We start from the raw sequence: 144,179 nt of genomic DNA on the forward strand, positions 1-144,179 counted from the left end.
TGTGGCGACAGGAAAATATTGGGAATATTTTTGGTGTTTTTTTTCAGATTTTATTTTTCACAGAAGCCTCTCTTAGGGCGCTCCGAGGGATTTACCTCGGGATTTTCATCTGCTCAGACGGCGTTCCATACCTCCCTTAGCGCTCTGCTCCACACTCAGGGCCCGGCTGGTGAATTTTGGTGCTGGAGACGCAAACCATTTCCCGGCGCAAAATTTACCGCTCTGCCCGGGTTAATGCTGCAACAGAGGTGCAGCTGAATTCCCACCCCTCTGTGCTAAAAATATCTGATCTGCTTATCTGATCACACAATGCATCTGCAGCATTATTGCAGATGCATTGTGATTCGTTGTTCAGTGGTGGGTCCATTATAGCAGTTATTCTCAAACTTTTTTGTTTGAAGGATCCCTTTTCAAATGGATTAGTATCACGGACACCCCCCCATCTAAATTATATTGCTATATAATACTCATAATATAAAAGTGCTGCGTGTAAAGTGTGTGGTAATAATGCTTTTAAGAAAACAGGTATTTACATACAGACATCAGTGAGATGAGTGTCCTGCCAAACCTAAATTGAAACAATTGATCTACACAAAGATAATCTGGTCCCTCCATTACCATATAAACTTCAATCAAATCACCCCTAAATCTCAATCAAATCGCCCCGATTATTATTGCAGGCATGATGTGATTGATTGCTTGTTTTGCAATGCCTTGAACAAAATACCATGTTCATAAAACTGCCTGTTTCAGATGCAATTGCATTTATTTTGATAATTACACCGGAAAAACAGGCTCTTCCCATTTTCATCAACAGAAGTGGAATGGAAGATTCCTGTTACTGGCACAGAAACCTCCACCTCGGCTCAAGGACACGGAAGTCAAATTACTTAAGAACATAAGAAATAGGAGCAGGAGTAGGCTATTTGGCGCCTCGAGTCTGCTCCGCCATTGAATAAGATCATGGCTGATCTGATCTTGGCCTCAATTCTACTTCCCTGCCTGCTCCCCATAACCCTTGACTCCCTCATCATTCAAAAATCTGTCTATTTCCACCTTAAATATATTTAATGACCCAGCCTCCACAGCTGTCTGAGGCAGAGAATTCCACAGATTTACAACCCTCTGAGAGAAGAAATTCCTCCTCATTTCTGTTTTAAATGGGCAACCCCTTATTCTGAAACTATGCCCCCAGTTCTAGATTCCCCCATGAGGCGAAACATCCTCTCTGCATCCACCCTGTCAAGCCCCCTCATAATCTTATACGTTTCAATAAGATCACCTCTCATTCTTCTAAACTCCAATGAGTATAGGCCCAACCTGCTCAACCTTTCTTCATAAGACAAACCCTTCAGCTCAGGAATAAACATAGTGAACCTTCGCTGAACAGCCTCCAATGCAAGAATATCCCTCCTTAAATAAGGAGACCAATACCCTGTACAGTTGAAGCAGGACTTCCCTACTTTTATACTCCATCCCCCTTGCAATAAAGGCCAATATTCCATTTGCCTTTGTTCACTATCTATAAAGTAACACACTCCATGCGTGTTCATTTCACACTCTGGAACGCAAGCGGTATGCTCTCACTTGCAACTCTGCACTCATGGGACAATCCATATTTGGCCAGCCTGCAGTTTCTTCCTTGGGGTAGAGGATGTTTGAGAACACTTTGGTAAGCACTGGATCCTGGAAGTGTTTTTATTTGTAACACTTCTTACAGTTATTTTGAATGACCGCACATAGATAGTTAAAGTTGATTCACTTGCCTTGTGATTCAGTTGCCAGAATTTCAGTGGATCTGACTTCAAATTGTGAAAACGCAGCTCCTATCGACCGTAACTTTTTTTTAACCCCACAAGCTCTTGGTAATACTCAACGACAATAAAAACTTGCATTTATATAGCATCTTTAATGGTAGTAACACGTCCCAAGGCACTGCACAGAAACGTTATCAAACAAAAGTTGACACCGAGCCAAATAAGGATACATTAGGGCAGATGAGGCCAAAGGGGTAGGTTTTAAGGAGCATCTTAAAGGAGGAAAGAAAGAAAGGAAGGGAGGGAATTTCAGAACTTAGAGCCTCAGCAGCTGAAGGCACGGCCACCAGCAGTGGAGCAATTAAAATCGGGGATGCACAAGAGGCCAGAATTGGAGGGACGTAGATACCTTGGAGGGTGATAGGGCAGGAGGAGGGTACAAAGATAGTTAAGGGCAAGGTCATGGTGGGTTTTGAAAACAAAGATGAAAATTTTAAATACTCAAGTGATAAGATTGTATTTCAAATGAATAATAGGACATTAATACTAATGTGTAGTGGTGCTGGGCATCATGAGAGAGTCAAATGCTGAGGAGGCTCTGCTGGATTGGGGAAAGCTGACATAGGTAGGGCCTGACATTGTGCTCCCAACTCACTGCTGGCACAGGGGCCTTTTACACCACAGTTAGCACCACTGCGGTTTTAGGCTCACAGCGCCCATACTCGAAACTGTGATAGATCAGATCTGCGTAATTACTGACCCACTGTCTAAATATAATGGAATTCATTATTAGAAGTACATTTTGGTACCATCAGCCAATAATGCCCAGAAATATCCATAAAATAATCTAAAAATAACCTAGTATGCATTTCCTATGCCTCACGTTTCTCTGACACACTCAAATATCTGCGTTGCACTTCAAATAAAAAGAAACAAAGGAATTTGCCAGGAATGCAAGTACCAGATTACAGTACTCTGTCCTTTAGCTGCGGCCTAACTAAGCCTTGTTCAAGTTCAAAGTTTTAAAAAAAATTGTTCATGGGATGTGGGCATCGCTGGCAAGGTCAGCATTTATTGCCCATCCCTAATTGCCCTTGAGAAGGTGGTGGTGAGCCACCATCTTGAACCACTGCAGTCCATGTGGTGAATGTTCTCCCACAGTGCTGTTAGGGAGGGAGTTCCAGGATTTTGACCCAAGATTACCTCCTGCTTTTTTATTCTATGTCTCTAGATACAAAACCAAGGATTCTGTTTGCCTTTCTGTGGCCTTGTCTACTTGTGCTGCCACCTTTTAATAACCTTTCATGAGTCACACAGTCCCAAGTACAAGTGAAGAGGGTTTCACAATCAAGAAGAGGATGATCCTGAGTTGAAGGCTTTGTGAGATCCTTTGGTACAGCAGGTCCCTGCTGAAATATTTCTTCACTTCTGACACTTCTCATCAGTTATTTAACACCAATGCCATAATATCTCAAACTTTTGACCTATTTTACATTGCTGCCAGCGCTGGAATACTATTCCATTTTTACCAGTCTAGTTTAAATTTATTTGAGTTGGACAAAACATCTGAAATAAACCACCCAGCGAACATTTCCATTCTCTGGTCTCTGTGTGTACTTCTGTTTATTTGTCGTTGAACGTTAATCAGTAACCAAGCAGCTGAAGTAATTCCATGCGCACTGGATTTGGAAACGGTGGGATGAGGAGCTTCCAGGAGTGGAAAATGCGAGCTGCTGGGTAAATGTTGTCTGAGAGCACACTAAAACTGTCCTTTATCATTCTGTTGTGTGGTTCGGTCGTAACTGAAAATCAGGAGCCTGGTACTGATATAATGCTCTTACATTGCTGTAAGGTTAACTTCTCATTTCTCTTTCTTTGACGTTACATAACCAAAAAGAGTTTTCAAAACTACCAGCAATGAGATGGTGATTTTTTTTTAGATGAAAACGCCTAATTTGCTCAGCAGAAACTATCATTTGAGCTTTAAGCAGAGAAAATTATTCTCCCGAATAAGGGGTACTCCTGGTGTAGATGAAGGACTGGTCAGTTGAGATGTGGAAACACAATGTAGGGGTCAGCCTTGGCTCACTCTGGTCTCTGAGTCAGAAGCCACCGCTGCCAGTGCCATGCTGATAATGTGGCCTTTAAACCACGGACTACTTCTTCCATTCTTCATCCTTATTTTGTGGCTGGGAGCAACTTTCAAAAAGTGGACTTGACTGCCTAAGAAATTGGCCTGTGGATCACTATTTAGCCAACTAAAGGCCACAATTGCAATGATTGCATCCTATTTAAAATGATTTAATGACAGGGATAAAATAGAAGAGACAGGAAGTTAACCAGTGTGCTACAAATAGCATGCGGAAGGAAGTAAGTTTAACGCTGATAAGCCTCAAGGCAGAGGGATAATTTTCATTGGGCCTACCCTGGGAGAAGGCCTGCCTTTTATAGAACCTGCTCGATTCTTGTTCCACTGAATAGAAATGGCATCAGGCGGGTTCTCCAACAGGTGAGCAATGCGCTCTGTCAGACCACAGCCCCCCAGCCAAGCTGAACATTGCTCCCAGTAACTGTCCATATTGCAAACTGCAAGAGTGATGACATCTCTGAAACCTCAGTTTCTTTCCCATGAAACTCATCGCAGGGGCTCTGCGCCTGCTGAAGTATTTTGCAAAACGCATTTTATCGTACAACTTTTGTGAACTGCAAGTTCCTTAATTACCTTGTGACTGTCATGTATCTCACACTACTGTATATAACTGTATCTTACCATGCTATACATGACTGTAACTAGATATGACCTGTAACCACAAGCATACTTTACCACCAGCAGTGCACTTGCAGGAGACACTGCATACCTGTTCCACACAGGTATATAAAGGCAGGTCTCAGGCAAGTGTGGCACTCGAGAGCTGTAAAATAAAGGTGCAGGTCCAGAGTGACCTTGACTTCAGCATATGCCTCATGTAAATCTGTACTGCAGGGTCAGGACTTTACAGTGGCGACGAATTACGGGATCACAGAACCCACAGAATGGCTACCAACGGCTCAGATGGGAAATACAATGCTGGAGACAATTGGGAGGACTTTATAGAAAGGCTCCAGCAAAGCTTTGTAACCAAAGACTGGTTGGGCGACGATAAGGCAGACAAGAGAAGAGCCCAGCTCTTGACCAGCTGTGGCTCAAACATACGCCTTAATGAAGGACCTGCTGGCACTCGAGAAACCAGTAAGCAAGTTGTTTGAGGAGTTGAGCACACTGGTGAGAGACCACCTGAAGCCAGCGAGCAGCCTACACATGGCCAGTCATAGGTTCTACAATTATAGACGCTGTGTGGGCCAGAGCATACCCAACTTTGTGGCAGAACTTCGGAGGCTGGCGAGTTTATGTGAGTTCTCTGATGAACTAAGGAAAGAAGTACTGAGAGACTTTTTTATTGAAGGAATAGGCCACGCAGGTATATTACGAAAGCTTATAGAGACCAAGAACTTGACCCTAGAGGCAGCAGCACTGGTCGCACAGACATTCTTGGCAGGAGAAGAAGAAACGAGGTTGATCTATACTGCAGGTACGACAACTAACGAAACATCGGAACAAGGGGTTCACAGCGTGAAACAAGCCGCTACCCCCACACACAGACAAAGACAGGAGAGCAGGCCTTCAACAGTAGGCAGTGGCGCCAGAAGCCATCAAGGGCCACATGAACGGCCGTTCACACCTCATCAACCCACAATGCGAGCAATCAACTACAGACTGAGAAGCTCGAGAGATCAGCCAGACGCAGCTCATCCCTCGGAAACAATGGAAGCGGTATGTGCTGGAGATGTGGGGGAAGGCCCTCAACAAGGTGGTGTCAATTTCAGCATGCTGTTTGCAGAAACTGCAACTATACAGGGCATCTGGCTCGCATGTGCAGAAAAACAGCAGCTCGGCTTGTATACGAATCGGAAGGATCGGAAAGCGGACCAGAAGACAGTGGGGACAGTGCCCGGGACACTGAGGTACAGCGGGTCAACACGATCAATGTCCACTGCTCTTACAACAAGATGCCTCCAATAATGATGAGGGTCCTACTCAACGGGATACCTGTCAACATGGAACTGGACACGGGAGCTAGTCAATCTCTCATGAGCGTCCAACAACTTGAACAGCTGTGGCCGCACAAAAGCAACAGACCAAAACTCACGGATCAACACCAAACTAAGGACCTATACCAAAGAAATCGTCCCAGTCCTTGGCAGCGCCATGCTCTCAGTCACACACAAAGGGACAGTGAACCGACTTCCCCTGTGGATTGTCCCCGGAGATCTCCCAGCACTGTTGGGGAGAAGCTGGCTGGCAAAACTAAATTGGAAATGGGATGATGTTCATGCCATGTCGTCAGAGGAACGGATCTCCTGCTCAACAATTCTAAGTCGTTTTGAACATCTCTTTCAGCCAGGTGTGGGCAACTTCAAAGGGGCTAAAGTTAAAATCTACATCACACAGGATGCCAGACCGGTCCATCACAAGGCTAAAGCTGTGCCTTATGTGATGAGGGAAAAGATTGAACACGAACTGGACAGGCTTCTGCAGGAAGGCATTATCTCTCCCGTGGAATTTAGCGACTGGGCAAGTCCCATCGTCCCCGTCATGATGCCTGATGGATCCGTACGAATCTGTGGGGATTACAAGTCTACCATAAACAGAGTCTCCCTACAGGACCAATACCCGTTGCCCAGAGCGGAGGACCTATTTGCCACGTTGGCTGGAGGAAAACTTTTCTCGAAACTAGATCTCACATCTGCGTATATGACGCAAGAACTGACCGAGTCTAAGCTACTCACCACCATCAACACACATCGAGGCTTTTTCATGTACAATCAATGCCCATTCGGCATCAGGTCGGCAGCTGCTATATTCCAGCGCAACATGGAGAGTCTGCTCAAGTCCATCCCGGGGACGGTTGTGTTTCAAGATGACATACTCATCACGGGCAGGGACACCGACTCCCATCTCCGCAATTTGGAGGAAGTACTCAGTTGATTGGATCGGGTAGGCCTAAGAGTTGAGAAATCCAAGTGTCTGTTTCTCGCGCCTGAGGTTGAATTTTTGGGCAGAAAGATTGCCGCTAATGGAATCCGCCCAACAGAATCCAAAACCGAAGCAATTCATCTGGCACTCAGGCCCCGGAATGCCTCGGAAATGCACGCCTTTCTCGGGCTACTCAATTACTTTGGGAACTTTATGCAGAACTTGAGTACGCTGTTGGAGCCTCTCCATGTGCTACTCAGAAAGGGGTGCAATTGGTTTTGGGGGGACGCCCAAGAACACGCCTTCAATAAGGCACGCAACCTTCTATGTTCCAACAGTGTTTTAGCCTTTTTTGACCCAGGTAAAAAGCTAGCTCTTACATGTGATGCGTCAGCGTATGGGGTCGGGTGCGTTTTACAGCATGTCAATGATGCGGGTAAATTACAACCCATTGCTTATGCCTCCAGGTCACTTTCGCGGGCGGAGCGCGGGTACGGTATGGTTGAGAAGGAGGCGCTCACGTGTGTGTACAGTGTCAAAAAGATGCACCAATACCTTTTCGGGGCGGAGTTTGCATTAGAAACCGACCACAAACCCCTCACGTCCCTGCTATCTGAGTGCAAGGCAATAAACGGCAACGCCTCGGTGCGCATTCAGCGGTGGGCACTCCTGCTGGCGTATTACGACTGCACAATAAGGCACAGACCAGGCACCAACAACTGTGCCGACGCGCTTAGCAGGCTACCCCTGGCGACTACGGAAGGGTCCGACTAACAGGACTGTGAGATGGTCATGGCAATCAATGCTTTTGAATCCACAGGTTCACCCATGACGGCTCGCCAAATCAGAGCCTGGACGACCAGCGACCCCACGTTATCCTAAGTCAAAAGATGTGTTTTAACTGGTGACTGGGCAGAGGCTCGCGATGCCTGCCCCGAGGAGATCAAACCTTTCCATAGGCGCATGCATGAACTATCACTACAGGCAGACTGCCTGATGTGAGGTAGCTGAGTAGTTATGCCCTTGCGAGGCAGAGAGGCGTTTGTCCGGGAGCTCCGCCGCGAGCACCCGGGGATCGTCCTTATGAAGGCCATAGCCAGATCCCACATCTGATGGCCTGGCATTGACGCGGACTTGGAGCTCTGCGTCCGGCGGTGCACCATTTGTGCCCAACTCAGTAATGTCCCCAGGGAGGCCCCCCTAAGCCCCTGGCCCTGGCCCACCAAACCGTGGTCGCGGGTGCATGTAGACTATGCGGGCCCATTCATGGGCAAAATGTTCCTCGTAGTCGTCGATGCATTTTCAAAGTGGATTGAGTGCACCATTTTAAACTCGAGCACCACCTCCACCACTGTGGAGAGCCTTGGAACCATGTTTGCAACGCACGGAATTCCTGACATATTGGTCAGTGATAATGGTCCATGCTTCACCAGCGCAGAATTTCAAGATTTTATAGTTGACCACAGCATAAATCACGTTAAGACGGTACCGTTCAAGCCGGCCTCCAATGTCCAGGCGAAGCGAGCAGTGCAAATCGTTAAACAAGGCATGCTAAAAATCCAAGGTCCCACGCTGCAGAGCCGCCTGTCGCGACTGCTGCTGGCATATAGATCTCGTCCACATTCGTTGACTGACTGGGGTTCCCCCCGCGCAACTATTGATGAAACGGACCTTAAAGACTAGGCTCTCGTTAATCCTCCCAGACATGCATGAAATTTTTGAGGTGGAATGAGATCGAGGACAAAGTGTTTGTGCTAAACTATGGCAGGGATCCCAAATGACTTGCAGGGACAGTAACAGGCAAGGAAGGAAACGGGTTGTACAAATGGACAATGGCCAAACCTGCCGGAGGCATGTAGACCAAGTAAAAAGTAGATTCACCAACAACACTGCAGAACCAGAGGCGGACTACAATGTGGAACTCACACCACACCTGGTAGACAGAGGGAACAACCTGAGGAAAGGGCAGTCTCAACAGACAGCCCAGGCGAGATAGCAGCAATCATACTGAACGAAAAACAGGCACCAAGGCAAACAACTGAACCACAACTAAGACACTCCACGCGAGAGCGTAGACCACCTGAGACTGAATCTATAAAGGCAATAAGACCTTGGGGGAGGGTGATGTCATGTATCTCACACTACTGTATATAACTGTATCTTACAATGCTATACATGACTGTAACTAGATATGACCTGTAACTGCAAGCATACTTTACCACCAAGGGTGCACTTGCAGGAGACACTGCATACCTGTTCCACACAGGTATATAAAGGCAGGTCTCAGGCAAGTGTGGCACTCGAGAGCTGTGAAATAAAGGTGCAAGTCCAGAGTGACCTTGACTTCAGCATATGCCTCATGTAAGTCTGTACTGCAGGGTCAGGACTTTACAGTGACCATATGTGAAAATTGCGGGACCTGCTTGCTCAGTTCTTCAAGGATGTCCAGGAATACCTGGAGCATCCGGCATCCCAAGGATAAATGGAATACCTGGCAGTAAAGATGATCCCGGGTCTCCTGGACCTAAAGGTAAGACCCAGCCGATTCAACCAAGCTGTACATGTGCATGCGTGAGGCAATGAGAAATGAGAGGGGAGGAGTGTACTTGTAACATTCGTATAGATATTGTACGGCAGTTTGTAACACCGTTTAACTTGATGTCATTACTATGCATTCTCATATGTATATTAATTCTCATAATTACCAGCTCACAGGATTTTCATTTCAATTCTATCTTTTTTATAATCCAAATTGTTATGTCCTTGAATGCTCTAATAATGACTCCACGAGGCAATATATTGAACTTGAACTGTGGTGACCTTAGTCCTTTATTTGTTAACTTCAGAGTGAGGATCACACCTGGTGGCCTACCTTTTATACTAGGCCAGGCACAGCTGTACAGGTAACCTACAAGTCTCCCTCTGGTGGCACAACTTGTAATAGTACCAACAGTAGCCATATAGGATACATGACACAAATGATAGGAAACCATCAGGTGAATGGAAACCTTTTTGAATTTATTCTTGGGGTTTTACTTGTGATTATTCATATTCCTCTGGAGAGTTCGCGACGGTGCAAGTTGTGCATGGAGCACCAAGTCTGACAAGTTGCATCATCTGTCTCATTTCCCACTTAACATCACACAAAAGCATCAAAGGTAACTCCGCACACCTCTCAGTTTACAGAAGATGAATGGCAGCTCTCTCAAAGCATTGGAAAGAAAATGTGGTGTCAGAGAGCTGGTGAGATAAGGGTTCAAGGCTGGAGCAGGACAGGAGAGAAAACTCAGTCAGCAACATAAAAAGAAAGAAAGAAAGACTTGCATTTCTGCAGCACCTCAGGATGTCCCAAAGTGCTTTACAACCAATGAAGCACATTTGAAATGTAGTTACGGTTGTGATGTAGAAAACGCAGCAGCCAATCTGTACACAGCAAGGTCTCATAACCAGCAATGTGATAATGACCAGATCGTCTGCTTTTTTACTGATGTTGGTTGAGGCATAAATATTGGCCAGGACACCAGGGAAACCTCTCCTGTTCTTCAAAATAAGCTCAATCCAATTAAAGCAGGGTGCTCTCTGATAGCAGCACTTTGTATGGGCTGTATTTTAGGCTTTTATGGTCTCTGGGTACAATGGCGGCAGGGTGAGAAAGTTAACGGTCAGGCATAGTTTGCACTTTAGTCGTAAAATTTGGGCATCTGGGCCCTGCGTCAGGGGGCGCAATGCTAAAGGAGGCATTGTACACTTCTTGTGGCGCAAGGATGAGAAACTCCTGAGCTAAAGAGCCGGGCTGGAAGCACTCCGAGAGACGACTGGGGGGGTGGGAAATACAAAAACATTCCAAAAACATTGGCCACTCCACCACAACACAATCGCTGAAAACAATTAAAAGAAAATACAATCACACTTACTCACATTGCTCATCTCTTCGCCGACAGGATCAGAAGACCGCCCTGATTTCCCAGACGGTCATTGCCAGCGCACTTCCGGTGGACAGAAGCTCAAACTCGCGCCGGTGTCACTACCGGGGGCGTTGCACACCCAGCGCAGTTCTTTCCGGGCGGTGCTGCTCAGCGGCACCGCAAAACCAAAACTGAGGATCGCCGTGGGGCGCTGAAACTCTCTCCGCCGCCACTCCGGGCGAAACCCAGAGCGCAGAAAACCAGAAAGTCCAGCCCAAGATTTCTTCAGCCAACAACAGGGAAACTTCCCTTTGACACAGCAGCACCACTGCAGTAAGGGTTAGTGCCAGGCTATACACACATCTGAATCACCAATCAAAACACCATCATATGTTACTCCATTTTAAAAAATTATGTTTTTTCTTCTTTAAATTATAGGGGGGAAAAGGTTTTCAAGGGAGTCCTGGTAAGATGGGACCAAAGGGCAATAACGGTACAGAGCACATGTCAAATCTTTATAAATAATTCTGTATGTGACAGCTTTAATCAAAAATGTTTACATAATTTGTGTTTTGATTATTCATTCAAGGGATGTGAGTGTCGCAGGCAAGACCAGCATTTATTGCCCATCCTTAACTGCTCTTGAGAAGATGGTGGTTAGCCGCCTTCTTGAACCGCTGCAGTCCGTGTGGTGAAAGTACTCCCACAGTGCTGTTAGGGAGGGAGTTCCAGGACTTTGACCCAGCAACGATGAAGGAACGGCGATATATTTCCAAGTTGGGATTGTGTGTGACTTGGAGGGGAAATTGGAGGTGATGGTGTTTCTATGTGTCTGCTTGCCCTTGTCCTTCTAGGTGGTAGAGGTCGTGGGTTTGGGAGGTTCTGCTGAAGAAGCTGTGGCGAGTTGCTGCAGTGCATCTTGCAGATGGTAAACACTGCAGCCACTGTGTGCCGGTGGTGGAGGGAGTGAATGTTTAAGGTGATAGATGGGGTGCCAATCAAGTAGGCTGCTTTGTCCTGGATGGTGTCGAGCTGCTGGAGTGTTGTTGGAGCTGCACTCATCCAGGCAAATGGAGAGTATTCCATCACAGTCCTGACTTGTACCTTGTAGATGGTGGAAAGGTTTTGGGGAGTCAGGAAGTGAGTCACTTGCCACAGAATACTCAGCCTCTGATCTGCTCTTGAAGCCACAGTATTTATGTGGTTGGTCCAGTTAAGTGTCTGGTCAATGGTGACCACCAGGATGTTGATGGTTGGAGTTTCAACGATGGTAATGCCATTGAATGTCAAATGGAAGTGATTAGATGCTTTCTTGTTGGAGATGGTCATTGTCTGGCACTTCTGTGGCATGAATGTTACTTGCCACTTAGCAGTCCAAGCCAAAATGATGTCCAGGTCTTGCTGCATGCAGGCATGGACTGCTTCATTATCTGGTGAATTGTGAATGGCACTGAGCACTGTGTAATCATCAGCGAACATCCCCACTTCTGACCTTATGATGGAGGGAAAGTGATTGATGAAGTAGCTGAAGATGGTTGGGCCTAGGACACTGCCCTGAGGAACTCCTGCAGCGAGGTCCTGGGGCTGAGATTATTGGCCTCCAACAACCACAACCAGCTTCCTATGTGCTGGGTATGACTACAGCCAGTGGAGAGTTTTCCCCCTGATTTCCATCGACTTCAATTTTACTAGGATTCCTTGATGCCACACTCAGTCAATTGCTACCTTGATGTCAAGGGCAGTCACTCTCACCTCACCTCTGGAATTCAGCTCTTTTATCCATGTTTGAACCAAGGCTGTAATGAGGTCTGGAGCCGAGTGGTCCTGGCGGAACCCAAGCTGGGCATCGGTGAGCAGGTTATTGGTGAGTAAGTGCCACTTGATAGTCCTGTCGACAACACCTACCATCACTTTGCTGATGATTGAGAGTAGGCTGATGGAGTGGTAATTGATCTGATCGGATTTATCCTGCTTTTTGTGGACAGGACATACCTGGGCAATTTTTTGCTTTTTCAGGTAGATGCCAGTGTTGTAGCTGTACTGGAACAGCTCGGCTAGAGGTGTGACTAGTTCTGGAGCACAACAGCCGGGATGTGTTCGGGGCTCATAGCCTTTGCTGTATCCAGTGCAGTCTGCCGTTTCTTGATATCACGTGGAGTGAATCGAATTGGCTGAAGACTGGCTAATTTGATGGTGGGGACCTCAGGAAGAGGCTGATGTGGATCATTCACTCGGCACTTCTGGCTGAGGATGGTTGTAAATGGTTGTGGTGGAATACAATTCTGCTGCTGCTGATGGCCCACAGCACCTCATGGATGCCTAGTTTTGAGCTGCTAGATCTGTTCTGAATCTATCCCATTTAGCACCACACAACATGGAGGTGTCCTCAGTGTGAAGATGGGACTTCTTCTCCACAATGACTGTGCGGTGATCAATGCTGTCATGGACAGATGCATCTGCGACAAGTAGATTCGTGAGGACGAGATCAAGTAGGACTTTCCTTCATGTTGGTTCTCTCTCCTCCTGCCACAAGTCCAGTCTGGCAACTATGTCCTTCAGGACTTGGCCAGCTCAATCAGTAGTAGTGCTACCGAGCCACTCTTGGTGATGGACATTGAATACATTTTGTGCCTTTGCTACCCTTAAGAGTTTCTTCAAACATGGAGAAGTACTGATTCATTAGCTGAGGGAGGGCGGTAGGTGATAATCAGCAGGAGCTTTCCTTGCCCATGTTTGATGTGAGGCCATGAGACTTCATGGGGTCCAGAGTCAATGTTGAGAACTCCCAGGGCCACTCCCTCCTGACTGTATACCACTGTGGCACCTCCCCTGGTGGGTCTGTCCTGATGGTGGGATAGGACATACCCAAGGATGGTAAAGGAGGAGTCTAGGACATTGGCTGAAATAAATAATTCTGTGAGTATGACTATGTCAGGCTTTTGCTTGACTAGTCTGTAGGATAGCTGTCCCAATTTTGGCACAAGTTCCCAGATGTTAGTGAGGAGGACTTTAAAGGGTCTATTGAGCTTTGTTGCGTCCGAGCTGAATTTGGGACAGCACCACATGTAGAGTTAAGGAAAGAAACGTGTAACCAACAATGGGACCATTGCTGCCCCTTAGCATTAGTCGCCATTGCCAAGGTGACCATTGATCCTGTGTTAATCTGGGGAACGAATGTCAGCTATTTTATCACACGGGGAATATTGGCAAGTCCACTCATATCCTTACGCAATACACACACACACGCAAGCAAGCACATATATATATATATATATACACACACACACGCATGCACACAGCACATGCAAGCACACACATGTGCATATGCATGAACGTACATACATGCTCACATACAGATGCACACATACAAAGACACGAGTATGCACGCATACATACACATGTACGTAAACACACACATAAGCACACACATGCATGATGGATTATTTAAATTATCCTTATTCACTTTCCTGTATCCGTATTGCAGAGTACATGGTGCTCTATGTATACAAGCAGATTCTTGGCCTTTTGGCTAAGATCAAGTGCTGATTGGGCATTCGTATGCTAATTGACTAATTGCAGAAACTCGTCTTTGCAGTTTGGCTGGGTCTGGCCTTTTGGCTCGGGCCAAGCACCAATTGGAGAGAAGAAGAAATCTGCATGTCGACCGACCAATGGGTGGACCAGGAGGTCTGCCAAGGTGCCAGACTGGCACCACGAAAGATTGAAGGCTTCGGCCAAAACACAAGCCGAAAGGAGGAATCTGCAAACGGGATGGCGGCCAACCGAGCGGCAAACCAGGGCGTCCGAAACACCATCTAAGTGACTGTAAAGAAAGTGGAAGGACAGACGACGATCAACTGGGACCTCTTCGTGAAGAAAACCCTGCTTGAAACTTGTGGCATGAAAGTCGCAGATGTTTTCGCCTTGCAGGACATCCTGAAGAGAGGTTACTTTGATGTAACCTTTAGAAATGTCACCCTATGCCTGAAGTTCCTGAAGGGATTGAAGGAGGTGCGTGAACCACTGCGGTCAATGCTGACTTGGGAACCACTGTTCACCCTCCCGTCGCAGAGGAAACGCACCATCACAGTGCACATGTACAACCCCCACATCCCGTTCATTGATGTGCTGACATTCCTCACCAGGTATGTCGATGGGGCAGGAAACAGCATTGACCTGAGAGACTTCCACGGGATTTGAACCAGCAAGTGCCAGATCCAGGTCACCATGAAAGTGGACGCCAGCAGCACCATCCTGCACCCCCCCTCCAGCTTCGCCATCAGTCGGGGCTACATGGTGGACGCCAGCAGCACCATCCTGCACCCCCCCTCCAGCTTCGCCATCAGTCGGGGCTACATGGTGTACGCTGGCCAACCCAACGTGTGCCGCACCTGCGGGAAGGCAGGCCACGTGGCGGCAAGCGCCAAACTGTCATCTGCCGCAACTGCAAGAACGAAGGCCACCAGACAAAGGACTGTAAAGAAAGCAAGTACTGCAATCTTTGTAGTCAGGCTGGACATCTTTACAAGAACTGCCCCAAACGCAACTTCAGTTATGCGCAGGCAGCAAAGAACATTGCACGAGAGGAGGAGGAAACTGAGCAACACAACGCTCCAGAGGAGACCTACACCCTCCCCCACTCCCTCCCCCCACCAACGCGCAGTGCAAAGAAGCAACCGTCCCCATGGACTCTGAACAAGTCAGGGAGGAAGAGAAGCCTGCTACAGCGAGCTGCGAGACACCAGCACCAGCAATGAAGCTCTTCCCGCAGCACACAGAGTCCAGGAACGAGGAGGCAGCAGATGATGGAGCGGGATGGGAGACCGTCAAGAAAAAGGCCCGCTAGCGTAAGGAAAAGAGGCAAGCAAGGGCCCCATCTGAAACGAAAGGGAAGAGGCGGCTAACGTTCACGACAGACAGCAGCGGCAGCAGCTCATCTGATGACGAAGGGTGAGACAAAACCCCTCGCTGCCGCCACCAGAACAAGAGGCAAAATGCCAATCCACAGCCCCAGGCGACCGGGAGCAGTGAAGCGACCAGTGCAGCCCCACTCCGGGAACCCGGGAGCAGCGAGGTGCCCAGCGCACACGAGCTCCGGAATAACTGGAGCGAAGAAGCAACCAGCGCAGCCTAGCTCCAGGACAACGGGAGCAGTGAAGTGCCCAGCACACCCCAGCTCCAGAATACCAGGAGCGATGCAGCGACCGAAGCACCCCAGCTCCAGAATGTTGTGATGAAAAGAGGGAGCCACCAACACTAGGTGAGGACAGCGCAGAGGACATATCAGACTTTCTGAAAACACTGCACCAGTCCCCTGGTCGAAGCACCCTCATGGCAGAGGATGATCCATATCCCAGCCCAGGTGAAGTAGACTTTTATAGTGTTAATCTATGTATGCAGGAACAGGCCACTGGGCAGGTCTCCGACTTAAAGGACAGTTTATTTGAAATGTAATGTTTTTGAACCGTAACCACTAACTTTAAAATGGATTTAAAAATTGCACCTATTAATATGCACAGCGTAAAATCCATTCCGCGATGTATTTCCACCTTGGGGTACCTCGCCAAGGTCAAAGCAGACATGCTGTTCTTGCAGGAGTGCGGTCTGCCGCACTTCAGCAGTTACCGGCAGTAATCACGCTGGTGGGCCCATGGACCATCCATCTGGTCAGGAGGCAACGATTGCCGGTCCTCCGGCCTGGGCATTCTGCTGCGGGGAGGCCAATTCACCATCACCGACGTTAAGGAGGTGGTGGGTGGTCGCCTCCTCGTAGCAGTTGTAATGTACAAAAATTCCCATCTTAGGTTAATTAGCGTTTATGCCCCAGCTCTCCAGAACGAGCGGTTGGCCCTCTTCCAGCAGCTCCCACTGCTACTGGTAACGTCCAGGCCGGTCGTTCTGGGCGGTGACTTCAACTGCATCATCGATGCGGCTGGACAATCCAACAGAGCCGACAGAAAACTGGACGCCACGTCCAGACTCCTGATGGATGCGGTAAAAGATGCCAAGCTGTGTGATGTCTTCAGCAACCCTGCAGATGGAGCACCGCACAGATACACCTGGTTGAGACCAGACGGGTCCATCCATTCCAGAATAGACTTCCTGTTTGTGTCCCAAACGCTCAAGGTCAGATCCACTGACGTCACGCCGGTGTTCTTCTCTGACCACTGCCTCCTACTGGCCGACTGTCACCCACAGGAAAACCAGAAAGTTGGCAGAGGGATATGGAAGCTGAACGTGAAACTGTTGACTCCGGAAAACGCTGAGGAACTCAAAAGGGATTACAAAGGTTGGAGAACTGTAAAACCCCTCTGCGATTTCCCCGAAGCACTGGTGGGAAACAATCAAGACGAACATCAAGAGGTTCTTCATCCTCAAAGGTGTTCAGGAGGCGAGAAGGAGACAGAGGGAATTGTCCCAACTCCAGAAGAGTATGCAAAACCTGCTCCTGCTACAGTCAATGGGGGTCGATGTCGCGGAGGAACTCCAAGAGGTGAAGGGCCAGCAAGCCTCGCTCTTTGCCTCAGAGTCCTTCAAAATCATCTTCCGCTCCAGAGTCCGCTCCGTCGAGCAGGATGAGACGTGTTCGCATTTCATCTTCCAAAAGGTTCACAGGGGGAGTTCTGTAATCACCAGCCTAAAGTAAGAAGATGGTTCTGTGACGTCTTCGCAGCCTGACATGCTGAGGATCAGCAAATCCTTCTATGACAGTCTGTGTGACGTCAAGCCCACAGACTGCGCGGCCTCCCAGTCTTTCCTGTCGTCTATCTCGGAGGTCTTAGACGACAATGAGCGGGAGAGTCTGGACCACCCGCTAATTCTGGACGAGCTGACAAAGGCCGTCCGGTCCTTCGAGACGATAAACTCCCGGGCTTACCAGTCGAGTTGTATTTGGCTCTGTGGGACTGGATGGGCCCAGACCTGCTGGAAGTGAACGAGGATATGCTTCTGGCCGGCAGCATGTCAGAATCGATGAGGAAAGGCATCATCACCCTTATCTACAAGCAGAAGGGGGAGAGGGAGGAAATCAAAAACTGGCGGCCCATTTCGCTGCTCAATGTGGACAAGATCCTGTCAAAGGTCATCGCCAACAGGGTCAAGTCTGCTCTTGAGCTGGTGATTCACCTGGACCAGACCTGCGCTGTCCCCGGCAGGAAGATCTCTGATAGCCTGGCGCTACTCAGGGATACAATCGCCTACGTGCGGGACAGGAGGGTGGACACCTGCTTAATCAGCTTAGACCAGGAGAAGGCCTTTGACAGGATATCGCACATGTACCTGATGGACATGCTCTCCAAAATGGGGTTTGGGGAGGGTATCAGCAATTGGATCCAACTGCTCTACACAGACATGAGTAGCACAGTTCTAATCAATGGGTGGGAAACTGAAAGCTTTCCGATCAGATCTGGAGTCAGGCAAGGCTGTCCTCTCGTCTCTGTCTTGTTTGTGTGCTGTATCGAGCCCCTTGTCGAGTCCATCAGGAAGGATGCGGGCATTAGAGGGGTGATGATCCCAGGCAGCGGAGGCGTTCAGGTCAAGACCTCCCTGTACCTGGACGATGTCGCCATCTTTTGCTCGGATCCACAGTCGGTCCGCAGATTGCTCACAATCAGCGACCAGTTTAACTGGCCTCGGTGGCGAAGGTCAATCGCAGCAAAAGCGAGGCCATGTTCTTTGGCAACTGGGCCGACCGATGCTTTATTCCATTCACCGTTAAACCAAATTACCTGAAGGTGTTGGGAATATGGTTCGGAGCGGACTGGGCATGTGCCAAAAACTGGGAAGAGCGTATCGCCAAAGTGAAGCAAAAACTGGGATGGTGGAAGCTGCGCTCTCTCCAGTGCAGGAAAGAACCTGGTCATCAGGAGTGAGGTACTCTCGGAGTTGCTGCACGTGGCACAGGTCTGGCCCATTTCACGCTCCTGTGCTGCGGCAGTCACCCGGGCCATCTTCCACTTTGTCTGGAGGTCCAAAGTGGAATGTGTCCGCAGAGACACAATGTACAAATCCCTGAACAGTGGAGGAAAGGATGTCCTGAACGTGGCCCTCATCCTGATGGCCACCTTTGTGCACGGCTGCATCAAGCTGTGCACAGACCCCCGGTACGCAAACACCAAGTGTCACTACGTGCTGAGGTTCTACCTGTCCCCGGTGTTACGAAGGATGGGTCTGGCCACGCTGTCGCAAAATGCTCCCACCAGTTGGATCATGCCTGTCCACCTGTCCTTCGTGGAAATGTTTTTCGGAAAAAACCCCTTTGACCACAAGGCCATAAAGCAGTGGTCAGCATGTAAGGTCCTGGATGCCCTACGAAAGAAGGAGAAGGTGGACCCTGTCGGGTGGTTCCCCGAGCAGACTGTCGAACTCATTTGGCAGAACGTCTCATTGCCAGAGCTTTCACACAAGCACCAAGATATAGCTTGGTTGATGGTGAGGAGGGCCCTACCCATCAGCTCCTTCATGCACAGCCGGGGTTTCAGAGACACGGCACTCTGCCCCCGAGTCGGCTATGGTGTGGACGAGACTGTCATCCATCTCCTTCGGGATTGCCCCTTTGCAAGGCAGGTCTGGAAGGAGATGCAGTGATTGCAGTCGAGGTTCATCCCAAACAGTTCAGTAACACAGGACTCTGTGCTCTACGGGCTGTTCCCAGGGACACACACTGAGACAGACATCATCTGCTCCTGGAGGGCCATCAACTCGGTGAAAGACGCACTTTGGTCTTGCCGACACTTGCTGGTCTTCCAGAGTAAGGAGATGTCCACGTCTGCGTGTTGCAGACTGGCGCAATCCAAGATCCAGGATTACGTGCTGAAGGACGCACTAAAAATTGGTGCAGTTACCGCAAAGGCACGGTGGGGAAGAGCCACAGTTTAAAGCCCTCCCGCCACGGTAAACCCGGGGCTGGAATCAGTACAAAACTCCCCTTGGGCTGTACTTGTAAACTTTTTGTATACATAGAGCACCATGATCTGAAAACACCTATGTAGTGCCATGTACAATTCTGTTTAGTAATGTACATTGCAAAGAAATGTAACTGTACCCTCACCCATTCCGTGTACCGTATAGTGCCACATGTAATGTAATTTGATGACTGGATCACAATGTATCCTGGATTGTACTGAATTGTACCTTGAAATGTAAAACAAGCAAATGTATTGAACGGAACTGCCGTCAGCATCCAAATGTATTGTATGGAATTGCTGAGCGCATCCAAATATACTGAACTGCTTTCCAATGTACTGTGCAAATTTTTATATGAATAAAGTATATTTTGAAATAAAAAAAAAACAAGGAGAGAAACCAACGTGACAGTTGTAAAACTAACTTCTCCAGCCTCGAAGTCTTGAAGTCCTGAAGGAAGGAAGAACATCACCATCTACCATTAACTATTAAAAGGATTGGTAAGCATAAGTCCCTGCCGCCCTGGAGTCTAACCGAGCTAGAATTATATATTGGGAGGTGGGAGGTATAATTTTACTGCAACCCCCTTTGTGTAGTGTATGGTACTTTATTAGAGTGATTGTAAGTTTGGCCTTGTACCTTTCCTTCTATTGTTCTTTATTAGAGTGATTGTAAGTTTGGCCGTGTATTTTCTTACTGGAGTAATAAGCCTGTATTACTTTGACTGTAATAAAACCAAAGTTCTTTGCATCAAACCAGTGTTCTCTGCACTTTTGTCACCCCCCCCCCAAATAAATCCAGAGTACAGAACCCAAGGGAGGGGGAGCGATTCAAAACCGCTCAAGTTGGTCAGAAGGGAACCTGACCCCCTCATAGAGACCACAACACACCACAACACCGCACCGCCCCCCCCCACCCCCTTATAATATGCAACTCACTTTATCCTGTAAATTTTAGGAATTGGTGTAGATATAGGAACATTGGTATCTGTTATCCACAGTAAATATCATGTTTGCCTGTTATGAGCAAAAACAGGACATAGGAACAGGAGGAGGCCATTCAGCACCCCCACCCCGGGTCTACTCCACCATTCTATTAGATCAGGAATTTAATTCTGATTAGGCACAGAATTTTATAGTGGCGGGGTCGTGGCCCAGGAGCAGCGCAACAGAACTTGGTCATCCTCGCCACTGGACCAAGACCTAGCTCTGTCAAGCCCATGTGGTGGCTGCTGTGCAACGGTCAACCCACATTAAAAAAAATCCACGCACAGGCATCTTCCACCCTGTAAGATGTAACTCATTGGAACACCTGTGAGCCCATCTTCTTTGGGTGTGAAGAGCACCTCCTTGTTATGAGGGACTACCTAGTAGTAGTTGTATTAGATCAGGACCTGAACTCCATTTTCCCATCTTAGCTCTATATCCATGCTACACTCACCCAATAAAAATGTATCGATCTCAGTCTTAAAAGCTCCAATTGTCCCCCACCATCGAGAACCTTTTGCGGGAGAAAATTCCAGATTTGCGGAAAAATATGTATGTTTTTTCTTACAGGAAAATGGAGATTTCAATACTTTAAATTGTGAAATGGGTAAGGTTATTATCTATTATTTTGTAGTTTAGATATTTTGAAGATGATTATTATCTCTTTTCTCCTTTGTGTTCTCCTCATGTCACACAACACCCCCAGTCCAGTGCGCCCCATTGCTGCTTACAACAGGCAGTTTTTTTTAAACGATGATATTAAATTTGCGAAGGTTTTTCATCAATGATCTAATTTATAATGCAATGAATTAGCAGCGCCAGGGTGCCTCAGCCTCATATTCTATCCCTGCTTTTACCCATTGCCCTTGAATGACAGCATGGCTGAGATTGGTGAGAGACTGTATGAGGAACCACAGTCCCACCATTATGTGGGGATGTGATGAATCTCAAATCCACCCCAGGCAATGATGCCTTCCATACTTAGTGATTTTGCATCGCTTTCGTCACTGATTTCTAGTTACAGTGCAACCTCCACTCACATAATGGTGTCATATTTGACCTGATATGAGCTCTCGACCACATAACCGCAGCATAACTCAGACCGTCTATTTCCACCTCCATAACATCGCTAGTCTCTGCCTCAGCTCATCCGCTGCTGAAGCCTTTGTTACCTCTAGACTTGACTATTCCAACGCATTCCTGGCTGGTCTCCCACATTCTACCCCACGTTGTTAACTGGAGGTGATCCAAAACTCCCGTTTCCTAACTCGCACCAAGTCACGCTCACCCATCATCCCTTGTGCTCGCTGACCTATATTGGCACCCGGTTAAGCAATGCCTTGATTTCAAAATTCTCATCCTTGTTTTCAAATCCCTCCATGGCCTCGTCCCTCCTGATCTCTGTAATCTCCTCCAGCCCCACAACCCCCGAGATGTCTGTGTTCCTCGAATTCTGCCCTTTTGAGCATCCCTAATTATAATCGCTCAACCATTGGTGGCTGTGCCTTCTGTTGTCTAGGCCCCAAACTCTGGAACTCCCTGCCTAAACCTCTCTGCCTCTCCACCTCTCTTTCCTTCTTCAAGATGCTCCTTAAAACCTACCTCTTTGATCAAGCTTTTGATCACCTGTCCTAATTTTTCCTTATGTGACTTGGTGTCAAATTTCTTCTCTCATAATACTCCTGTGAAGCACCTTGGGACATTTCACTACATTAAAGGCACTATATAAATACAAGTTATGGTTGATAATGGAAGTTGCAGATAATTGAGACTTTACACATTTTGGTCTTGCACATTTGGTACTGCAATCCCCTTGTCAACACATACTAGTCTCTTTTGGTGGCAACAGGCAGGGCAATGAGGCAAACTTCTTCCACCAGTCTTGGTGTCAGTGGGCGGGGCTATGAGGCGACATCTCGCACTGGTCTTGCTGTTTAATCCTGCTGGACTTAGATGTCTTTGGGCTCAAACCTCCACTTTTTTTGCATGCTTAACACCCACTTAATGCTCATTTTACCGCTGAAATGATGTATAATGCCCATACATTGCCCATTTTGGCACAAAATGGAAACTGACAGGCATTTTTAGGAAACTTATCGCTGAGCGTTACTTTCCCCACGTGCTTAATGTCGAGAAAAAATCTGAGCACCTGCCCACTTTTTTTGGGCGGAATCATCAGAATGGGCAAAATTAACGCCCAGAATATCGGCCAGCATTACTTTCCGCAAAGACTTAACACTGAGATTCAATAATACCGACCGCCCATTTTTTTTGTCGTAAAGAGCACATTTGGCGAAACTAATGCCCAGGAGATCACCCACCGTCACTTTCACCACCTCGCACACATATCGCCCACAATATCGCCCGCCCAAAAAAACGCCCACAAAAAGTGGAACTGTTCTGAACGAACGCCAATGGTGTGGTTGGCATTTTTTAAATCGCAGGTCACTTCATTCAAAAGGCTGCCTCAACTCCAGGGGAGTTTGCATTGACTCTGGAGTTCTTCTCAGGTGAAGTGAACATCTCAACAGACATATTTTCAAATTCTGGACTATTGGGGGTTTACTCCAGGCGTATTTTAGTGAGGAAATCATTGCTTCTGATCAATCGCTATTATACTTTCAATGCAATTGGGCCACCAAACAATAACTGTGTTTATGCAGTGCTTCAGATGTCTTGATTACTCAGGAGGGGAGCTATGATACAACTCTGAGCAAGGAGCTAAATTTGTGGTCGTGTGCTTGATGCTGCACAACCTGGCTATCAGGAAGGTGCAGGGGAGGACGAAACCACCTCATTTTACCCAGAAGGAAAAGAGCTGTGGGATCTGTCTATGCTACAGCAGGCCAGTGTCCTGGAAGGAACAGGGAACCCAGAACCAGATGTGGATTGAAACCGAGACGGTTTGGCCATGGCAGGGCAGTGATTGGACGGGGGAGGACACCGAAGGGCCAATGATGGGACAGAGTCAGCCCAAAGCAAGGGACTCCAAGCCAATGGGAGTGTCCTTGCTCGAAAACTCGGGACTGACTCATCACCGATACTGGGCTATTGTCTCCCCCACATTTACACTATGGAGGGATATTATGCAGGCCTGAAGAAAACTAGGGAACCCAAAACAAACCAAGGGCCTACACAATGGCTACAGGAGGCCCACACCCTGCCAACCCAATTAACACCTACTCAACCCTTGATTAGGTTAACATCAGGGTTGGCCAGTGGAAAACCCCCCGCGAAATCCAACACTGCTGCATTTTTCAAAAATCACAAGCCCACCAATGGGAAGGATTTATTTCAGCACGAAAGTCTGGCTGAATAACGGGATATAAGAAGGGGTTTCTGCCCCGACAAGTTGTTCCGTTCTTGTGTTCCAGCAAGCAGTCAGCCTTTCGACACAGAAGGAAGACTAGTGTCCGAAGACACCGAAGACAGAAGAAGCAAACCACCATCCCGAGACGGCATCAGTTCAGCCTCCTTTCGCAACTGGGGACTGAACTTTTTCCTTTTTCCACAAGGATCTTCCCTTGAGAGCTGGACTCAGGTAGATCCACAGCAATAACAAGACGCAACAACAACCAAGTTTCCAAGAAAATCACAACCAAAAAAGTAACTTCAAGATCCTGAAGATAGCAAAAGGAGAACCCCGAAACCGCGTTTTGACCTGGAAGGACTGTAAAGGCTGTGGTGAGTATAATCTCTGGTCCCCAGAACTCCCAACTCAGTTAGGCCAGGTAGGTGGGAGGTTGGGCATTGCACTGCTGTTAAACTTGTGTAAAAATTTTCGTTGTGTCCGTTTAGTGGGATTTAGGGGGATTGTTTTGTTGGTGTATTGCTGTTTGTTGAGATACACCTTGTCAAATAAATTGGAAGCTTAAAAAACAGAAGAACATAAGAATTAGGAACAGGCCATCTAGCCCCTTGAGCCTGCTCCACCATTCAATAAGATCATGGCTGATCTGGCCGTGGACTCAGCTCCGCTTACCCGCCCGCTCCCCGTAACCCTTAATTCCCTTATTGGTTAAAAATCTATCTATCTGTGACTTGAATACATTCAATGAGCTAGCCTCAACTGCTTCCTTGGGCAGAGAATTCCACAGATTCACAACCCTCTGGGAGAAGAAATTCCTTCTCAACTCGGTTTTAAATTGGCTCCCCCGTATTTTGAGGCTGTGCCCCCTAGTTCTAGTCTCCCCAACCAGTGGAAACAACCTCTCCGCCTCTATCTTGTCTATCCCTTTCATTATTTCAAATGTTTCTATAAGATCACTCCTCATCCTTCTGAACTCCAATGAGTAAAGACCCAGTCTGCTCAATCTATCATCATGAGGTAACCCCCTCATCTCCGGAATCAGCCTAGTGAATCGTCTCTGTACCCCCTCCAAAGCCAGTATATCCTGCCTTAAGTAAGGTGACCAAAACTGTACGCAGTACTCCAGGTGCGGCCTTACCAATACCCTATACAGCTGCAGCAGGACCTCCCTGCTTTTGTACTCCAGCCCTCTCGCAATGAAGGCCAACATTCCATTCGCCTTCCTGATTACCTGCTGCACCTGGGCCAATTGTGGAGCAGTGGAGACGTGGCCTAAACAGTTGGAGCTGTGAGCAGTGAGAGAAGGAGCTGCTGCTTTTGCTCCTGGCTGGGCCTGTGAATCAGCCCAGGAAGAGAAGGAAGGAAGGAAGGGGCTTCACCACCAACTTTCACCCAGAGGGAGAGGAGGAAAAAGCAGAAAATTTGAACAACTTCACCATTTCTACAAAGAGTTGGAGAGAGGGGGAAAGACCAACAACAACATCCAGTGTGGAGGGAGGGAGACTCTACCATTCTACAGGTGGGTGTATTGGTGCAGTCCCTAAAAGACTTTGCTGTATCGGTGGGGGGAGGAAAGAAGACCAGTCGGGGGCCGGAACATCGCGGGGGGTGTGTGTGTGTGGAAGTGTGTGTGGGGGCCTTGCTTACAACTAGGCCCCACACACCTTTGAAGCACCCCTCCCCCATTGCCTAGCCTGGGATAGCTGGAGCTACCAGGTTGAAGAAACAATTAATCCACCCTAATTAACATCGTTGGGAGTGTGTGCCTGTGTGGCTCCAGCTGCACCAGGTGAAGACATCTTCTCCCCTCACCCGAAGACCACCCCAAAGACTATTTTTGTTTGCCATCTGGGGATTGCACCCACCCACAGCTGCGAGGGGAGACCTGCCCTCGCAGTTTCCCCCCTTCCCACCCCCCTCTCTCTTTCTCTGTTACTCTCTGTATCTCCCCTCTCTCTCTGAGAGCCCTTTTCCTCCCAAATTGATTGGAAAAATATAAAACAATTAAGACAACTGAGCAGAGGGAGCAAGGCCCCTCCCCAACTGTCAACTAGGGGAGAGGTGTGCCTCGTTAAGAGCTCCTCTGCTCAGTCTATTAAACGAGGCCATTTAAAGACCATTAAGGCCTGTGACTTTGGGGTGGGTGTAGCCCTTAAAGGGACCCCGTGATGGCGACCCCATCTACGCCGGTGGCAGGGCCAGCTAGGACTTATGCGCAGGCGGCATCCACATCCACGGCACCTCCTGCGCCACCTGCTGCCCTGCCACCATTCAGACTTATAACTACGAAACACGGGGTCAAGAGCTACACTCACCCCACAATGAGCATTGAGGAGTGCGTGCGGGCGATAGCTGGGGTAGTCGGCCCCTCGGCCATTGTCGCAGCCTCCAAGATGTCTGGGAAGGCCGTGTTCTTCCTGGGGTCGGAGCGGGCGGTGTCCCTGGCCATTGAAAAGGGGCTCACGGTGGGCGGGGCGTTCCTGCCGGTGGACCCCTATCAAACGTCATTCTATCAAACGTCCCGCCCTTTGTTCCCGCTGAGCTCCTCCTCCCTCACCTACACCAACTGGGGGAGGTAAGGTCGGGGATCAACCCCATACCGCTTGGCCTCAGGGAGAACAGCCTGCGCCATGTGTTCTCCTTCCGCCGCCAGCTCTTTGTCCGGCTGGCGCGGGAAGAGACGACAGAGGGCAATTTTAATGTGGTGCACGAGGGGACTGCCTACCGTGTCTTTTGGACGTCGGACGGCGTGCGGTGCCATGCCTGCAGGGAGGTGGGGCACGTTTGCAAGAACTGCCCCGCCTCCAAAGCCACCAAACCACCGAGGGCGGACAAAGCTGGCGCCGCCGCCACCCCTCCCCCTAATAGCGTCCGCGTGCCGGGAGCTGTGGGTGCGCGGGCATCGTCGGGGGCCTTTGTTTTCACGGCCTCCAGCGGGGGAGAGGGAGAGCGTCCGGCCGGAAAGAAGGCGCGGAAGAAGGCGAAACACCTAGAGGCGGGTCCCCTTAGTGCGCCAGACAAGCTGTTCACCGCGCTCGGCCCAACCCTGTCACCGGCGAGCGCGGGGTGCCCTGAGCCCGTGCCCGAGCCCTTGACTAATACCGCAGAGGGGTTCGGGCGCGGGCAAGATAAGAAAAACGGGGGAATGGAGCGGGAGGCCTCGGCAGACATGGGTGTCTCCCTGTCTCCGTGCCAGGAAAAAAAGGAGGCGCCGCTCCAATGAGGCGGGGGGGGAACAACATCCCTCCGCGGAGGAGTCGGTGCCCGCTGCGTGTCCCGCGTCCCCCACCGGCGCCCCCAAACTGCGCCGTAGGCACGAGGAATCTGTCCCCAGGGAGGGTGAGGCAGTCGAGGCTGCCCAGCCGCTGCCTCCCGGGGATGGCGTGAAAGATCTGCCTGTCGTGGGGGGCGTGGGGCCAGCGGAAGAATGCGTAGCCGCCGGGTCGAGCGTCCCGGGGACTGAGGCGGGCGGGGCCGAAAAGGCCGAACTTGAGCCCGCCCAGCCAATATCCAACTTCCCCCGAGATTTGCTCGACTCGGCAGAAATACAAAGTATTAACACTTTTAATGAATCTGTACACGCTGGGCCGGGGGGTGGCGGCGGGGAGGGGGAGGAACACCCACCCTCGCCCCCTACTTTGGAGCTGGAGCGCTTGGAGGGCCTGGGGATTTTCTATGGCCGGGTCTCTCCTTGTTCCCCGGTTCCTGGGGCGGAGGAGGAACCCCTTCCGCTGTCGCTTCCCGACCCAGCACCAATTCTAAAAGAGCCCAGTGGGGACTCCTCTGCCGACGATCCTGGGGGTGGGATCGAGGCAGAGCCAGGGCCGGATGGAGCGGCCGGGCCGTTTGCCGTACCTCGTGCGGTCGACGGGCCGGCTGCTAGCAGCGACCTCCTGGAGGAGGACGGGGACTCGGTGGGGGACGCGGGTGAAGATCTCGAGTCCATCGCCAGTGAGGCGGTGGATCTCCTCGTGCCCGCCGCTGAGTCCCCCCTCATTCCCGTAGAGGATCTCCGGGACTTTTTGGTCGAGAGCCAGGGTCGCCGCAACCGAGCCCATCTGGCCCGGGAAAGATGGTCCGAGCCGGGGCTGCTCATCGCTTCCGTCCGCGTCGCCGCTAAAACCATGGCCGCGGGCGGGCCCTTATCAAGGGCGCAAGGCCTTGAGCTGCGCCGGCTCAAAAAGTTCCTCGCTGGGCTGCTGAAGGTGTGGAGGTCAACAAAAGACTCCGCCCCATCCCCCACAATAGGTTAAGGTAGAGGTTGCACTATGCTTTTGCCATGAAGATAACCATAGCCAGCCTCAACATCAACGGCGGCAGAGGGGTACGCTGTAGATTTGACAATTTTTCGCTCCTGCGGGAGGGGAAATATGCGGCGTGCTTCCTGCAAGAAACCCACACCGTTCCGGGAGACGAAGCCACGTGGCTCCTGGAATGGCAAGGAGAGGTCCGCATGAGCCACCTCACCGCCACTTCTAGTGGGGTGGCATTTTCAGCCGGAGATCTTGGGGGTCGAGGAGCCCGTGCCAGGCCGCTTGCTGTACGTAACGGTTCACCTGGGGGACGTGCCGCTCCATCTCGTGAACGTGTACGCCCCTCAGCCCGGCCCGCAGCAGGCGCGCTTCTTCGAAGAAGTGTCCGCTCTTTTTGGCTCCGTCGACGTCAGCGACTGCATTGTCCTCAGGGGGGATTTTAACTGCACCCTCGAGGCGAGGGACCGCTCCGGTGCCCCGCAGAGCATGACGGCGATGGAGAAGTTGAGGGACCTGGTTGGGTCCTTCGACTTGGTGGACGTCTGGCGAAATCTCCACCCCGACTCCAGCGCCTTTACTTGGGTGAGGCCTGGAGTAGGATGGTCCAGAGTCGACCGCCTTTACGTGTCTCGGGCGTACGTTTCCTGCGTCCCGGCGGCCTCCATGCGGCCGGTGCCGTGTTCGGACCACCACCTGGTGTGGGCGGAGCTCGCTTCGCTCCGCGCGAGGACGGGGTCCGCGTACTGGCACTTTAACAACCGGCTGCTGGAGGACGAGCGGTTCCAGGACTCGTTCCGTCGATTCTGGTCCGACTGGAGAAGGAAGCAGGGGGGCTTCCCTTCCTTGAGGCTATGGTGGGACGTGGGCAAGGCTCACGTCTGCGTCTTCTGTCAAGAGTACGCGAGGGGGTCGACCAAGAGGGGGGCGGCCGGAGTCGGGCGCCTAGAAAAAGAGGTGCTCGACCTGGAGTCTCGTCTCGGTCAAGTCGTCGAGGACCCGGCCCTGCGGACGGTGTACGAAGCTAAGAAGGCCGCGCTGAAGGACCTGCAGCTCGTCGGGTCCCGAGGCGCGTTCGTGAGGTCGCGGATCCGGTTCCTGCGGGATCTGGACCGCGGCTCCCCCTTCTTCTACTCGCTGGAAAAAAGGCAGAGTGTCCGTAAGCAGCTCTTGACGCTGCTGGCCGACGACGGCTCTCTCGTCTCGGATCCAGTGGGCGTCAACAACAGGGCCCGTGAATATTACGGGGCTCTGTTCTCTCCGGATCCGTCCAGCGAGGAAGCGCGTAGAGTTTTGTGGGAGGACCTGCCGAAAGTCAGCCCGGAGGGCGGTGAAAATTTGGAAGCTCCGCTAAGCCTGGCGGAGCTGACCGGTGCCCTCGACCGGCTCTCGAGGGGAAAATCCCCGGGGCTGGACGGGCTGACCGTGGAGTTCCACAGGGCATTCTGGGACGTCCTGGGGAGCGACTACGCGCGGGTCCTGGGGGAAAGTCTGGCGACCGGGGAGATGCCCCTCTCTTGGCGCAGGGCAGTCATCGTCCTGCTGCCTAAGAAGGGCGATCTCCGCCTCCTTAAGAACTGGCGCCCGGTCTCCCTCCTCAGCACGATCTACAAAATCTTCGCCAGGGCGATGTCTGCTCGCCTTGGCACCGTGCTGGACCACATGATCCACCCCAACCAGTCCTACACGGTCCCGGGCCGGACAATCCACGATAACATCCATCTGGTCCGGGACCTCATCCATCATTCCCAGGAGGCTGGTCTGTCGGTCGCCTTCCTATCTCTCGACCAAGAGAAGACGTTCGACAGGGTGGATCACGACTATCTGCTCGGAACTCTGCGCGCTTTCGGGTTCGGGACGCATTTCGTCACCCGGATCCGACTTTTGTATGCCGCCGCGGAGTGTCTGATTAAGGTTAACGGGTCCTTGACGGCGCCCCTTCGCTTTAGGAGAGGGTTGCACCAGGGATGCCCCATGTCCGGCCAGTTATATGCCATCTGCATGGAGCCTTTCCTGCGCCTCCTGCGGACGAGGTTGACGGGACTGGCTCTGCAAGGGCCGGGCGTGGAGGTCGTCCTCTCGGCTTACGCCGATGACGTGCTCCTCGCGGTAGAGGATCCCGCTGACCTGCGGAGGATGCATGAGTGCCAGGAGATTTACTCGGCCGCATCCTCCGCCAGAATCAACTGGGAAAAATGTTCCGGACTCCTGGTGGGTCAGTGGCGGGTGGACTCCCTGCCGGAGGAGCTCAGGCCTTTTGCCTGGAGCACGACCCATCTCCTCTATCTGGGAGTCTACCTTAGCCCTGACGAGGAAGCCTGGCCGGCGAACTGGCAGGAGCTGGAGGCCAAGGTCGCCGCTCGCCTAGGGTGCTGGACAGGACTGCTCCGAGTGCTGTCCTACAGGGGTCGAGCGCGAGTCATAAACCAGCTGGTGGCCGCAATGTTGTGGTACCAGCTGGTCACTTTGACCCCTCCCCCTGCGTTTGTCGCCAAGATACAGAAGAAGCTGGTGGACTTCTTCTGGAACAACAGGAAGCACTGGGTCTCTGCCCCGGTCTTGAATCTCCCGCTTGAGGAAGGCGGTCAGTCGTTGGTGTGCGTCAGCGCCCAGCTCGCGACTTTCCGTCTTCAGACCCTGCAGAGATACCTTTACTCGAGCCCCCTCCTAGGTGGTGTGCTCTGGTGACGTATTTCTTCCGCCAGCAGCGCGACCTCAATTACGACACGCAGCTCCTGTTTGTGAACTTGGGGGGTGTCAGGACCGCCCTCCAGGAGCTGCCTGTCTTTTACAAGGAACTCATCAGGGTCTGGAACAAAGTCTCCACCAAGCGCAGCTCTCCGCCGGCTGGAGTGGCGGCTGTCCTGCAGGAGCCGCTGCTCGGGAATCTGTACCTCCACGACCGAGGTTTTATGTGGCGGTCGGAAGAGAGGGCTGTGGCTGGTGAGGTGACCAGGGTCAGGGACCTGCTCGATGGCGGAGGAGCGGGCTGGATGGCGCCAGGCACGCTGGCGCGGCGCCTAAATTCAGCCAACGTCTGCCGCGCGGCCGAAGCCATCGAGTCGCTAAAAACAGCTTTGGGCCCTGACTCTGTTAGGTGCATCGAGGAGGCTCAAGCACGTGGGGAGATCCCGTCCGAACTGACCCCTGTCCGGACGGAATTCCTCATTGGCGCCAAACCCCGGAACCTCCCTCGGGAGCCGGCGCCTCACAACTTGAGCCGCCTCGAGGAAATCCCCTCCGTGCCTTTCAGTTCCGCACGGAGGGGTTTCCTGTACGGGCTGCTCCTGCACACTCTCAACTTTGCCACCCTCGCCGGCCGTCCGGACACGCCATGGCGTACCATCTTGCCGTCCGGAGGAGGCGGGGGTCCCCGATGGAGGGCACTCTATGCGGGAGTCCTCCCACTATTCATCGGGGACTTGGCCTGTAGGGTGGTGCACGGAGCAGTGCCGTGCAACAAATTTTTAAGCCGGTTCACGGACTCCCAGGCCGCCTGCAATTTCTGCGGTCTGGAAGAGTCCGTGTTCCATGTTTTTATGGAATGCACGAGGTTGCAGCCCCTGTTTTATTATTTAAAGGGGCTGCTCCTGAAATTCTGGCTGCACTTCAGTCCCACTCTCCTGATCTTTGGGCACCCTGTGCGGAGGGGAGCGGGTAGGTCCGAGGGCGTCCTCGTAGGACTGCTCCTGGGCACGGCCAAGGGTGCCATCAGCCGGTCCAGGCAGCGGGCGGTCGAGGGGGTCGTTCAACCTGACTGCCTGCCTCTCTTCCGCGCGTACATCCGTACCAGGGTGTCCTTGGAGATGGAGCACGCGGTGTCCACCGGTACGCTCGCGGCCTTCCGCGAGAGGTGGGCACCGGAGGGACTGGAGTGCATCGTCACGCCCGGCAAGCAAATTTTAATTTGATTTTATGTTTTAAAGTTTAATTTGTTTTAATTGCCTTTGCTTTTAGTGTCCCCCTCCCCTTTTATAGGGGGCACTGGAGGAAAAAATGTGATTTTAGTGCCCAAAAAAAAACCCCAAAAAAAAGAAAAACACAAAAAAAAAACCACAAAAAAGAAAAAAAAGGGCCTTGTAAATGTCTGGTGTGTCATCCAGGGCGGGTGGCACGGTTTAATGTTTATGTTTTTTTTCAGGTAAACTCCAAAAGAGTTTCATGCACAAGGATCCCCAGGTCCCTCTGCACCTCAGCATGTTGTAATTTCTCCCCATTCAAATAATATTCCCTTTTACTGTTTTTTTTCCCAAGATGGATGACTTCACACTTTCTGACATTGTATTCCATCTGCCAAATCTTAGCCCATTCGCTTAACCTATCTAAATCTCTTTGCAGCCTCTCTGTGTCTTCTACACAACCCGCTTTCCCACTAATCTTTGTGTCATCTGCAAATTTTGTTGCAGTACACTCTGTCCCCTCTTCCAGGTCATCTATGTATATTGTAAACAGTTGTGATCCCAGCACCGATCCCTGTGGCACACCACTAACCACTGATTTCCAACCCGAAAAGGACCCATTTATCCCGACTCTCTGCTTTCTGTTCACCAGCCAATTCTCTATCCATGCTAATACATTTCCTCTGACTCTGCGTACCTCTATCTTCTGCAGTAACCTTTTGTGTGGCACCTTATCGAATGCCTTTTGGAAATCAAAATACACCACATCCATCAGTACACCTCTATCCACCATCCTCGTTATATCCTCAAAGAATTCCAGTAAATTAGTTAAACATGATTTCCCCTTCATGAATCCATGCAGCGTCTGCTTGATTGCACTATTCCTATCTAGATGTCCCACTATTTCTTCCTTAATGATAGTTTCAAGCATTTTCCCCACTACAGATGTTAAACTAACCGGCTTATAGTTACCTGCCTTTTGTCTGCTCCCTTTTTTAAACAGAGGCGTTACATTAGCTGCTTTCCAATCCGCTGGTACCTCCCCAGAGTCCACAGAATTTTGGTAGATTATAACGAATGCATCTGTTATAACTTCCGCCATCTGTTTTAATACCCTGGGATGCATTTCATCAGGACCAGGGGATTTGTCTACCTTGAGTCCCATTAGCCTGTCCAGCACTACCCCACTAGTGATAGTGATTGTCTCAAGGTCCTCCTTTCCCACATTCCCATGACCAGCAATTTTTGGCATGGTTTTTGTGTCTTCCACTGTAAAGACCGAAGCAAAATAATTGTTTAAAGTCTCAGCCATTTCCATATTTCCCATTATTAAATCCCCCTTCTCATCTTCTAAGGGACCAACATTTACTTTAGTCACTCTTTTCCGTTTTATATATCTGTAAAAGCTTTTACTATCTGTTTTTATGTTTTGCGCAAGTTTACCTTCGTAATCTATCTTTCTTTTCTTTATTGCTTTTTTAGTAATTCTTTGCTGTTCTTTAAAATTTTCCCAATCTTCTAGTTTCCCATTAACCTTGGCCACCTTATATGCATTGGTCTTTGATTTGATACTCTCCTTTATTTCCTTGGTTATCCACGGCTGGTTATCCCTTCTCTTACCACCCTTCTTTTTCACTGGAATATATTTTTGTTGAGCACTATGAAAGAGTTCCTTAAAAGTCCTCCACTGTTCCTCAATTGTGCCACCGTTTAGTCTGTGTTTCCAGTCTACTTTAGCCAACTCTGCCCTCATCCCACTGTAGTCCCCTTTGTTTCAGCATAGTACGCTCGTTTCTGACACAACTTCCTCACCCTCAATCTGTATTACAAATTCAACCATACTGTGATCACTCATTCCGAGAGGATCTTTTACTCGGAGATCGTTTATTTTTCCTGTCTCATTACACAGGACCAGATCTAAGATAGCTTGCTCCCTTGTAGGTTCTGTAACATACTGTTCTAAGAAACAATCCCGTGTGCATTCTATGAATTCCTCCTCCAGGCTACCCCATGCGATTTGAGTTGACCAATCGATATGTAGGTTAAAATCCGCCATGACTACTGCCGTTCCTTTTTCACATGCCTCCACTATTCCCTTGATTATTGCCCGCCCCACCGTGACGTTATTATTTGGGGGCCTATAAACTACGCCCACCAGTGATTTTTTCCCCTTACGATCTCTAATCTCCACCCACAATGATTCAACATTTTGTTCATTAGAGCCAATATCGTCTCTCACAACTGCCCTGATATCATCCTTTATTAATAGAGCTACCCCACCTCCTTTCCCTTCTTGTCTATCTTTCCGAATCGTCAGATACCCCTGTATGTTTAATTCCCAGTCTTGGCCACCCTGCAACCATTTTTCTGTAATGGCCACCAAATCACACCCATTTGTAATGATTTGTGCCGTCAACTCATTTACTTTATTTCGAATGCTGCGTGCGTTTAGGTAGAGTGTTTTAATCCTTGTTTTTAAACCATGATTTTTGACCCCTCCTGCAGCCCCTTTATATTCAGTGGCCCTTTTTGTTTTTTGCCTTGGGTTTCTCTGCCCATCACTTTTACTCATCTCCTTTCTGTCTTTTGCTTTTGTCTCCTTTTTGTTTCCCTCCGTCTCCCTGCATTGGTTCCCATCCCCCTGCCATATTAGTTTAACTCCTCCCCAACAGCACTAGCAAACACTCCCCCGAGGACATTGGTTCTGGTCCTGCCCAGGTGCAGACCGTCCGGTTTGTACTGGTCCCACCTCCCCCAGAACCGGTTCCAATGCTCCAGGAATTTGAATCCCTCCCTGCTTGTTCCTCTTAAAAGTTCCTCTTGGAATCGCCTCGTCTCAGTTCTGTTGTATTATATCTCCTGATCGTGAGTCTTGTGCCAAAACAGGGTAAGGGAAGCCAGGAGCGCCTCGAAAACGCTCAACTGTGTGCAACAGGCTAGGGAAGAAAGGGGTTAGGAGTGTTTGACACTCACAGGTGCCTCACAGGCTAGTCTTAAGCTGTGGGGACGCATGTGTCTCAAAATCCCCTTCATAAGCTGTGGACACAGTCTCTCCAGGAGTGCTCTTGCAGCACTCAGGGTACCTCATAGGCCAGGCATAAGCTGTGAGGGCAGAAGCCCAGAGAGAGATACCCAAGGCACAACAACACTCCCCAGAACCCCTTACAAGGGGCCAAGAATTGCCAGAAGGCACTGATGCTCCACCTCATGAGAGGAAGAGGACGACGAGGGTCTGGACGCGGACCTAGGGCCAGACAATCAGGCTGGCTATGCAACCATGCCCATGACCCCCTCCAGACTGCAGGAAAGGGCGGGGTGGTTACATAGATCTTACATGAGGAGCTGATATCTGAACGATTTGCTTGAAAGAGCATTGACAGCTGCTGTGTGTGCGCAGCTCAGATATCAGTGGTGCTCATCACATTGGTGCCAGTTAAAGTTTACGTTGATTGATGTTAAGTTGTATTTAACCCTTCCATGGTAAGGAATCACCAGTGTGTAACGGTCCAGCTATCTGAGACAATGCGTAACAAGGTTAACAAAAATTTTATACCAACATTGGTTTGAAATCATAAGTATCACAGGCAGTAACACCCAACCTCCGCCCACACCTTACTTTTTCCACCATTGACATCAATCAAATGTTCAACATGTCCAGCAGCACAGAATACAAAGGCAAAGCAGGAGGGTCGTCCCCTCCCCCGATACATTACAACAAATAGCATACACCCAGATGAGATATAACACAGCTATCACCTGCGCACATGCACCTCACTTTCCTTCCCCCCTCCCCTTCTTCTCCCCACCTCTACCCCTTCCCCTCCTCGCCCCATGGCGCCTGGCTGAGAAGCTCCTCAAGCGGTGCCTCATTGGGGGGGATGAAGGCAGATGCGGTCGTTGCACGGGTATGGGAGCGGGGGATGCCGAAGGGGCAACATTCTCTGATGCAGAAGCAGGATCTTGGTCCTTGCTCACATCTGTTGTTCGCAGTAATGGTGCGGAACCTTGGGGTGGAGTGCTGCACTTGGGGACAATGAGAGACCTGTGCCAGCAGTGTTCCTGACTGTCGCATCCAGAGCCTCCACCATCCGCGGAATGTACTCGGTCATGGTGGCCAGCTGTCGGGATATGTCCCCAAATGCTTCGATGAGCTGGTCACCAATGTCTACAGTCCTCCTGGACAACTGTACATCTCTCCGCTGTCATGTGGCGCTCGTAGAACAGACCTGCCGCTTCCACGAGACCTCCGCGGTGTCGGCTCCATCCTGGGGACAAATGGGGTGTCCTGTGACGAGGTGCTTGAGGCTGGTACCTCCAGAATGGAGACGGAAATGGAGGAGGACCACTAGATGGCCTTGGGGTGGAATGGCTTCTGGAGCGTGGCGATGCATGTTCCTCGAAGTCCGCGCTCTCATCCGTGGAGAACAGACCCAGCGGATTGATGGGCGAGAATCGGAGCTCCTCAGCACCAGTGGCAGTGGCAGACATTTAAAGATCACATGGATGAACTGCAACAATTGTAATCCCTGTCAGGCGTAAAAATAAAAAGGGGAAGGTGGCTCAACCGTGGCTATCAAGGGAAATTAGGGATAGTGTTAAATCCAAGGAAGAGGCATATAAATTGGCCAGAAAAAGCAGCAAACCTGAGGACTGGGAGAAATTTAGAATCCAGCAAAGGAGGACTAAGGGTTTAATTAGGAGGGGGAAATAGAGCACGAGAGTAAGCTTGCAGGGAACATAAAAACTGACTGCAAAAGCTTCTATAGATATGTGAAGACTAATGTAGGTCCCTTGCAGTCAGAATCAGGTGAATTCATAATGGGGAACAAGGAAATGGCAGGCCAATTGAACAAATACTTTGGTTCTGTCTTCACTAAGGAAGACACAAATAACCTTCCGGAAATACTAGGGGACCAAGGGTCTATCGAGAAGGGGGAACTGAAGGAAATCCTTATTATTCAGGAAATTGTGTTAGGGAAATTGATGCGATTGAAGGCCGATAAATCCCCAGGGCCTGATAGTCTGCATCCCAGAGTACTTAAGGAAGTGGCCCTAGAAATAGTGGATACATTGGTGGTCATTCTACAACATTGTATCGACTCTGGATCAGTTCCTATGGATTGGAGGATTGTTAATGTAACCTCACTTTTTAAAACAGGAGGGATAGAGAAAACGAGGAATTATAGACCTGTTAGCCTGACATCGGTAGTGGGGAAAATGTTGAAATCAATTATTAAAGATGTAATAGCAGCGCATTTGAAAAGCAGTGACAGGATCGGTCCAAGTCAGCATGGATTTATGAAAGGGAAATCATGCTTGACAAATCTTCGAGAATGTTTTGAGAGTGGACAAGGGAGAACCAGTGGATGTGGTGTATTTGGACTTGCAAAAGGCTTTTGGCAAGGTCCCACACAAGAGATTAGTGTGCAAAATTAAAGCACATGGTATTGGGGGTAATGTATTGATGTGGATAGAGAACTGGTTGGCAGACAGGAAGCAAAGAGTAGGAATAAACGGGTCCTTTTCAGAATGGCAGGCAGTGACTAGTGGGGTGCCACAGGGCTCTGTGCTGGGACCCCAGCTATTTACAATATACATTAATGATTTAGATGAAGGAATTGAGTGTAATATCTCCAAGTTTGCAGATGACACTAAGCTGGGTGGCAGTGTGAGCTGTGAGGAGGATGCTATGAGGCTACAGGGTGACTTGGGCAAGTTAGATGAGTGAGCAAATGCATGTTACATGCAGTATAATGTGGGTAAATGTGAGGTTATCCACTTTGGTGGCAAAAGCAGGAAGGCAGCATATTATCTGAATGGTGACAGATTAGATCTGGGTGTCATGGTACATCAGTCATTGAAAGTTGGCATGCAGGTACAGCAGGCGGTGAAGAAGGCAAATGGCATGTTGGCCTTCATAGGGAGAGGTTTTGACTATAGAAGCAGGGAGGTCTTACTGCAGTTGTACAGGGCCTTGGTAAGGCCATGCCTTGAATATTGTGTACAGTTTTGGTCTCCTAATCTGAGGAAGGACATTCTTGCTATTGAGGGAGTGCAGCGAAGGTTCACCAGACTGATTCCCGGGATGGCAGGACTGACATATGAAGAAAGACTGGATCGACTAGGCTTATATTCACTGGAATTTAGAAGAATGAGAGGGGATCTCATATAGGCTTATAAAATTCTGACGGGATTGGACAGGTTTGATGCAGGAAGAATGTTCCCGATGTTGGGGAAGTCCAGAACCAGGGGTCACAGTCTAAGGATAAAGGGTAAGCCATTTAGCACCGAGATGAGAAGAAACTTCTTCACTCAGAGAATTGTGAACCTGTGGAATTCTCAACCACAGAAAGTTGTTGAGGCCAGTTCATTAGATATATTCAAAAGGGAGCTAGATGTGACCCTTACAGCTAAAGGGATCAAAGACTATGGAGAGAAAGCAGGAATGGGGTACTGAAGTTGCATGATCAGCCATGATCATATTGAATGGTGGTGCAGGCTCGAAGGGCCGAATGGCCTACTCCTGCACCTATTTTCCATGTTTCTATGATTCTATGTTGGATCGTCCAGAGAGTTGGGCCCCGCAGCCCCAACTTCTGGCCTCTGTGATCTTGCCTTGGTACGCGCTACTGGCTGAGCTGCAAAACATAACTGAGGTTATTAGAGGAGAAGTGGGTGCTAGGGTGACAAGGTGAGTCCAGCGCTACACACAGCATATGCACGACAAAAGCACCACCACTCTCAAAGTCATCGCAGACATCACATTTCATGACCATTAACACATTTACATTCCAATGATTTTCATTAGGCCATCATTATTTCTAGGACAATTTTAGAAATCATTTATCATATATGATTGCTCGGATATGAGTGGGTGTGGCATCTATTGACTTGACATCACGCAATTGTGTAAGCTTTACTCACGTGGCATCACTTCAGGCTCTGCAGATGTGTCTGCGTGGCTGTCCGGAGGTGTTTCCCCACGAGTGTGAGCACTCGCTCCTCCAACTCAGTGATGTCGCTGGGGACTGGTGGCCCCCCCCACCCATTCGCCTCTGCACGGATCTCATCATTGATAGCTTCTTTTGTAAAAGGTGACAGGACAACATTGCATGATATTATTGCTGGGCACTGTCACAGAGACTGATACAACACGTAACCGACAAATGTAATCATGATTATTCTGAAAATTATTACCTAAAGATGTAAATCGTGACTGCAGGCTTTGAGTAAAACATTCCCGGTAAAAATGAAAGACCTTATATCTGATGATAGTCACTCATGACTATTACAAATCAAATTATTCAAATACATAAGTACATGTAAATCAATGTAATACTTACTCTTGCGGATCCCACAAGGTCATTCCATCGTTTGCGGCATTGGTTGCCCTCACGAACCTCGTTGGTCGCCAACGAGACCACCTCTGCTATCTTGGTCCATTTCTTCTGGTAGGCCTTTGGGGTGGGCTTCCCACGCCCTCCCTGTGTCAAATCACCCCAGCGTGACTCAACCTCCTGCAGGAGGGAGGCATTTGCCTCGTCCAAGAAACTCTTGGCTCTTTTGCACCCTCCAATGTGCTCCTTTCCCACTTCACTGCTCTCTCCAGCATCAGTCTCCACAGTGTGCTGTGATGCCTCCTCCTCTCTCATTATTGGCTAAATTCTGGCAAATATGTGGCTGGTAACAGCTAATTTTTGTTTGCCTATTTGCTGTGAAGTTTTAAAGTCTCCCTCCTTCCTCCCAAAGCTGCCACACCACACCCAGATACGTCTTCAATCCCTCTGAGCTCTCTCTCTCTGTGTCTCCTCTTCTGCGCATGTCATGATGACCATTGACCTCCTGAATCACGGGAATCGACCGTTGCCATGTCGTTGCTAAGGATGGCCACACTTTACAGCAGAAGGTTGTCATATCTTCAGAGAACACACATGACACAGCCTGTAAGATGGCTGTAGGTTCCGGAAACTTCCCCTGCTGGTCAGGTGACCTGCTCTTTATTAACAGCACTAGCTGCAGTAACACAGTCATCCACAGTGTGAAGCTACAGACATTACACTTCTCCCTCATTAATGAATTATAACAAACAATCATCATACATAACTTGCATAGTTATACATAACAAAGGATATGGACTTATTTTGCCATATTTACAGATCTAGCTTATCCATTTGTTTTCTGTTTCGAAGAGGATACCTTCGCTCTCGAACAGAACTTTCCAAACATGGTGTCGAATTTAAACTCATTCGAGGCTGATCCTGAGGGAAGTTTTCCTCCAAGGGATGTCCTCGATTTCCATTTGAACTCTCTCTAACTTCAGACTGTTTGTTTTCCTGACTCGGACTCCGACTTAAATTCTGACTTTCTCTTGGATTTGTTTCCAGTACATTGGATGTAGGATATGCTACTGGTGTATCAAAACTATCTGATGAGTCAGGAATAATTGAATCATTCCTATCTTCAACTACTTCCATGTCTGTGGGTAAAATATGATCAATGTGAACAAACCTAACCTGTCCATTATCAAACACCTTGACCAAATATGTGTGAGGACCACATATCTTCACCACTCTTCCTGGTAATCACTTTACCCATTTATGGTGATAGTCCTTCACTCTCACCTTCTGATTTAATTTCACACTTCTCTCTTTTACTCTACCTCTATCATGATTCTCTTTCTGTCTTAATTGTGTCTCTTCTACAGACTGTGCCAAGTTTGGTTTTAACAATGAAAATCTGGTTCATGGCTGTCGTTTGAGAAACAACTCTGTTGGTGTTCTACCAGTCGTTGTGTGAGGAGTATTATGATACGTTATTCGAAAATTAGCCAAGTTGTGGTCCAATGACAACTGTCGTTTCTTCGGATTTGGATCCAACATTTTTTTGATGAGGGCACTTTTTACAATTTGTACAGTGTGCTCTGCTGCACCATTCGAAGCAGGGTGGTTCGGTGGAACCTTGGCATTTTTGCTCGTGAACTGTGCAAATTCTTTGGAATGAAATTGTGGTCCATTATCCGAAACAATTTCTTCTGGGAAGCCAAATGAAGAGAGTAATAGTCGCAAAATGTCTAATGTTTTACTTGTAGTTATTTTCCACATTGGAAACACCTCGACCCACTTCGAATGGCTATCAATCACAATGAACAATTATTATCCTTCTAGCTCAGCAAAATCGATACATAGCCTTTGCCACACCCTGGGAGGCCATTTCCATGGCTGTAATGGTACTGATGGTGGTTGCTTGCTTACCGATTGACATGTCGTACACTGACTGATGATGTACTCTATATCTTTATCAAGACCTGGCCACCATAAATAACTGCGTGCAAAACTCTTGGTGAAGCACATTCCCAGGTGCTGGTGACGGAGGTCTCCTAATAATTTGGACCTGAATTTATTTGGGATAACCACTCTTGCACCCCACCCATGATACAATCTTTATCGACTGATAATTCATTCCTACGAATGAAGAATGAATGAATATCTTTGTCTGTTACCTGGTTTGGCCATCCGTTTGCAATATAATCATACACCTTTGACATAACTGGGTCATGTTTGGTTGCCCTCCCAGTCTCTTCAGCTGTGACGGGCAGTTCATCAATGTATGAAAAATAGAACACCTCTTCCCTAACGGGCGTAACTTGTGATGGAGAAGGCAATCTAGACATTACTGTGATCAGCTGATCGTCTGTATTCAATATCATATGTATATGCTGACAAAATCAAAACCCATCTCTGCATTCGGGCTGCAGCTAATGTTGGAACTGGAGATTTTGGATGGAGGCTTGTTGTTAGGGGCTTATGGTCCATAACAAGAGTAAACTTACGACCATACAAGTATTTGTGGAACTTCTTGACCCCAAAAATTAATGTCAAAGCTTCCCTTTCGATTTGTGCATAATTATGCTCACTGGCACTGAGAATGCGTGAAGCAAAAGCAATTGGTCTCTCCGCCCCACTACGTAATACATGAGAGATTACTGCCCCAGCTCCATATGGAGAGGCATCACATGCTAGCTTGATCTCCTGAGATAAATCATAGGGAACTAACATGGTGCTCTCTACCAAGTTGCTTTTACACTCCTTGAATGCTGTATCGCATTTTTCTAACCACTTCCAATGGACCTGTTTTTTCAACAGTTCATTCAGTGGATGTAATATTGTAGCCAAATTTGGTAAGAACTTCCCATAATAGTTCAAAAGACCCAAAAATGATCGAAGTTCAGTGACATTCTTGGGAGTGGGTGCATTTCTGATTGTATCCAGTTTTTCCTTGGTTGGATGTAAGCCATCTTTGTCTACTCTGTACCCTAAGTACTCACACTTGCGTACTCTGTGCTTCTCTAGCCGTTGGAGGACTTCATTCAAAATGTTATTATGAATTTGCCTATTTGGTGTTGAAATTAGTATGTTATCTAAATAACATGCTACTGCTTCAATACCTTGCAATATCTGGTTCATCACCCCTTGGAATATGGCAGGGACGGAAGACACTCCAAACGGTAGCCTATTAAATTGATATAGGCCTCGATGAGTATTTATAGTCAAGCATGACTTGGACTCCTCATCTAGTTCAAGCTGTAAGTGGGCATTCGTAAGATCCAAGTTTGAGAAAATCTGACCCTCTGTCAGTGTTGTGAACAAATCTTCTATATTTGGCAATGTATTGGGGACATTACCCTCTGGAACCTAGTTTATGGTTACTTTATAATCACCACACAATCTTACCTTACCATCGGACTTAGGTACAACAACAATGGGTGTAGCCCAATTACATCGATCTATCTTACAAATAATGTTCTCAGTCTCTAGTCTTTTGAGTTCTTGCTCAACTTTCTCCTTGAGTGCATATGGTATGGAACGTGGCTTGCAGTAAACTGGTCTAGCGTCTTTCTGTATCCTGACACTCGCCTTGAAGCCTTGGATCGGACTGCCTGTTTCGCAGAACACCTTCGGATAATTCTTGATAACCTCATCTCATTTCAGCACAAAAAATCTTACTCCAATCCAGCTTCAGTGATCTCAACCAATTTCTTCCTGGTAAGGCAGGCTTGTCACCTGCTACTACTTTTAGAGGCAAGCTCTGAACTTGATCCTTGTATTTCACCGGTACGGTGATACAACCTACCACCGGAATGTTCTCTCCTGGGTAGCCTCGCAGCTCTATCTTGGCTTTCTTCAATGTGAAGTCCTGCAATTTGTTGAAGTATAGCAACTCCAGTACTACACTCACGGATGCACCAGTGTTGATTTCCATGGGTATCTTGAATCCTGCAACATCTATGTGGTTTCTGATACATTTCGAATCGCTGTCCGTTAACCTCGTGCTCCTGATGACATTTAACTCTAACATCTGCTCATCCTGTTGTTGTTCTTCCATGCTATGTAGTCTCTGGGGATTTCTACTCATAGCTTTGAAAGCTGGTTTACCCTTCATTCGGCATGCCTTCGTAAGATGCCCAGTTTTCCTGCAGAAGAAACACTCTGCTTCACATATGGACAACTTTGAGCAATATGTTGTCCCAGGCACCGATAGCAGAATGTCAATGCTCTGTTCCTATTTCCAGTTTCTGAGACTTTGGGGCCCCACCGCCTTTTACTTTGAACCTGCAGGTGATTCACCTCGGTTGTCTGATGACTGAAACTAGTATGAAATTCTTGGGAATATTGGTCGGCCATGCTCATCGACCTAGCTGTCTGACAAGCTAAATCAAAAGTCAAGTTAGGCATCATCAATAACTTTCTTCTGATCGCATCATTTTTCACTCCACAAACAAAGCGGTCACGCAATGCTCGGTTCTGAAAGTCTCTGAAATTACAGTGAATAGATAACTTTTTTCATGCTACAATGTACTCACTGATATTTTCTTCAGCCTTCTGATTTCGTATTCCGAAATAACTTTCAGCAATTTCTAACGGAACGGGGCTGTAATGTTGTTCTAATCTGTTCCAGCGTTGTATCCTTTGGCTTGTCAGGCACAAGCAAATTTATCAGCGTTTCATACAACTCGGGCCTGACCTCAGTTAAGAATATAGCTCTTTTTCATTCCAACACCGCCCGGTTATTGTCTTCAATACTTGGGAATTTCAATTATATTATTTGCAGTGAAAAACATTTCTAGCCGATCCACATATGCTCTGAAACTTTCACTGTCATGTTGAAATGCCCCCACATGCCCTATAACTCCCATGGGGCAGCCATTTTGACTCTGGCAGTTTAACCAAGTGTGCTCATAATTTACCTCGAATTTGTAGCTGTTTCCAAAAACAGAAAAGCTCTCAAAGTCTCTCAGTCGACTGGCTGAATCCTTCACCAAAAAAATTTCAGCTTTGTAATATCCGATTAGATCCCATTCCCGTTGCCAAGTGTCATATCTTCAGAGAACACACATGGCACAACCTGTAAGATGGCTGCAGGTTCCGGAAACTTCCCCTGCTGGTCAGGTGATCTGCTCTTTATTAACAGCACTAGCTGCAATAACACAGGCTTGCACAGTGTGGAACTACAGACATTACAAACGTCAAAAAAATGTAACGCTACCGCCCATTTCATATCGCTTGTGGTAACGCCCATTTTCAAAAATGGAGACTAGGAGCTTTGAGAATGGGCGAGAAACTGGTGATCTGAAAACCCTTTTTTACTGCCCACACCAGAAATAACGCCCATTTTTGGGCGAGAAGCACAAAAGTGGAGGTTCTAGCCCCGGGTCTTCTCTTCTGTGCTGAGTAGCAACGCATTTCTTCCACTGCTTTTACATCCAAAAATGGAACAATCACCAGAAGTTTGGTCAACCTGCACTGACTTCAGGCAACAGCTGTATGGCAGCTACTGATTTCAGATGACTGCCTGTTGAGTGTGATGCACAGTTGGCATACCAGAGTTATACTGCCGGTTGAGCATCGAACTCTGTCCCACTGAAGTCAACAAAAAAGGAGCTCTCCACGTGAATGCTTGGACCTATATGTGGAACTCCAATCCCCAGAATGTTTGGGGAGCACGATAGGAGCATCCACTTTGGTCCAGCATTTAAAATATTCCATAGAAAGTTTCAAAAGTGTCAAAGTTCAGCATCACACTGGGTTGGAGTTATAGGACACCTGGAGTGAACTCGGACTGGCGTGAGATGGTTTCACATTCTTTGCCTTAAAGGACAGAAAGGAGGTGCAGCAATATGGAAGTGAAAATAGCCAGTGCATCAGTCGGAGCTGCTAACGGCAAGTATGGACAAGCGGACTATTCGTCCTTAGTGTGGTCCAATCAGAACTCAATAGATGCTTCCTTTATCAATAGGTGCGAAGAACTGTAAAGAGCTCTTGAATAGGGAAAATATGCTAAGTGGCTGGTATACAGTTTACACTGAAAACTGTACAGCACTGATTGTCTACTGTGATATGGACACAGATGGCGGAGGATGGCTGGTGAGCTGAACTTCAGTTTGGAAATGGCATGCGTGTTATTAATCTAACTGGCTGAAGTGCGGTGGTATTTATTACTGAATTCCTGAAATTATTAAGCTCACACTTAAATAAATGAAACCCATTGAGAATACAAAACTTATTTTTAGACAGCATTGTATTTTAACACATGCTTTTCCCAGAATAACATTGCTGTAAGTGGCTTGAAGGTTATATTTGTTTTGCTGTATCAGGAACAAGCCTCAGTTGGTAGCAGTCTCACGACTGACTCTTCTCCTTTCTGGCAATTGCCTATTTAAAGATCGACATGTGCCCCTTTTTAAAGGGGCACAACAAATAAAGACTGTAAATTCACATACATTTTAAAGAAACCTTAACAAATCAAATTTAAATTCTGTTCCCGGGGGTGATGATGCACTCCAGTCCCTCCGGTGCCCACCGGCCGTGGAAGGCCTCGAGCGTACCGGTGGACACTGAGCGCTCCATCTCCAGGGACACCCGGGCACGAACGTGGGTGTGGAGGAGAAGCAGGACGTCGAGCCGAACAACCCCCGCTGCCTGGACCTGTTGATGGCCACTTTGGCCAGGCAGTCTCACTGCTGAGTCAAAAGGTTGTGGCTTCAAGCCCACATAATGTAGTCTGACACTTCAGTGCAGTGCTGAGGGTGTGCAGCATTGTTGGAGCTGCTGCCTTTCACATGAGGTGTTAAGCTGAGGCTCCACCTTGTCTTGAGGTGGATATTGTGACATCTTCCTTAAAACATCACTAAAGCACACACACTCAAGATGGCTTCAACTCAGGAACTTGTCAGGTAACCTGACCTTTTATGATGATTATTATAATACATGAACAGTTGCATTACCACAGTAGTCCACTAGGTGGATCTCTATATTGCAGATATAAGGGATGCCATTGGGACCATTGGAAGAGAAGTAAAGCATGGTGTCCTCCCCAATATTTGACCCTCAACCAGCAAAAACCGATTACTCCTCTCATGCTCTTCGTGGGATCTTTCTATGTGCAAATTAGCTAGCATGTTTGCCTATATAGCTATGAGGACTGGTTGGGTTTGTTTTCTTTGGAACAGAGGAGGCTGAGGGGAGACCTTATTGAGGTGTATAAAATTATGAGGGGCCTAGATATAGTGGATAGGACAAACCTATTTCACTTAGCAGAGGGGTTAACAACCAGGGGACATAGATTTAAAGTAAATTGAAGGAGGTTTAGAGGAGATTTGAGGGAAATTTCTTCACCCAGAGGGTGGTGGGGGTGTGGAACTCACTGCCTGAAAGGGTGGTAGAGGCAGAAGCCCTCAGCCCTCAGCATTTAAAAAGTACTTGGATGTGCACTTGAAGTGCCGTACCCTGCAGGGTTACGGACCAAGAGCTGGAAAGTGGGATTAGGCTGGATAGCTCTTGGTCGGCCTGGGCGGACACGATGGGACGAAATGGCCTCCTTCCATGCTGTAAATTTCTATAATTCTACGATAACAACAAAAAATGAACTTTAAAAGTTGGCTGTGGAGTGCTTTAGGATGTCCTGTGTAGATATCCCGTGAAAGGCACTGTATCGATGTGTGTTCCTGAGGATCACGCTGGTCTTGGATGGATGGTCACCCTCCACTCCTGGTGCTAATTGATTTGCTGCTGCTGCCACTTTTGTTGGAGCAACAAACTCTTCGACTGCCACTGATGTTCAATTCTCACACAAACTGTATTCTTGGTCCCCCACACTGTGCTACTTTCTGTTTTTTATTTGCAATTTTATTACTGGACATTTTTCTGTCTTTTCTACATTGATATATTTTCTAATATATAATTGCAGATGTATTAATATTCCGATCCTGCCAATCTTAATCAAATAATTAGTGAACGTATACATTAGCTTCCTTCAGTTCCTTTTTCAACTCAAAGTAAAAAATATCCTCGGCAATTAGTGCATGAACAAATTGTATTTTTCTTATGAAATTGTACAGTATTATAATTTCAGGAGCAGGACTGTAATGTAGCTGGACGTCCCACGTTATAGGGCCAATTTGGTGACATCACGTAAGATTGGTTCTATAAAGTGGCAATAAACTGGGCTGTGGATTGAATTTTGCGACGTGCGATTTCAGATGGTGTAAAGAAGCTGCATTGCAGGCATGCACACACCTCACTTACGTTGTACATTTATGCAAATTAGGTCCCGTGATGAATTTTACAGTGGGTAAGGCCTAAGGTGCATCTCACCCATAATAAAATGGCTGTGTGATTGCTGACGGGGGCAGGTCTTTTGGAGTGTCTCGAAAAGCAAGGTTGCTGTTGTTTCAGTTGCTGTTGACCTTTAGATTGTTGTTTATGGAGCTGAGCTCTTCGAGTCTCATCGCCGACAGCATGCAGAAACCAAGCGTGGGCAGCAGAAAGAGCGTGCGGCAAACCAGACCCACCCACCCCTTCCCTCAACGACTATTTGTTCCACCTGTGACAGAGACTATGGCTCTCATATTGGACTGTACAGCCACCTAAGGACTCATGTTAAGAGTGGAAGCAAGTTTTCCTCGATTCCGAGGGACTGCCTATGATGATTGTTATGTCTTTAGATAATGACTCCACGAGGCAATGTTGTACTTGAACTGTAGTGACCTTAGTCCTTCATTGATAACTCCAGAGTGAGGATCACACATGGTGGCCTGCCTTTTATACTAGGCCAGGCACACCTGTACAGGTAACCTACAAGTCTCCCACTGCTGTGCCCGCTGGTGGCACACTTTGTGATAGTGCAAGCAGTAACCATGTAGGATGCATGACAATGATGATGATTGTTTATGGCTGGGAACATTTCTTTACTTCTGCACTGAGCATCCTGCAAAATTTGGCCAATCCTGGAAAATCCAATAAGGTCAACCTGCTTCTCATTGGGTGGGTGCGAAATGTTTATAATATAGACAGAAAGAACGAGACAGGGCTGGATTTTAGGCTTTCATGTTTTTGGGGCGATAATGGCGGCAGGGCAGGAAAGTTAGCGGCCGGGAATAGTTTGTGCTTTAGTAGTAAAGTTTGGGCATCTGGGCCCTGCGTCAGGGGGCGCAGCGCTAAGGGAGGCATTGTACACCTCTCTTTAAGTCGGGAGTTTCCCACTCCCGAGCTAAAGAGCCGGGCCAGGGGGAGCGCAAAAACATTGCACACGCCACCACAACACAAATTGCTCAAAAAATTAAAAGATAAAACAATCTCACTTACCTTCGGACTCCATTACTCACCTCACCGCTCCGCCCTGATTTGCCAGGCGGTCATTGCAGGCGCACTTCGGGGCAGACGGGTCAGGAAGGAGCTCAAACTCACGCCGGTGTCGCAACCAGGGGCGTTGCACAACCGGCGCAGCTCTTCCCGGCAGTGCTGCTCTGTACCGACGCAAAACCTGACCCGAGGATCACTGCCGGGCGCTGAAACCCTCACCGCCGCCATTGCCGCCGCTCTGGGACAAAACCCAGAGCGCAGAAGACTGGAAAATCCAGCTCCTGGTATTTATAGGATGCCTTTCACAAACTCAAGACGTCCAAAAATGCTTCACAACCAGTGAAGTACTTTTTCAAGTGTAGTCACTGATGAAGGGAAATGTGGCAGTAAATTTGCACACAGCAAGCTTCCACAAACAACAATGAGATAAATGACCAGATTATCTGTTCTTCAGTGATGTTGGTTGCTTGGTTGAGTGATGAACATTGACCAGGACACCGGGGAGAACACCCCTTGCTCTTCTTCAAAATAGTGCCGTGGGATCTTTAAAATCCACAATGTACAATTTTCCACACAGGTGGAGGGTCCTGGCACTGTGAACTATTTCACGTGTTCCAGAAACACATGAATGGTTCTGTCAACTTTTACCGAGACTGGAATTCATATAAGAAAGGATTTGGGAACCAATTCTCGGAATTCTGGCTGGGAAATGACAAGATTCACACGTTGACAAAAATAGGTAGAATACCACAAAAAGGTAGCTCTCTTCACAAGTGACCGCAGAGAGAATTTTAGGCCGCAATTCAGTAGCGCAAGAAAGCTGGCGCATCAATTATTATTTTTCTGTGCTTACCGATCCATGATGTGGTCGGAAGAGCAATTTTCAGGAATTTGAAATTTTTTCAAAGTCCCACAGGAAATCTGTCGTAGTCGGGGTGGGACATAGACTGAAAGGCAGGCTGAGTGGCTGAATTTGGGTCGGACCGGGGCTCCGTTGCTGTCAATCAGCGGTGGAATAGTGGTGATGTCCTCCCAGGGGATTTGTAGGATCTTGCGGAGGTATCGTTGGTGGTATTTCTCCAGTGACTTGAGATGTCTACTGTACATGGTCCATGTCTCTGAGCCATACAGGAGGGCGGGTATTACTCCGGCCCTGTAGACCATGAGCTTGGTGACAGTTTTGAGGGCCTGGTCTTCAAACACTCTTTTCCTCAGGCTGCACTAGCACATTGGAGGCGGTGTTGGATCTCGTCGTCAATGCCTGCTCTTGTTGATAGGAGGCTCCGGAGATAAGGGAAGTGGTCCACGTTATCCAGGGCCGCACCGTGGATCTTGATGGCTGGGGGGCAGTGCTGTGCGGCGGGGACAATCTGGTGGAGGATCTTTGTCTTACTGATGTTTAGCGTAAGGCCCATGCTTTTGTATGCCTCAGTAAATACGTCGACTATGTCCTGGAGTTCAGCCTCTGTTTGTGCACAGACGCAGGCGTTGGCCGCGTACTGTAGCTTGACGACAGAGGTTGGGGTGGCCTTGGACTAGGCCTGGAGACGGCGAAGGTTGAAATCTCCGGGAGGACGATGCACCAGCATTAGCGTCCTCGTCCAGGCCAATATCCCCAGCACTGAAGCACTGACCACACTTGATCAGCTCGCATAGTTCGCATGCCAGACACGAGACTCTCAAAGCAAGCGCTCTACTCGGAACTTGTCCACGGCAAACGAGCCAAAGGTGGGCAGAGGAAACGTTACAAGGATACCCTCAAAGCCTCCCTAATAAAGTGCGACATCCCCACTGACACCTGGGAGTCCCTGCCCAAAGACCTCCCTAAGTAGAGGAAGTGCATCCGGGAGAGCTCTGAGCACCTCGAGTCTCGTCGCCGAGAGCATGCAGAAATCAAGCGCAGGCAGCGGAAAGAGCATGTGGCAAACCAGACTCCCCGCCCATCATTTCCTTCAACTACTATCTGTCCCACCGGTGATAGGGACTGTGGTTCTCATAAGTACTCATGCTAAGATGCGGAGGAACTTCTTCACCCAGAGAGTGGTGAACCTGTGGAATTCTCTACCACAGAAAGTTGTTGAGGCCAATTCACTAAATATATTCAAAAAGGAGTTAGATGAGGTCCTTACTACTAGGGGGATCAAGGGGTATGGCGAGAAAGCAGGAATGGGGTACTGAAGTTGAATGTTCAGCCATGAACTCATTGAATGGCGGTGCAGGCTAGAAGGGCCGAATGGCCTACTCCTGCACCTATTTTCTATGTTTCTATGTTTCTAAGAGTGGAAGCAAGTCTTCTTCGATTCCGAGGGACTGCCGATGGTGATGATGTGTGGTGATGTCACAGCACATGTGCGTCACCACGCTCTCTCCCCTCCGTTAAAGGGTTGAGAATTTGACATTTTAGATCTTCGGCCACTGGGCCACCAGGGAGGGTTTCGGCACTATTTTGCCGGCCGATCGGGAAGTCAGCCGGCAAAAATAAATACATGGCGGCTGCAACAGTGGGCCCTCCCCTTGAAGGGCTGCCGTGCTGCCGGGCCGCGCACACTCTGGATAAGGGGCACCGATAGAAAAACCTGTCGGGGGTACCGCGCAGCGGGGCATCAATTTTTAGACTGGAATTTCAGTGGGTCCATATTTAATGTGAGGGAAGGCGACGGTGCGCATTCTGAGGGCCATGTTAACCACAGCGGAGGGGAATCCTCGGTTGAGGAAAAAGGAAGACATGTCAGAGACACTAATGTGAAAGGTGGCATCGTCAGAGTAAATGCGACGGAGATGGAGAAACTGGTAGAATGGAATGGAATCCTTACAGGATGCGGGGTGGGAGGAAGTATAGTGCAGGTAGCTGTGGGAGTCAGTGGGCTTATCGTGGTTACTGGTCGAAACCCTATCCCCAGAGATGGAGACGGAGAAGATGAGGAAGGAAAGGGAAGAGTCAGAGATGGACCATGTGAAGGTGAGGGAAGAGTGGATATTGGATGCAAAGTGAATGAAATTTTCTAGTTCAGGGCGAGAGCAGGAAACAGCACCGATACAGTCATCAGTGTACCGGGAAAAGAGGTGAGGGAGGGGACCCGAGTAGGACTGGAACAAAGAATGTTCCACATATCCCACGAAAAGGCAGGCATAGCTAGGACTCATGCGGGTTCCCATAGCAACACCTTTAATTTGGAGGAAGTGAGTGGAGTTAAAGGAGAGGTTGTTCAATGTGAGAATAAGTTCAGCCAGGCGGAGGAGGGTGGTGGGGGATGGAGACTGGTTGGGCCTCTGCTCGAAGAAGAAGTGGAGCGCCCTCAGACCATCCTGGTGGAGGATGGAAGTGTAGAGGGATTGGACGTCCATGGTGAAAAGGAGACGGTTGGGGCCGGAAAACTGGAAACTGTTAAAGTGACGGAGGGCGTCGGAGGAGTCGCGGATGTAGGTGGGAAGAGAGTGGACAAGGGGAGAAAAAATAGAGTTGCGATAGGAAGAAATCAGTTCTGTGGGGCAAGAACAGGTTGAAACGATGGGTCTACCAGGACAGTCCTGTTTGTGGATCTTGGGAAGGAGGTAGAAGCGGGCTGTGCGGAGTTGGGGAACTATGAGGTTGGTGGCTGTGGAGCGAATATCTCCAGAGGAGATGAGGTCAGTGACGGTCTGGGGAATTATGGCTTGATGTTCAGTGGTGGGGTCATGGTCCAGGGGAAGTAGGAGGAGGCGTCAGAGAGTTGGCGATCAGCCTCTGCAAGGTCGAGGTCGATTCGCCAAACAACAACAGCGCCACCCTTGTCAGCAGGTTTGAAGATTCCCCTCTGCCGTGGTTAACATGGCCCTCGATGAGTCCATTCTATTTCCCGCACCTCTGCTCTCACCCCTTCCCCTCCTCCTCAGAACCATGATAGGGTTCCCCTTGTCCACACCTTTCACTCCACCAGCCTCCATGCTCAACGGATCATCCTCCACCATTTCCGCCACCTCCAGCGTGATCCCACCACCAATCACATCTTCCCCTCCTCTACCCGCTCAGCCTTCCAAAGAGACCACTCCCTCCGCAACACCCTGGTCCATTCCGCAGTCACCCCCAGCAACCCCTCCCCTTCCCACGGCACCTTCCCGTGCAAGCGCAGGAGATGCAACACCTGCCCTTTTACCTCCTCTCTTCCCACTGTCCAGGGCCCCAAATATTCCTTCCAGGTGAAACAGCGATTTATTTTTACTTCTTTCAATTTAGTAATACTGTATTCACTGCTCACGATGTGGTCTCCTCTACATTGGGGAGACCAAGCATAGATTGGGTGGCCGCTTTGCAGAACACCTCCATTCAGTCCGTAAGCATGACCCCGAGCTTCCAGTCGCCTGTCACTTTAATTCCCCGCTCCACTCCCACTCTGACCTCTTTGTCCTCGGCCTCCTACACTGTTCCAATGAAGCTCAACGCAAACTCGAGGAATAGCACCTCAACTTTCGTTTAGGCACTTTACAGCCTTCTGACTCAACATTGAATTCAACAATTTCAGAACATAGCCACTGCCAATCTTTGGCTCCCCTCCCCCCCACCCCAGAGCCTGTTTCTTTCTTTCTTTTTCTATCCTTGTCTCTAATGGCAGCTGGTCATTATTCTGCCATTCACAACTTATCCTGATTAATGATTTTCTAACTCTTGACATTACCATTTGAATTTGAGCCATCATCCTTTTTGTCTCTCTAATCTCTCCTGCCTTCCAACCTATCACAGACCTTCCCTTTTGTTCTTTCTTCCCCTCCCCCTTTTAGTGCTTGTTAAGAATCCGTTCTTTCCGAACACTCTCCAGTTCTGACAGAGGGTCGTCGACCCGAAACGTTAACTCTGCTTCCTCTCCACAGATGCTGCCTGACCCGCTGATGTTGCCAGCATTTTCTGTTTTGACTCCTACAGCTACCTCGATTATACTCCCTGCACTTTCTGTAAGGACTCTATTCCATTCTCACAGTTTCTCTGTCTATCCGGCACTTCTTTGGTCATCCTCACCTTCTTGTTCCATGTACCATGTGCTCAGGGCCATGAAAGGAATTGTAGCTGTTTCCATTCTCAAAACTGCTCAAACCATCATAGTCGTCCTTCCTGGATCTTCTGTATCAGCCTTTGTTTCTTGTCCAAGCCGCTCAAATCAAGGCTCCCAAGAAGAAGAAGACTGTTCCCCGGCCCAAGACAACAGGTCCCAAGTTGACCGAGCGGATTCTCAAGATAGTGGTGGATTGCAGCGATCGCAAGGGGATGTCCGTGGTCGTGATAAAGAAGTCTCTGGCTGACAGTGGCCTGGATGTGGATAAGCTCCGGTCTCAGATCAGGGTGAGTATCAAGAGGAACATGCAGAAAGGTTCCCTTGTGCAGACCAAGAGTAAGGTTGCCTCCGGCTCCTTCAAAATCGTAAAGCAGCAAAGCCAGGGAAAAGTAGTAAAGAAGGTAAAGAAACCAGCAGTCAAGAAAGTCTATGATCTTATTATATCATTCTTGATTATTTGCATCCAACATACTCCCAGAATTCCTCTCAACCAATTCATCTCTGCTGTTAGTATCTTTTGCTCATCAACTTTTTTCACGTTCTGACACTCAGGTCCTGCCTAAACTTTCAAAAGCAGCAGAAGCAAGTCCAACCCTTCTCAGTAATGCCAACTCTCGCTAATTAATTGCGAGAGGCGCGATGTTTCATGAAAATTTGGCTCAACTTGCGATCTCGTGATTGAACTCTGAAAAGTCATGATTTTTTTGATACTGCATTAAACTTTGTCACGTCCCCTGTGATTGGCTGCTGCGGGGCACGTGGGCTAGGTTAGGCTGGTGGGGGGCGCGGTCGCGGGGGGGGGACTCCGTGGCCTCCTAGGGGTCCGCGGGAAAATTTCAGGGGTCCGTGAGTTGGTTTGTCCCATTAGTAGTCTGTTTTCTCCATCAGTAGTCTCCCCTGTGTATTGAGTTGATTGGAATAGTTCCAGATAAAAGACTGTGCATGCGTAGTTCTCACTGTTCTGTTGGACACCATTTGTGATTTGCAACGTGGTTGGGCAAGTTCACTCCGTGCATTGGCTTGTACAGATTTATCTTGGTAAGTTTGTTTTTGATTGCTTCTATGTTCAGCCCACTCACTGCTTTTAACTATTAAATTAAATAGAGGGAGTTAGAACTTCGTGAAACCTGAGTTGAGGGCATGAAAATCAGTGATACAGCCATCCTAGCTCAGATCGGGTATCTCAGCTCAGGATCGAACCCAGGCCCCTTTCTGCTCTTACATTAAAAATAAATAAATAAATAAATAAATATATATGTTTAATTGTATAACTAATTTTTATACCGAAAAACTACTCATTATGTTATGGAGGGGGACCCCGAATTTTTTTATAACACCGGAGGGGAGCCTTGGAAGCAAGAGGCCCAAGGATCAATAGAAGTCAGTCCACGGGCCATATTGCATTCTCGCAGTGAGCTGCCGATACTGGTCATGTCTCCATGGGCAGCTTGCTCGAGCGAAGACATCAATGCCAACACCAGCCCTCAGGGGGCTTAGAGCTGTCTATAGCAGAGGTTGGGAGGGTGACGGAGGTCGGCAGGGGGGTGGGGGGTGGGGGGGTAGAGGGACGAAGGAGGTTGATTGTGATTGGCAATACTGCCTTCTGTTGATGTTTTCTTCACATCTCCCATTCTCTTATACTAACCCACCAAGGTCTACAAACTTTTCCATCTGTTCAGTTGCATCCCCTCCAACTGTAATATAGCAAGAGAATTTGAATCTGACACCAAATATGGTTGTAACTAAACCGTTTATTGTGTTCAACCAAGTCTTGACATAAGCAGCAGTTGTATAGAGAAATAGATGATATTACCCAACATTTATTAATCCTTTTGTTGTTGTCTCTCTCTACAAATTGTGAAGGAAAGCTCAAGATCTTTATCGGGCTCTAGTCACGCACACTGTCCTTAATGATGCATTACATCATGATGGTAGTTTGTTGTAAACAAGACTCCCATAAATGAGATATTCCTTGACAAAAGACCAAATGGCCAACCTGTTTACCATCTTTGGTTCATTGTCCCATTTCCTGTCTCAAGGCTATTGTTTCACAATGTATTGGCAAAGTTCATTCAATGGGCAGGAACCAGCATATCCTGCACCTCAGCTGACAACCAGCAGCGCAATCAGTTAAGTTGTGCACTGATACATTAAACCCAAAAGCTTCCTGGGAATGAACAACTTAACCATTTCAGCTGCAGTAACAACAACCAATTCCTAATCCTACGCAGATAAGAAGAGGGTATTTTACAGTATGTACATCTTCCTCATGCTTCCCAAATTACATGATCTTTATCTTCATTTTGTTAATGTGTAATTCAAATTTTCTACCCTCCACATCCACTTCATCAGTTAGTCTCTAAAAATCATTTTTAGATGTTGCTATAAGGTCAATGTCATCAGCAAATCTGAGATTGTTTAAAACCTCTGCACATAAGGTGACTCCTCCAATATCCTCTGTAAATACAAGATTCATGACGACTTCCAGTGCTAGAGTAAATAAATCAGGTGGCAGTGTGCATCCTTGTCTCAGCAACTGTTGATCAAAACCATTCCAGCAGTTTCCTATGCACACATACAGCGCTCAGGGACTTGTCAGAGAAGTTTTCTATCAGTCTGACAAGTTTCTCAGGAATACCCTACATTCTCAAGACTTGCCATATCCCTACATGCCAATACATGGTAAAAGGCTTGCTTAAACATCTATGAAGTTGTTGTAACAATGGATGTTGTGTTCTATAAACTTGCATGAAATCTGCCTTGTCACAAACAGTTGATCGATTGTACTGTGCCCTGGTCTAAAACCAACACACAGTATAATTTCTATGTATCTTTTCATTCTCCTCTACCATGCCTTAGCAAATACTTTTTTGGGTATTTTCAGTAAGCTGCATTCGATCTTGTCTCCTTCTTTGAAGATTAGTATTATTACCGCCATTTCCCCAGTCTTAAGGTACTTGCTCTTTGTAATGTATTTGCTTTGTGGGTTCTTTGCTTAAGAATTCATAGCAACACATTGCCAAGAAGAACTAGTTGGTTTATTAGCAAAGGTTTAACAATCACACTACACATTACAATTCATGCACCAGGCTCACAACAACCTGCCTCATCATGGATCCCCTGAACCCAACTGGCTGGGGTTTTAATGAGTCTTGTGAACATCACGTGACTGACTAAGCCACTCCCAACTCAACCAACCAATGAACATACTCATGGGTGCATACATTACACTCTTCTTCACTAATTTAGTTAAACAGACTTTGCATCAATTTCTTAACCCCTTGTAACAACTCTGCAGTTTATGTCGGCCCTGGCTCAGTGGTAGCACTCTCACCTCTCAGTCAGATGGACGAGGGTTCAAATCCCACTCCAGAAACTTGAGCACATAATCTAGGCTGACATTCCAGTGCAGCGCTGAGGGAGTGCTGCCCTCTTGGAGGTGCTGCCTTTCAGACGAAATGTTAAATTGAGGCCCTGTCTGCCCTTTCAGATGGATGTAAAAGATCCCACGACATTGTTCGAAGATGAGCAGGGGATTCTCCCAGTATCCTGACTAATATTTATCCCACAACCAACATCACTAAAGCAGATGATGTGGTCATTTATTTAATCGCTGTTTGTGGGAGCGTGCTGTGAGCAAATTGGCTGCTGCGTTTCCTACATTACATCAGTGACTATGCTACAAACGTAAAGCGCTTTGAGACATCCTGAGGTCATGAAAGGTGCTATATAAATGCAAGTATGTCTTCCTTTCTCTGTTGTTGATAGCAGGAGCCTTGTTCTTCGACATGATACATAAATAATATGCAGACTACTTCAGGTAATCTTACAGAAATTTGCTGATGCCTGGTTGCCATTAGCCATTAACTCCATATGCCACATTGCACTCTGGTACATTCAGTGAGGTTTACCAAAAAGAGTTTCAACCAAAAAGAGTTTCAGTGAGGTTTTTTGAGTAAATTAGCTGTGGATATTTAATTGGGTGGCTCGAGTCACTTTGGGAGTGGCGAACACCATTTTGACGGACACGGATACAGGAGCGTGATTGGCACCAGTTTCAGAAGTGGTTGCGTGCCCCGCTAGAGTGGGAGTGTCATCTCAAACTTGGCCTGAAAAGGTGAACCTTGACCTCAGAAGCAGCACCTCGGGAGAAGGACCTGGATTGTCTCAAGATAAACAGCAGGCATTGCACTGAAGGGAAGCAGCATAGAGAGAGGAGCAGCAAAGTGGCAAATCAAAGATGATTTTAGCTTGAAAAATGCCAATTTGTCTTTTTTTAAAACTCAGATGATTTGTCCAAGGTGGGAGCTCCAATTGAGATCAGAGGAAATCTCGGAGTCAAGACTCTTAAGAGATGAAGCTCAAGTCTGCAAACCTTAACTGTAAACGGTGGGAACTTTAAGACTCACAAAAGACATTCACTGGGCATTTCTTTACGGCTTTTCCCACTTTGCCACTGTAACTTGGGCGGAAGTTCAGCGAAAACTCTGTTTATACGTGTAAATGTAGCTTCTGCCACAGTTACTGCAGGAGAATCCATGAGGAAATTCCCAGCTATTACCAAAATATGGGACCGATTTCCATCTCTAGTCTAAGTAAGTAAGCTTTGCTGCACCTGACCGAGACTGCTTAACGGGCTTTTGCAGTGAATCTAACTTGTGCTATACCCGACTTGGGAGTGCTTGATGTAGTGGGAGCTTACTTCTGTATTTATTCTCTCTAGTATTTGACCTAGAGATCCTGAATGGGTCAGAACGAGATACACTCTGTTTAACCCATCCGATATCTGACAACAAAAATAATAACTTGCATGTACAAAGTGCCTTTAACGTAGTAAAATGTCCCAAGGCACTTCACAGGAGCGTTATCAAGCAAAATTTGACGATGGAAGGGGATATTAGGGCAGATGAAAGAGCTAGGTTTTAAGGAGCGTCTTAAAGGAGGAAAGAGAGGTAGAGAGGCGGAGAGGTTGGTTCTGGTGGGAGCTGAAGACGATGGCTTCAATCTCACAATGTTTAACTGGTTTGAGCAGTAGTGCAGCAGGGAGGGATCCAAATTCCTGGGGCACTGGAACCGGTTCTGGGGGAGGTGGGACCAGTACAAACCGGACGGTCTGCACCTAGTCAGGACCGGAACCAATGCCCTCGGGGGAGTGTTTGTTAGTGCTGTTGGGGAGGAGTAAACTAATATGGCAGGGGGATGGGAACCAATGCAGGGAGACAGAGGGAAACAAAATGGAGACAGAAGCAAAAGACAGAAAGGAGATCAGTAAAAGTGGAGGGCAGAGAAACCCAAGGCAAAAAACAAAAAGGGCCACTGTACAGCAAAATTCTAAAGGGTCAAAGTGTAATAAAAAGGCAAGCCTGAAAGCTCGATGCCTCAATGTGAGGAGTATTCGGAACCCAGGAGAGGGCTCTGAGCTAGTTAGAGTGGGTGAGAGCGCAGATGAACAGGACACCAAGAAAGAATGCAAAAGGCAGGAGGCAACAGAGCAGAGTAGCACTGGGGTAAGTGTAAACCACAAGGTGATTGGAAGGGACAATATGTATGAATATAAAGGAGCTGCAGAAGGGGTCAAAACTATAAATCATGGTTTAAAAACTAGTATTAAAACACTCTACCTAAACGCACGCAGCATTCGAAATAAAGTAAATGAGTTGACGGTACAAATCATTACAAATGGATATGATTTGGTGGCCATTACAGAAACGTGGTTGCAGGGTGGCCAAGACTGGGAATTAAACATACAGGGGTATCTGACAATTTGGAAAGATAGACAAGAAGGAAAAGGAAGTGGGGTAGCTCTGTTAATAAAGGATGATATCAGGGCAGTTGTGAGAGATGATATTGGGTCTAATGAACAAAATGTTGAATCATTGTGGGTGGAGATTAGAGATAGTAAGGGGAAAAAGTCACTGGTGGGCGTAGTTTATAGGCCCCCAAATAATAACTTCACGGTGGGGCAGACAATAATCAAGAGAATAATGGAGGCATGTGAAAAAGGAACGGAAGTAATCATGGGGGTTTTTAACCTACATATCGAATGGTCAAATCAAATCGCACGGGGTAGTCTGGAGGAGGAATTCATAGAATGCATAGGGGATTGTTTCTTAGAACAGTATGTTACAGAACCTACAAGGGAGCAAGCTATCTTCGATCTGGTCCTGTGTAATGAGACAGGAATAATAAACGATCTCCTAGTAAAAGATCCTCTCGGAATGAGTGATCACAGTATGGTTGAATTTGTAATACAGATTGAGGGTGAGGAAGTAGTGTCTCAAACGAGCATACTATGCTTAAACAAAGGGGACTACAGTGGGATGAGGGCAGAGTTGGCTAAAGTAGACTGGGAACACAGACTAAACGGTGGCACAATTGAGGAACAGTGGAGGACTTTTAAGGAGCTCTTTCATAGTGCTCAACAAAAATATATTCCAGTGAAAAAGAAGGGCGGTAAGAGAAGGGATAACAAGCCGTGGATAACCATCGGGGACGCACAGCTCAGGTATAGCAAGTGTTCGAGACAGAGGAAACCTCCATTTGACTTTATGGTCGACTATAATAGTTAGATACACCACTGTAAACTGTCCCATCTAGCACTTGCAGGTCAAATAGACTGTATTTGGAATAAAATCCCTTTAAATACCTGCATCAAGCACTTCCAGGTGAGGTGCAGAACTGTAGGTATCGAATAAAGCTCCAACTACAGGTTAGAGTCAGAGGAAACCTCACTTCACTGTCTCATCAAGCACATTAAAGTCAGGTACAGCTGTTATGTATTGATGCTTGGGGTCACTAGACACCAGGGGGCGCCACTGTCGGAGGTCATCGGGCTGTACGCGCGTGTGCACGGGCCCTGGTATATAAGAGCAAGTACCATGTCATATGTGCACTTTGGGCGCGAATAAAGTTGAACCAGGTTTGCACCTGAGTGAGCTTACAGTAACAAGTTTTTCGAGTCATTATATACATTACAACAGCATAATCTTACACAGAGTAAAGAGTCCTCTACATTGTCGCATAAAGCCGAAAGCTTTTTGTGGCTTTCTCGGCATCCTACAAAGAGCCTGATGTGGTGTATCTGTAAAGCATGCACTCCCATGTTCCGTCACCAGGGACGCATCCCCTGAAGTCCCAAGGGATCCCAGCATCCCTTGGGAGCACTGTATATAAGCCGACCCCTAAGGCCTGTTCCTCACTCTGGAGTGTCTTAATAAAGACTGAGGTCACTGTTACTTTAACCTCCCTGTGTGCAGCCTCATCTGTGTTAGGAACACAATAACTGGCGACGAGTATACAAATCCAACGCAAAGATGCAGCAAACTGTGGGCATCCTGGAGAAGTTCTTGGAGGGTGAGGACTGGGTCGAATGGCTAGACCAATACTTTGTAGCTAACGAGCTGGACGGAGAAGTAAGCGCTGCAAAAAGGAGAGCGGTCCTCCTCACGGTCTGCGGGGCAACGACCTACAGCCTCATGAAGAATCTTCTGGCTCCGGTGAAACCCACAGATAAGTCATATGAGGAGCTGTGTACACTGGTTCGTGAGCATCTTAACCCGAGGGAGAGCGTGCTGATGGTGAGGTATCGGTTCAATACGTGCAGTGATCTGAAGGTCAGGAAGTGGCGAGCTACGTCGCCGAGCTAAGGCGACTTGCAGGGCAATGTGAATTTGATGGCTACCTGGAGCAAATGCTCAGAGACTTGTGTGTACTGGGCATTGGCCACGAGACCATCCTATGCAAACTTTTGACTGGAGAGACAACGACCCTCAGTAAGGCCATTGCGATAGCACAGGCATTTATGTTCACCAGTAATAACACTAAACAAATTTCTCAGCACACAAGTGCTAGCAATGTTCATAAATTAACTGGAACTGTGTTTGCGAGCAGAAAGGTACAGGGCAGAAACCACGAGTCTGCAACTACCAGCAGGCCTCAGGTGGCTCAGATGACTCAGAGTCCGCAACAAAGGATGAATGCAAGGCTTCCATTCAGCCTATTCATGCCGCTTCAAAGGGTATGTTTGCAAGAGCTGTGGAACAACGGGGCACCATCAACGAGCTTGTAGACGAGCTGCAAGCTCTGCAAAACCTGCTAACCACCAAGTGGCAGAGGAAGATCGGTCCATTGTGGATCAAAGCAATTTCGAGCCACAGAGAGAGGAGGCAGGTGCTGAAGTATACGGTGTGCACACATTTTCGACGAAATGTCCACCTATAATGCTAAATGTAAAATTGAATGGCTTACCCGTAGCCATGGAACTGGACACTGGCGCTAACCAATCCATCATGAGTAAAAAGATGTTTGAGAGACTTTGGTGCAACAAGGCATTCAGACCAGCCCTGAGCCCCATCCACACGAAACTGAGAATGTACACCAAAGAGCTCATCACTGTCCTGGGCAGCGCCATGGTCAAGGTCACCTACGAGGGCACAGTGCACGAACTGCCACTCTGGATTGTCCCAGGCGATGGCCCCACACTGCTTGGAAGGAGCTGGCTGGGCAAAATCCGCTGGAACTGGGATGACATCTGAGCAATATCACATGTCGATGAGGCCTCATGTACTCAGGTTCTTAACAAATTTCCTTCCCTCTTTGAGCCAGGCATTGGAAACTTTTCCGGGGCGAAGGTGCGGATCCACTTGGTCCCAGAGGCATGACCCATTCACCACAAGGCGCGAGCAGTACCTCACGTGATGAAGGAGAGAGTGGAAATCGAGCTGGACAGGATGCAACGCGAGGGCATCATCTTCCCAGTGGAATTCAGCGAGTGGGCCAGCCCGATTGTTCCAGTACTCAAAAGTGATGACACGGTCAGGATTTGCGACGATTATAAAGTAACTATTAACCGTTTCTCGCCACAGGACCAATACCCGCTACCTAAGGCAGACGACCTATTTGCAACGCAGGCAGGAGGCGAGACGTTCACCAAGCTCGACCTGACTTCGGCCTACATGCGCAGGAGCTGGAGGAGTCTTCGAAGGGGCTCACCTGCATCAACACGCACAAGGGACTGTTCATCTACAACAGATGCCCGTTTGGAATTCGGTCGGCTGCAGTGATCTTCCAGAGAAACATGGAGAGCCTACTCAAGTCAGTACCACGCACGGTGGTTTTTCAGGATGACATATTGGTCACGGGTCAGGATACCATCGAACACCTACAAAACCTGGAGGAGGTCCTCCAGCGACTGGATTGCGTAGGGCTGCGGCTGAAGAGGTCGAAATGCGTCTTCATGGCAACAGAAGTGGAGTTTATGGGGAAAAGGATCGCGGCGGACAGCATTCGGCCTACAGACGCCAAGACAGAGGCTATCAGGAACGTGCCCAGGCCACAGAATGTCACGGAGCTGCGGTCGTTCCTGGGACTCCTCAACTATTTTGGTAACTTCCTACCGGGGTTAAGCAGCCTCTTAAAGCCCCTACATGTGTTATTGCGTAAAGGTGAGAACTGGGTATGGGCAAAAAAAAACAAGTAATTGTTTTTGAGAAAGCCAGAAACATTTTATGCTCCAACAAGCTGCTTGTATTGTATAACCCGTATAAAAGACTTGTGCTAGCATGTGATGCATCGTCGTACGGAGTCGGGTGTGTATTACAACAAGCTAACGTTGCGAGGAAGTTGCAACCTGTCGCCTATGCCTCCAGGAGCTTGTCTAAGTCCGAGAGGGCCTACAGCTTGATTGAGAAAGAGGCATTAGCGTGTGGGTTCGGGGTAAAGAAAATGCATCAGTACCTGTTTGGCCTCAAATATGAGCTGGAAACCGATCACAAGCCCCTCATATCCCTGTTTGCTGAAAACAACGGGATAAATACTGATGCCTCAGCCGGCATACAAAGGGCACTCACGCTATCAGCGTATAACTATACCATCCGCCATAGAACTGTGCGGATGCTCTCAGTCGGCTACCATTGCCCACCACGGGGGTCGAAATAGCGCAGCCTGCAAACTTGTTGATGGTGGCGCATCCCGCAGACTTGTTGATGGTGATGGAAGCATTTGAAAATGATAAATCACCTGTCACGGCCCGCCAGATTAGGACTTGGACCAGCCAAGATCCTCTTCTGTCCCTAGTAAAAAAAACTGTGTACTGCATGGGAGCTGGGCCAGCATCCCCGTTGAAATGCAAGAGCTAATCAAGCCGTTCCAGCGGCGAAAGGACGAGCTGTCCATTCAGGCAGACTGCCTGTTGTGGGGTAACCACGTCGTGCTACCCAAAAAGGGCAGGGAGACGTTCATCTCGGATCGCCACAGCACACACCCGGGTATAGTAATGATGAAAGCTATAGCCAGATCCCACGTGTGGTGGCCCGGTATCGACTCTGACTTAGAGTCCTGTGTACGGCAATGGAGCGTGTGTGCTCAGTTGAGCAACGCGCCCAGAGAGGCACCACTAAGTTTGTGATCTTGGCCCTCCAGACCATGGTCGAGGATCCATGTCGACAATGCGGGCCCGTTTCTCAGTAAAATGTTCCTGGTGGTGATGGATGCTTTTTCAAAATGGATTGAATGTGAAATAATGTGGGAAAGTACCGCCACCGCCACCATTGAAAGCCTGAGGACCATGTTTGCCACCCATGGCCTGCTTGACATACTGGTCAGTGACAACGGGTCATGTTTCACCAGTGCCAAATTTAAAGAATTCATGACCTGCAATGGGATCAAACATGTCACCTCGGCCCCGTTTAAACCAGGTTCCAAGGGGCAGGCAGAGCGGGCAGTACAAACAATCAAAGGGAGCCTTAAACGAGTCACAGAAGGCTCATTCCAAAACCGCCTGTCCCGAGTACTGCTCAGCTACCGCACGAGACCCCACTCACTCACAGGGGTGCCCCCGGCTGAGCTACTCATGAAAAGGACACTTAAAACCAGACTCTCGCTGGTTCACCCCAATCTGCATGATCAGGTAGAGTACAGGCGGCAGCAACAAAATGTAAACGATGGTCGCGCCACTGTGTCACGGGAAATTGATCTGAATGACCCTGTGTATGTGCTAAACTATGGACATGGTCCCAAGTGGATCGCGGGCATGGTGATAGCTAAAGAAGGGAGTAGGGTGTTTGTAGGCAAACTGGACAATGGACAAATTTGCAGAAAGCACCTGGACCAAACGAGGCTGCAGTTCACAGACTGCCCTGAACAACCCACAACAGATACCACCTTTTTCGAGCCCACAACACACACCCACAGGATCAACGACACCACCCCGGACCAAGAAATCGAAACCATCACGCCCAACAGCCCAGCAAGACCAGGCTCATCTCGCAGACCTGCAGGGCCAACAACACGCCAGCCCAGCGAGAGCACAGCCAACACACCAGAACAGACATTTGTACCGAGGCGGTCCACCAGGGAAAGAAAGGCTCCCGACCGCCTCACCTTGTAAATAGTTTTCACTTTGACGGGGAGTGATGTTGTGTATCTGTAAAGCATGCACTCCCATGTTCCGCCACCAGGGAGCTCATCCCCTGAAGTCCCAAGGGATCCCAGCATCCCTTGGGAGCACTGTATATAAGCCGACCCCAAAGGCCTGTTCCTCACTCTGGAGTTTCTGAATAAAGACTGAGGTCACTGTTACTTTAACCTCCCTGTGTGCAGTCTCATCTGTGTTAGGAACACAATACCTATCATGGCACTTGTCGCTTCCTCTTTACGAGCAGCAAACCCAACTGCCCCACGCTACTCTCTCGTCGAACTTGCCACTCAGCGTGCCCGCTGGGGGCTAATCTTTCCTATCTCCTTCCCGTCCAACTTACCCCTTCCAATGCTCACCCTGTGGACTCTGCCACTCGATCAGCTATCACTTCCCTTCTTTGCATCTCCTTCCATTATGTTCTTTCACTTGTGAACAAGGCCCTTGCCATCCATATGCTTATCATGCAAGATTGCATCAGCATCATGGCCTTGATAGCAACCTGGCTGAGGGTTGATGACACCATCCCCCAAAGGAAGCTTCCCCGCCTGGCTACACCTTCCACTACTTGCCCTGCTCAGACCGCCGTGGTGGCGGTGTGGCTCTCATCACCAAATCACACCTTGGTCTGTCCCCGTCCTCCTCCGGCACTTTCTCCTATTTTGAACATCTCACCTTGTTCCACCCCTCTCACTTCTCAATTAAAATCCTCGTTCTCTACCACCCACCCAAGCACCATAAATATTTTCTCACCGAGTTATCTTTACTGTTTTCCTCCGTCAGCCTCTGCTCTGAGTGACTTCTCATCCTTAGTGAATTCAGCTTCCAACTCATCACGCTCTCTCCCCCCTGAGTTCACTGCATTCCTACGCTCTCTTAATCTCTCCCTCTGTATAAACTCCTCTACCCATATTCACAGCCACCCCCGTGACCTTGCCATCTCACGTGGCCTCGCTACTCCCATTGTGTCAATCACAGATAAGACTATTACGGATCACTTCCTTGTATCGCTCTCCACCCACATCCCCCTTTCCCTACTTCCTTCTGTGTTTGCCAATGGGAAAAACTCTCTCCCAATTCACTTATAACTGCACTTTCAAAATCCCAACCATCTAGCCTTTGGCCCTCATTCACCAAAACATTTCTGTAGCTACCAATCTGCTCAATCACACCCTCACCTCCATCTATGATGCCCTAGTCCCCATTAAAACCATTACTCTCTCTCACCCTGGTCATTCCCCTGGTAAGGCCCTCATCTCCGCTCCCTTATGTCCAAGGGACACAGACTTGAACATATATGGCGTACAACTGGTTTAACCATTCATCGCCAGATCTGGCTGGGCCACATAAAGCATGACCTTGGGTCCTGCTCGCCTCTGCCGAAACTGCTCACTATTCCAGGATCAACTTGGAATGCAAAGATAACCCCTGGCTTCTTTTCCCCACTGCAAACCTCTTGTTAAACCCCTCTCCCCAGCCTCTTCCACCCTCACCTCAAACAACAAGTATGAGGAGCTCATGGATTTCTTTGTCACGAAGAATGAAATCATTCCTTCAGCTGCCTCTGTCACTTCCCTTCCTTCCCCTAGCCCATTGGGCTAAACTTCATCTAAGGCTCCCCCTATCCTAGCTCTGAACTCGCATTGTTCTCTAGTTTCTCTCCTATCTCCCCTCACGACCTCTCCATGCTCATCTTGTCCATTAGACCCATCTCCTGTTCCCTCAACCCTATTCCCACTAAACTGCTGACCACCCAACTTCCCTTCATGGCCCTCACGTTAGCTGATATTGTTAACGGTTCTCTCTCCTCAGGTATAGTCCCCCTCCCCTTCAAATCTGCCGTCATCACCCCTCTCCTCAAAAGAACAATCCTTGACCCCTCTGTCCTTGCAAACTACTGCTCCATCTCCAACCTTCCTTTCTTCTCCAAAGTCCGTGAATGTGCTATCGCCTCCCAAACCTATGCCCATTTTCCCCTGAATACCATGTTTGAATCCTTCCAATCAGGTTTCCACCGCTGCCAGAATCTCAATACCACCCTTATCATTTCTTTGTGGTTTATAAAGCAAGAGGTTTATATGGGGGCCATTGAATAATGAGACCTCACATTTGGAGGATGGGAGGGAAAATTCACAACAATTAATTTTGGGAGGCTGTGCTCCCTGCCTGGAGTCAGTACACAGGAGTGGGGTCGGAGACAGGACTGATTGTACAGCCTGCGCTCATGCCCAGTGAGACTGCACACCAGGAGCAGAGGCTGGTCATGTGACCCTCTAACACACCATGTGGGAGGGGCTTGGATGCTTTGTGACATCATTCCTGTTGTGTGATTGGCTCCTGGTTCCTTTGTGATGTCACCTAGAGACAGGTTTACGCCCCTAGTTGCACAACATCAGTGGGAGTCACTGTGGGAGGAGTTGGAGTTGGCAGCAGATATTGTGAGTGGGTTAAGCCCATATAAATATGGGAAAGGAAAGAAAGAAACAATTTAATATAAAGTAAGTATTTCAACCAAATGTCTTTAATTACAAATATAGTCATAGTCCCATTGTTTTCTACTTACAGATTCCAGAATTAATATGAATCATTTTTTTATTGATAGTTTCTTGGAGTGAGCAGTGTCAGGTGGACAGAGAGAAATCGAATCATTACCACACTAACTTGGACAGGAGAAATGTCGCGGGGTTCACAGAGCAGATCCGGTAAGGACCAAGACATCCAATGCAGGCAGCGAGCCAACTTTGTGCTGCCTGTTCATTTGAATGATCTCTACGTCCAGCCAGCGCTAACCGCGCTGTTCATTGGCTGGATGCATCTGCAGGGGGCCAATATCGGGAGTGGCTAGAACCAGTTAAAGCTATCCTACACAGCTTAAAGCCAGCCTGCAACTCTTAAAGGGGAGGTGCACTGTAGCTGGAGCGGGTGCTGGGAGTCGTGGTTGAAGAGAATCTGACCTGGGAAAGAATGAGGAATGGCTCAACAGGGGAGAGAGCGGGCTCCAAGGTTTTCGGATGCAGCACTACAGGTCTTGGTGGAGGAGGTGGAAAGGAGGAGAGATGTGCTGTGTCCTCGGCGGAGGGTGGGAGGAAGCTGCATAAGAACGGACTCATGACGAGAAGGCAGTGGGAACAGATAGACACAGAGTTCAATGCCAGGAGTCAAGTTGCATGGATCTGGATGCAGTGTCGCAAGGCGCTCAATGACCTCATATGAGTGGTCAAGGTCAGTAAATGAGTCATCAAATGCCATATCTCACCATCTGCACCACTCGCCACACGCTGCACAATGCACCACACCCCCATCACTCACCAACCAGCAATCTCTATCAATCAAGCTTGGATACTGTTGAGGGAGGCGGCTCATCAGGGGAAGGCAGCAGCAGCCAAGTTCATGGCACCATGGGTAGCTCTGCTGTGCAGGAGGGCAGGAAAAAGAGTGGGAGAGCTATAGGGGATTCTATTATAAGGGGACTAGATAGGCGTTTATGTGGCCGCAAACGAGACTCCAGGATGGTATGTTGTCTCCCTGGTGCAAGGGTCAAGGATGTCTTGGAGTGACTGCAGGGCATTCTGGTGGGGGAGGGTGAATAGCCAGTTGTCATGTTGCATATCGGTACCAACGATGTAGGTAAAAAGTGGGATGAGGTCCTATAAGCTGAATTTAGGGAGGGAGCTAAAAAGTAAGATCTCAAAGGTAGTAATCTCAGGATTGCTACCAGTGCCACATGCTAGTCAGAGTAGAAATAGCAGGACAGTTAAGATGAAGACGTGGTTTGAGGAATGGTGCAAGAGGGAGGGATTCAAATTCCTGGGACATTGAAACAGGTTCTGGGGGAAGTGGGACCAGTACAAACCGAACAGTCTGCACCTTGGCAGGACCGGAGCAGATATCCTCAGGGGAGTGTTTGCAATTGCTGTTGGGGAGAATTTAAACGAATAGGGCAGGGGGATGGGAACCTATGCAGGGAGACAGAGGGAAGTAAAATGGGGTCAGAAGCAAAAGGTATAAAGGAGAAAAGTAGAAGTGGAGGGCAGAAAAATCAAAGGCAAAAATCAAAAAGGGCCACATTACAACATAATTCTCAAAGAACAAAGAGTGTTAGAAAAACAAGCCTGAAGGCTCTGTGTCTCAATGCGAGGAGCATTCGTAATAAGGTGGATAAATTAACTGCGCAGATAGCTGTTAACGGATATGATGTAATTGGGATTACGGAGACATGGCTCCAAGGTGACCAAGGTTGGGAACTTGACATCAAAGACTATTCAATATTCAGGAAAGATAAACTGAAAGGAAAAAGAGGTAGGGTAGCATTGCTGGTTAAAGAGGAGATTAACGCAATAGTAAGGAAGGAAATTAGCGTGGATGAGGTGGAATCTGTATGGGTCGAGCTACGGAACACCAAAGGGCAGAAAACGCTCGTGGGAGTTGTGTACAGACCACCAAACAGTCATAATGAGGTTGGGGATGGCATCAAACAGGAAATTAGGGATGCATGCAATAAAGGTACAGCAGTTATCATGGGTGACTTTAATCTACATTTAGATTAGGCTAAACAAACTGGTAGCAATACGGTGGAGGAGGATTTCCGAGCGTGTATTCTAGACCAATATATCGAGGAACCAACTAGCAAGCTGGCCATCCTAGACTGGGTGTTGTGTAATGAGAGAGGATTAATTAGCAATCTTGTGCGAGGCCCCTTGGGGAAGAGTGACCATAATATGGTGGAGTTCTTCATTAAGATGGAGAGTGACACAGTTAATTCAGAGACTAGAGTCCTGAACTTGGGGAAAGGTAACTTCGATGGTATGAGGCGTGAATTGGCTAGAATAGACTGGCGAGTGATGCTTAAAGGGTTGACGGTGGATAGGCAATGGAAGACATTTAAAGATCACATGGATGAACTTCGAGAATTGTACATCCCTGTCTGGCGTAAAAATAAAACGGGGAAGGTGGCTCAATCATGGCTAACAAGAGAAATTAGGGATAGTGTTAAATCCAAGGAAGAGGCATATAAATTGGCCAAAAAAAGCAGCAAACCTGAGGATTGGGAGAAATTTAGAATTCAGCAGAGGACAAAGGGTTTAATTAGGAGGGGGAAAATAGAATATGAGAGTAAGCTTGCAGGGAACATAAAAACTGACTGCAAAAGCTTCTACAGACAGTGAAGACAAATGTGGGTCCCTTACAGTCAGAATTAGGTGAATTTATAATGGTGAACAAAGAAATGGCATATCAATTGAACAAATACTTTGGTTCTGTCTTCACTAAGGAAGACACAAATAACCTTCCGGAAATACTAGGGGACCGAGGGTCTAGCGAGAAGGAGGAACTGAAGGAAATCGTTATTAGTCAGGAAATTGTGTTAGGGAAATTGAAGGTCGATAAATCCCCAGCGCTGGATAGTCTGCATCCCAGAGTACTTAAGGAAGTGGCCCTAGAGATAGTGGATGCATTGGTGGTCATTTTCCAACTTTCTATAACTCTGGATCAGTTCCTATGGATTGGAGGGTAGCTAATGTAACCCCTCTTTTTAAAAAAGGAGGGAGAGAGAAAACAAGGAATTCTAGACCAGTTAGCTTACATCAGTAGTGGGGAAAATGTTGGAATCAATTATTAAAGACGTAATAGCAGCATATTTGGAAAGCAGTGGCAGCACCGACTCACTCTGTCTCAGAGCAGTCCTGGTCCGCAGTTCCATTTCATCCTTCGCCTCATGCGGCGCTTTAACAAAAATTTTTTTTCCTTCCTTTCAGGTGTCATGGATCGTAAACTTCAACAACTCTTGGACACCAGCGGCCCTTCGGAACCTTCCTCCCCCACACTTCTCTCTGATCCCATCCCTTCTTCCAATCTCTGCCGTGTTTTCCCTATCCCCTCTGACCTTCCCCTCTCTGACCCCGAACGATCAGTCGTCAGCAAAGGCCTGAGCTTCATCCCCTTCCGACCCCACCTCAATGAATTTCGAGCTCGCACAATGCTGAGCTCTTTGTCTTCCGCCTTCGCCTCCGTGCCCACTTCTTCGGCCAAGTGTCTTCCCCCTGCACAGCTGACCCTTTCTCCCGTTTTCAGAATTCTAGCTCCACCTTGACCCCTCCCTCTGGCCTCTTACCCTCTTGAGATCTCTTCATTGCAAATTGCCGACGGGACATCGGCAGTCTCAATTTCTCTGCTCCCCTCCCTCGCTCCAACCTACCTCCTTCTGAACTTGCAGCACTCCATTCTCAGATCATTAAACCTGCTGACAAGGGTGGTGCTGTTGTTGTTTGGCAGACCGACCTCTACCTTGCAGAGGCTGATTGCCAACTCTCTAACATCTCCTCCTAACTCCCCCTGGACCACGACCACACTACTGAACATCAAGCCATCATTTCCCAGACCATCACTAACCTCATCTCCTCTGGAGATCTTCTCTCCACAGCCACCAACCTCATAGCTCCCCAACCCCTCTCAGCCCACTTCTACCTTCTTCTCAAGATCCACAGCCAGTTCTTGCCCCACAAAATTTATTTCTTCCTATCTCGACTCTATTTTTTCTCCCCTTGTCCACTCTCTTCCCACTTACATCTGCGACTCCTCCGACGCCCTCCCTCACTTTAACAAGTTTCCAGTTTCCCGGCCCCAACCGTCTCCTGTTCACTATGGACGTCCAATCCCTCTACACTTCCATCCCTCCACCAGGATGGCCTGAGGGCGCTCTGCTTCTTCCTCGAGCAGAGGCCCAACCAGTCCCCATCCCCCACCACCCTCCTCCGCATTTGGAAAGCAGTTACAGGTTCGGTCCATGTCAGCACGGATTTATGAAAGGGAAATCATGCCTGATAAATCTTCTAGAATTTTTTGAGGATGTAACTAGTAGAGTGGACAAGGGAGAACCAGTGGATGTGGTGTATTTGGACTTTCAAAAGGCTTTTGACAAGTTCCCACACAAGAGATTAGTGTGCAAAATTAAAGCACATGGTATTGGGGGTAATATATTGACATGGATAGAGAACTGGTTGGCAGACAGGAAGCAAAGAGTAGGAATAAATGGGTCCTTTTCAGAATGGCAGGCAGTGAATAGTGGGGTACCGCAAAGTTCAGTGCTGGGTTCCGAACTATTTACAATATACATTAATGATTTAGACAAAAGAATTGAATGTAATATCTCCAAGCTTGCAGATGACACTAAGGTTGGCAGTGTGAGCTGTGAGGAGGATGCTATGAGGCTGCAGGGTGACTTGGATAGATTAGGTGAGTGGGCAAATGCATGGCAGATGCAGTATAATGTGGATAAATGTGAGGTTATCTGCTTTGGTGGCAAAAACAGGAAGGCAGAATATTATCTGAATTAGGAAAAGGGGAGGTGCAATGAGACCTGGGTGTCATGGTACATCAGTCATTGAAAGTTGGCATGCAGGTACAGCAGGCGGTGAAGAAGGCAAATGGCATGTTGGCCTTCATAGCGAGAGGATTTGAGTATAGGAGCAGGAAGGTCTTACTGCAGTTGTTCAGGGCCTTGGTGAGGCCACACCTTGAATATTGTGCACAGTTTTGGTCTCCTAATCTGAGGAAGGACATTCTTGCTATTGAGGGAGTGCAGCGAAGGTTCACCAGACTGATTCTAGGGATGGCAGGACTGACATATGAAGGAAGACTGGATCGACTAAGCTTATATTCACCGGAATTTAGAAGAATGAGAGGGGTCTCATAGAAATATATAAAATTCTGACGGGATTGGACAGGTTAGATGCAGGAAGAATGTTTCCGATGTTGGGGAAGTCCAGAACCAGGGGTCACAGTCTAAGGATAAGGAGTAAGCCATTTAGGACCGAGATGAGGAGAAACTTCTTCACTCAGAGAATTGTGGACCTGTGGAATTCTCTACCACAGAAAGTTGTTGAGGCCAGTTCGTTAGATATATTCAAAAGGGAGTTAGATGTAGCCCTTACGGCTAAAGGGATCAAGGGGTATGGAGAGAAAGCAGGAATAGGATACTGAAGTTGCATGATCAGCCATAGTCATATTGAATGGTGGTGCAGGCTCGAAGGGCTGAATGGCCTACTCCTGCACCTATTCTCTATGTTTCTATGCCCCTTCCTGTTACAGTGCATAGACTGGTTTCAGAACACATTGTAATATTCCTGCTTCATCCCAACACCATTTCCTCAAACTGCCTCTCACTTCCAAAGCAGTAGGGAGAGACACTTTCTGATATAAAGAGAGGGAGACTTTGGGATTCATAGAGCAAGAGCTGAACATGGGGGCTGATTAATAATGAGCCCTCACATTTGGAGGATGGGAGAGAGAATTCACAACTACTAATTTTGGGAGGTTGTGCTCTCATGCCCAGTGAGACTGCAAACCAGGAGCAGGACCTGGTCATGTGACCCTGGAATACCTTGAGTGGGAAGGGCTTGGCTGCTTCGTGACATCATTCCTAGCTGCTGTTGTGATTGGTTCCTGACTCCTTTGTGATGTCACCTGGAGACAGGTTTACGCCCCTGGTTACACACCATCAGTGGGAGGCATAAGACAACTCATGAACAACAATGTTATGGGAGCGGATGGAATCCCTGTTGAGGCGCTAACGTATGGTGGAGAGGCGCTGCTGGCGCAGATACACGACCTCATCTCGCTCATCTAGAGGGAGGAGAGCATGCCGGGAGATCTCAGAGATGCCGTGATCATGACCATCTTTAAAAAAGGGGACAAGTCCGACTGCGACATCTACAGAGGAATCTCCCTGCTATCAGCCACTGGGAAAGTTGTCGCTAGAGTCCTCCTCAACTGTCTTCTCCCTGTGGCCGAGGAGCACAATGGACATGATCCTTGCAGCGCAACAGCCGCAGGAAAAATGCAGGGAGCAGCACCAGCCCTTATACATGGCCTTCTTCGACCTTACAAAGGCCTTTGACACTGTCAACTGCGAGGATCTATGGAGTGTCATCCTCCATTTCGGATGCCCCCAAACGTTCGTCAACATCCTCCACCTGCTCCACGACGACATGCAGGCCGTGATCCTTACCAACAGATCCATTACAGACCCAATCCACATCCGGACCGGGGTCGAACAGGGCTGCCTCATTGCCCCAACCCTCTTCTCAATCTTCCTCGCTGCCATGCTCCACCTCACAGTCAACAAGCTCCCCGCTGGAATGGAACTAAACTATAGAATCAGTGGGAGGCTGTTCAACCTTCGCCATCTCCAGGCCAGGTCCAAGACAACCCCAACTTCTGTCGTCGAGCTACAGTACGCAGATGACGCCTGCACACATACAGAGGCTGAACTCCAGGACGTATTCGACGTATTTACTGTGGCGTACAAAAGTATGGGCCTACGCAAAACATCCGTAAGACAAAGGTTCTCCAGCAGCCTATCCTCACCACACAGCACTGCCCCCCAGTGATCAAGATCCATGACGCGGCTATGGACACCGTAGACCATTTCCCATGCCTCGGGAGCCTCTTATCAACAAAAGCAGACATTGACAACAAGATTCAACACCGCCTCCAGTGCGCCAACGCAGCCTTCGGCCACCTGAGGAAAAGAGTGTTCGAAGACCAGGCCCTCAAATCTACCACCAAGCTCATGGTCTACAGAGCTGTAATAATACCTGCCCTCCTGTATGGCTCAGAGACATGGACCATGTACAGTAGACACCTCAAGTCGCTGGAGAAATACCACCATCGGTGCCTCCGCAAGGTCCTACAAATCCCTTGGGAAGACAGATGCACCAACATTAGTGTCCTCGTCCAGGCCAACATCCCCAGCATTGAAGCACTGACCACACTTGATCAGCTCCGCTGGGCAGGCCACATTGTCAGATACGAGACTCCCAAAGCAAGTGTTCTACTTGGAACTCCTTCATGGCAAACGAGCCAAAGGTGGACAGAGGAAACATTACAAGGACACCCTCAAAGCCTCCCTGATAAAGTGCAACATCCCTACTGACACCTGGGAGACCCTGGCCAAAAACCGCCCTAAGTGGAGGAAGTGCATTCGGGAGGGCGCTGAACGCCTCGAGTCTCATTGCTGAGTGCATGCAGAAAACAAGCGCAGGCAGCGGAAAGAACGTGCGGCAAACCAGACTCTCCATTGTCTCTTACCATCAACGACTGTATGTCCCACCTGTGGCAGGGATTGTGGTTCTCGTATTGGATTATTCAGCCACTTAAGGACTCATTCTAAGAGTGGAAGCAAGTCTTCCTTGATTCCAAGGGACTGCCTATGATGATGATGGGAGGCACTGTGGGAGGAGATGGCGTTGGCAGTAGATATTGTGAGTGAGTTTAGTCCGTATAAATTGAGGAAAGGAAAGAAAAGAACAGTTGAATATTAAAGTAAGTAATACAACCAAATGTCATTAATTGGAAGTATATTCAAATTAAATCGTATTTCTATCGATAGATTCTTGGAGTGAACAGTATCGCGGGAAGCCGAATCATTACCACACGAACTGGGACTGGAGAAAAGTCACAGAAGACCTGAAACGTTAATTCTGTTTCTCTCTCCACAGATGCTGCCTGACCTACTGAGTATTTCCAGCAGTTTCTGTTTTTATTTCCGATTTTCAGTATCCGCAGTATTTTGCTTTTGTCCTGGAGAGATGTCGCTGGGTTTACACAGCAGATCTGGTGGGACCAAGACCCCTGGTGTTGGAGACAGGATAAAACAAGAAGCTTCGACAGTGATTGGAAAGTGGCCGAAAAGCTATCGGATTGTCGTAAAAACCCAACTGATTCACTAATGTCCTTTAGGGAAGAAAACCTGCCATCCAAGTCTGGCCTACATGTGACTCCAGACCCACAGCAATGTGGTTGACTCTTAACTGCCCTCTGAAATGGCCTAGTGAGACACTCCATTGTACCAAACCGCTACAACAAAGTACAATAAGTATAAGACTACACGGACCACTTGGCATCGACCTAGGCATCGGATTTGGACCTTTCCAAAGGAAAGATACATATTTGCCAAGATCCAACTGAATGGCGGAACAGGCTCGAGGGGCCGAATTGCCTCCTCCTGTTCCTGTGTTACTGAGTGAAAAGGGAAGGTACAAAATGAGAGAGATGTGGAGTTAGATATGGAAATTTAAAAATGAGAGATGAGGAGAGGAAAAGGTAAGTCAGAATTAATGAACAGAAAAATCTCAAGGAAAGAAAAAAGCAACCTGTGTAAAAGTAAGTAGAATTAAATGAAAAGGTAGTTAAACCTGAAACAGGAAAAGCAGTAAAGGATTATGTAGGGGAGGACGAAAACCCCCTCATTTTACCCAGAAGGAAAAGAGCTGTGGGACCTGTCTGTGCTGCAATGTGAATTGAAACCGAGACAGTTTGACCTTGGCAGAGCAGTGATTGGACGGAGGAGGACACCGGGGGGCCAATTGTGGGACAGAGTCAGCCCGAAGCATGAGGCTTTCAAGCCAATGAGAGAGCACTTGCTCGAAAACTGTGGGACTGACTCATCGCCATTATCGGGCTATTGTCTTCCACATGTTTACACTATGGAGGCAAATTATGCAGACCTTCAAAAAACTAGGGAACCCAAAACAACCCAAGGGCCTACATAATGGCTACAGGAGGCCAACGCAATCAACACCTACTCAAACCTTGAGTAGGTTAACATCAGTGGAAAAAAAACCTGCAATAATCTAGAAGATAGAAGAAACAAACCACCAGACTGCAGAAGGCACTGAACTCCCAACTCACTTAGGCCACGAAAGGTGGGAGGTTGGGCATTGTACTGCTAAACTTGTGTAAAAATTTTCATTGTGTCCGTTTAGTGGGATTTAGGGGGATTGTTTTGTTGGTGTATTGCTGTTTCTTGAGATACACTTTGTCAAATAAATTGGAAGCCTAAGTTCCTCTTGGAATCACCTTGTCTCAGTTCTATTGTATTATATCTCCTGATCGTGAGTCTTATGTCAGAACAGTGTAAGGGAAACTAGGAGCGCCTCGAAAACGCTCAACTGTGTGTCACAGGCTAGGGAAGAAGAGATAGGAGTGTTTGACACTCATAGGTGCCTCACAGGCTAGGCATAAGCTGTGGGGAGGTGCGAGTCTCAAAACCGCCTTCATAAGCTGTGGACACAGTCTCTCCAGGGGTGCTCTTGCAGCACTCAGAGTACCTCACAGGCCAGGCATAAGCTGTGAGGGCAGAAGCCCAGAGAGAGACACCCAAGGCACAACAACACTCCCCGAGAACCCCTTACAGAACACGGTGACCGTGGCAGGACATAAGCAAACAGGAGATGTTAATATAACAGATGAGGTGATAAGAGAGGAAACTAAAATGGAGGAGAGAATTTCCTCATATATTTTTGGCAAGGTGAACCTCACCAAACCTTGGATGCAAGCCCCCACACGGGCAGAGCGTCCAGTGGATGCTGCTGCCCAGTGGACAGCAGGGAAGGACCACAATCGCAGGGTGGAAAAGGCCATCTGGCTTATCTGCTTCACCTGCCAAGTCCGAAAGCTCGACCAGCGGGTGAAGGACTTGGAACAGAGTCTTCAGAAATCAGAGGAGCTCTCTGCTATCCGGGCTGCGGTTGGGGACAACCTGCTGGCCGAATTAGCTGAGGAGCAGCAAGGAAAGAGGCAGTTGGAGGAGACCTTCCGAAATAGCCGGGACTATCTTCAGTGTCAGGTCACTGAGGCCAAGGGTAGTGAGGGGTCCCTCTGGGAACATAACTCTCGGTACACCCAGAAAATTTGGGAACTAGACAATAAATTAAAAGACATACAGGCAGCCTATAAAGTGGCCAGTAGCAGTGAGTTTGCAGATCACGGTCCCTGCCAGGAGAGGATTAAAATTCTCACCCATGCTCCATCCCAGGCAAAGGGGATGGTCGCCCTGATAGGACCTGGAGGGTCCACAGGGGACAAAGGAGATTATTGGGGGGTAGAGGAGAATCCAAAGGCAAGAGATGCCCGACCACCTCCTGAGGCACCGGTGGTTTGTCCGGTGGGGTACCAGGAGGAGCGGGGCGCGCAGATAGTAGCATACCCAGGGCTGGGGGCAGGACCAATGTGTCCCGCTTGGCAGCAGGGATGTGAGGCTCCCGCCGAGGGTCAGTTAAGGGCTGGATCAGGCGACCAGGCACTGTCTGCTGCACCGGGTATGGTGGGACAGCCGGAGGTAGAGGGACCAGCGCAGAAAGATCCTGAACAAGGGCGGATGTGCCCGGTCAGGCAGCACGAGTATGGTCCTCCACAGGGAGATGGCCAAGGTCAGGGAGCGCTGGAGAGCGACTTTATTATTCCCCGTGGAGTTCAATCACTCAGGGCCATGGTGGCTCATTTGGCCAAACTCACTCGCAGTGGGGACCCGTCTATCCACTTCATGGAGGTGATGCAGGCAGGGGAAATTATTGGGTGCGACGAGGAAGAGACAGCCAAGCTGCTGCTCTTCTCTCTGGACAGCAAATTGTACCAGACCCTACCGGCAGAATGCCGGAGGGGACAGCGTTACATTTACTGAGGTCTAGAGGGCCGTCCTTGAGGCTATGGGCTTCGATGATGGCAGTTCTTTCGAACGGGTCGAAAGGACAAGGCAGCTCGCAGGGGAAACCCCGCAGACGTTTGCGCACAGGCTGTGGGTGGTATACCACGCAGCCTGTGGGGAGCTCCTCGACCGGGCGAATCTTTCCGCGGTACAGACTGGCCGCTGGCTGAGGATGCTGGTGGCAAACTGCTTGCCCCGGCTCAAGGCCAGGGCAGAACTGTGGTTCGATTCCCAGGACCCCAACCTCACCGAGGAAGCAGTGGTCAGGCAACTGGCACTGGTCCAACGGAATGGAGGAGGGGAGGAGGAGAAAACCTCCAGCGGTCGGGTAAATGAAGTAAAACCCAACTCGATTCCCAAAAGGGAATGGCACCAGGACGGTGGCCACTCGTCTGATAAGGAGGGAGTGTGCTACGGGTGCGGGAAAGCTGGGCATTTTAAAAGGGATTGCAGGAGCCCAGTAAAGAGATATGGGGGGAGAAGTTCTTCAGGAGCCGCCCAGAGTGGGGGAAGTGGAGGGAGCTCCGCACCATCCCTTGACGAGATAGTAGCTGCAGTGAGGACAGCGCTGGAGGGGACTGGGAAGGTAGCCACGGCAACAGGCAGGGAAGCACCAGCAACCCTGCCAGTATAGAGGCCGTGACTAGCCCAGACCCAGCCTGCATACCTGTGCCCACTAGAATACGACCCCTGGGGACGACCCTGGGTCAAGATGGAGGTTGAGGGTGTATTGGGTACTTACGTTTTGGACACTGGTGCTTCCAGCACGATAGTCCATTCGGAGGACCCCGCAACCTCACCTCTATCAAATGGGGTGCCATATCAACTAGTTGGGTTCACAGGAAATGAGAAGGCTGGGTTCTTCTCAGTCCCGCTCGCAGTTCGTTTAGGAGCACTCCAAACGCAATGGAAGTGCGTCCTGATGAACTGGGAGCAGGTGGGAAAAGGGATCTTGGGGGCTGATTTCATCATCGCTCGCCAGATCCTAATAGATTTGAGGAATCACTGTCTATGGGGCACAGTGGGCACGGGAGCAGAGGGAGAAGTCATGGTTATTGATAAGAAACAGGGAAAAGAGACTCTGTGTACAATGAAGCCAAAAGGGGGTTACGACCTGGAGGTTCTGGTCGGTAACACCCCGGCCGAGTACCGGGCCTATGTGCAAGCAAATCTTGCAGCATTTGCCACCCATAAACACGATTGTGGGAGAGCCACAGGAGTGGAGGTTAGAATAGATGGGGATCCCATGTCCCGCCCGCAAAAGCAGTATAGCTTTCCCCGAGAGGCAGAAGCAGACTTGGAGACAGCTTTAAGCTCGCTTGTCGAGCAGGGTGTTTTGAGACCCATAGCCACCCATGTCAACTCTCCGCTTTGGCCGGTTAGGAAACCGGACAATTCTTGGAGGGCTACGGTGGATTATAGGGTGCTCAATAAAAACATCCCAGCTTGTGCCCCCACAGTAGCGACGATTGCGGATCTAATAGGGGAATTCCCTGCATCCGCAACCACGTTCACAGTGTTGGACATATCCAACGGGTTCTGGTCTATCCCTGTACGGAGGGAAGACCAGTACAAGTTTGCCTTCACCTTCCGGGAACAGCAGTATACATGGAGCTGCCTCCCACAGGACTTTCATAATAGTCCCAGCATCTTTCACCAATGCATGGCGAACTGCTTAAAAGGCTTCAGCCAACCACACCAGCTGGTCCAGTGTGAACGACTGTTGTTGTTCACAGACAGCAGTGAGGAACACGGTCCACTGCTCGCCGAACTGCTGGTCTTACTGAAGGAAGGGGGTTTTAAAGTTAACCCCAAGAAAGCCCAGATAGGCCTAGGTGAAATAAAATTCCTGGGCCTGACGATAAGGACAGGAGAAAGGGCCATTGATGAGGCTAGAAGAAAGGCAGTGCAGGAACTCCCTGTCCCTAGGGATGTGTCGGGGGTAAGGTCTTTCCTGGGAATCACTGGCTACTGTAGGGACTTCATCGAGGACTATGCAGCCACTGCCGCCCCTCTGCTCAGACTCCTACATAAGGGGGTCGAGTGGGAATGGGACGAGGGCTGTGAGGCAGCATTTGTCCGTCTTAAGAGAGACGTGCAGGTAGCACCAGCCCTCGGGGCAATTGATGGGGGAGAGGAATTCTTCCTGGAGGTGGCAGCCAGTGGCGACAGCTTAAGTGCAGTGTTGCTCCAGGAGCGAAACGGTCAGCTGAGACCAGTGGTGTACTCCTCCAGGGTCCTCACGGAGGTAGAAAAGGGATACTCCAATTGTGAGAGGCACTTGCTTGCCACCCACTGGGCAGTAAAGTGAGCTCAGATCTTCACCGGAGTATCCCCCATTGCACTCCTTACCCATCATACCCCGACGCAAATGCTGTTGGACGGGAGGATTAAGGACGGGACAGTGAGCAGTGCTAGAATCACTCGCTGGACCCTCCTCTTCTCCCAAATGACTTTAAAGGTCAAGGGCCTCTGCGAGCCCAGGCTCGCAGAAAATTTAATCTATCCAGGGCAGCCGCATAGATGCTCTGTGGAGGGGGTATGGGACATCAACTTTGGATTTCGGGCAGGGATACACCCCACAGGCCGCGAGATTTACATTGATGGCTCCAGTTCAGTGTCCGCGGGTACAAGACTCACGGGCTGCGGAGTTTGGGATCCCAAGGCAGGGATTGCCTTGGCTCTTAAACTCCCATGCACCCTGAGTGCCCAGCAGGCGGAACTCTCGGCGGTGATGTATGTGGTCACACACCCCGAGGAATTCCCTACCCCATACACGATTTGCTCGGACAGCATGTTCACTTGCAATTCTTGTACAGAGTATCTGGTAATTTGGTCACGCCGGGGGTACACCTCTGCAGATGGGAAGCCCCTTGTGACCAAACCCCTGCTAGAAAAGATCGTGGCTGCAGTGGGAGAAACCGGGGATGTATATATCCATAAGGTAAATGCCCACTCCAAAACTGAGCCACGGGGCGAAGGTAACCAGCAGGCAGACCTTCTGGCAAGGGAAGGTGCTCATACAGGTCGCCTATGGGACCCATACGAGGCAGGTAGGATAGCAGCAGCAAGAAGCAAGCCCGGGACACAAGGGAGCATCGGGGCGGCTGCGGCCCCGGACCTTAAAGTAGTCCAGATGCAAAATCCGGTCCTGAAGGCTGCCTTGGCTGCTATCAAAAAGGGGGAAAAGGCTGAGGGCCCATACAGTGCTGCAGATATTGCTGTGCGGGACGGCATGTTGTTTAAAAGGGGACAAATGGGTAGTGCCGCCACAACACCGGAGGGAATTCCTTCATCTGGCCCATGAATCTACCTCGCAACGGGTAGAAAAGGCAGGGTGGTGGCCAGGCCTCCGGGAAGACGTCCGCAACTTCTGTGCGGGCTGTCTGGTTTGCGCTGCAAACAACCCAGACCCTCTGAAAAGGAAGGTGTCTATGGGACACGTCAGGCGGGTAGAGGGACCATGGCAGTCATCCAGATCGACTCCATCGGACCGCTACCGGCCGCCCAGGGAGGTTATAAATACTGCCTCGTCCTAGTGGATGTGTTTTCCAAGTGGGTGGAAGCCTTCCCTTGCTGAACAGCTACTGCGGTGGGGACTGCAAAAATCCTGGTGAGGGAGGTGTTCTCTCGGTAGGGTCTACCTCAAGTCGTGGAGTCCGATCGGGGAAGCCACTTCACCGGCCAGGTGATGCAGGCCACCCTAAAGGTGCTGGGGATAAGAGCCAAATGGCATGTCGCCTCCAACCCTCAGTCCTCAGGCCCCGTAGAATGCCTGAACGACTCTACAGGAAAGGCTGCACAAGGAGACGGGAAACTCACCGAACAAGTGGGTGGAGGTCTTACCGTTGGTCCTCATGGAAATCCGGGCCAGTCAGTCAAAGAGCACAGGGTACTCACCCCATGAGCTGATGACTGGCCGGATCATGAGAACCCCAGTGCATGTGTTGGTGCCGGTTCTCACCGAAGGGCAGCTTCAAGAGATGAACCGGGACCGCTTCATCAGGAATCTGTTTGAACAGCTTCAACAGATTCACTGGCAGGCAGCCAACAACATGGGTAAACAGCACCGTGCCAATCGGCTGCTGCTGGAACCCTGTAGTCACCATGATTGGGAGGTGGGCGACCAGGTGATGGTGAGAAGCTTCGCCCGGGTCGGGGTATTTGAACCACTGTATATGGGACCATACAGCATAGTCGACAAGGCTAGCCCTATGGTCTATGCGGTTCGATTGCCTCGCCGGGTGAAGTGGTATCACATTAATCAGTGTAAATTGTTTGACCCCAAAAGAGGTAAAAAACAGAGGGGACGAGCGAGGGAAGGGAATCAGGCACTGGGGGAAGAACAGGCCCCGGTGGATTTGGAGGCTCCGGAGGAGGCAGCGGGCCCCGAAGCTCTACAGCCGGGGCTGGTTCACTGCTCCTGTAAGGCTATCCCACCACTGGGTAGAGGTTCCCAGCCCACTAACAGAAGTAGGGAGAAAGGCTCTACCATTAGCAAGGTCCAAGGGGAAGCTGAACCTCCCATGGTGGATCAGCTGAGGCTAGCCCAAGAGATGGAGGAGATAGCATTGCAGCCCATAATGTGGGACTCTGCACCAACAGTAAGGAGGAGTGACAGAATGCCACAGCCCAGGGCGCCGTGGTCCCCTGTTTATTTAGCTCCCTGCCCCAGACCAAGAAGGCGAAAGACAACAGGGAGGGTGCTCTGTTGCGCTAGCAAGGGTCTCCCACCGATTATCTGGGGCTCGGGAGGGCCTTGGAGGGCAGCACAAGACTCATTAAGGGGGACTATACGAGCCCGTCAGCGAGGACATCCTGATCCCCAGGGTACGGTCAGCCGAGTGGTCGACGACACCTGTACAGTGACAGGATGTAGCCTGGCCACCCGGGGACGGGTGGCGGTGTATATATTTTCCCTTCCTGTTTTGTTACTTTGTGTTGTGTGCATATGTGTTTAGGTAAGGCAGTGACGGTTGGGTACAGCAGTTTTGTGTTTGGATCATGTTACGTGGGCCGAGCCTGGAGAGGTCTCTCAAGGCAAGGCCATGTTTTTCTTGATGCCTTTCAGATGTCAACACCTACTGGACGTTAGTGATGCTGGTATCGCTAAGGATCTGCACCGGCCACCGAGGGGACACCGAGGACTCCCTGGTTTTCGGATGCTCCGGGGGCAGAGCGCCGACAGTGACCACAGGAGAAGGGACTCTGGCGGCGGATGGCCGGGTCACCTACTCCCACGACGGGAGATGGCCTGGCTGGTTGGGATCGAACTCCACCAAGTACTCCAACCATACGGAGTTTACCTACGGGAAGGCCTCCATCCCCTGCCCGGAGATCACTGTGGCCACTTCCAGAGTGAGAGTGACAGAAGGCAGGAAGGTATGCCTAACTTGCCAAGGGGACATACCTCTGGGATGGTGGTGGTGGCTCAGAAAGCTCAAGAGGGACGTGGGAGACTGACACTCGGACTGGGAACGTCTGGATAATGATACCCACCGAACCATCATGGGGTCATCTGGCGGGGTAACGGTGCGCTGGGAGAAATGGTGGGTGTACGACCAAGGAATTTATTTGTGCACATGGGGATCCACTCGCGTGTGTTCAGAGGGGGTCTACATTGCTTTTTATATTTGGTGGCAGGATGTCGGGGATGGGGTGGTATGGGATCGCAGCGGGGAGGCGTGTGTGACCCCCAATCCCCGGGTACCAGTAAATGCCACCGAACTTGTAGTTTGGGAAAGAAAACCCCCACCCACGGCCAAGCCCACCGTCCCACATGAGTGCCCGACAACAACCAGGGGGCCGGGGAATGGTTTAGTGTTGGTCCCTACCGAGAAACTACTTTATCAGGGGGTACACTACGCGGTGGCATCAGTGGTGCTAAATCTGACAGAAGCTGGGTTGCAGTGTGAGCTGTGAGGAGGATGCTAAGAGGCTGCAGGGTGACTTGGACAGGTTAGGTGAGTGGGCAAATGAAAGCCAGATGCAGTATAATGTAGATAAATGTGAGGTTATCCACCTTGGTGGCAAAAACGCGAAGGCAGAATATTATCTAAATGGCGACAGATTAGGAAAAAGGGAGGTGCAACGAGACCTGGGTGTCATGGTACATCAGTCATTGAAAGTTGACATGCAGGTACAGCAGGCGGTGAAGAAGGCAAATGGTATGTTGGCCTTCATAGCTAGGGGATTTGAGTATAGGAGCAGAGAGATCTTACTGCAGTGGTACAGGGCCTTGGTGAGGCCTCACCTGGAATATTGTGTTCAGTTTTGATCTCCTAATCTGACGAAGAACGTTCTTGCTATTGAAGGAGTGCAGCGAAGGTTCACCAGACTGATTCCCGGGATGGCAGGACTTACATATCAGGAGAGACTGGATCGATTGGGCCTGTATTCACTGGAGTTTAGAAGGATGGGAGGGGATCTCATGGAAAAATATAAAATTCTGATGGAATTGGACAGGTTAGATGCAGGAAGAATGTTCCTGATGTTGGGGAAGTCCAGAACCAGGGGACACAGTCTAAGAATAAGGGGTAAGCCATTTAGGACTGAGATGAGGAGAAACTTCTTCACTCAGAGAGTTGTTAACCTGTGGAATTCTCTACGGCAGAGAGTTGTTGATGCCAATTCGTTGGATATATTCAAGAGGGAGTTAGATATGGCCCTTGCGGCTAAAGGGATCAAGCGGTATGGAGAGAAAGCAGGAAAGGGGTAATGAGGTTGAATGATCAGCCATGATCTTATTGAATGGTGGTGCAGGCTCGAAGGGCCGAATGGCCTACTCCTGCACCTATTTTCTATGTTTCTATGTTTCCAAGGGGAAATAGAAAACTGGGAATTGAGCAGAGAGAAAATAAATTACAATGAAGAATAACGAGAAACAAAACATATAGAAACATAAGTAAGATGAAAAAGAAAGGTTACATGGAGAGAAGTTAAACAGATTGGAATTGAGCCGAGGTAAAGGTGTAAGTCGAAAAAGAGAGATGAGGAGTCAACAAAATATAACAATGTGATTAATGAAAGAGCACAGTGTAAGAAAAAGGAAAAAGATGATTATATCAATTAGGAGACAAAATAGGATTGCAGCAAATATCTCAGTGAAAGTTTTCTATAAATATGTTTAAGGACATTCCTGTCCGGTCCCAGGGGAACCTGATAACTCATGGCCAAGGAGTAGCAGAAGACCTTAACGGCCATAGTCATTATACCTGCCGTGGTTCAGTGGGTAGCTCTGTCTCTCGCCTCTGAGTCAGAAGGTTGTGGATTCAAATCCCATTCCAGAGACTTGAGCACAACAATCTAGGCAGGAATATTACAACCACCTATGTGTTCTGCAGAGGGAGCTTTACTCTGTATCTAACCCCGTGCTGTACCTGCCCTGGGAGTGTGTGAGGGGACAGTGTAGAGAGAGCTTTACTCTGTATCTAACCCATGCTGTACCTGCTCTGGGAGTGTTTGATGGGATAGTGTAGAGGGAACTTTACTCTGTATCTAACCTCGTGCTGTATCTGCTCTGGGAGTGTTTGATGGGACTGTGAAGAGGAAACTTTCCCCATTATTGCCCACGATACCTCCATCAAATATTGCTCCATTGGTCCCACCACTTGACATCCCGATGATCCCGACACGTTGCCTCGGGTGTCCCTTCCCCCTACGGGGAATTGACTTGTCAGAACACATGGGAGATTGTAATATTCCTGCCTCATCCCAACACCATTATTTCAAACTGCCTCTCACTGCAAAGCAAGAGGGAGACATGCTGATATAAAGAGAAGGGAGACTTTGGGCTATATAAAGCAAGAGGTGGCCATGGGGGCCATTGAATAGTGAGACCTCACGTTGAGAGGATGGGCGGGAGAATGCATAAGGGGTAATTTTGGGAGGCTCAGTACATGAGAGTGGAGTCAGAGGTAGGACTGATTACAGAACCTGCTTTCTTGCCCAGTGAGATGGCACACCAAGAGCAGAGCCTGGTCATTTGACCACAGCCCTGAAATTGCGGTCAGAGGCTTATTTCTAGAGTACACCACCGATCTGCAAAACATTTCGAGACCGACCTGCTGTGGAGAGTTTGGATCTCAGGCCTTCATGTGGACGGGAGTGGAAAGGCCCACCGATCCCAGGGACGCAGGCAGTCGGAAACAACCCTGGGATCACGAGAGCCCGGTCCTCCAATGAGAAAGGAGGATTCCATTGCAATCAATTCGGAACAGAATCCTCTAATGACATGCAATGGAATCCCCAATAACTAAATATAAATGTTCTGAATCTCAATTTTATTCATAACTCCCTTCATTACACCAGATACATTAAAAATGTAAAATTTTGAAAAATAATTTTAAACATTTTAATCCAGGCCAATCATTACATAAATGAATTTTAAGTGTTGGTGCATCTTTTTTTAATTTTAAATATTAAGATTTATAATAACCCTTATGCTGATGAAAGCAGGCCCTATGTCGGTTTTTACCAGCCGAAAGAGTTTTGTGGGCAATTGCTGGGCAGTTGCTGGGCAAACAGCACAGCTCTGCGCCAGCAAACGTGAATTTCTAATCAGTTCGGTAGCTCTGTCATGGCGGACTTTTACAGATCGTAAGTTCCGGGTTTTCGTGCTTGCAGAAACCCAGAGGTTGCGGGGCCTATCAGAAGGGTTATGACAGCGTATGCTAAATGTAGGCTGTCGAAGACACCGTTGTTTTAGAGCCAGTTTGATACCTCAAGTGGGAGGGGCTTCGGCTGCTTTGTGACATTGTTCCTGGCTGCTGTTGTGTGATTAATTCCTGGCTCCTTTGTGATGTCACCTGGAGACAAGTTTACGCCCCTGGTTACACACCATCAGTGGGAGACACTGTGGGAGGAGCTGGAGTTGGCAGCAGATATTGTGAGTGAGCTTAGTCCATTTAAATATGGGAAAGGAAAGAAAGGAACAATTTAACCAAATGTCATTAATTGGAAGTATATTCAAATTAAATCATTTTTCTATTGGTAGATTCTTGGAGTGAGCAGTATCTCGGGAAGCCAAATCATGGAGAAAAGTCACGGAACACCTGAAACGTTAATTCTGTTTCTCTCTCCACAGATGCTGCCTGACCTGCTGAGTATTTCCAGCAGTTTCTGTTTTTATTTCCGATTTCCAGTATCCGCAGTATTTTGCTTTTGTCCTGGAGAAATGTCGCTGGGTTTACACAGCAGATCTGGTGAAACCGGGGCCCCTGGTGTTGGAGACAGGATAAAACAAGAAGCTTCGACAGTGATTGGAAAGTGGCCAAAAAGCTATCGGGTTGTCGTAAAAACCCAACTGATTCACTGATGTCCTTTAGGGAAAAAAAACTGCCATCCCGGTCTGGCCTATATGTGACTCCAGACCCACAACAATGTGATTGACTTTTAACTGCCCTCTGAAATGGCCTAACGAGACACTCCGTTGTACCAAACCGCTACAACAAAGTACAATAAGTATAAGACTGGACAGACCACTCGGCATCGACCTAAGCATCGGATTCGGACCTTTCCGAAGGAAAGATACAGATCGGCCAAGATCCAACTGAAGGGCGGAACAGGCTCGAGGGGCCGAATTGCCTCCTCCTGTTCCTGTGTTACTGAGTGAAAAGGGAAGGTACAAAATGAGAGAGATGTGGAATTAGATATGGAAATTTAAAAACGAGAGAAGAGGCGAGGAAAAGGTAACCTGTACAAAGGTAAGTAGAATTAAATTCTAAGGTAGTTAAAATAGTAAAATTGAAACAGAAAGAGCAGTGTGGGATTGTAAAGGGTGAGCAGAAAATGAGAGCAACGAGAAGGAGTTAAATGGGGAAATAGAAAACTGGGAATTGAGCAGAGGGAAAATAAGTTACAATTATGAGCAACTTGAAACAAAATGGCATGGCTGGGGTACTAAATGAATATTTTGTATCCATCCTTACCAAGGAAAAAGATGCTGCCAATGTCATAGTGAAAGAGGAGGTAGTTGAGATCCTGGATGGGATAAAAATTGATGAGAGAGGAAGTACTAGAAAGGCTGGCTGTACTTAAAGTTGATAAGTCAACCCGACCGGATGGGATGCATCCTATGATGCTGAGGGAGGCAAAGCAGGAAATCGCGGAGGTACTGACCATAATCTTCTAATCCTCCTTGGATTCTAATCCTCATTAGCTTGGATGATGTGGAATCTATATGGGTAGAGCTGCAGAACACCAAAGGGCAAAAAACGTTAGTAGGAGTTGTGTACAGACCTCCAAACAGTAATAGGGATGTTGGGGAGGGCATCAAACAGGAAATTAGGGGTGCATGCAATAAAGGTGTAGCAGTTATAATGGGTGACATTAATATGCACATAGATTGGGCTAGCCAAACTGGAAGCAATACGGTGGAGGAGGATTTCCTGGAGTGCATAAGGGATGGTTTTCTAGACCAATATGTTGAGGAACCAACTAGGGGGGAGGCCATCTTAGACTGGGTGTTGTGTAATGAGAGAGGATTAATTAGCAATCTCATTGTGCGAGGCCCCTTGGGGAAGAGTGACCATAATATGGTGGAATTCTGCATTAGGATGGAGAATGAAACAGTAAATTCAGAGACCATGGTCCAGAACTTAAAGAAGGGTAACTTTGAAGGTATGAGGCGTGAATTGGCAACGATAGATTGGCGAATGATACTTAGGGGGTTGACTGTGGATGGGCAATGGCAGACATTTAGAGACCGCATGGATGAATTACAACAATTGTACATTCCTGTCTGGCGTAAAAATAAAAAAGGGAAGGTGGCTCAACCGTGGCTATCTAGGGAAATCAGGGATAGTATTAAAGCCAAGGAAGTGGCATACAAATTGGCCAGAAATAGCAGCGAACCCGGGGACTGGGAGAAATTTAGAACTCAGCAGAGGAGGACAAAGGGTTTGATTAGGGCAGGGAAAATGGAGTACGAGAAGAAGCTTGCAGTGAACATTAAGGTGGATTGCAAAAGTTTCTATAGGTATGTAAAGAGAAAAAGGTTAGTAAAGACAAACGTAGGTCCCCTGCAGTCAGAATCAGGGGAAGTCATAACGGGGAACAAAGAAATGGCAGACCAATTGAACAAGTACTTTGGTTCGGTATTCACTAAGGAGGATACAAACAACCTTCCGGATATAAAATGGGTCAGAGGGTCTAGTAAGGAGGGGGAACTGAGGGAAATCTTTATTAGTCGGGAAATTGTGTTGGGGAAATTGATGGGATTGAAGGCCGATAAATCCCCAGGGCCTGATGGACTGCATCCCAGAGTACTTAAGGAGGTGGCCTTGGAAATAGTGGATGCATTGACAGTCATTTTCCAACATTCCATTGACTCTGGATCAGTTCCTATGGAGTGGAGGGTAGCCAATGTAACCCCACTTTTTAAAAAAGGAGGGAGAGAGAAAACAGGGAATTATAGACCGGTCAGCCTGACCTCAGTAGTGGGTAAAATGATGGAATCAATTATTAAGGATGTCATAGCAGTGCATCTGGAAAATGGTGACATGATAGGTCCAAGTCAGCATGGATTTGTGAAAGGGAAATCATGCTTGACAAATCTTCTGGAATTTTTTGAGGATGTTTCCAGTAAAGTGGACAAATGAGAACCAGTTGATGTGGTATATTTGGACTTTCAGAAGGCTTTCGACAAGGTCCCACACAAGAGATTAATGTGCAAAGTTAAAGCACATGGGATTGGGGGTAGTGTGCTGACGTGGATTGAGAACTGGTTGTCAGACAGGAAGCAAAGAGTAGGAGTAAACGGGTACTTTTCAGAATGGCAGGCAGTGACTAGTGGGGTGCCGCAAGGTTCTGTGCTGGGGCCCCAGCTGTTTACATTGTACATTAGTGATTTAGACGAGGGGATTAAATGCAGTATCTCCAAATTTGCGGATGACATTAAGTTGGGTGGCAGTGTGAGCTGCGAGGAGGATGCTATTAGGTTGCAGAGTGACTTGGATAGGTTAGGTGAGTGGGCAAATGCATGGCAGATGAAGTATAATGTGGATAAATGTGAGGTTATCCACTTTGGTGGTAAAAACAGAGAGACAGACTATTATCTGAATGGTGACAGATTAGGAAAAGGGAAGGTGCAACGAGACCTGGGTGTCATGGTACATCAGTCATTGAAGGTTAGCATGCAGGTACAGCAGGCGGTTAAGAAAGCAAATGGCATGTTGGCCTTCATAGCGAGGGGATTTGAATACAGGGGCAGGGAGGTGTTGCTACAGTTGTACATGGCCTTGGTGAGGCCACACCTGGAATATTGTGTACAGTTTTGGTCTCCTAACTTGAGGAAGGACATTCTTGCTATTGAGGGAGTGCAGCGAAGATTCACCAGACTGATTCCCGGGATGGCGGGACTGACCTATCAAGAAAGACTGGATCAACTGGGCTTGTATTCACTGGAGTTCAGAAGAATGAGAGGGGACCTCATGGAAACGTTTAAAATTCTGACGGGTTTAGACAGGTTAGATGCAGGAAGAATGTTCCCAATGTTGGGGAAGTCCAGAACCAGGGGTCACAGTCTGAGGATAAGGGGTAAGCCATTTAGGACCGAGATGAGGAGAAACGTCTTCACCCAGAGAGTGGTGAACCTGTGGAATTCTCTACCACAGAAAGTAGTTGAGGCCAATTCACTAAATATATTCAAAAGGGAGTTAGATGAAGTCCTTACTACTCGGGGGATCAAGGGTTATGGCGAGAAAGCAGGAATGGGGTACTGAAGTTTCATGTTCAGCCATGAACTCATTGAATGGCGGTGCAGGCTAGAAGGGCTGAATGGCCTGCTCCTGCACCTATTTTCTATGTTTCTATGTTTCTATGATACACGGGTGGTGCTAGAGGACTAGAGAATTGCAAATGTTACACCCTTGTAAGGATAAATACAGGCCAGTCAGTTTAACCTCGGTTGTGGGAAAGCTGTTCGAAACAATAATCAAGGTCAATGTTAACAGTCAATTGGACCAGTGTGGATTAATTAAGGAAAACCAGCACGGACTTGTTAAAGGCAAATTGTGTTTAACTAACTTGATTGAGTTCTTTGATGAGGTAACAGGGAGGATTTATGAGGGCAATGCGTTTGACGTGGTATATATGGATTTCAAAATATATTTGATAAAGGACCACACAATAGGCTTGCCAGCAAAGTTGAAGCCCTGGAATAAAAGGGACAGTGGCAGCATGGATACAGGAAACAGAGAGTAGTGGTGAATGGATGTTTTTCGGACTGGAGCAAGGTATACAATGCTGTATCTCAGAGGTCGGTACCGGGACCACTGCTTTTTTTGATATATATTAATGAATTGGACTTGGGTGTATAAGGCACAATTTTAAAATTTGCAGCTGACACAAAACTTTGAAGTATAGTGAATAGTGAGGAGAATAGTGATAGACTTCAAGAAGACATAGACAGGCTGGTGAAATGGGCAGACATGTGGCAGATGAAATTTAATGCAGAAAAGTGCAAAGTGATGCATATTGGTAGGAAGAACGAGGAGAGGACATATAAACTAAATGGTAGAATCCTAAAGTGGATGCATGAACAGAGAGATCTGGGGGTTTTGTGCACAAATTGTTGAAGGTGGCAGGACAGGTTGAGAAAGCAGTTAAAAAGGCTTATAGGATCCTGGGCTTCATAAATAGAGGCATAGAGTGTTATGTATGAATAAAGAGTCTGACCAGATACTGTGAACTCAAAGTAAAGTGTGACAGTCTTTTATTACACGTCTCCAGAGTGCCTCTCTAGCCTGTGAGGCCTCCCTAAATACCTATGCTCCCAAGGGATTGTGGGATCCCTTGGGACTCCAGGGGATGAGCCCTCTGGTGGTTACACAAGGTATTTGCAGATTTACATATATAACAACACTCCCTCCCAAAGTCAATAGTATTTACAAGGTGAGTCAATCTGGGGCCTTTCTTTCCCTGGTTGATCATCTCAGTGCAAATGCTGGTTTTGGTGAGTTGTTTGTTGGGCCGTCGCTGGGCTGCAGCTGGCCTTGCTGGGCTGCCTGGTGTGGTGAGTCCTGCTGGGCTGCTGCGGGTGATGGGTTCCGCTGGGTCGGTTGCCACTGGTGTGTGTGTTGGGTGGTCACAAAAGGTAGGGTTTAATGTGGGTTGCTCTTGATAATCCGTGAATCTGAGTTTGGTTTGGTCCAAGTATTTCCTATAGATGAGCCCATTTGAAAGTTTGACTCGAAACACTCTACTCCCCTCTTTGGCCACAACAATGCTGGGAAGCCACTTGGGACCTTGCCCATAGTTCAACACAAATACAGGATCATTCATTTCAATTTCGCGTGACACATTTGCGCTATCATGATATGTATTTTGTTGAAGCCACCTGCTCTCTAACTGTTCGTATAGATCAGGGTGGACTAACGAGAGCCTTGTCTTAAGTGCTCTTTTCATGAGCAGTTCAGCGGGTGGAATCCCAGTGAGTGAGTGGGGTCTCGTGCGGTAACTAAGCAGGACTTGGGATAGGCGAGTCTGCAGTGAGCCTTCAGTTACCCTCTTCAAGCTCTGCTTGATTGTTTGCACAGCTCTCTCTGCCTGACCAGTGGATGCTGATTTGAATGGGGCAGACGTAACATGTTTGATCCCATTGTGGGTCATGAACTCTTTGAACTCGGCACTGGTGAAACATGGCCTGTTGTCGCTCACAAGGACATCAGGCAGGCCGTGTGTGGCAAACATGGCCCGCAGGCTTTCAGCGGTGGCAGTGGACCTGCTTGCCGACATTATCTCACATTCAATCCATTTGGAGTATGCATCTACAACCACTAGGAACATTTTACCCAAGAACGAGCCTGCATAGTCGACATGGACCCTAGACCATGGTTTGGGGGGCCAAGACCATAAACTCAGTGGTGCCTCCCTGGGTGCCTGGCTTAACTGTGAACATGTGTTACATTTGTGCACGCAGGACTCTAAGTCCACATCGATACTGGGCCACCACACATGGGATCTGGCTATCGCTTTCATCATTACAATGCCTGGGTGAGTACTGTGGAGATCACTGATGAAAGTGTCCCTGCCCTTTTTAGGTACCACTACCCGATTATCCCACAGAAGGCAGTCTGCGGGGTAACAATTTCATCTTTGCGCCACTGGTATGTCTTTATCTCTTCCTGCATTCCAAATGGGACACTGGAAGCACACAGTATTCTTACTAAGGACAGTAAGGAGTCCTTGGTCGTCCAGGTTCTAATCTGTCGGGCGGTAATGGGTGATTGCTAACTCTCGAAAGCTTTCATTATCATGACTAAATCTGTGGGCTGTGCCATTTCCACCCCCGTGGTGGGCAATGGCAGCCTACTGAGAGCATTGGAACAGCTTTCTGCACCTGGCCTGTGGCGGATGGCGTAGTTGTATGCGGACAACGTTAGCGCCCATCTCTGGATGCGGGCCGATGCATTCATATTTATCCCCTTACTTTCAGAAAAGAGGGATATCAGTGGCTTATGGTCAGTTTCCAATTCAAATTTGAGCCCAAACAGATATTGATGCATTTTCTTTACCCCATAAACACATGCTAACACTTCTTTTTCAATCATGCTATGGGCCCTCGCAGCCTTAGACAAACTTCTGGATGCATAAGCAACCAGTTGCAATTTCCCAGATTCATTAGCTTGTTGCAATACACACCCGACGTCATATGGCGACTCAAACAACCTTCCGGATATAAAAGGGGTCGGAGGGTCTAGTAAGGAGGAGGAACTGAGGGAAATCCTTATTAGTCGGGAAATTGTGTTGGGGAAATTGATGGGATTGAAGGCCGATAAATCCCCAGGGCCTGATGGACTGCATCCCAGAGTACTTAAGGAGGTGGCCTTGGAAATAGCGGATGCATTGACAGTCATTTTCCAACATTCCATTGACTCTGGATCAGTTCCTATGGAGTGGAGGGTAGCCAATGTAACCCCACTTTTTAAAAAAGGAGGGAGAGAGAAAACAGGGAATTATAGACCGGTCAGCCTGACCTCAGTAGTGGGTAAAATGATGGAATCAATTATTAAGGATGTCATAGCAGTGCATTTGGAAAATGGTGACATGATAGGTCCAAGTCAGCATGGATTTGTGAAAAGGAAATCATGCTTGACAAATCTTCTGGAATTTTTTGAGGATGTTTCCAGTAAAGTGGACAAATGAGAACCAGTTGATGTGGTATATTTGGACTTTCAGAAGGCTTTCGACAAGGTCCCACACAAGAGATTAATGTGCAAAGTTAAAGCACATGGGATTGGGGGTAGTGTGCTGACGTGGATTGAGAACTGGTTGTCAGACAGGAAGCAAAGAGTAGGAGTAAACGGGTACTTTTCAGAATGGCAGGCAGTGACTAGTGGGGTGCCGCAAGGTTCTGTGCTGGGGCCCCAGCTGTTTACATTGTACATTAGTGATTTAGACGAGGGGATTAAATGCAGTATCTCCAAATTTGCGGATGACATTAAGTTGGGTGGCAGTGTGAGCTGCGAGGAGGATGCTATTAGGCTGCAGAGTGACTTGGATAGGTTAGGTGAGTGGGCAAATGCATGGCAGATGAAGTATAATGTGGATAAATGTGAGGTTATCCACTTTGGTGGTAAAAACAGAGAGACAGACTATTATCTGAATGGTGACAGATTAGGAAAAGGGAAGGTGCAACGAGACCTGGGTGTCATGGTACATCAGTCATTGAAGGTTAGCATGCAGGTACAGCAGGCGGTTAAGAAAGCAAATGGCATGTTGGCCTTCATAGCGAGGGGATTTGAGTACAGGGGCAGGGAGGTGTTGCTACAGTTGTACAGGGCCTTGGTGAGGCCACACCTGGAGTATTGTGCACAGTTTTGGTCTCCTAACTTGAGGAAGGACATTCTTGCTATTGAGGGAGTGCAGCGAAGGTTCACCAGACTGATTCCCGGGATGGCGGGACTGACCTATCAAGAAAGATTGGATCAACTGGGCTTGTATTCACTGGAGTTCAGAAGAATGAGAGGGGACCTCATGGAAACGTTTAAAATTCTGACGGGTTTAGACAGGTTAGATGCAGGAAGAATGTTCCCAATGTTGGGGAAGTCCAGAACCAGGGGTCACAGTCTGAGGATAAGGGATAAGCCATTTAGGACCGAGATGAGGAGAAACTTCTTCACCCAGACAGTGGTGAACCTGTGGAATTCTCTACCACAGAAAGTAGTTGAGGCCAATTCACTAAATATATTCAAAAGGGAGTTAGATGAAGTCCTTATACTCGGGGGATCAAGGGTTATGGCGAGAAAGCAGGAATGGGGTACTGAAGTTTCATGTTCAGCCATGAACTCATTGAATGGCGGTGCAGGCTAGAAGGGCTGAATGGCCTGCTCCTGCACCTATTTTCTATGTTTCTATGTTTCTATCACATGCTAGTACTAAACGTTTACATGGATCATACAACACAAGCAATTTGTTTGAGCATAATAGTTTTCTAGCTTTTACAAAGGCATTTTCTTGGCTTTTACCCCATACCCATTCATCTCCTTTATGCAGTAAGGTGTGCAGTGGCTCTAACAGTGTGCTGAGACCTGGTAAGAAGTTACCAAAGTAGTTCAGAAGTCCTAGAAACGACCGCAGCGCCGTCACGTTCTGTGGCCTTGGTACGTACTCGATTGTGTCCTTGTTCGAATCGGTAGGCCTGATGCCGCCCGCTGTGATTCTTCTCTCCATGACCTCCACTTCAGGCGCCAGGAAAACGTCCCACGTGATTGAGTCGACTAAGAACCTCCTCCAGGTTCTGAAGATGCTTGTCTGTGTCCCGACCTGGAACAAAGATGTTGTTCTGGAAGACCACGGTGCACGGGACCGACTTCAGTAAGCTTTACATGTTTCTCTGGAATATCGCCGTGGCTGATCGAATCCCAAATGGGCATCTGTTGTAAATGAAGAAACCTTTTTGCGTATTGATGCAGGTGAGACTCTTCGATGATTCCTCCAGCTCCTGCGTCATGTAGGCCAAGGTCAAGTCCAGCTTCGTGAATGTCTTTCCTCCCGCCAGCGTCGCAAAAAGGTCGTCTGCCTTTGGTAGTGGGTATTGATACTGCAGGGAGAAACGATTGATAGTTACTTTGTAATCACCACAGATTCTGACGGTGCCGTCTCACTTGAGGACTGGAACAATCGGACTGGCCCACTCGTTGAATTCGATTGGCGAAATGATTCCCTCTCGTTGCAGCCGGTCCAGCTCGATCTCCACCCTCTCTCTCATCATATACGGTACTGCTCTCACCTTGTGATGGATGGATTGCGCCCCCGGAATTAGATGGATCTGCACTTTTGCTCCTTGGAACTTCTCAATGCCTGGTTTGAACAGTGAGGGGAACTCGTTTAAGACCTGGGCACACGAAGGGTCGACGATGGACGAGAGCGCGTGGATGTTGTCCCAGTTCCAGCGTATCTTTCCCAGCCTGCTCCTGCTGAGCAGTGTGGGACCATTGCCCGATACCGCCCAGAGTGGTAACTTGTGCACCGCTCCATCGAAGGAGATCTTTGCAGTAGCACTGATTACGCAAATCAGTTCCTTTGTATACATTCTCAGTTTAGTGCGAATGGGAGTCAGGACTGGCCTTGAGGCCTTGCTGCACCACAATTTATCGAAAGTCTTTTTGCTCATAATGGACTGGCTTGCGCCTGTGTCCAGCTCTATTGACATCGGGAGTCCATTTAATTCAACCTTCAGCATTATCGGGGAACACTTTGTGGTAAATGTGTGCACCCCATATACCTCTGCTTCCTCGATCTGAGGCTCTGGTTCATCGTGATCTGTCGTGGATCTGTTCTCCTTTGCAACATGATGGTTTGCAGGATTAGCAGAGTTTGCAGCTCGCCTGCACATACGTTAGCGATGTCTCATTGTTCCACAGCCCTTGAAAATGTATCCTTTGAAGTGGCATGAATGGAAATGATAATCACCTCCGCAGCACCAACAAGGTGTTAATGTATTCACCGCCCTTGATGGTGGACTCAAACATCTGCGGACGTGCAGCTGCAGGCATATGAGGCCCGCCAAGTATGTTGCGATTAGAAAAAACATTACTTTGTTCACAGTACTTGTAGCAGCATTCGTGTGCTGAGAGATTTGCTTGGTATTGTCACTGGTGGCAATGAACGCCTGGGCTATCGCTATGGCTTTACTCAAGGTTGGGGTCTCTACAGTCAAAATTTTGCGAAGTATCACTTCATGGCCAATGCCAAGTACAAAGAAGTCCTTGAGCATGTGCTCCAAGTGTCCTTCAAATTCGCAATGTCCTGCAAGGCGTCTTAGCTCGGTGACATAGCTCGCCACTTCCTGGCCTTCAGATCTTTTGTACGTGTAGAACCGGTACCTCGCCATCAGAATGTTTTCCTTTGGGTTCAGATGCTCCTGGACCAGTGTGCACAAATCATCGTATGATTTCTCTGTGGGTTTCGCTGGAGCAAGCAGATTTTTCATGAGGCTATACGTTGGTGCCCCGCAAATGGTGAGGAGAATCGCCCTTCATTTGGCAGCGTTCGCTTCTCCTTCCAGCTCGTTGGCCACAAAGTATTGGTCGATTCACTCCACGAAGGTTTCTCAATCATCTCCCTCCGAAAATTTCTCCAGGATGCCCACTGTTCTCTGCATCATTGGGTTCATCATCTGTATCTCGTCGCCAGTTGTTATGTATGAATAGTGTGACCAGATACTGTGAGCTCAAAGTAAAATGTGACCTTAGTCTTTTATTACAGGTCTCCAGAGTGCCTCTCCAGCCTGTGAGGCTTCCTTATGTACAGGTGCTCGCAAGGGATTGTGGGATCCCTTGGGACTCCAGGGGACAAGCCCTCTGGTGGCTACTCAAGGTATTTACAGGTTTACATATATATCATAGAGTACAAAAGCAAGGAAGTTATAATGAACCTGTATAAAACACTGGTTGCCTCAACTGTAGTATTGTGTCCAATTCTGGGCAACGCACTTTCGGAAGGATGTGAAGGCCTTAGAGAGGGTGCAGAAAAGATTTATGAGAATGAGTCCAGGGATAAGAGGCTTCAATTACATAGATGGACTGGAGAAGCTGGGGTTGTTCTCCTTTGAGCAGAGAAGGTTGAGAGGAGATTTGATAAAGGTGTTCAAAATCATGAGGGGTCTGGACAGAGTAGATAGAGAGAAACTGTTCCCATTGGCGGAAGGGTCGAGAACCAGAGGACACAGATTTAAGGTGATTACCAGTTGTACCAAAGGTGACATGAGGAAAAACTGTTTTACACTGCGAGTGGTTAGGATCTGGAATTCACTGCCTGAAACGATGGTGGAGGCAGACTCAATCATGGCTTTCAAAAGGTAATTGGATAAATACCCGATGGAAAAAAAATTGCAGGACTACGGGGAAAGTGTGGGGAGTGGGACTAGCTGAGAGCCAACAAGGGCTCGACGGGCTGAATGGCCTCCTTCTGAGCTGTAACCATTCTAAAAGATATAGAGCCGGATTTTCGACTCCCTTGCGCCTCTGGTAGTGCTCCCGAGGGGCAGTAAAGGGTGTTTTAAGGCGTAACGGCGGGTGGCCAGCTTTTACTTGGATTTTCCTTGACTTTACTTGCCAACATTTTTTCATGCTCTTTCTTTGCTTTCCTAATTTCCTTTTTAATTGCAGCTCTGCACTTTCTATACTCCTCTAGAGTTTCTGCAGTATTGACCCCTAGGTATCTGACATAAGCCTCCCTTTTATCCTTTATCCTACCCCGTATGTTCCTTGACATAGAGGGGCTCCAGATTAGTTAGTCCCACCCTTTTTTTAAGGGAACGTACTTGCCCTGAACCCTCAGGATCTCCTCCTTGAATGCCTCTTGCTGTTCTGAGAATGAATTATCTTCAAGTAGCTGTTTCCAGTCCACTTTGGCGAAATCGCCTCTCAGCTTAGAAAAAATGGCTTTTCCCCAATTAAGAACTTTTTTTCCTGGTCTATCTTTGTCCTTTTCCATAACTACCCTGAATCTAACTGAATCTAAAGCTTCTATAGATATATGAAGAGAAAAAGATTAGCAAAGACAAACGTAGGTCCCTTGCAGTCAGATTCAGATGAATTTATAATGGGGAACAAAGAAATGGCAGACCAATTGAACAAATACTTTGGTTCTGTCTTCACGAAGGAAAACACAAATAACCTTCCGGAAGTACTAGGGGACCGAGGGTCTAGTGAGAAGGAGGAATTGAAGGATATCCTTATTAGGTGGGAAATTGTGTTAGGGAAATTGATGGGATTGAAGGCCGATAAATCCCCAGGGCCTGATAGTCTGCATCCCAGAGTACTTAAGGAAGTGGCCCTAGAAATAGTGGATGCATTGGTGATTATTTTCCAATAGTCTATCGACTCTGGATCAGTTCCTATGGACTGGAGGGTGCTAATGTAACACCACTTTTTAAAAAAGGAGGGAGAGAGAAAATGAGTAATTATAAACTGGTTAGCCTGACATCAGTAGTTGGGAAAATGTTGGAATTAATTATTAAAGATGAAATAACAGCGCATTTGGAAAGCAGTGACAGGATCGGTCCAAGTCAACATGGATTTATGAAAGGGAAATCTTGCTTGACAAATTTTCTGGAATTTTTTGAGTATGTAATTAGTAGAGTGGACAAGGGAGAACCAGTAGATGTGGTGTATTTGGACTTTCATAAGGCTTTTGACAAGGTCCCACACAAGAGATTGGATTGCAAAATTAAAGCACATGGTATTGGGGGTAATGTACTTATGTGGATAGAGAACTGGTTGGCAGACAGGAAGCAGAGAGTCGGGATAAACGGGTCCTTTTCAGAATGGCAGGAAGTGACTAGTGGGGTGCCGCAGGGCTCAGTGCTGGGACCCCAGCTATTTACAATATACATTCATGATTTGGATGAATGAGTTGAGTGTGATATCTCCAAGTTTGCAGATGACACTAAACTGAGTGCCTGAGTGAGCTGTGAGGAGGACGCTAAGAGGCTGCAGGGTGACTTGGACAGGTTAGGTGAGTGGGCAAATGCATGGCAGATGCAGTATAATGTGGATAAATGTGAGGTTATCCACTTTGGGGGCAAAAACACGAAGGCAGAATATTATCTGAATGGCAGCAGATTAGGAAAAGGGGCTGTGCAACGAGACCTGGGTGTCATGGTAGATCAGTCATTGAAAGTTGGCATGCAGGTACAGCAGGCGGTGGTGTATGTTGGCTTTCATAGCTAGGGGTTTTGAGTATAGGAGCAGGGAGGCCTTACTGCAGTTGTGCAGGGCCTTGGTGAGGCCTCACCTTGAATATTGTGTTCAGTTTTGGTCCCCTAATCTGAGGAAGTGCCATTGAGGGAGTGCAGCGAAGGTTCACCAGACTGATTCCTGGGATGGCTGGACTGATAGATGAGGAGAGACTGGATCGACTGGGCCTGTATTTACTGGAGTTTAGAAGGATGAGAGGGGATCTCATCGAAACATATAAAATTCTGACGGGACTGGACAGGTTAGATACAGGAAGAATGTTCCCGATGTTGGGGAAGTCCAAAACCAGGGGACACAGTCTAAGAATAAGGGGTAAGCCATTTAGGACTGAGATGAGGAGAAACTTCTTCACTCAGAGAGTTGTTAACCTGTGGAATTCTCTACCGCAGAGAGTTGTTGATGCCAGTTCATTGGATATATTCAAGTGGGCATTAGATGTGGACCTTATGGCTAAAGGGATCAAGGGGTATGGAGAGAAAGCAGGAAAGGAGTACTGAGGTTGAATGATCAGCCATGATCTTATTGAATGATGGTGCAGGCTTGAAGGGCCGAATGGTCTACTCCTGCACCTATTTTCTATGTTTCTATGTTTCTATGTTTCTATGTTTCTATGATCACGGGCACCAAAATGCTCTCTCACTAATACCCCTGCCACCTGCCCAGCTTCATTCCCTAAAACTATGTCCAGAACCACCCCCTCTCTTGTTGGGCTTGTTATATACTGGATAAAAAAGTTCTCATGAATGCATTTTAGGAATTCCACACTTCTACACCTTTCACACTAATTTTATCCCAGTAAATATTCGGGTAGTTGAAATCCCCTGCTATTACTGCCCCATAGTTTTTGCACTGCTCAGAAATTTGCCCACATATTTGCTCTTTTATCTCCCTCTGACTGTTTGGGGGTCGATAGTATACTCCCAGCCTTTGAAAGGCCCACCAAGGCACTTATCGCTCCCTCCTAGCTAGCAGCAAAACAAATTGCTCTCTCCCCATCCTCTCCGTCCTAAGTCCCTGCTGTGAGCTAATCTCGCCAACCTTTACCCCTGTCCCGCCCTGCTCTTCCCCTCTGGATTCCGCCGGTACATTAGGTATCATCGCCCCTCTCTGCGTTTCCCTTCAGAATAAATGTTCACTTGTAAATAAAGGCCTTGTCATTCATGACCGCATTGTGGACAATCAAATTGACATTGTATAATTGATGGAGAAATGCTTGAGGGGTGCTGACACCTTTCCCCACAATGAAGCTCCCCACCTGGCTATACCTTCTACCATATTCCCCGCCCAAACCGCTGCAGTGGTGGTGTAGATCTTCTATCTAAATCACACCTGTCTCCCTACACCTCCGGCAACTTCTCCTTCTTTGAGCATCTCACCTTGTTCCACCCCTCACGACTCTCTTTTAAAATCCTTATTCTGTACTGCCCACCCAAATACCACACCAATTTTCCCAATGAGCTATCTTCTCCCTCTGCCTCTGCACTGAGCAACTTCTCATCCTCAATGATTTCACCCTCCATCTCAACTCTTCTTGTGCCCTCTCCTCTGAGTTCACTGCCCTTCTTTCTTCCCTTCATCTCTCCCTTCATGTCAACACCCGCCTTCCACACCCATATACATGGCCACCCCCTCGATCTTATCATCTCACATGGCCTCACTATCCCATCCGTAACTGTTGTGTCCTTGGATGCTCTGATACTGACTCCACGAGGCAATGTGTTGTACTTGAACTGTAGTGATCTTAGCCTTTATTGATAACTCCAGAGTGAGGATCACACCTGGTGGTCTGCCTTTTATACTAGGCCAGGCACACCTGTACCTACAAGTCTCCCACTGCTGTGCCCTCTGGTGGCACACCTTGTGATAGTACAAACAGTAACCTTGTAGGATACATGACATCACTCTCCCCCAAGCCTTTAGTGCAAATCGCCTTTGCATTGACTGTGCTCTGGGCTTAGCTCTATCTGGTTGAGCCTTGACAGGTCGTTTCAATGTTGGGTGATTGGTTGGTGTTTCATGTGTGTCCCTGACCACTCCATTCTCCCCCCGCCTACATATAGATTATGCCGGAGGCTCATTGCATTCATATACATTCAAGTGCAGAAAAACAAGTTTGCATTACATTTGTGGTTCAATTGTGAAACAAGTACGTTAGACGGTGAGATACATTATCGATACGTACTGAGGATCGGTAACCGGTGTGTAAGGACAAGCTAGTTCCAGAACTGCTGGATGGTGTCCAGGCAGTCTGCTGGTGGCGCGGTGCCCTGTGCTGGCAGTGGGAACCCGGTTGGCATAAGTTGCTTGCTCTTGGGGCTGTTGCCATTGCTCCTAGTGCGGGCAGGTTCACAGATGCCTGTGACCTCCCCGTCTTTTCTTTGTGCCCCGGGTCACTGCTGCTCCCTGAGGAGCTGTCGTCTAGCAGTGCACAGGGAACTGCTGACTCACTGGCCTGGGCGTTGTTTGGTTTGGGATCCTGGCTGGTCCCGGTCCCATTTGGGAGAACCGTTGCGGGTGACCTTTCGTTCCTGGGTTTGGCCTTGGTGGTGATGGGGTCTGGGGGCTGCGCCTTAGCACAGTTTGCTCTTTCAGACCATGGCGGTTGGTGCCATCGGATGCCTGAGAGGCGGAGCTGATCAGGGGCAGGTTATTGATACCGGTGCCGTTGCCCTTCTGAGATCGCTTGCTCTGCAACTCGTATGTTTTGGCTGTTTGTGGCCACATTCCATGGTGCATAACTCTGGTCCCAGGGATGCAGGCCAATGTTGGGTAGCTCGCTGGACCTGTGTGCTCCCGATGGGTATTTGCCCGCTGCATTGGCTGTGTGCAGTTGAAATCCTACATCGCACAATGTTTCTTTACTTATTGTAAATACCCTGTAGCTCCGATCGTGATCGCGCGACTTTTCCTTGCTTGTTGCATGTACACAATTCTGATAATTTTTCCTTGCTTGTTGCATGTACACAATTCTGATCATCAATTACACATTTTACATCTGACTCACAGTTGCTATTACATTGCTTGAGTGTGTGGAACTGTCGCTTTAAGTGTGGTGGGTTGCAGGCCTCCTTTAAGAGAGCCTTGTTATCTTTACCCCAAGCTTCTTCTCCGTTTGGTGCCATGTGTTGCTCCATCAGCACTGCACCTCGTGGTCTGGCCGCTGCCATCTTTTTCTTCAGCGCATCACCTTGTGGTTGGAGTGCCATCTTTCCTCCATCCACGATGTCGACTGCTGTGAGCCTCTTCTCTCGTGGTTCTGCCTCCAAAGCTGGGAAGTCACCTCTGGATCCGATTTTCTTCCTCCGGAGTCCTGCCATGGAGCCTGGAAGGTGCGCTCGGTTCGTCCCAGCTGGATTGTCTCCGCGCAGTCGTGCTGAGCAGTCTGTGCCTCTGGTGCTGTGCTGGTCTGCTCTCTGGTGCCGGATCCAACCTCAGGTGGGGGCTTGCTTTGCCTCTGAGCACAGAGGGCATCGATCGCTGGAGGGGTGAAGTCTTCCCACTTCCAATGGATCTTCTCCAACCACCTTCTTCCGAGTAGCATTGGTCCATCACCTGCAACAATCCACAGAGGTAGCTTGTGCACCACGCCATCATGGAGTACCTTAACATTCGCACTATCAATGACTAGGATAAGTTCATCGGTGTAGGTGCGCAGCTTTGCCTGAACCGGGACCAACTTGGGTCGTTCAGCTTAATTGTCCCATAGCCTCTCAAATGCTTCTTGATTCATTACTGACTGGCTCGCCCCCTTGTCCACTTCCATGAACACTGGAACACCATCTATCTCGACTTCCATCCTCAACGGGGAACACTCGTTGGTGCAGGAAAACATGCTATATACCTCATCGTGGGGCTAAGCTGCCTCTCTGCCTATCGTTTCATAATCCACGCTGGATTCATGGCCATCTGCAGATTCTTCATCGACACAGTGAGTCATATTTCTCTTATACATTCACTGGAGGTGGCCCTTTGTGCTGCAGCCTTTGCATACATAGTCTTTAAAACAGCACTGGTGAGCCCTGTGATTCCCTCCACGATGCCGGCACGGAGCTACTCGATTAGCCCCCCTCGGTGAACTCTGAGTTAAGGGATTCAGGCGTCTGTTCTCTCTTCTCCGAGAAGGTTTGCGTTCTACAGTCCAGCCTCTAAAATGCGCCACTCTGTGCACAGTACCTGCCGGGTTTGAGTCCTGAGGTTGAGTCATCTGCCTAGAGCCGCAGGTCGAGGTCATGAATGCCTGGCTCACAGAGATGGCCTTCTGCAGTGTGACTGTGGTATCCGCAGATAGTAGCTTATGAAGAAGGCCCTCATAGCTGATTCCAATGACAAAAATGTCCCGCAGTGCCGCCAGCTTCCTGAGGTCTGCAGCATATTTCGCGATTTCCTGGCCTTCGGGCCGTCGGTGGGTGTCTGGCTCTCCTTGGGCTTGAGTTGCTCATGGATCAGGGTTATGAGCTCCTCGTATGTCTTGGTCGTTGTCTTCACTGGTGCCAGCAAGTCCCTGACGAGGCCATAGACGGTGGGCCCACAACTGGTTAGCAGGATGGCTCTGCGCTTGCCAGCCAGTGTGGCCGGGTTGTCTTCTGCCAGGTCGTTGGCTGTGAAGAAATGGTCGAGCCTCTCCACAAAGGCATGCCAATCATCACCATCAGCGAACTGCTGCAATGAACCAAGGGGAGCCATTTTCACGTGAAAGTCCGTAATCTCGTCGCCAATTGTTGTGTCCGTGGATGCTCTGATAATGACTCCACGAGGCAATGTGTTGAACTTGAACTGTAGTGACCTTAGTCCTTTATTGATAACTCCAAAGTGAGGATCACACCTGGTGGCCTGCCTTTTATACTAGGCCAGGCACACCTGTACAGGTAACCTACAAGTTTCCCACTGCTGTGCCCTCTGGTGGCACACCTTGTAATAGTACAAACAGTAGCCATGTAGGATACATGACAGTAACCATCATCGATAAAGCAAACTCCGAACATTTCCTTATATCACTCTCTACCCATATTCCCCTCCCCACTCCTAAACCCACTTTTCCTATCTCCCTCTGTAAAAATCTCTCCCTCAGGTCCCTTACCTCTGCACTTCCTAATTCCCAACTACCTGGCCTTTGGCCTTCTACTCTCCATGACATCTCTGCAGATACTAACTTACTGAATCACACCCTCTCCACAACATTTGATGCTCTTGTCCCCACTAAAACCATTACGCTCTCCCACCCTAGTCATTCTCCCTGGTAAATCCCTCATCACAGTTCCCTTAAGTCCAAGGGATGCAGACTTGTACATCTTTAACGGAATCATCTGTCACCAGATTTGGCTAGATCATGTAAAGCACTACCGGGTCCTGCTCTCCATTACTAAAACCGCCCACTATTCTAAGATCATCTAGGATGGTAAAAATTACACCAGGCTTCTCTTTTCCACCACTAACCGTCTTTGCCACCACTAACCATCAGCAGGCGGGGGCCATTGAAGGGAGCAGCGTGCGGCGGCATACCACTGTAGGGAGCAGCGCGTGCTGCTGCAGGAGAGCGACAGCTGCGAAGCCAGGTTGTTGGTTGCAGTGCGGGCAGGCACATCAGGAGGGGCGAAGGAGCGGCAAGAGTCCATAGAGGGAAGTGACCGGGGCCCAGGGGAGGTGTGAATCTGGGGCCCAGAAGAGGCGAGGGCCCAGGGGCAGCACGGGCCAGCCCACACTGCGATATGTGTGCGCTCACTCCGTGCAGCAGAGCTGGTCTCCAGTTAGTCTTGGGTAATCTTTGCCACTGGACCAAGACCCAGCTCTGTCAAGCCCGTGTGGTGGCTGGTGTGCAATGACCACCACACGTTAAAAAAATCCACGCACAGGCATCTTCCACCCTTCACGATGTAGTTTGGGATCTGGAATATTCGGTCCTTCATTGAAACACCTGTGAACTCATTCCTTTTTGGCGTGGAAGCAAGTCATCCTCACTTCGAGGGACGCCTATGATGATGATGATGAACCGTCTTCTCAAGCCACTCTCCCCTGCCTCCTCCTTGCTCAACTCCAACAATACATCTTGGCCTTTATTGCAAAGGGGATTGAGTATAAAAGCAGGGAAGTCTTCCCACAGCTATGCAGAGTATTGGTGAGGCCACACCTGGAATACTGCGTGCAGTTTTGGTTTCCATATTTACGAAAGATATACTTGCTTTGGAGGCAGTTCAGAGAAGGTTCACGGGGATGAGGGGGTTGACTTATGAGGAAAGGTTGAGTAGGTTGGGCCTCCTGTTCCTATTATGTTCTTATGTTCTAATTTAAATCTATCTATCTCCCTCTTAAATATATTTAGTGACTTGACCTCCATAGCCTTCTATGGTAGAGAATTCCATAGGTTCACCACCCTTATCATTTGAGCCAATATCGTTTCTTACTATTGCAATGATTCCATCCTTTAACAGTAGAGCTACCCCACCTCCTTTTCCTTTCTGCCTGTCCGACCGGATTGTCAAGTATCCCTGAATATTTAATTCCCAGTCCTGGTCACCTTGCAACCACTTCGCAGAAATAAAAGACATCAAGGAGTATGGGGAGAAAGCGGGAATATGGTGTTGAGATAGAGGATCAGCCATGATCGTATTGAATGGCGGTGCAGACTCAAAGGGCTGAATGACCTACTACTGCTCCTATTTTCTATACTTCTATGTTTCTATGTCACAGGTGGGGCAGGTGGTGGTTGAAGGGACGGGTGGGTGGGGTGCTTGGGTTTGTCGTACGCTCCATCCGCTGTTTGTCCTTTTCTCATTACCCTTGTGCGCAAAGCAGATTTCACCACCTGTTTGAGCACTCGGTGGACAACCTACACCAGAACTCCAAGCATGGTCATTCTGTCCAGCTCCGTGTGCTGCGTTACTGTCGAGCCAGAATCCCCCATTTCCTCCCGATGCCCCACCTTCATAGAGGAAATGCCCTTTCAGGCAGGGGATTGTATTCTTGACAATGATGGAATCTTCCTAAAGATCTACTGTGATCTAAAGTGGAGAGAGAAGCAGAGGTAGAGGGAGAGAGAACGTGAACAAAGGAGATAAGAGCGTGGATCAGAGAAGAGAAGAAAGAACTAGAGGAGGAGAAAGAGAGAGAAAAGCCAAGAACAGGGTAAAGGTCAGATAGACAAAGGTAAGTGACCTTCTGGGGAAGAGGCTAAAGTGCCACCACTGGCCAAGCTAATGCTTAAAATAGATTTAACACAAAAAGAAGTGAATGCGAACATTGATGTAGACAATATGAATGTATTTACCTCATTTCATAGGTGAGCAAAGGAGGAGGGAGAATGAGAATAAGGGCATCCCTGCACCTTGGGACTGGAGCCCACCCTCTCCCCCACCCCGGCCCCCTGCCCCACTCACCCCCACCCACCCCACCCCGACCGCCACTCCCACCCAGCCCCTGCCCCACCCCTGCCCCACCATCCATCCCCCACCCCCCATGTAGCCCAGGCCAACAACAACTTGTATTTATATAGCACCGTCAACATAATGAAACATCCCAAGGCACTTCACACAAGTATTATGTGATAAAAATTTGACACTGAGCTGCATAAATAGAAATTAGCTCAGGTGATCAAAAAACCTGGTCAAAGAGGTAGGTTTTAAGGAGCGTCTTGAAGGAGGAAAGAGAGGTAGAGAGGCGGAAAGCTTTAGGGAGGGAGCTCCAGAGCTTGGGGCCTCGGCAACAGAAGGCACAGCCACCAATGGTTGAGCGATTATAATCAGGGATGCTCAAGAGGGCAGAATTAGAGGAGTGCAGACATCTCAGGCGTGTTATGGGGCTAAAGGAGATTACAGATAGGGAGGGGCGAGGCCATGGAGGGATTTGAAAATAAGGATGAGAATTTTGAAATTGAGGCATTGCTTAACTGGAAGCCTAGGTTCACCAGGCAGAGTTTCATGTTCCTGAAGGACATGAGTAAACAAGTTAAACTTTTACAGCAATCCGGTACTTTCCCATTTATCTCATCTAGTGCCAGTCAGAAATCACTAAATGCAATAAAGTCAATTTCCCAACCTTTCATGATGGGATTACGAACTCACAACCTCTGGATTGTGAGGCAAGTACTGTAACCATTAAACTATCATATCCACTCTAGTGTGTTGATATAACTGGTCTTCTCCAACTAAAGCTTACTTGGACAGCTATAATTGCACATCCAGTATTGAACACTCGTTTTGGAGGAGCTCCTTTTCTGAGGATGGGGTGAAGATATTGTTATATATGTAAACTTGTATTTACTCTGTACAGCCACCAGAGGGCTCATCCCCTGGAGTCCTAAGGAATCCTATAATCCCTTGGGAGCACAGGTATTTAAGAAGGCTTCACAGGTTGGAGAGGCACACTGGAGACCTGCAATAAAGACTAAGGTCACACTTTACTTTGAGCTCACAGTGTTCAGTCTGACTTTTTCTCCATACACAGCAACTGCCGACAAGATACAGATAGCAAACCCAAAGATGCAGAGAACAGTGGGCATCCTGGAGAAATTCTCGGAGAGAGATGATTGAGAAACTTTTGTGGAGCGACTCGACCAATACTTCATGGCCAACGAGCTAGATGGGGAAGAGAGTGCTGCCAAACGAAGGGCGATCCTCCTCACCGTCTGTGGGGCACCAATGTATGGCCTCATGAAGAATCTGCTCACTCCAGCGAAACCCACGGAGAAATCGTACGATGATTTGAGCACACTGGTCCGAGAGAATTTGAACCCGAAGGAAAGCGTTCTGATGGCGAGGTACCGGTTCTACACCTACAAAAGGTCTGAAGGCCAGGAAGTGGTGAGTTATGTCGCCGAGCTAAGACACCTTGCAGGACATTGCGAATTTGAAGGACATTTGGAGCACATGCTCAGAGAATTTTTCGTACTTGGCATTGGCCACGAAACCATACTTCACAAACTTTTGACTGTAGAGACCCCAACCTTGAGTAAAGCCATAGCGATAGCCCAGGCGTTCATTGCCACCAGTTACAATACAAAGAAAATCTCTCAGCACACAAGTGCTGCTACAAGTACTGTGAACAAAGTGATTTGTTTTCAAATCATACTGTACAGGGCTGGTCACACATACCTGCAGCTACACGTCCGCAGATGTCTCAGAGTCCACCATCAAGGGTGATGAATGCAAGGCCATTAACACGTTGTTGGCGCTGCGGGGGTGATCATCGTTTCCATTCATGCTGATTCAAAGACTACGTTTGCAAAGGCTGTGGAAAAATGAGACACCGCCAATGAGTGTGCAGGCGAGCTGCAAACCACCATGTTGCAGAGGAGGACAGATCCACGGAGGATCACGACGAACCAGAGCCTCAGATCGAGGAGGCAGAGGTACATGGGGTGCACACATTCACCACGAATTGTCCCCCGATAATGCTGAATGTTGAACTCAATGGAGCTGAGCACGGGTGCGAGCCAGTCCATCATAGACAAAAAGGTTGTGGTGCAACAAGGCCTCAAGGGCAGTCTTAACTCCAGTTTGCACGAAACTAAGAACTTACACGAAGGAACTGATTACTGTAATCAGCAGTGCTACCGTAAAGGTCTTTTACAATGGAGCAGTGCATAAGCTACCACTCTGGGTGGTACTGGGCGATGGTCCCACGCTGCTCGGCAGGAGCTGGCAGGGAAAGATATGCTGGAACTGGAATGATGTCCGAACGCTATCGGCCGCTGACGACACTTCGTGTGTCCAGGTCTTAAACAAATTTCCTTCGCTGTTTGAACCAGGCATCGGGAAATTCCAAGGACCAAAGTGCAGATCCACCTAATTCCGGGGGCGCGACCCATTCATCACAAGACGAGAGCAGTATCGTACATGATGAGAGAGAGGGTGGAGATCGAGTTAGACCGGCTGCAAAGAGAGGGCATCATTTCCCCGATCGAGTTCAATGAGTGGGCCAGTCCTATCGCCCCAGTCCTCAAGGGAGATGGCACCGTCAGAATCTGTGGCGATTACAAAGTAACTATCAATCATTTCTCCCTGCAGGACCAATACCCACTACCAAAGGTCGACTCCCTCTTTGCAATTCTGGCGGGAGGAAAGACGTTCACAAAGCAGGAGCTGACTTCAGCCTACATGACGCAGGAACTGGAGGAATCATCGAAGGCCCTCACCTGCATCAACACACACAAAGGTCTTTTTGTTTATAACAGATGCCCATTTGGAATCCGATCGGTGGCGGCGATATTCCAGAGAAACATGGAAAGCTTACTGAAGTCGGTCTCGCACAATGTGGTCTTCTAGGACGACATCTTGATCACAGGTTGGAACACAGTCGAGCATCTGCAGAACCTGGAGGAGGTTCTTAGTCGACTCAACCGCGTGGGGCTCAGGTTAAAATGCTCGAAGTGCATTTTCCTGGCACCTGAAGTGGAGTTCCTGGGAAGGAGGATTGCGGTGGACAGTATCAGGCCCACCAACACGAAGACAGAGGCAATTGAGAATACACCAAGGCCACAGAACGTGACGAAGCTGCGGTCGTTTCTGGGACTCCTGAACTACTTTTGTAACTTCTTACTGGGTCTCAGCACACTGTTAGAACCACTCCATGTCTTACTATGAACAGGGGACGAATGGATTTGGGGCAAAAGCCAACAAAATGCCTTTGTAAAAGCGAGAAAATTGTTATGCTCAAACAAATTGCTTGTGTTGTATGATCCATGTAAGTGTTTGCTACTAGCATGTGATGCGTCGTCATATGACATCGGGTGTGTATTGCAACAAGCAAATGATTTTGGGAAACTGCAACCAGTTGCTTATGCATCCAGGAGTCTGTCTAAGGCTGAGAGCCTACAGCATGATTGAGAAAGAAGCATTAGTGTGTATCTATGGGGTAAAGAAAATGCATCAGTACCTGTTTGGGTTAAAATTCGAATTGGAAACTGACCATAAGCCACTTATATCCCTGTTCTCCGAGAGTAAAGGGCTAAATACCAACGCATCGGCCAGCATCCAGAGATGGGCGCTCACATTGTCTGCATACAACTACACCATCCGCCACAGGCCAGGCAGAGAAAACTGCGCCGATGCTCTCAGTAGGCTGCCATTGCCCACCACGGGGGTGGAATTGGCATTGCCCCCAGATCTAGCCATGGTTATGGAAGCATTTGAGAGTGAGCAATCACCCGTCACTGCCCGACAGATCAAAATCTGGACAAGCCAGGACCCCTTATTATCTCTAGTCAAAAGCTGTGTGCTTCATGGGAGCTGGTCCAGTGTCCCAGTGGAAATGCAGGAAGAGATAAAGGCGATCCTGCGGCACAAAGATGAAATGTCTATATAGGCACACTGCCTTCTGTGGGACAATCGAGTAGAGACACCCTCATCAATGACCTCCACAGTACCCACCCAGGCATCGTAATGATGAAAGTGATAGCCAGATCCCACATGTGGTGGCCTGCTATCGATGCGGACTTAGAGTCCTGCGTTCACAGATGTAATACATGCTCACAGTTAAGCAATGTACCCAGGGAGGCGCCGCTAAGTTTATGGTCTTGGCCCTCCAAACCATGGTCTAGGGTACACGTCGACTAGGCAGACCCGTTCTTGCGTAAAATATTCCTTGTGGTTGTAGACGCCTACTCCAAGTGGATTGGATGTGAGATAATGTCGGCTAGCACATCCGCTGCCACTACTGAAAGCCTGCGGGCCATGTTTGCCATACATGGCCTACCCGATGTCCTGGTGGGCGACAACGGGCCATGTTTTACCAGTGCTGAGTTCAAAGAATTCATGACCCGTAACGGGATCAAACATGTCACATCTGCCCCGTTTAAACCAGCGTCCAATGGTCAGGCAGAGAGAGCAGTGCAAACCATCAAGCAAGGCTTGAAGGGAGTAACTGAAGGTTCACTGCAGACTCGCCTATCCCGAGTCCTGCTTAGCTACGGCACGAGACCCCACTCACTCACTGCGATCCCACCCGCTGAACTGTTCATGAAAAGAGCACTTAAGACAAGGCTCTCGTTAGTTCACCCTGATCTACATGAACAGGTAGAGAGCAGACAGCTTCAACAAAGTGCATACCATGATAGCACAAATGTGTCATGCGAGATTGAAATCAATGATCCTGTATTTGTATTAAATTATGGACAAGGTCCCAAGTGGCTTCCTGGTACTATCGTGGCCAAAGAGGGGTGCAGGGTGTTTCAGGTCAAACTTTTAAATGGACTCATTCACCGGAAACACTTGGACTAAATCAAACTCAGATTCACGGACTATCCTGAGCAACCCACCTTGGACCCTACCTTTTTTGATCCCCCAACATATGCACCAGTGGCAACCGGCATCACGGTTGACCACAAAGCAGAACCCATCATCCACAGCAGCCCAGCAGGGCCCAACACATCAGGCAGCCCAGCAAGGCCAGCTGCACAACAGCCCAGCGGGGGCCCAACAAATGATTCAACAACACGAGTTTTCACACTGAGACGATCAACCAGGGCAAGAAGGACCCCAGATCGACTCACATTGTAAATAGTTACACTATTGACTTTGGTGGGGGAATGTTGTTATATATGTAAACTTGTATTTACTCTGTACAGCCACCAGAGGGCTCATCCCCTGGAGTCCCAAGGAATCCCATAATCCCTTGGGAGCACAGGTATTTAAGGAGGCTTCACAGGCTGGAGAGGCACTCTGGAGACCTGCAATAAAAGACTAAGGTCACACTTTACTTGAGCTCACAGTGTTCAGTCTGACTTTTTCTCCATACACAACAACTGGCGACGAGATACAGATAGCAAACCAAAAGATGCAGAGAACAGTGGGCATCCTGGAGAAATTCTTGGAGGGAGATGATTGGGAAACTTTTGTGGAGCGACTTGGCCAATACTTCGTGGCCAATGAGCTAGATGGGGAAGAGAGTGCTGCCAAACGAAGGGCGTTCCTCCTCACTGTCTGTGGGGCAACAATATTTGGCCTCATGAAGAATCTGCTCACTCCAGCAAAACCCACGGAGAAATCGTACGATGATTTGTGCACACTGGTCCGAGAGCATTTGAACCCGAAGGAAAGCGTTCTGATGGCGAGGTACCGGTTCTACACCTACAAAAGGTCTGAAGGCCAGGAAGTGGCAAGTTATGTCGCCGAGCTAAGACGCCTTGCAGGACATTGCGAATTTGAAAGACATTTGGAGCACATGTTCAGAGACTTTCGTACTTGGCATTGGCCACTAAACCATACTTCGCAAACTTTTGACTGTAGAGACCCCAACCTTGAGTAAAGCCATCGCAATAGCCCAGTCGTTCATTGCCACCAGTTACAATACGAAGCAAATCTCTCAGCACACAGTGTTTAGTCTGACTCTTTCTCCATACACAACAGGTATTTCCTATCGGGACCAGGTGAGGCAATTTTACTCTATATCTAACCTGTGCTGTGACTCAGGAGTGTTTATAATGTATGAAGGAATGTAAGGGTTCACCATCAATGAACTGCGAGCCACCACGGTCTGAGGGTTTCAGCAGTGCCGGATCTCGCCAGTGCCGCCATTTCTGTATTTTGGGCTGATTGGGGGTGATTTACTGACCGCCTACTCTCTGTTTAATCACGTACATCTGCAGCCACCCATCATTGTGCAGTGGCGTCAGCACTTGTGGAGCCTGTCATCGGATGGGGAAGGACAGGGGGTGAGAGAGAGATAGGATGGGGAAGGACAGGGGGTGAGAGAGAGATAGGATGGGGAAGGACAGGGGGTGAGAGAGAGATAGGACAGGGGGTGGGAGAGGGGCAAGGCCTGAGAGATGGGGATAGGACAGCGGGTGGAATTATAGTTTAAATTTTAATGTTTGCTTTGCATCAGAATTCATCAGAAAATGTAATCACTGAAGTGTACACCTCAGAACATAGAAATAAGTGGGAACTGGACTCCTATTTAAATATAAAATGACTTTTGATATGTGATTTTCACTAGAAGTTTCTCAAAAAACATGCAGGGGTCGAAATTCACCGTCCCCAAAGGGACGGCTGCCGTAAGACTTGGGCGGTCGATCGAAAAAGTCAGGTGACTTTTCCCCCCCGAGCCATATTCAGGTGGGTGGGGGGGGCGGCGGGGGCGGTGGAGACGGGGGTTTGAGCGGTGCGCACTTCCACCAGAAACGATGGGGTGAAGCTGCTGTAAAGGTAGGTTTCCAGTGTTGAGCTCAGCAGCGGCGGGCCGCTGAAAAGCGGCCAGGACAGGGAAATTCATCTACAAAAAGATAGGGCTTCTTTAGGCAGTGCCCCCACAAGGTATTCGAGTCGGTGCTCGAACGCGACACCGCTGGAGTTTTGTCGCAATAGGGGCCCTTTGGTAGGGAAATAGTTTTATTAATTTTAGTGTTTTTATTTCAGATTCCATCATCCGCTGTATTTAGCTTTTCATATAGTTTTATTAATTGTTTTGGCTCCATTCAACCTGCTGAGTGCTGCTCAGAAGTTTGCACATACGCCTGTATTTTTGTACAACTTTCAGGTCTGACTCTTTAGTGGAGGCCTGTGGGCTGCAGAGACCTGCTTGGCAGGGTTCACCCTGAGGATGGGAGGAGTGTTGGGAGGGCGACACCTGGTACACCTGGTCAGAAGCAGGGCGGCATCAGCAGCGTGCAGACAGGCAGTGGGCAAGGGAGCAGCAGCCATGATTCGTTCATTCTGTGCCAGACCAGTGTGTCCACCTTCTTCACCGGCCCGAATCAGGATTGCGGTTGGCTGCTTGGGGACAAGGGATATCCCCTGTCCACTTGGCTGCTCACTGCACTGCGGAATCCCAGGACAGCGCCAGAGCATGCATACAATGACGCTCATTGTGTCATCAGGTGCATCATCGAGCAGTGCATAGGCATCCTTAAGCAGAGATTCCGGTGCCTGGACCGCTCTGGTGGCACCTTGCAGTATTCTCCTCAATGGGTCTCCATCATCGTCGTGGTTTGCCGCATGCTGCACAACTTGGCCATCATGAGGGGACAGTCGCTGGAGGCTGAGCCAGCAGTACCACCTGAGGAGGAGGAGGAGGAGGAGGTGCAGGAAGAGGAGGAGGAGGATCCCCATCACCCCAGAGCTAGGAGACGTTGACCCATTGCCACCCTGGAAGGGCCGGGTGCAGAATAGCCAGCACCCTCCTGGGAGGGTGCGTCCTCACATATATGGAGGTGCCCGACACCTCCCCTGCAATCACCCTCCATGCATTATGTACTGGCGGTCTGCCAGGTCTCCCCACATCAGGAAACAGTATTCTTCTTCTGTCCTCCACATCGTCCATCAGTGTCTCCAGCTCCATATCAATGAGCCTGTTGGCTTTCCTTGCACCTCTTACACCAGCCATCCTTCCAAACTCCTTCCCCCCTCAGGGCCTTGCTGCAAACCCCAGCCTTTAAAAAGGCCCGGGAGCAGCTGGCTCATTAGAGACCCTTACCTGCATGCTGAATTTCTCAGTGGTGATAACACTAAGAAAGCCACACCACTAAAAAATCCACTTTGGAAGGGTTCATTAGTGCTGGACCCTATTTGTTCACTTTTGGAGCTGAATATGGGGTGGCCCATCCACAGAAAAAATTTGGCGCTAATGGCCACAAAAAGGTGGGGGAGTACCAGCTTTCCAGTGGTACTGAATTTCGGGCCCCCAGAGTCAACTGGTGGGAACTTGTGTATTAGGTCTCTTTATTAAGGCTATTATGCAGGTACAGCAAGTGATCAGGAAGGCCAATGGAATCCTGGTCTTTATTACAAAGGGGATGGAGTATAAAAGCAGGGAAGTCTTGCTTTGCTATATAAGGTATTGGTGAGGCCACACCTGGAATACTGTGTGCAGTTTTGGTTTCCATATTTACGAAAGGATATACTTGCTATGGATGCTGTTCAGAGAAGGTTCACTAGATTGTTTCCGAAGATAAGGGGGTTGACTTATGAGGAAAGGTTGAGTAGCTTGGGCCTCTACTCATAGGAGTTCAGAAGAATGAGAGGTGATTTTATCAAAACGTATAAGATTATGAGGATGTTTGATAAACTGGATGCAGAGAGGATGTTTCCACTGATGGGGGAGACTAGAACTAGGGGGCATAATCTTAGAATAAGGAGCTGCCCATTTAAAACTGAGATGAGGAGAAATTTATTTTCTCTGAGGGTTGTAAATCTGTGGAATTCGCTGCCTCAGAATGGATTTAAGACAGAAATAGATAGTTTCTTAAACGATAAGGGAATAAGGGGTTATGGGGACCGGGCGGGGAAGTGGAGCTGAGTCCATGATCGGATCAGCCATGATCTTATTGAATGGCGGAGCAGGCTCGAGGGGCCGTATGGCCTATTCTTGCTCCTATTTCTTATGTTCTTATATTTATGTTCTTATTTCTGATTTAATTTGAAAAATCTGCAGATTTTGCCACATGGTGGCGGCAAATCTCATTTTTGGTCCACTCGCAGTTTGCAGTCAATTTAAGAGGGGCTGGAAGTGTTCACCTCATCGGTGTCAGCTTCTTTTCTTTTAATAATGAGTAACAGTCACTAAGGGTACAAGCACACTTCAGGAAAGATCCAATTCAATCACACCTTAACGCTCTCCCAGTATGTGTCTCAATTTTAAAATTCTCATTGTGTTCAAGCCCTCCATGACCTCACCCCTGCCTACCTCTGCAACCTCCTCCAGCCCCACAACCCCCCGACAACTCTATGGGCCAAGTTTCGGCCTGAGTTGCTCCTGATTTTTTGGAGCAACTGGTGTAGAACGGAGATCTTAGAAATTCAAATTCTCGGCATTTAGTTTGCTCCAGTTCTAGTCAGTGAGAACAGTTTCACTTTGGAACAGAATTTTTTTTTCAAAAGGGGGCATGTCCGGCCACTTACGCCTGTTTTCAAAGTTTCGGCAGTGAAAACTTACTCCAAACTAACTTAGAATGGAGTAAGTGAAGATTTTTGTACGCTCGAAAAAACCTTGTCTACACTTTAGAAAATCAGGCGTAGGTTACAAATCAGGCGTAGGGAATGGTGGGGGGGGGGGTTTAAAGGGAAGTTTACAAACATTAAACACTTCAGTTTTACAAATAAAGAGCCATCATCAATAATAAATGATAAATACATCAATAAATCAACCAATAAATCAATCAAAAAAAATTAATAAGAAATAATTTTAAAAAAATCAATAAATAAAAATTTTCTACTTACCGACTGCAGCACCGGGAGCCCTCCAACAGCGTGCTGGGATGCCCCCCCCCCCCCCCCCCCAGTGTGTCTCTGTCAGTGTCTCTATCTCTCTGTCTGTCTGTCTGTGTGTGTCTCTCATTCTCTGTCTGTCAGTGTCTGTGTTTCTGACAGTGAGGGGAGGGGGAGGAGGGGGTAGAGGGAGAGAGGGGGGGGCAGGGGGAGGGGAGGGAGGGAGACAGAGGGGGAGGAACAGAAGGGGGAGGGATGGGGAGAAGGGGGAGGGAAGGGGGAGAAGGAGGTGGGGGGGAGAGAAGTGGGGGAGAGAAGAGGGGGGGAGGAGAAGGGGAAGGAGAGGGGGGAAAAGGAAAAGGGGGAAGGAGAAGGGGGGAAAGGAGAAGAGGGGAAAAGGAGAAGGGGGAAAATGAGAAGGGGGGAAAGGAGAAGGGGGGGTGGGGAAGGAGAAGTGGGAGGGGGAAGGAGAAGGGGAGGAAGGAGAAGGGGGAGGGAGGCTGAACGGGCCCGGCCCAGCCGGGCCCAAGACTTCGGGTAGGGCCCGTCCCCAGCACCAGATTTACAGGTAGGTGGCGTTGGGTCGGTCGGGAGCGCGGGTCGGGTCGGAGGGAGCGCGGGTCAGGTCCAATCCGATCTGGGGGCGGGCGGGGCGGGGGGGTGGGGGGTGGAAGTGGGAGTCAAGTCGGGTCGGGAGGAAGCAGGAGCTGGCCGTGGGAGGCAGCCTTATGCACGCAGCCCCAGTGAGGCCTTTCGGCCCGGGCTAGGGGCTGCAAGCTTCGGGCCCCTCCCACAGTTTTGGGCGCCTGGAGCTACTACACACACGCGCCCACTGTAGTGCGCATGTGCAGAGGTCCCGGCACTGTTTTCAGCGCAGGGACCTAGCTCCGCCCCCTACAGCTCGTGCTGCGCCGCGCCCGGCTCCAGAGGACCAGCAGGGAGCTGGAGAATCTGTAAGTTTTTTTTAGGCGCACTTTGTGGCGCGAAAAACGGGCATCCAGGTCGTGGCTGCGTCGTTCTAGGCGCGGCCCAAAACTTGGGCCCAAAGTTCCTCCAACTGTGACCCCTTGTGCATCCCCCGCAACCTTCGCCCCACTCTTGGTCCTAAGCTCTTGATGTCTCTCCATCTCTTTCGCCTCCTTTAAGATCCTCGTTAAAACCTACCTCTTTGACAAAACTTTTGGTCGCCTGCCCTAATAAAAGCAAAAAGAAACATTTATATAGCGGCTTTCACGACCACCAGACATCTGAAAGCGCTTTACAACCAATTAAGTACTATTGTAGTGTCGTCACCTGCTCCTCTTCAAATAGTGCTATGGGATCTTTTACGTTCACCTGAGAGAGTAGACGGGGCCTTGGTTTAATGTCTCATCCGAAAGACAGCACCTCTAACAGTGCGGCGCTCCCTCACTACTGCACTGGGAGTGTCAGCCTAGATTTTTATGTTCAAGTCCCTGGAGTGGGGACTTGAACCCACTCAGAGACGAGAGTGCTACCCACTGAGCCACAGCTGACACTAATATCTCCTTCCTTGTCTTGGTGTCAATGTTTTGTCTGATTATGCCCCTATGCAGTGCCTTGGGACGTTGTACTGCATTAACGGGGCTGTACTGCGTTGTTGTGCTGAACAGTGTTCTGAATCCAACACCTATAGCTCCCACCAGCCATGACCACCAACACTTCATCCTGGTGTTACACAGTTCAATGTGTTCTCCCAGCACAGCCCCTGTTTGGAGGGACAGAATCTATGCTGGTCCTGCTTTCACAGGTAAAGTGGACGCAGTATGAACATTTCACCCCACCCTGCCCAGCACTGCCTTTACTGAAATCCTCGCGCCAACCCTGAATTTTTAGAAATGGAATGAGTTGCTCAGTTTTCCCAGTTACAGATCAGACCCATGAGTAATCTGCGGGCCTGCGATTGAAGCACAGACCAATCCCACTGACAGCGGCTGACTGGAAGGGTCCCACTGCCATGCCTCCCTGTCTGTTTTTAACCATTCCCTGGTCCAGTCTCCCCATCCCGGAATCCCTGTTGCCCAGGAGACATTTTAGTGCTACCGTATCTGAGCATTACCCTGTGTCTGGAAGGTAAGTGTGTGGAGGGGCAGGGGAGGTGCAGTGAGAGGCTTGTGTCGTTTGTTTTCCGTGTGGTCACCGAATGACCACAGACACTCGGGTATCAGTGGAAACCACTGGACAATAAGAACATAAGAAATAGGGGCAGGAGTAGGCCATATGGCCCCTCGAGGCTGCTCCGCCATTCAATAAGATCATGGCTGATCCGATCTTGTAATGTATGCCCTTGTGAATATGCTCACAGGCTGGTGGAGTTGGGAGTGGCTTAGCCAGTCACGTGTTGTTCACAAGACTCAATAAAACCCCAGCCAGTTGGGTTCGAGGGATCCACGATGGGGCAGGTGGTTGTGAGCCTGGTGGATAAACTGGTAACGTGTAGTGTGATTGTTAAACCTTTGCTAATAAACCAACTAGTTCTTAATAGCAATGTGTTACTTTGAATCGTTAATCAAAGAACCCATGAAGCAAATACATTGCAGGTCTCAGCTCCACTTTCCTGCCTGTTCCCCATAACCCTTGACTCCCCAATGATCTGGAATGGTAACTTCGGATAACTCTTTCGCCCCCCTCCTCCCCCCTCACTAACCCAGGAGTGCTGAGGCCAATCATGTAACTCAGCATATACCAGGGCTCAGCATATACCAGGTCTGTATGGCTCAATTCCACACAGAGGGGTGCAGTTACCAACTGATCCACTGGGGGGAGCTCAACCAGACTGGAAGCCAAAACTGAGCTGATGGGTCAGAGCAGAACTGAATGGAAGGCTGACAAAGAAGCGGATGGTTTTAGGAGCTGGCAGAAGCATTGGCATCACAGGATGCAGGACCTTCACCTCGATACCAACTGAGACAACTGAAGAGCAACAGGAGGTCCAGTGCCATTGATGCTTCTTTCACACGACTGGCAGCAAGTCCCATTGCTCAGCAAGCACCCCACTGAGGACCTTCTAGAGTACTTCTGTCAGGCCTTGCACATCGCGTGGCAGAACTCTGCCACAGTAGCTGCTGTGGTTCCATTGCCTCAGTCTGCACTGACAGCTCGCAGCCAACCAACAGGCCGTCTAACTCTCCTGCGCCCATTGGGTTCTCCCAACAACGGTAGGCTGAAGATCCCATCACTGAGAGGGAGAACCGTGGGCAATGGAGCATGCTGTCAGGGAGTAGGCACAGGGGCAGCTCAGCACACCTTTGTTTGGAGGTCGTGTCGCAGGCTGACTGTAACGGCCGTCTGGGACGTCACATCCCCGAGAACGTGAGCACCAGCAAAGGAAGAAGGAACTTCATGTCCTCAGCATGTCCCAAAACGCTTCACAGCCGCTGAAGCACTTTTGAAGCGTGGTTATTGTTGCAATGTAGGAAACTTGACAGCCAATTTGCGCACACCAAGGCCCCACAAAGAGAAATGAGATCATTTGGTTTTATGAAGGTGTTAATCAAGAGACTGGGGGAAGTACCCTGCTTTTCTTCAAATAGTGCCAGGCGATCTTATACATCCACCTGAGAGGGCAGACAGGGCCTCGGTTTGCTGTCTCATCCGAAAGATGGCCCCTCCGACAGTGCAGTGCGTCCTCAGTACTGCGCTGGAGTGTTGGCCGGGATATGTGTCCTACATTGGGACTTGAGCCCGTGACCTTCTGTCTCAACGGGCTACCACAGAGCCACAGCTGACACTTATAAGGCACCGCTATGGGCCCGGCGGAGGCACTTGGACCATTCCAGCTCCGTCCTGCTGTGCAGACCACCACAGAATAGCATGGGAGTATGTGGAGCAGTCTGCCAGCTGCCCCTGGGCCAGACATCCCAGGCCACAGAGGAACGCATGTTCACCCAGCCTCTGGCAACCTCTTGTATGGCCGTTCTTGTACAGAGCAAGTACAGGAACATACTAGTGTGGGGTACGTTAACTGCTCCTCCAGAGAAAGACAAAAAGGCCAAGTCCTGGGGCACAAGAGTCTGGGGGCGAAATTCCCCCGCGCCCCGTTTGGGACCAGTAACCCAGTCGGGGATGGAGTTCCTGAGCCTGTCGTGGAAGTTCTGCCCCAGCCCTGAAATTGGGGTTACTGCCCCTCACAACAAGTGAAGCGCAATGTTGCGCACTCCACTTCCTGTTGGGTGATATCCGGAGCGCTACTGGGGTGTAATGAGCAGCGCTACATGGCTGCTCCGCGTAGCGCTGACGCGTTTCAAAACCCCTCCCCTTCGGTTAAAGGGCGGGGCCGCTGTGCACTCTGCAGGCCTCTGCCGGGCCACCAGGGGGCAGCGTGGTGCCGAGGCCGCAGCCCGGCTCCCAAAACGGAGCGCCGGGCGGCACGATGGCGGCCCGCACCACGCAAGGGAGGCAGAGGTCGGGCCGACCGATGAGTTGGTCAATACGAGAAAATGGCGGCACGCGGTGCAGCGCGCCTGTCCTTTATCTCCACCCCGCGAGCGTCTGTCGGCCCGGTCCGCAACCCGTGAGGCTGGCGCGGACACTACTTGCGACTCAGCAGGGCGCTGGCCAATTTCTGCCGCAGGCCGGAAAAGGCTCGCCGCAGGGTGCTAAGCGTGGTAATGACATCATCACCGGTTGCGCAGCGGCCCGGGACGCTAATGTGTCAGCGCCTCCACTAACTCCCGCGCAATTTCGTGGGAGCTGGTAGCCCCCCCCCCGGGCGAATACAGGTTTGCGCCCCCTGGAGGCGCACAACTGGGTTATTCCGACCCCTCTGTCATAAACACACCTTGCAGGTGAGATTGGATTTGTTAAAGGTTCACAGAGTCGATGGAGGGACAAGGCACCTCGACGACCTCTGGATGATGTGAACACAAAGGGGTTGTTTCTTGTTGTACTATGTAAGACGCTGGTCAGGTTAACTAACAGCTCAAGGAACCTAATTTGTGCAGGTTAAAAGTTTCATTTTTTTTCCTTTATTATTAATGTATTGTGTAAACTTTCTACTGGCCTATTTCATCATGCTTGTGTTTTAATGAATCGGGAGGAGGGGGTTATACCAGGCATGTACACCATGTGCTCAAGTCTCCAGAGTGGGACCTGACCCCACAACCTTCTGACTCAGAGATGAGAGTGCTACCCACTGAGCCACAGCTGACATATATAGTAAAGTAGGATTAAGACGTTACTAAAAGATCTGTGCACTTTGTGGGGAATTCACCATTTCTATCTATTTTTCGGTTGACCCGGATTTTGCAGTGTTTGACATTTCAGCGTTCGCTGCCATTATCCCTCTGAACTTATTGTAACTTCAGGATTTAGCTCATGCACAGCTAAACGCAGAAAATCTTGAAGTTGCGGTCAGTTATTCACTGCTCTGACACTGGCTGCTCTGTGAAACTCCCCCCTCGCCCTCTCTCCTCGCCCTCCCCCCGCCCCCCCCCCTTCCCCCACCTCACACACATAGCTGGCAATCAGTGAAATCAGTGGAACTGACGAAAACGTGCGCTGTTCTGCACTGTTAAGCACCCCATTAAATGTTAGACCTTGTTGGAATAGGTGTAACTGGGGTTTTAACAGTGCATTGACTGCTAAACTGTGCTGGCCCTGGAAAACTAATTTTATATTTGTGGAATGTCAAATCTATCTATTATGGTAAAAATGATTTGAAAAAATGTTTTAAAGTTTGTTCATGATATTTCAGCGCCCACCTTATCCCCATGTGTAAGTCTCAGTCTTTATTTCACTCTCTGTAACTTTCTTCAAAAGTGAATAATTATAAGCTGCTTTTTATTTCCTGGTTTGCTGTCTGTGAGAATGCTACAATGTGATTGGCTGCTTAGACAACTTGCTGATGTCCCTGCTGTGATACGCTAGCAATCCCCTATTCACAGCGCGACAATCAATTTAATGTCAAGGAAGCTAAAATTCTCGCCACAGAGATTGCGAGATCTCTGTGGGGAGCTTTCTTCAAGATCAGCAACGATCGCCGTCACATTGTCATTGACCATAAATTATGGGCCATCAAATTTATGAATTGCAAAGACCGCCCATTAAATAGTGGAGAGCCCAGGTGAAGCAGTGTCGCTGCACACTTACCATTGACATCACTACTCATTGTGAAGCAACACGTGGCTCTCATCGCTGGTGTTGGGGCAAGGCCACTGATAACAGGCGCAGAGTTACCCTCGGCTGGAAACTGACCAATGAAAAAGCTGATCAGGGCATGAGGTGTATGGAACGGCAGGGGAATCTATCGAGGAGCAAATACCTTCAAACATGAATAAAGAAATGTTTCTAAACACTGCAGTCCAGGGTTTTGTTTAGTCTCCCGCTTGTTACCTTGATGTTAAAAATAAAAATGGATTTTCTCCAAATGTAATCTGTTTTTTTTGTTCTTACTCAAATTTCTCTCGGTTTTTAATGTTGAAAATAAAAACGCAAAACCACCGGAAAGCAACTCAGGTATTTAAATTGGCAGCGGAGACTGATTTTAAAGGCTCTTCTGTACATTGCCTTTGTAACATTAAATGTTTGGCTTAAGCACCAATAATGGTTATTATTGGAGGATGAGTTTGAGCTGAATGAGACGTATGGGGGGAGAAATTGCATACCGACCAGTGCGGAGTTAACTGGTCTCGGCCCGGCAATGCTACAATCAGCAGGCCATGTCTCTGCTCCTGATCCCTGGCCACTGACTGCTAGGAATGATCTAAAGCACCGGGGCAGGGGAGAATTTCCATGGATCTCTTTTGCCAAAACCCTGTTTACCGGCGAGGAAATTCCCCTCTCCCCCATGCCCGTGAAATGGTTTATTCAGGTAAGGGTGGGCTTATTCGGACACCGAGTGCAGCATTAGAGACCGACACCGGTGGGAACCTGTGTCCGGGCCTGTGGACGGTGCCTCATTTGTTGCCCGCCCCCTCACACATCATCGAGTCTCCTTTTTTTAACCTGTCGAGTTTCGTTTGCAGAGCTGACTTGCAGGATGAGTCACCGCTTAAACAGGGCGCCCACATCAGGGAGTGTGGCTGCTAAAAGGCTTCAGCAGAGTAAGTGCCAGAAGCAGACAAAGTGAGGCGTCAGAGATGGTGATGGCATGTTTCCAGTGTCTTCCCTCTCTTGGTTCCAAGTGTGGGTGGGGGATGGGCACTGTGGACTCTCACTGTCTTGCTGAATGTCTACTCATTTTTTGAGAATCCATCTGTACCATGTGGCTATGGGCTGAATATTAACCTGATATTGGTTCAGAAGATTGGGACGGTAGTAGGGTGACTACAACAGGAATAACTTGTATTTATATAGCGCCTTTAATGTAGTGAACATCCCGAGGCGCTTCACAGGAATGTCATGCGATAAAAACAATTTAACACCGAGCCACGTAAGAAGAAATTAGGGCAGGTGACCAAAAGCTTGGTCAAAGAGGTAGGTTTTAAGGAGCATCTTGAAGGAGGAAAGAGAGATAGAGAGGTGGAGAGGTTTAGGGAGGGAGTTCCAGAGTTTAGGCCCAGGCAACAGAAAGCACGGCCACCAATGGTTGAGCGATTATAATCAGGGATGCTAAGGAGGGCAGAATTAGAGGAGCGCAGATATCTCGGGGGGGGTTGTGAGGCTGGAGGGGATTACAGAAATAGGGAGGGGCGCGGCCATGGAGGGATTTCAAAATAAGGATGAGAATTTTGAAATCGAGGCGTTGCTTAACTGGAAGTCAGTGTAGGTCAGCGAGCACAGGGGTGATGGGTGAGCGGGACTTGGAGCAAGTTAGGACACGGGCAGCCGAGTTTTGGATCACCTCTAGTTTACATAGGGTAGAATGTGGCTACGAGTGGCGTTAGTGTCCTGAACTAAAGAAGGTGGTAAATCGGCCTGGGATCTTGCTCCTGATCGATATCCAGTGACAGCTGCTAGTGTATTTATATAGCACCTTTAATGTAGTTAAATGTCCCATGGTGCTTCACAGGAGTGTTACCAGATGAGATTTGACACCGAGCCACATAAAGAGATATTAGGACAGATGACCAAAAAGCTTGGTCAAAGAGACAGGGTTTAAGGAGCGTCTTAAAGGAGGAGAGGTAGCGAGCCAGATAGGTTTAGGGAGGGAATTCCAGAGCTTAGGCCCTGGCAGCTGAAGGCATGTCCACAAATGTTGTGGTGAGCGAAAGCTGGGACTTACAAGTGGCCAGAATTAGAGGAGCGCAGAGATCTTGGTGGTTGCTGGGGCTGGAGGAGATTACACAGATAGGGAGGGAGGGATTTGAAAACAAGGATGAGAATATTTAATGCGAGGCGTCGTCGGATGACAAGGTAGGTCAGTGAGCACAAGGGTGGTGGGTGAATGGGACTTGGTGCGAGAGAGAACACGGGCAGCAGCGCTTTGCATGAGCTCAGGTTTACAGAGGGTGGATGATGGGAGACAATCCACGACCCCCCCTCCCCCACCCACCGATAGTCAGTCTACTGAGACACCCAGTAAGAAAGGCAACTTCAGCAAGGTACCATTGGGAGGGCAGGACCAAAGCTCAGGAAGAATCAATGCCTTGGCGGAGAAAATTGGAGTGTAATCGTTCACAGGATGTGGACGCTGCTGGCAAGGCCAGCATTTATTGCCCATCCCTAATTGCCCTTGAGAAGGTGGTGGTGGGGCGCCTTCTTGAACCGCTGCAGTCCATGAGATGAAAGTCTTCATAGCAGTTTGATATGACTGAGTGGCTTGCGAGGCCATTTCAGAGGGTAGTTAAGAGTCAACCACATTGCTGTGGGTCTGGAATTGCTTATAGGCCAGACCAGGTAAGGGCGGCAGATTTCCTTCCCTAAAGGAATGGGTTTTTGTGACAATCGGTATTTTCATGCTAAACATTACTGATTTTTATTTCAGGTTTATTTAATTAACTGAATTTAAATTCCCCAGCTTCTGTGTTGAGTTTTGAAATCACAACTCTGGATCATTAGTCTTAGCCTCTGGATTACTAGTCCAGTAATATAACCACTATGTTACTGTACCCGTATCTGTGATGTGGTTAGTGCTTCATGCAGCCGCGCATCGCAGTGACATGCCAAATAAAGGCCAAACCCTTCCTACGGGCATCGACCTATTTCCGGTGGGCCTGATAAGCAGAGGAGTTAGGCAGGGGCTGTGAATCTTCTTGGCTGGACAATACAGCAGCCTGAGCCTCACTCATACGGAAAGAAGGACAGGAAAAGACCGGCTGACGAACCTGCATGAAATACTGGTTCGGCCTCAACTCTGGGCACCGCACTTTAAGAAGGATGTGAAGGCCTTAGAGAGGGTGCAGAAACGATTTACAAGAATGGTTCCAGGGATGAGGGACTTCAGTTACGTGGATAGACTGGCGAAGCTGGGGTTGTTCTCCTTAGAGCAGAGAAGATTGAGAGGAGGTTTGATAGAGGTGTTCAACATCATAAGAACCAGAGGACACAGATTTAAAGTGATTGGCAAAAGAACCAAAGGCGACATGAAGGAAAATGAGTGGTTAGGATCTGGAATGCACTGCCTGAGAGGGTGGTGGAGGCAGATTCTATCGTGGCTTTCAAAAGAGAATTGGGTAAGTACCTGAAGAAAAAAATTTGCAGGGCTACGGGGAAAGGGCGGGGGAGTGGGACTGCCTGAGGTGCTCTTGCAGAGAGCCGGCATGCGCTCGATGGGCCGAATGGTCTCCTTCTGTGCTTTAACCATCCTGTGATTCTATGTTCTGTTTAGCATATTCCCCCAAACATTCATGATGCAACTAAGGATCATTGACTCCCAGGGTACCCTCCCACTTGCAGTTGTGTAATCTTCTAGAAGAGGGAAAAACAAGTTTTAAAAAAGCCTTAGGCAAAATCAAGATGAAGAAATCTGGGAAATGCCCCTGCGATTTAAGTTCTGTCTTCCTGCTCGGCTCAGTGGAGGAGCCACCAATTGATGGCTGGCAGCTCGTCCAATAATTATCCCGATAAGGCCTGACCGCGAGACTCCCGCTGGTGATAGCTCTGCCCATTGCCCCGATCAGGTCAGGTATGCTGTATCGGGGCGTGGGTAGCACCGACCCTGAGTGCGATACACCCTCTGTGTAGCGAACCTCACACACTGATCCCTGTGATATATTCTTTACAGCCTCACAAACACTCAGGATTTCACAAGATGGCTTCAACGCACAAACTTGTCAGGTGACCTGTCACTTGATGCTTTATTGCATTTACAGCAATGGCTGCATTACCACAGTAGTCCACTAGATGGAACTATATATTACATTTCTCCCTCCTTGATGAAGAAGTCAGTATAACAAACAATTATCATATATAACTTGCATGGTTATACTTAAAAGATATGGACTTATTTTGCCATATTTACAAATCAAACTGGTCTTCTGTTTTGAAGAGGATACCTTCGCTCTCGAGCAGAACTTTCCAAACATAGTGTCGAACTTAGACTCATTCTAGGCTGATCCTGAGAAAAGTTTTCCTCCAAGGAATGCCCTTGATTGACATTTGAAATCTCTACAACTTCAGTTTGTCTGCTTGACTCGGACTCAGACTTAACTTCTGACTTGCTCTTGGATTTGTTTCTAGTGCATTTGATGTAGTATTTGCTACTCATCATCATCATAGGCAGTCCCTCAGAATCGAGGAAGACTTGCTTTCACTCCAAAAGTGAGTTCTTTGATGGCTGAACATTCCGATACGAGTGCCGCAGACCCTGTTACAGGTGGGACAGACATTCGTCGAGGGAAGGGGTCGGTGGGGCTGGTTTGCCGCGCGCTCCTTCCGCTGCCTGCACTTGGCCTCTTCATGCTCTTTGCGTTGAGACTCGAGGTGCTCAGCGCCCTCCCGGATGCACTTTCTCCACCTAGGGTGGTCTTTGGCCGGGGTCTCCCAGGTGTCAGTGGTGATGTCGCACTTTGCCAGGGAGGCTTTGAGGGTGTCCTTATAATGTTTCCGCTGCCCTCCTTTGGCTCATTTACCATGAAGGAGCTCCGCATAAAGCATTTGCTTCGGGAGTCTTGTATCTGACATGCAAACTATGTAGCCTGCCCAGCGAAGCTGATTGGGTGTGGTCAGTGTTTCAATACTGGGGATGTTAGCCTGGTCGAGGACACTGATGTTGGTGCGCCTGTCCACCCAGGGGATTTGCAGGTACTTGCGGAGACATCGTTGGTGATATATCTCCAGTGACTTGAGGTGCCTTCTATACATCGTCCATGCCTCAGATCCATACAGGAGGGTGGACCATGAGTTTGGTGGTAGATGTGAGGGCCTGGTCTTCAAACACTCTTTTCCTCAGATGGCCGAAGGCTGCACTGGCACACTGGAGGTGATGTTGAATCTCCGCATCAATATCTGCCTTTGTTGACAAGAGGCTCCCGAGATATGGGAAATGGTCCACGTTGTCGAGGGCCACCCCGTGGATCTTGATGATTAGAGGGCAGTGCTGTGCGGCGGTGACAGGCTGGTGGTTGTCCTTTGTCTTACGGATGTTAAGCGTAAGGCCCATGTTTTCATATGCCTCAGTGAATACATTGACTATATTCTGGAGTTCAGCCTCTGAATATGGACAGATGCAGGCGTCGTCCGCATACTGCAGCTCAACGACAGAGGTTGGGGTGGTCTTGGACCTGGCCTGGAGGTGGCGTAGGTTAAACAACTTCCCAATGGTTCTGTATTTGAGTTCCACTCCAGCGGGGAGCTTGTTGATTGTGAGGTGGAGCATGCGGTGAGGAAGATTAAGAAGAGGGTTGGAGCGATGATGCAGCCCTGTTTGACCCCGGTCCGGACATGGGTCTGTAATGGATCCGTTGGTAAGGCTCACGGCCTGCATGTCATCGTAAAGTAGGCGAAGGACATTGACAAACTTTTGGGGGCAGCTGAAACGGAGGAGGATGCTTTGTAAGATCGAAAAAGGCCATGTATAAGGGCTGGCGCTGCTCCCTGCATTTTTCTTGCAGCTGTCTAGCTGCAAAGATCATGTCTGTTGTGCCCCGTAGGGGTTGAAATCCGCATTGTGATTCCGGAAGGAGCTCCTCGGTTACAGGGAGAAGATGAGTGAGAACTCTAGCGACAACTTTCACAGTGGCTGATAGCAGGGAGATTCCCCTGTAGTTGCCGCAGTCGGACTTGTCCCCTTTTTAAAAAATGGTCACAATCACTGCATGTCTAAGATCTCCCGGCTTGCTCTCCTCCTTCCAGATGAGAGAGATGAGGTCATGTATCCACGCCCTCAGTACCTCTCTGCCATACTTTAGCGCCTCAGCAGGGATGCTGTTGGGGAGGAGTTAAAATAATATGGCAGGGGGATGGGAACCTATGCAGGGAGACAGAGGGAAATAAAATGGAGTCAGAAGCAAAATATAGAAAGAATAAATAGTAAAAGTGGAGGGCAGAGAAACCCAAGGCAAAAAACAAAAAGGGCCACATTACAGCAATATTCTAAAGGGGCAAAGTGTGTTAAAAAAAACAAGCCTGAAGGCTCGGTGCCTCAATGCGAGGAGTATTGAGAATAAGGTGGACGAATTAACTGCGCAGATAGCAGTTAACGGATATGATGTGATTGGCATCACGGAGACATGGCTCCAGGGTGACCAAGGCTGGGAACTCAACATCCAAGAGTATTCAGCATTTAGGAAGGATAGACAGAAAGGAAAAGGAGGCGGGGTGGCATTGCTGGTTAAAGATGAAATCAATGCAATTGTAAGGAAGGATATTAGCCTGGATGATGTGGAATTGGTATGGGTGGAGCTGCGGAATTCCAAAGGGCAGAAAACGCTAGTGGGAGTTGTGTATAGACCGCCAAATAGTAGTAGTGAGGTTGGGGACAGCATCAAACAAGAAATAAGGGATGTGCGCATTAAAGGTACAGCAGTAATCATGGGCAACTTTAATCTGCACATTGATTGGGCTAACCTAACTGGTAGCAATGCGGTGGAAGAGGATTTCCTGGAGTGTATTAGGGATGGTTTTCGAGACCAATATGTCGAGGAACCAACCAGGGAGCTGGCCATCCTAGACTGGGTGATGTGTAATGAGAAAGGACTAATTAGCAATCTTGTTGTGCGAGGTCTCTTGGGGAAGAGTGATCATAATATGGTAGAATTCCTTATTAAGATGGAGAGTGACAAAGTTAATTTGGAAACTAGTGTCCTGAACTTAAGGAAAGGTAACTTTGACGGTATGAGGCGTGAATTGTCTAGAATAGACTGGCAAACGATACTCAAAGGGTTGTCGGTGGATAAGCAATGGTAAACATTTAAAGATCACATGGATGAACTTCAGCAATTGTACATCCCTGTCTGGAGTAAAAATAAAACAAAGGAAATTAAGGATAGTATTAAAGCCAAGGAAGAGGCATATAAATTGGCTAGAAAAAGCAACAAACCTGAGGTCTGGGAGAAATTTAGAATTCAACAGAGGAGGACTAAGGGTTTAATTAAGAGGGGGAAAATAGAGTGCGAGAGGAAGCTTGCAGGGAATATAAAAACTGACTGCAAAAGCTTCTATAAATATGTGAAGAGAAAAAGATTAGTAAAGACAAACGTAGGTCCCTTGCAGTCGGATTCAGGTGAATTTATAACGGGGAACAAAGAAATGGCAGACCAATTGAATCAATACTTCAGTTCTGTCTTCACGAAGGAAGATACAAATGACCTTCCGAAGGTACTAGGGGTCAGTGGGTCTAGTGAGAAGGAGGAATCGAAGGATATCCTTATTAGGCGGGAAATTGTGTTAGGGAAATTGATGGGATTGAAGGCTGATAAATCCCCGGGGCCTGATAGTCTGCATCCCAGAGTGTTCAAGGAAGTGGCCCTAGAAATAGTGGATGCATTGGTGATCATTTTCTAACAGTCTATCGACTCTGGATCAGTTCCCATGGACTGGAGGGTAGCTAATGTAACACCACTTTTTAAAAAAGGAGGGAGAGAGAAAACGGGTAATTATAGACCGGTTAGCTTGACATCAGTAGTGGGGGAAATGTTGGAATCAATCATTAAGGATGAAATAGCAGCGCATTTGGAAAACAGTGACAGGATCGGTCCAAGTCAGCATGGATTTATGAAAGGGAAATCATGCTTGATGAATCTTCTGGAATTTTTTGAGGATGTAACTAGCAGAGTGGACAAGGGAGAACCAGTGGATGTGGTGTATTTGGACTTTCAAAAGGCTTTTGACAAGGTCCCGCACAAGAGATTGTTGTGCAAAATCAAAGCACATGGTATTGGGGGCAATATACTGACGTGGATAGGGAACTGGTTGGCAGACAGGAAGCAGAGAGTCGGGAAAAACGGGTCCTTTTCAGAATGGCAGGCAGTGACTAGTGGAGTGCCGCAGGGCTCAGTGCTGGGACCCTAGCTCTTTACAATATACATTAACGATTTGGATGAATGAATAGAGTGCAATATCTCCAAGTTTGCAGATGACACTAAACTGGGTGGCGGTGTGAGCTGTGAGGAGGACGCTAAGAGGCTGCAGGGTGACTTGGACAGGTTAGGTGAGTGGGCAAATACATGGCAGATGCAGTATAATGTGGATAAATGTGAGGTTATCCATTTTGGGGGCAGAATATTATCTGAATGGCAGCAGACTAGGAAAAGGGGAGGTGCAATGAGACCTGGGTGTCATGGTTCATTAGTCACTAAAAGTGGGCATGCAGGTACAGCAGGCGGTAAAGAAGGCAAATGGTATGTTGGCCTTCATAGCTAGGGGATTTGAATATAGAAGCAGGGAGGTCTTAATGCAGTTGTACAGGGCCTTAGGGAGGCCTCACCTGGAATATTGTGTTCAGTTTTGGTCTTCTAGTCTGAGGAAGGACGTTCTTGCTATTGAGGGAGTGCAGCGAAGGTTCACCAGACTGATTCCAGGGATGGCTGGGCTGTCATATGAGGAGAGACTGGATCAACTGGGCCTTTATTTACTGGAGTTTAGAAGGATGAGAGGGGATCTCATAGAAACATAAGATTCTGATGGGACTGGACAGATTAGATGCGGGAAGAATGTTCCCGCTGTTGGGGAAGTCCAGAACCAGGGGCCATAGTCTTAGGATAAGTGGTAGGCCAGAGGAGAATCTTCTTCACTCAGAGAGTTGTTAACCTGTGGAATTCCCTGCCGTGGAGAGTTGTTGATGCCAGTTCATTGGATATATTCAAGAGGGAGTTAGATATGGCCCTTAGGGTTAAGGGGATCAAGGGGTATGGAGAGAAAGCAGGAATGGGGTACTGAAGGAATGATCAGCCATGATCTTATTGAATGGCAGTGCAGGCTCGAAGGGCCGAATGGCCTACTCCTGCACCTATTTTCTATGTTTCTATGTTTCTATTCCATCCGCACCCATAGCCTTGTTATTCTTCAGCTGTTTTATGGCTTTGCCTACCTCGTACACCGTTGGAGTTTCACTGAGCTGGTGGTGGATCGCATGCTGCGGGATGGAGTCGAGAACACTTGAGTCAAAGGCAGAGTCTCGATTGAGGAGATCTCCGAAGTGCTCCTTCCAGCGGGCCCTGACAGCCTCGGGGTCCTTGATGAGTGTTTCCCCGTACTTGGCCAGGAGTGGGGTGGATCCTTGGGAGTTTGGACCGTAGGTGGCCTTGACTGCAATGAAGAATCCTCGCATATCATGGCTGTCGGCCAGTTGTTGTATCTCCTGTGCTTTCTCCATCCACCACCTGTTCTTTAGGTCCCGGGTTTTTTGTTGGACCTGAGCCTTGAGCCGTCTGTAATGTTGTTTTGCAGTTCCCGAATTGGGTTGTTGCTTGAGGCTCAGAAATGCTTTGCGCTTGCGATCTATTAGTTCTTCAATCTCCTGATCATTTTCATCAAACCAGTTCTGATGTTTTCTGGTTGAGTGACCAAGTGTCTCTTCATAGGCACTGGTTATAGAGGCCTGGAGGGCAGACCAAGCACTGTGGGCATTCAGTATCTCAGAGTCATCAAGGCATGCCAGATTGGCTGTGAGGCGCTGGCTGTATATGACTCTCTTTGCTGGGTCTCTTAAGTGTCCTGGCATTAACTTTCTTGCGGAACTGCTTCTGCTGCCCCCTCTGCTTTGGGGTTATATTGATGTCGATGATGGATCGGATTAGGTGGTGGTCCGTCCAGCAGTCATCAGCTCCTGTCATGGCGCAGGTGATGCGCACATCCTTGCGATCCCTGGCTCGGACGATGACATAGTCAAGCAGGTGCCAGTGTTTGGAGCGAGGGTGTTGCCACGATGCCTTGTATTTGTCCCTCTGGCGGAACAGGGTGTTGGTGATGAGGAGTTCATTTTCTAGACATTTTGTCAGGAGTAGGGTACCACTGGAGTTGACTGTCCCTATCCCCTCTCTGTCAATCACGCCTCCCCAGAGGGCTGTGTCTTTGTCACCCCTGGCATTAAAGTCAGCCAGGAGGATCAATTTGTCGTCTGTGGGGACGCAGGACAAGGATGTCTCGAGGTTGGAATAAAAACCCTCTTTAGCCTCATCCGTTCATCGAGTGTAGGGGCGTACGCACTGATGACTGTGGCACATTGGTTCCGGGATAGGGTAATACGAAGAGTCATGAGGCGTTCGTTCACCCCACAGGGGGAGTTTTTGACGTGGTCGACCAGCTCATTCTTGACGGCAAAGCCGACTCCATGAAGGCGGCGTTCTGCCTCTGGTTTCCCATTCCAGAAGAAGGTGTAACGTCCACCATGTTCTTTCAACTGGCCTTCCCCTGCCCGCCGGGTCTCGCCGGGCGGCGATGTCTGTGTCAAAACGTCTGAGTTCCCGGGCAACTGTCGCGGTGCGGCGTTCTGGTCTGTCGCTGTTGGGATTGTCCATGAGGGTCGTGACGTTCCAGGTCCCGAACTTCATACTGACGAAGTAGAAGATGCCTGTGCGTGAGTTCTTTTAACGTGGGATGGCCGCTGCACACCGGCAACCACACGGGCTTAGCTGAACAAGGTCTTGTTCCAGTGGCAAGGGGGTCCAGGACAACTGGAGATCAGGCACAGCTCTATGGCCCCAAGTTTCCACACACGGCAAAACAGGCGCCCCTCCGAGTTGGGTGCCCGTTTTTCGCGCCGAAAACGGCGCCTGAAAAAAAACGTGGTATTCTCGAGCGCCTTGCAGCTCAATGTCTGCTTGGCGCGGCGCCCAGGGGGCGGAACCTACCACTCGCGCCGATTTTGTAAGTAGGAGGGGGCGGGTACAATTTAAATGAGTTTTTTTGGTGCCGGCAACCCTGCGCGTGCGCGTTGGAGCGTTCGTGCACGCGCAGTCTGAAGTAAACATTGGCACTCGGCCATTTTAAAAAGTGCTGCAGAAAAAGTGAAAATTTGTTTATTGAACCCTTGCAAAGGTTTGCATTTTAATATTCTTGATATTTCTGTGTGTGAGGGAGTGCATTCTGTAATTAAAGATAGACTGTGATAAACGGGACACATGCACTTGTTTGAGACTATTCAAATTTTTTGTAGCTGTTCAATTTTTAACATTTTTTAATAAAACCACATTGCCCTTCCATGATCAGCACTGAGGCTTCTTGCAGCTTTCTCCCCCTGCCGTCCATCGGGCCCGACGGCAAACGGCTGCCTGAAGCACTCAGGCTTCTTGCCGCTTTCTCCCTCCCCCTGCCATCGGTCGGTCCCGACGGCAAACCGCTGCCTGAAAGGCCTGCCTGAAGCACTTTCACACAGGTAGGAACATGGTTTATTTAATCTTTTCTTTGCTTATAAATTTTTATTCAGGTTGGATTTATTTGTATAATATTTGTATAAGTATAACTAAGGATATATTGTAGAATGTAATGACTTCCCTTCCCCCCACTCCCCCCCCACCTCATTCCCTACGCCTAATTTGTAACCTGCGCCTGATTTTTTAATGCGTAGACAAGGTTTTTTCAAGCCTAGAAAAATCTTCACTTGCTCCATTCTAAGTTAGTTTGGAGTTTTCAATGTGGAAACTTTCAAATCAGGCGTCAGTCGCTGGACACGCCCCCTTTTGAAAAAAAAATTCTGTTCAAAAGTGAAACTGTTCTACCTGACTAGAACTGCAGAAAACTTAAATGTGGAGAATTCCGATTTCTAATATACTCCGTTCTCCACCAGTTGCTCCTAAAAATCAGGAGCAAATCATGTGGAAACTTGGGGCCTATAAGCCTAATTGCCTACGGCGAAGTGTTGGCTGCAAGCTCGGCGCCGAGTTGCACCATTGATGGTAGATGGCCCGAGGCTTGGTTGAGGGGGCAGGCATTAGGAAGGTGAATTCCAAAGTTATTTTAAAAGTTAAAAATTGATAAAGATTCCCAACTTGTTAAAAAGTTTCTAAGAGTTGTTAAAAAGTCTAAGATGTAAATCAATAATAGATTATAAAAGTTTCCCCAATTTAAAAAGTTTCTAAAAGTTGTTAAAAAGTCAAAGATGTAGATTAATAATAGATATTTAAAAGTATTTTGATCAAGAGTCTAAAATGTACTTGTACGGTACTTGTAATAAGACTATCTGATTCATCAGAAATAATCGAATCATTCCAACTTTCAAATCCTTCCACATCTGTAGGTAAAATATCATCAATGTGAACAAACCTAACCTTTCCATAATCAAACATCTTGACCAAATATGTACGAGGACCACATACCTTCACCACTGTTCCTGGTAACCATTTTAACCATTTATGGTGATGGTTCTTCACTCTCACCATTTAATTTCACACCTCTCTCTTACTCTCTATCATGATTTTCTTTCTGTCTTCATTTTTCTCTTCCACTGATTGTGTCAAGTTTTGCTTTAACACTGAGAAACTGGTTCATGGCTGTTGTTTGAAAAACAACTCTGCTGGTGTTCTACAAGTAGTTGTACGAGGAATATTACGATAAATAATTAGAAAATTAGCCAATTTGTGGTCCAACGACAACTGTCGTTTCTTTGGATTTGGATCCAACATCTGTTTGATGAAGGCATATTTTACAATTTGTACTGTGTGCTCTGCTGCACCATTCGAAGCAGGGTGGTATGGTGGAACCTTGGTATGTTTCACACCATTTTTGCCTGTGAACTGTGCAAATTCTTCTGAACAAAATTGTAGTCCATTATCAGACACAATTTCTTCTAGGAGGCCAAAGGAAGAAAATAATCTTTGCAAGTGGACTAGTGTTTTACTTGTTATTTTCCACATTGGGAACACTTCTACCCTTTTCGAATGGCTATCAATCACAATGAACAATTGCTGTCCTTCTAGCTCAGCAAAATTGATATGTAACCTTTGCCACACCCTGGGAGGCCATTTCCATCGCTGTAATGGTATTGATGGTGGTTTCTTGCTTATCGATTGACATGTCGTACACTGACTCATCATCATCATAGGCAGTCCCTCGGAATTGAGGAAGACTTGCTACACTCTAAAAATGAGTCCTTGGGTGGCTGAACAGTCCAATACAAGAACCACAGTTCCTGTCACAGGTGGGACAGATAGTGGTTGAGGGAAGGGGAGGGTGGGACTGGTTTGCCGCACGCTCTTTCCGCTTCCTGCGCTTGATTTCTGCATGCTCTCAGCAATGAGACTCGAGGTGCTCAGCGCCCTCCCGGATGCTCATCCTCCACTTAGGGCGTTCTTTGGCCAGGGACTCCCAGGTGTTGATGGGGATGTTGCACTTTATCAGGGAGGCTTTGTGGGTGTCCTTGTATACTGACTAACGATGTACTCTATGGGCCCGGAATTCATCGACATACCGCCCACTACCGCCCGCTTACCGCCCGCTCGCTACAAGTTTAATACAACTTTCATCAGAAAACAGGTACATACCACTGACATACTGCTCGGCAGAAGATTCATAAGTGACATAACGCCGAGTGGTATGCATACCGCCTGCCCATGTAGAACTGTCAGAATTGCAGACCGTCCTGGAGAAGGTGCTTTAAGTGGATGTTAAGTGGACGGTATGGACACGAGCTGACAGGTTTGTTTGATATTACACAGATCTTTATAGTTCTCCACAGTTTGATGTATTTTTTAATGGATTGTAGTATTTTCTAGTGTTAGCCAATAATATAAATGGTCGAAAAAAAGCCTTATTTACTCCTTTATGAATAAACAATAATAAAAAATGTTATTAATCTCACTCACCCCCCAGTCTCTCTCACCACACCCACCCCCTGCCCACAGCAATCTCTTTCTCCCCGCCAGTCTCACTCACCCCCCAGTCTCTCTCCCCGCCAGTCTCACTCACCCCACAGTCTCACCCCCCCCGACAGCGAACTCTCTCTCTCCCCCACAGCGATCTCTCTCCCCCCACACAGCGATCTCTCCTCCCACCACACGGCGATCTCTCCTCTCCCCCACAGCGATCTCTCTCCACCCCCCACAGCGATCTCTCTCCCCCCACACAGCGATCTCTCCCCTCCCCCACAGCGATCTCTCCCCCCCACTCAGCGATCTCTCCCCCCCCCACACAGCGATCTCTCCCCCTCCCCCACAGCGATCTCTCTCCCCCCACACAGCGATCTCTCCCCTCCGCCACAGCGATCTCTCTCCCCCCACACAGCAATCTCACTCCCCCCACACAGCGATTTCTCCCCTCCCCCACACAGCGATCTCTCCCACCCCCCCCACAGCGATCTCTCTCCCCCCACACAGCGATCTCTCTCCCCCCACACAGCGATCTCTCTCCCCCCACACAGCGATCTCTCCCCTCCCCAACACAGCGATCTCTCCCCTCCCCCACAGCGATCTCTCTCCCCCCACACAGCAATCTCACTCCCCCCACATAGCGATTTCTCCCCTCCCCCACACAGCGATCTCTCCCACCCCCCCCACAGCGATCTCTCTCCCCCCCCACAGCGATCTCTCTCCCCCCACACAGCGATTTCTCCACCCCCCCCACAGCGATCTCTCTCCCCCCACACAGCGATCTCTCCCCTCTCCCACAGCAATCTCTCCCCCCCCCCCACATAGCGATCTCTCCCCCTACCCCACACAGCAATCTCTCCATCCCCACAGCGATCTCTCCCCTCCCCACACAGCGATCTCCCCCCTCCCCCACAGCGATCTCTCCCCTCCCCCACAGCAATCTCTCTCCCCCGCCCCACACAGTGATCTCTCCAACCCCACAGCGATCTCTCCCCCTCCCCCACACAGCGATCTCTCCCCCTCCCCCACACAGTGATCTCTCCACCCCCCACAGCGATCTCTCCCCTCCCCCACAGTGATCTCTCTCCCCCCGCACAGTGATCTCTCCCCCCCCACAGCGATCTCTCCCCCCCCCACAGTGATCTCTCTCCCCCCGCACAGTGATCTCTCCCCTCCCCCACAGCGATCTCTCCGCCCCCCACAGTGATCTCTCCCCTCCCCCACAGTGATCTCTCTCCCCCCGCACAGTGATCTCTCCCCTCCCCCACAGTGATCTCTCTCCCCCCCGCACAGTGATCTCTCCCCCCCTCACACAGCGATCTCTCCCCTCCCCCACAGTGATCTCTCTCCCCCCGCACAGCGATCTCTCCCCTCCCCCACAGTGATCTCTCTCCCCCCGCACAGTGATCTCTCCCCCCTCACACAGCGATCTCTTCCCCCACCACACAGCGATCTCTTCCCCCCCACCACACAGCGATCTCTCCCCCACCTCACACAGCGATCTCTTCCCCCCACCACACAGCGATCTCTTCCCCCCACCACACAGCGATCTCTCCCCCACCCCACACAGCGATCTCTTCCCCCCACCACACAGCGATCTCTCCCCCCCCACACAGCGATCTCTCCCCTCCCCCACAGCGATCTCTATCCCCTCCCCCACAGCGATCTCTCCCCTCCCCCACAGTGATCCCCCCCTCCCCGCAGCGATCTATCCCCGCCCACACAGCGATCTCTCCCCCCTCACACAGCGATCTCTCCCCCCCCCCCCACACAGCGATCTCTCCCCCCCCTCACAGTGATCTCTCTCCCCCCGCACAGTGATCTCTCCCCCTCACACAGCGATCTCTCCCCTCCCCCACAGCGATCTCTCTCCCCCCGAACAGTGATCTCTCCCCCCTCACACAGTGATCTCTCTCCCCCCGCACAGTGATCTCTCCCCCCTCACACAGCGATCTCTCTCCCCCCCCGTCACACAGTGATCTCTCTCCACCTCCCCTACACAGCGATCTCTTCCCCACCACCACACAGCGATCTCTCCCCTCCCCCACAGCGATCTCTCTCCCCTCCCCCACAGCGATCTCTCCCCTCCCCCACAGTGATCTCTCTCCCCCCGCACAGTGATCTCTCCCCCCTCACACAGCGATCTCTCTCCCCCTCACCGTCACACAGTGATCTTTCTCCACCTCCCCTACACAGCGATCTCTCCCCGACCCCACACAGCGATCTCTCCCCCCCCACAGAGCGATCTCTCCCCTCCACCACAGCGATCTCTCTCCCCTCCCCCACAGCGATCTCTCCCCTCCCCCACAGTGATCCCCCGCCCCCGCAGCGATCTATCCCCGCCCACACAGCGATCTCTCCCCCCCCCACACAGCGATCTCTCCCCCCCCCACACAGCGATCTCTCCCCCCCCCACACAGTGATCTCTCCCCCCCTCACACAGCGATCTCCCCCCCCTACACAGCGATCTCTCCACCCCCACACAGCGATCTCTTTCCCCCCCCACACAGCGATCTCCCTCCCCCCCCCACAGCGATCTCTCCCCACCACAGCGATCTCTCCCCTCCCCCACAGCAATCTCTCTCCCCCCACAGTGACCTCTCCCCCCCATACCGATCTATCTCCTCCCCCACTGCGATCTCTCCCCTCCCCCCGACAGTGATCTCTCCCCCCCTCCACCGATCTCTCCCCTCCCCCACAGCGATCTCTCCCCTCCCCCACACTGATCTCTCCCCTCCCCCACACTGATCTCTCCCCTCCCCCACAGCGATCTCTCCCCTCCCCCCCTCCCATAGTGCTCTCAGGCCGCCGTTCTCTGGCATCTCGTCGGTGTTTTCTGGGGGGGGGGCGGAGCTTGACAGCCGCATGCACACAACTCAGGAGCCGATGATTCCGGGCGGTATAAAATCACGCACCGCCCAGGTACTGCCGAAAAATGGGCGGAACTTGGCGTTGACCAAATTCGGGCCCTATATCTTATCTAGACCTGGCCACCATAAGTAACTGCATGCAAAACTCTTGGTCAAGCACATTCCCAAGTGCTGGTCATGAAGATCTCCTAATAATTTGGACCTGAATTTATTTGGTATAACCACTCTTGATACAATCTTTATCGACTGATAATTCATTCCTACGAATGAAGAATGAATGAATATCTTTCTCTGATACCTGGTTTGGCCATCCATTTGCAATATAATCATACACCTTTGAAATAACTGGGTCACCAATCTCTTCAGCTGTGACTGAAAGTTCATCAATGTATGAAAAATAGAACACTTCTTCCCTATTGGGTGTAACTTGTGATGGGGAAGGCAATCTAGACATAGCATCAGCATTACTGTGATCAGCTGATCATCTGTACTCAATATCATATGTATATGCTGAAAAAATCAAAGCCCATCTCTGCATTTGGGCTGCAGCTAATGTTGGAACTGGGGACTTTAGATGGAGGATTGCTGTGCGGGGCTTATGGTCCGTAACGATGGTAAACTTACGACCATACAAATATTTGTGGAACTTCTTGACCCCAAAAATCATTGCCAAAGCTTTCTTTTTGATTTGCGCATAATTACTCTCACTGGCACTGAGAGTGCGTGAAGCAAAAGCAATTAGTCTCTCCTCCCCACTACTTAATACATGAGAGATCACTGCCCCAACTCCATACGGAGAGGTGTCACATGCTAGCTTAATCTCCTTATATATGTCATAGTGAACTAACATGGTGCTCTCTACTAATTGGCTTTTACACTCCTTGAATGCTGCGTCACATTCTTCTGACCACTTCCAATTGACCTGTTTTTTCAACAGCTTATTCAATGGATGTAATACTGTAGCCAAATTTGGTAGGAACTCCCATAATAGTGCAAAAGACCGCAAAATGATCGAAGTTCAGTGACATTTTTGGGAGTGGGTGCATTTCTAATTGCATCCGGCTTTCCCTTGGTTGGATGTCAACCATCTTTGTCTAATCTGTACCCTAAGTACTCCACTGAGTTTTTAAATAACTCACACTTGTGAACAGTCTCTGTGCTTTTCCAGCCGTTTGAGTACTTCATTCAATATGTAATTATGAATTTGCCTGTTTGGTGCTGAAATGAGTATGTCATCCAAATAACATACCTTGCAAAATCTGGTTCATTACCCCTTGGAATATGGCAGGGGTGGAAGACACTCCAAATGATAGTCTATTAAATTGATATAGGCCTAGATGAGTATTTATTGTTAAGCATGACTTGGACTCCTCATCTAGTTCAAGTTGTAAGTCGGCATTTGTGAGATCTAACTTTGAGAAGATCTGACCACCTGTCAGCGTTGTGAACAAATCTTCTACATTTGGCAATGTAATGGGTAGATTACCCTCTAGAACCTGGTTGACGGTTACTTTATAATCTTACCTTACCATCTGACTTAGGTACAACAACAATGGGTGTTGCGCAATTAGATAGATTAATCTTAGAGATTATGTTCTCAGTTTCTAGTCTTTTGAGTTCTTGCTCAAATCTCTCCTTGAGTGAATGTGGTACAGGACGTGGCTTCCAGTAAACTGGTCTAGCGTCCTTCTGTACCCTGACACTTGCCTTGAAGCCTTGGATCGGACTGCCCGTTTCACAGAACACCTTCGGATACTTCTTGATGACATCATCCTTCGGTGCAAATCTCATTTCAACATGAAAAATCTCACTCCAATCCAGCTTCAGTGATTCCAACCAATTTATTCCAATAAGAGAGGCAAGCTCTGAAATTGATCCTTGTAATTCACCAGTACAGTGATACGACCTACTACAGGAATGTTCTCTCCTGAGTAGCTTCGCAGTTCTATCTTTGATTTCTCCAATGGGAAATCATGCAATTTGTTGAGGTATAGCGACTCCGGTACTACACTCACGGATGCATCAGTGTCAATTTCCATGGGTATCTTGGTTCCTGCAACATTTACTTGGATGATGATACTTTTCGAATTGCTGTTCGATACCCTCGTGCACCTGATGATGTGTATCACTTCATCCTGTTGCTTTTCTTCCATGCTATGTGGATTTCTACTCATAGCCTTGAAAGTTGGTTTACTGTTCAGTTGGCAAGCCTTCGCAAGATGCCCAGTTTCCTTGCAGAAGAAACACTCTGCCTTCACATATGGACAACTTTGAGCAATGTATTGTCCCAGGCACTGATAGCACAACTTCAATGTTCTGTTACCTTGGCCAGTTGCTGAGACCTTGGGGCCCAACTGCCTTTTACTTTTCACCTGCAGGTGATTCATCTCGGTTGTATGACAACTGGAAATGGTACGAAATTATCCGGAATATTGGTTGGCCATATCCATTGTCATAGCTGTCTGACAAGCTAAATCAAAAGTCAAGTTAGAGGTTGTCAATAACTTTCTTCTGATTGCTTCATTTTTCATCCCACAAACAAAGCGGTCACGCAATGCTCAGTCCTGAAATTTTCCAAGATGACAGTGAATGGATAGCTCTTTTAATGCTACAATGTACTCACTGATACTTTCATCGATTAACTAATTTCGTGTTCCAAAATGATAACTTTCAGCAATTTACAGGGGCTCAGAATTGCAGTGCTTTGCGTCAGTGGCGTGTCCTTTGGCTTGATAGGAACAAATACATTTTTCATACACCTTGGGGCCTGCTTCAGTCAAGAAAATAGCCTGTTTTCTTTCCAACACCGCCCTGTTATGGTTTTCATCATCAGGTACTTCAATGTTACAATTTGCAGTGAAAAACATTTCTAGCCGCTCCACATATGCTCCGGTCATGATGGAATTCACCTAATCGCCCTATTATTCCCACAGGCATGGCCATCTGGATTCTGGCAGTTCAGCCAAGTGTGCTTGTAATTTACCTTGGATTTTTAGCTGTTCTGCAAACAAAGGACCTCTCTAGTCTCTCTGTTGTTTGGCTGGAATCATCCACCAACAAATATTTTAGGTAGGGTATCCAGATTCTATCCTTCATCGGCAAATGTGATATATTCATTACAATCTCACAAACACACAGGACTTCACTCAATGGCTTCCACACAGGAACTTGTCAGGTGATCTGTCACCTGATGCTTTATTGCATTTACAGCAAGGGCTGCATTACCACAATAGTCCACTAGGTGTGAATCCCTGAGTGTGATACACCCACCCTGTGTATCTAACCTCACACACCAACCCCAATATGATG

The sequence above is a fragment of the Pristiophorus japonicus genome, chromosome 14 (assembly GCF_044704955.1).
Source record: "Pristiophorus japonicus isolate sPriJap1 chromosome 14, sPriJap1.hap1, whole genome shotgun sequence".
In the NCBI taxonomy this organism is placed as follows: domain Eukaryota; kingdom Metazoa; phylum Chordata; class Chondrichthyes; family Pristiophoridae; genus Pristiophorus; species Pristiophorus japonicus.